This window comes from Amphibalanus amphitrite, unplaced genomic scaffold (genome assembly GCF_019059575.1).
Source record: "Amphibalanus amphitrite isolate SeventyFive unplaced genomic scaffold, NRLGWU_Aamphi_draft 000526F_arrow, whole genome shotgun sequence".
In the NCBI taxonomy this organism is placed as follows: domain Eukaryota; kingdom Metazoa; phylum Arthropoda; class Thecostraca; order Balanomorpha; family Balanidae; genus Amphibalanus; species Amphibalanus amphitrite.
Window position 1 is genome coordinate 259,818 of NW_024882020.1, and position 138,493 is coordinate 398,310.

The 138,493-nt window shown below is 48.5% G+C and overlaps 6 protein-coding genes and 1 long non-coding RNA gene across 16 annotated transcripts; 6 read left to right on the plus strand and 1 right to left on the minus strand.

Annotated features, from left to right (window-relative positions):
- Positions 1 to 21,942: 21,942 nt before the first annotated feature.
- Positions 21,943 to 35,050, plus strand: LOC122393255 (protein obstructor-E-like). 2 transcript variants are annotated; one of them, XM_043389121.1, is made up of 6 exons: positions 21,943 to 22,187; positions 30,415 to 30,627; positions 31,940 to 32,128; positions 32,405 to 32,609; positions 33,443 to 33,620; positions 34,229 to 35,050. In XM_043389121.1, the coding sequence occupies exons 1-5, from the start codon at positions 22,142 to 22,144 to the stop codon at positions 33,588 to 33,590; spliced, it is 801 nt and encodes a 266-aa protein (XP_043245056.1). In that variant the 5' UTR covers positions 21,943 to 22,141; the 3' UTR covers positions 33,591 to 33,620; positions 34,229 to 35,050. The 2 variants fall into 2 exon arrangements, with proteins under 2 accessions (XP_043245056.1, XP_043245057.1); XM_043389122.1 differs by lacking the exon at positions 33,443 to 33,620 and having other exon boundaries at positions 22,048 to 22,187.
- Positions 35,051 to 38,425: 3,375 nt separating this feature from the next.
- On the plus strand, positions 38,426 to 39,415 carry LOC122393258. The gene is made up of 2 exons (XR_006258666.1): positions 38,426 to 38,530; positions 39,119 to 39,415. It is a non-coding gene; the product is annotated as an uncharacterized LOC122393258 (long non-coding RNA).
- Positions 39,416 to 50,127: 10,712 nt separating this feature from the next.
- LOC122393259 (protein obstructor-E-like) lies at positions 50,128 to 65,382 on the plus strand. 2 transcript variants are annotated; one of them, XM_043389126.1, is made up of 6 exons: positions 50,376 to 50,527; positions 56,230 to 56,784; positions 62,578 to 62,772; positions 63,973 to 64,189; positions 64,535 to 64,658; positions 64,884 to 65,382. In XM_043389126.1, exons 1-5 carry the CDS (start codon positions 50,482 to 50,484, stop codon positions 64,644 to 64,646), a joined length of 1,125 nt encoding a protein of 374 aa, XP_043245061.1. In that variant the 5' UTR covers positions 50,376 to 50,481; the 3' UTR covers positions 64,647 to 64,658; positions 64,884 to 65,382. The 2 variants fall into 2 exon arrangements, with proteins under 2 accessions (XP_043245062.1, XP_043245061.1); XM_043389127.1 differs by lacking the exon at positions 62,578 to 62,772 and adding an exon at positions 62,831 to 63,022 and having other exon boundaries at positions 50,128 to 50,527; positions 64,535 to 65,382.
- A 4,900-nt stretch (positions 65,383 to 70,282) lies between these two features.
- LOC122393261 (putative thiamine transporter SLC35F3) lies at positions 70,283 to 118,140 on the minus strand. 2 transcript variants are annotated; one of them, XM_043389130.1, is made up of 11 exons: positions 117,420 to 118,140; positions 86,365 to 86,685; positions 83,092 to 83,168; positions 82,709 to 82,849; positions 81,358 to 81,532; positions 80,841 to 81,019; positions 80,200 to 80,328; positions 78,754 to 78,943; positions 77,415 to 77,504; positions 72,362 to 72,491; positions 70,283 to 71,913 (listed from the first exon to the last, which is right to left on the minus strand). In XM_043389130.1, exons 2-11 carry the CDS (start codon positions 86,627 to 86,629, stop codon positions 71,799 to 71,801), a joined length of 1,491 nt encoding a protein of 496 aa, XP_043245065.1. In that variant the 5' UTR covers positions 86,630 to 86,685; positions 117,420 to 118,140; the 3' UTR covers positions 70,283 to 71,798. The 2 variants fall into 2 exon arrangements, with proteins under 2 accessions (XP_043245065.1, XP_043245066.1); XM_043389131.1 differs by lacking the exon at positions 117,420 to 118,140 and adding an exon at positions 94,301 to 94,440.
- Positions 73,726 to 76,872, plus strand: LOC122393260 (low-density lipoprotein receptor-related protein 1B-like). 2 transcript variants are annotated; one of them, XM_043389129.1, is made up of 2 exons: positions 73,738 to 74,298; positions 74,542 to 76,872. In XM_043389129.1, the coding sequence occupies exons 1-2, from the start codon at positions 73,762 to 73,764 to the stop codon at positions 76,363 to 76,365; spliced, it is 2,361 nt and encodes a 786-aa protein (XP_043245064.1). In that variant the 5' UTR covers positions 73,738 to 73,761; the 3' UTR covers positions 76,366 to 76,872. The 2 variants fall into 2 exon arrangements, with proteins under 2 accessions (XP_043245063.1, XP_043245064.1); XM_043389128.1 differs by having other exon boundaries at positions 73,726 to 76,872.
- On the plus strand, positions 88,339 to 99,595 carry LOC122393263. Of its 4 annotated transcripts, none has more exons than XM_043389137.1 (3): positions 88,339 to 88,774; positions 96,373 to 98,387; positions 99,360 to 99,595. In XM_043389137.1, the coding sequence occupies exons 2-3, from the start codon at positions 97,764 to 97,766 to the stop codon at positions 99,384 to 99,386; spliced, it is 651 nt and encodes a 216-aa protein (XP_043245072.1). In that variant the 5' UTR covers positions 88,339 to 88,774; positions 96,373 to 97,763; the 3' UTR covers positions 99,387 to 99,595. The 4 variants fall into 4 exon arrangements, with proteins under 4 accessions (XP_043245072.1, XP_043245069.1, XP_043245070.1 ...); XM_043389134.1 differs by having other exon boundaries at positions 96,389 to 98,387; XM_043389135.1 differs by having other exon boundaries at positions 96,392 to 98,387.
- Positions 104,873 to 108,879, plus strand: LOC122393262. 3 transcript variants are annotated; one of them, XR_006258667.1, is made up of 3 exons: positions 104,881 to 105,143; positions 106,073 to 106,150; positions 106,512 to 106,950. XR_006258667.1 is itself a non-coding variant. In XM_043389133.1 (2 exons), the coding sequence occupies exon 2, from the start codon at positions 107,026 to 107,028 to the stop codon at positions 108,322 to 108,324; it is 1,299 nt and encodes a 432-aa protein (XP_043245068.1). In that variant the 5' UTR covers positions 104,873 to 106,150; positions 106,512 to 107,025; the 3' UTR covers positions 108,325 to 108,879. The 3 variants fall into 3 exon arrangements, 1 of the variants encoding a protein (XP_043245068.1); XR_006258668.1 differs by lacking the exon at positions 106,073 to 106,150 and having other exon boundaries at positions 104,873 to 105,143; XM_043389133.1 differs by having other exon boundaries at positions 104,873 to 106,150; positions 106,512 to 108,879.
- Positions 118,141 to 138,493: the final 20,353 nt, after the last annotated feature.

Genomic DNA, 138,493 nt, shown 5'->3' on the forward strand with positions numbered 1-138,493 from the left:
AGGGTACTTCCAACGTGCTTGCGCAAAGCACCCTTCTAACCGGTCGCTAGCGGTGTACCAAATTTGAACGCAATCGGTCCAGCCGTTCCTGAGATCTGGAAGCGCATTCTGCACGTGCGCACGTGCAAACGGGGTCCAAACTGACTTTTACACGGCACCCTACTAACCGGTCTCCAACCGTGTACCAAATTTGAGCGCAATCGGCCCAGCCGTTCTCGAGATCTGGAAGCGCCCCCTGCACGTGCGCACGTGCAGTAGCACCTTAACCGCAACACATGGGAATGTATTGCCTGATGGGTGCCTACCTGTATGCCAAGTTTCAGCGAAATCGCCCCAGTAATTACAGAGTTATTAAAATGGGAACAAAATTGACACCTCTTATTGTTGTATTTTGCACGTGCACTGGGGGTGACCACATGCATGGAAAGTATCCTATTTTTGGTAGAAAGGATGCAGCTACCCTATAAAAATTACCGCAAGTCAATCGCCCAAGCGGCTGCTGAGATATGAGCCTCTCAAAATCACTACTTTTGTAAAACAGCTTGAACACCCTTGACTTTTCACGTGGCACGTGCCACGACGGTCACAGAGATGTATCAAAAGTAGTCAATTACGGGGTAGAAGGGTTGGGACTACCTAGCAAAAAAGACCGCAGGCCAATCGGTCCAGCGGTTGCTGAGATATAAGCCTCTCAAAAGCGTTACAGGCCGGGCCGGGCCGGGCCGCTCATACCTACTGAGATTTTTCCGTTATATTGAAAAGACTCGCTTCGCTCGCTGCGCTCGCTCGCTCGTAATCAAAACAGTATAATTAAACTAATAGTTAAGTTTGAACTTATCCTCGACATCAAAAATGTAAAAACCGAAAAGCATTTAAAAAAAAACGGTGAGCTTTCGACCACTGACCTTAAAACAAACCATCTCGATAGCAAATTGCTATCGCGTTGGTTTGATAAAGGCCAGTGGCCGAAAGCTCACTGTTTTTGAAAATGCTTTTCGCGTTTTACATGTTTGATGTCGAGAAAAAGGTCAACCTTATCTATTAGTTTACTTTAATTATATAATATGTTCCTCATTAGGGCACTCAATAATGTTAAAATCAAAACAGTTTTGATTTTATGAATACCTAACCTGCCTAAAAAAAAATATTTTTTGGGAAATTTGGGATCAACATCTAAAATGTCATCGAGATAGTCATCTGAAAGAGAAAGAATTGCAAACATGCTTTTTGTTGCGTCTTGTCTGTTCGACACGTTTCAAATTTTCGAGATTTTTAAGCAAAACTATTGTTTTATCAAAACCATCAAAACATGCTAATAGATTTCTATCAAATTTTCAGGAAAGACCTCAAACTGATATATATCCAATAAGGTGCTGAAATTTAAGAATAGCGTGCCTGGCGCGTTTAGAAAGTATAAGCGAAATAAGTACGAAAGGGGCCTATTCTGTCCTCTCCCCCCCCCCCCCCCCTCCAGCAGGGCTTGGGAAAAGGTCTCGGCTACTTTTTCTCAGATTTGACCTGAGGTCAAAAGTTTGGTCTTCGCAAGCCGAAAATTGACACGATACATAACTGCTAAACATTGACACAAAGCTTTCGTAACAACGAATTTACCAGCATGGGGTCTGTTCTTATACAGGGTGATTTTTTTACTTGTTAAAAAGTAATGAGGTCTAGTGGCATTAAAATACAAATATATATTGCAAAATTATATACCAGGATGACAAGCATGCTGGGACATTTTGATTTCATGCAGACACGATGTGAAGGAACGTCCATCGTGTATTTTACTTGTGCTTGAAGTTGCCCCCTCTCTCACCAACACGAATCAGCCCGCCGGAGCACGTGTTGAACGGCACCATGGACTCAAGATTACTTTACTACTCACATATGGCCATGGACTCACATACTCATTAGGCGGACTGAAAAGGCTTCTATCACCCATTTTCAGCTCCGCCAGATATTTCCACTGTTTTCTTGTTATATCTGCCATAGCTGGGTCCAAAAACTAGAAGTCTATTAAGGCCAGGTCGAGGATTTCGATACTGGCGGCCCTGGTGTTGTCTGATTTGTTGTTTTTCTTTTGATTTGTTGTTTCTTTCTACTGATTCTTCAGAGGCTGCACATACGCCATTGAACCGTTTGAAGGTTATTTATGACTACAAGCTTGTTCGTGCATTATTTAACGTCTTTCTGGGGTGTCTCCTCGATGATCGTATGCTTCGAACTGCCTCAATGCTTCAAAATCATCGTTTTGTGCCGTTCCTTTCCATGCGTGCCCATGCGTGCACGCATGGGCACGCACGCGGCGGTGGACCATGCCTGCCCGATTGGTGGGACATTTTCAGGCTCCATTGGGGCCGAGGCCTTCGGTTAAAAGGGACAAATCATGACACCATACAAAATGGCCCAGATTTATCTATCACGTGCATTGCTTTTTTGCACGCGATTTTTCGATTTAGGGACCACCATTGACATTTACTTTTTAACCCGCGCACCGACGGGGGTCTGCGCCAACTTCGTACCGACGGGGGGGGGGCGGATGACCGCCCCCCCCCCTGAGATCTCGAGAACGAAGCAAGATAGCGACAAGCGGTAAACGGCATCGGATACGCACGGTCAAGATCTACAATTTTTACTAAGGTCATTTTCAGGTCAGGTCAAAGATGACGTCACAGGGGTCGAAAAAGTCAAAATGGCGGCGGTGGATATGGAGAGTTTTTCTCGAATAACTTTCGAATTAGTCAAGATAGGAACAAAATAAGGGCAGCATCGTGATCCTCTCGTCAATCCGCATCGAATGATATATATGTTGACCTCGAAAGGTCAAGGTCAAAGGTTGACCTCAGGTCACGTGACCTCGAGGTCATCATATATATCATTCGATGCGTCTTGACGAGCTGAACACAATGAGACCATCCACGCGTCTCTATCTTGTTCCTGTACGGAGTTATTGGCCAAAAACCTTTGGTGACCTTTGATGACGTCACATGACCTCACAGCTGCCCAACAGCAAAACAGACCTCAAGGTAGTGAAGGTTGATCGTATATGAAGTCATGTATGGTATATGGGGCCATTCCGACCCGTTTTAGTGGTAAAAACAGGGAGTTGATTTTTCCCCCATTGACTTATAATGGGGATGTCGCAAAATTGACCTGACCTTAGGTCACCGATATCAAAATTCCGAGATATACAAATTGTAGCTACTAATGACATAATAACATCCGGCGACTTTCAAAGGCCTCCGACATCTACTGTAGCTCTGGCACGGTGACAAAGTTGCAAAAAAGTGACTTGAGGTTGGGTCATTCAAAGTGACCTGGTGACCTGACCTTGAAAGGTAGGAGGTTCAAACTTGCACACCATGTGTAAAATTGATGAGGTTATAGTCATACCAAATTTCGCGGCGCTACGCGCCGCGGTTTTCCCGCTATTCGCGAAAAGCCTCAGGGGGGGGCGGATATCCGCCCCCCCCCCGTCGGTGCGCGGGTTAACAGTTAAAAATCACCCTGTACATCATACATGGAATGACTGACTGGAACATTTGACCCTAGATTGACTTGTATTTGGCTAAATCGAAAAACTGCTGGTGACCTTTTAGCTTTAGGTATATCATGTGTTATAAGTTACGAGTCAATGCAGACATTGTTAGCTGGTATGCGCCCAGAGGTAATCAACTCAGAGCACTTTCAATGTTCTCACCGGCCGATTTGTTTCAGAGTTGAGTAAGAATCAGATCACGATCTTTTCCGCATTGAAAGCCTGGCTTCGTTTTCCAACCACACCCAGACGGGCAAACCCTCGCCCTCGTAAGATACAATAGCTTTCTACGTCAAAGTGCAAACTCGGCTAATTTGAAAGTCAGATTAAGTATACGTCATCACTGAATGTGAATAAAACAATGAGCCAGCCGATGCAGTGCAATGGCTGCATGTAAAACTTTTGCGTAAAAAACGTCTGACTGGTTCTCATTGCAGCGTGCAATCCGCGTTACCTAAGGTTCTGGTCACATTGCGGCTGTGTTTCTCACACTCTCCCTTTACGACTTGCGGTGAGCATTGGCGGAAAGGCATCGCCACGAGCAGCACCTTTATCCTGCTTCCAGTTCCTTCCTAGTTCCTAGCATTGTCGGCGTGTCTCGATTCTTATCAATGGGCCACCTGGCGTCTCTGATCTGTTTGACTTGCTGTTTTGCTGATTGTGCTGTCTTCAGCTACTATCAGCGACAGCTCAAGCGTCTATGAAGTAAACAAACTACCAGTGAACTTTACCCACTTTAAAAGCACCATCGCTCACCACCAAATCGGAGGGTGGATATAATTTGGTTCCAATCTGTCCGATATCGTAATATAATTGCCATCAGACGTAAATGACCTCCCGGCTCCCTCCCGGCAGCACTTTGCCCGTGTCGTAAGTCGGTTCAGCGGTGCCAGCGCTGAGTGTGTCGAAACGGCCAGCTGCGTAACTGGCCGGGCCATTACAATGCGCCGCGCGGTCGGCAGGGCTGGAGGGTGCCAGTGAGAGACAGGAAAGCTCGCCAGGTTACCAGCAGGTCGTTAGCGATTGTCGGCAATGGAATTCCAAATGAGCAGGCTTAGCGTTTTGCTTCATCTTGATGTAGGATTATGGACTGGGGGTATACTGGTGAATGTTTTTCAGCAAGGCTTGAGCGATAGGGAAGCCAGAGATAGCTCTTTCGTCTTTAGGTGATTAACGTTTCCTTATGTCAACATAAGCCAGGACATGGTGGCCTTATAGTTTTTCTTGGTCTTTTCTCTGAGTTGCTGTCATTTTATTTGCACTGAGCTTGTGCAACAATTGACTACGTGTCTCACAAGCAAATACGAGGCTCTCGTGATTTACATGGGTATCTAGCAGTGCACATTTTCGTGAGAGAGCAGTTTCGGAATCACGAGTGCCCTTGGAACACCTCACGCACTTGCAGTTGATCTCACAGCACGGATATAACGTCATTTGGCTGACGTCATCACGGTCATAGGTGCGGCCTAGCCATGCATTTGCGCAGTATAAGAGATCGCCATTGCATTGGCACGTAATATCTCCAAGCTGAACCCCAAGGTCGTGCGAGTCGTACGTGGGTGGGGAGCAGACAATGGAAGCCTGTTATCTACCTGCAGACTGCGGCAATTAGCGCCCGGAGCAGACGCTGGTCCGGTACTCCGGCTCCGGCTGATTGAGAATTCGTGACTCACAGCAGGGAAGGTAATGACTCAGTTGACTCACAGAGCCAACCGCCGCCGCTGAGTCTCGACTGGATCTATGGGAATGCGGTGGTGACGTGGTGGCAGAGATACGTGGGCGGTCAGCCGAGACCAGCAGCAACGCCATTCAATATCGCCCCGGTCACCTTCACGAGAGCTCTCACAGAAAGTCGGCACCATCAATCATCAGCGTATTTTTAGGAATGCGAGCGCGAGGGCCTCGCTATATCACATAGGTGTGTATTTAAGGGTCACAAATTGTTAACCGTATCATCATTTTGCAGATAGGCACCGATATTTATAGGGACGGTGAAATCTGGAGTGCAGCAAGGCGTAGCGAGTCGGAACCTCGAGAGACATGACCTGGCGCAGTACGGTTCGTTAAGGCTGAAACAGACTCTTTCCGCGTTCAGGAAATCGCATGCGAGAGCCTATTCAAATACATTGTAATTCTTCTCGCATCAATCGCTTGCGGGAGGTGCGTGCGATTGATGCGAGCGTGCTTCCATGTATTTGAATAGGCTCTCGCATGCGATTTCCTGACTGCGGAAAGAGTCTGTTTCAGGCATTAGTGGAACTTTAATCGTCATCTTAGGGGAGAGCTGAAATTAGACGGTTCACAGAGCCTAGGGCCTTTTCAAGCAATTAAATCTGAAGGTACGAATTTGACGTAAGGTGCTTTTTGTATTGCAAAAACAATGGCTCCATGCCTATCTAATTACATTGAAAGCATAATGTTTACAGTCTTCCGTATTCCTTTCTCTTGTCTACGTTTTAGCTATCTGCAGTGCAAACATAACATGTTTCGGGATGGGATCCTAAGCAAGATGCCGACTTCCCACGCCTGTAGGTCACGAGTACCGAGGCCTCTTCATATACAGAGCCATCTCTTGACCTCCTCTGTAACAATGGGAGGGCATGTCAACCAGCATTCCCAATCTGAGAGCCCACACCGCCATAAGGACGAGGGTCTGTTGAAACAGCCAGGACATGCTACGTGCCGTGTATATCAGCGCCGATGGGGGCAGTTTTGACATGCCCTCCTGGGACGGTGCGCGAGCAATCTGCTCCATTTTCCACATCCATAGCCGCGGGCGGCACGGGAGCCGACTTGAGCCACTAACTGAAAGGACGCGGCCTTGAAGGAGGCGCCCGGGGGTGGTTCCGCGAAACCGAGGCGTGGCCGACTGAGGGCCTTCCCTGGGCGTCCTCGCGGCGCACTGGGTCGCTGGGGTGTCCCTGTCCGATCGGACAGTATCGGCACTGGACACCGGACAGGTCGGCCGGACCCGTGGGTAGTGCATACGAGTATATCGGTGAGAGGTTTTAGGATCCAGGACAGGCGGACAGGACTCGCAGGGACAGAAACGGGGAGTGGTCACTTATTGGAGATAGGGAAAGAGACTACGCCCTTGTCATGCGGAAAGGAAGAAAGAGAGAGAGAGAGAGAGAGAGAGAGAGAGAGAGAGAGAGAGAGAGAGAGAGAGAGAGAGAGGGAGAGGGAGGTACCGGCAGTGCTGTCGGACAGACCGGCGGACAATAGGGAGAAAGGGGCGGAGGGCCAGCGACCAGTCAGGGGGATGACCGACTGTCTCCCTCTCCCCTCCCGTCGCAGAGTACGAGTGACGGTACGGCATTCCGGCGGCAGGCGCGGTGCCAGCCACCCGTCGGCGCCTCCACCGGTTGGCCTTCCCAGAGCCTAGTCGGACCGGTAGCCAGCGCCCTCGGCCCTCAGCACCTCCCCGGAGGATGGGGTGGGGCTCCGCACCCCACTTCCTGGGCTTCCGGCTGCTTCCTGCCTCGGTCTGCGTGGCCCAATTTGTATCCCGTCTGGCCGGTCAACCGGGGCGAGAAGACTGATTTCGCCTCGGTTTATTCTCAATCAAAATTGCTTAGCTCGCCGCCCGCACTGCCTAGAGAAAATGCCATGCCATAAGCCCGGTTGAATGGGCCGGGAAGGCTGATCGGTCTGGTTGCTCTCAATCTGACCTGCTCAGCTGACCACCCACCCTATCTGGGGAAGTGTCATGAACCCGGGCTAACGCCAGTCGAGAGAGCATAATCACGTCAACGCCAATGAAACTTGCAGCTGGAAGGTAGTGAACTCCGGCTGAGCCCCACCGCGCCGGTCTGCTCTTGGGTTTTCCCGAGTCTTCTCTTGTATGCTGAGAAGAGATTAGCGTGACAAATATCCCACACATGTTGTTTATTATTTGTTATGCTGCCAGTGCCAACACATTAGCCAGCGAGAATGACGTCTTGAGCCTCTCGACTTTCACTAGTATATCATCATTGGCTACCTCAACATGTGTCACCTATTTACCGTTCTGTCGTATCGCCCCGTATGCACAATGCACACGAAGCGTGGCAAAATGAGTTTAATTCTGACACAATTGATGCCTTTTTTCTTAACCTCTTTAGAAAAGCGCACATTTATTTGTCTGTTAAAAAGTTTTACGTCTGGCATATGTAGAAAAACTTGTACTTCTCTAGTTAAGTTTGCACGGTGGCTGATTGAAAGCTTTTGTCGTGATTTTCCCGCTTAGTTATCGGGATTAGCACATACGATTTCGAGAAAATGCAACCAATCGTGGTAGCGTATCACCATCAACGTAACTACAACCGGTCATAGCAAAAAAAAAAACGTCATCTCGCCCTGGGGTAGAACTATCAAACGAGGTTTTTGTCTTGAGGTTTCATAATATTTTTGCTTCTTCTGAGCGATGTATCAAAACCAAGGAAGGCTTAATGCGGATAATAACCGACTTTGACCAGAGAGGCGATTTTTCCCGTCATTATCATACCTAAACTGGCGCTACCGAAATCCCTTTAGCTGGGTGAACTGTTTTGAGCTCTTTCACTCGCTCTCTTATCTCGACTTTGCTTCTTAGCGCGCTCGCCGGCCATTCCACCGTAGACGCTGCAGACCGGTTCTCGAATTTTGTCCGTCGGGGACCAATATGACCAAGGTCTGGGCCGCTACTTTGTGCCAGCAGGCGGAGGCCGCTCGTGCAAGGCTGACGGGACCATACCGACCGAAATTGCTGACAAATTAGACCGTATGTATGTACTGCTGTTAGTCGTATTGTCCATAGACAGACTGAAATGGCAGTCCGGCGCCGCGCCCTGGCGTCTCACGAACTACCGTGAGGGTGGAGGGTGGGCTCGTTTCTCTTGGCGAGGTCACGCTGCCAGGATCGGCGCGCTGCGCGGCGCGGCGGCAGCATTACGACGTTGCGACGAATGTGGCGCCTGGGCAACGCCCGCCTCTCAGGCTGTCCTTCAGCCTTCGCCGTGGCGCTGTGTCACGCCTGTGTCATGAGACTTGGAGGAGCAGCGATCGGGTCGCGTCACCAGGTGTCGGCGTGGGAAGATGTGAAAGTTGTTTTGCCTGCCTCGTGTCAAACGGTGGGTCGTTTAGCCCTCCATTAGCGTGTCCTCTCGACTACGCTCGAGTATGTGAGTGTTACGGTCGGATGGTGAGGCGACTGGTCAGCCTACGTGTAGGCTTTCTCGCCATCTCGACAGACTTGTTTTGTTTTTGTTCTCTCCAGTCAACACGGATGAGCGGTCGCGTGCCTCTGCAGCTTAGACGACATTTAGCGAGGTGGCACGAACCAGGCACGAACGTAACGCTATGTGTTTGCCACACAGTGGAGATCACGTGACTCACAGTGTCACGTGCCTCTGACAAAATGATCTTGTGACCGGCCGAAAACACCTTCCGGGAAGCCGCGGATGGAACAGTCCAGTCTCGAGGTCGCACTCGCATCCCACCTGCTAGCTCCACGCTGTGAGTTTCATTGAGACGTCTCACCTCAAGGTGATCTGATTGCTGTACCGCCGCAAAGCCCTCACCGTCAGAACCAGACAGTTCCAGTTATGGTCTCTATAGACGTCATTTATCCCTTACATAGCATGCTCTTTTGTATTCAAGAAGGTTAAGCAAACGAATACTTCAATAGCATTGTTAAGAAGAGAACGATTTCAATGAGATGGGTGCCTTTGTCCAGTCGATAAAAGTCAGGTCAGTTAGGATGTCATAAAAAGACTTGGGAAGCTCCGTGGTTGAAAGTAGCTGCAGAATAGTGTAGAGGTAGGGGAAGTTGGGGGAATGCCGAATACTTTTTTTCTGACGCCCGTAGCACGCAAGGTAGACAACATAAGCTATTCTTGTTGGCGTCATTCGAGAGGCCAGTCTTTTGCCTTTCAAACATACCAGGCGCATTTGATGAATTCGCATACCGTTAAGCGCACAAACTAAAAATATCAAAGTAGTGACTTTTTCGGCGTTGCCCCGGACTGCGGGGAAAGCCGAAAATGGGAGCAATGATCTACGGGGAATGCGGACATTAATGTTTTGCCATTTTATCTCAAACTTTATCCAGAATTCATCAAAACTGACACGCGTTTTAAGAGCTTGAGGACGCTTGGTGCACACTGGAAGTTATAATTGTGTGATATAATAAGAAAATGCCAGGTAAATCATTCCTTATAGGTAGCAGGCCGTTGTGTCGGTTGAAAGTGTAATTTGTGTGACTAAAAATACGCGTTGCTATTCTACAGCAGTTAAGTCCACGTAGCGTGCTTTACTACGTGCGTAATTGCACGTTTTCGGCATTACCCCAGCCAGCCATACTTTCATTTGCAGGCCCATAACTTTTAAACGTGCTGTATAAATTTCAAATAGGCAGCACACTTGTGCAAAGACATGCTGAAGATTACTTGACCGAATTGGCCAGACAAACGGTAGCATAATGAGTAAGAAATGCAGCTTCAAAGGCGCATGTAGTACAGTCGTGTACAGGTTGATGGTCCCCTACTCTTTATCCACCGGGTTCCTATGGCTCAGCATTGGCAGCAGCCGCCTGGCACCGGTAGGCTGTGCCGCATGACCGGAGAGTGAAGCGGCACAGTCTACCCACGCCGTTTGACATCGGCTCGGGTCGCCGGGTGGAGCGCTTTGTAGACCAGCTGTCACGTCAGACCAGCGCGGGGGGAGGGGCTCGTCTCGGTGGTTGGCGTGGGCTGGGGAGTGGTGTGGGGCGTGTTGGTGGACCATGGGGGCTGGGCTGGGCGGGTTGTGTGGTCACTTGCTGCATTGCACATTTTGCGTCGCTTAACAATTGCATTCCTGTTTTTGCTAAGCACAATGCACGGAAGACCCAGCGAATATAATTTACTTGTGCATTGTGCAAAACGTGATTTGGCACGGTATCGAGGCAACCATAGGTCTTGTGCCACATATATGCATGATATTTAGGCAATACGCTTATGAAAATGGTAGATTGATCGGATTGATCCTGGATGTCAATTCGTATGCTAAATGTCGACATGTAATAAATGAACGAACGAATGAATGAATCAATCAATCGACAATCGACATGTAGATATAAAACCGTATAAATGGCTCGCAACCACTAAAATCAAACCAGATCCTAACTTGGAAAAGTAGCCGGAGCCCCGATGAGGCTCGAACCGGGACCCCACGTTGAAAGTTTTGCCAATGATCCATCATCATTCCACCAAGCTAGAGCGACCGGCACCCGAAACCACAAAAACATTCATTGACTTTGTTGCCGACCTCCCGGCCCCGCCGCCCGCCCGGCCAGACTTTGCCCCGGCCGCGTCCACCATCCGGTGTAGCTCAGCGTAGGAGTGCTAGACTGTCAAACTGACCGGTAGTGAGAGGCCCGGTTCGAGACGCTTCGCGTGCTGGGTGTTTATTTCTGTGTCCGAGGCTATGCAATTAGTCCACTTTTCAGAAAGATTATTTGGTGACAGGTCTGTTTTCTTTCTTTGCTGCAATTCATGAGGAGACCGTATGGAGCCTTACCTGTCCTTCCGCACCCCACTTGGGAGATGGGTGTTTGAACCCCCCTGGGTTTTGTGAATGATCTCTAAAGCGAATTTTTGGAGGGTGGGTTACGATCGGTTCTATGCGACAAGCGACCACACACACCCAGCCCCAGGTCCGCTCACTCCCTCCCCACATCACCCCCGTCCCACACCACACTCCAGCCCGCCTCATCCACCGAGCCGAGCTAAATAGACAGGCCTGACCTTTACCCCCCCCCCCTCCCCCCAGCCGGTGTAACGCAGCGTCCGGTCAAATCGCTCTACCAGGCGACCCGAGCCGGTGTCATACAGTGTGGGTAGGCTGTGCCGCTTCACTCTCGGGTCATGCGGCACAGCCTACCGGTACCAGGCGGCTGCTGCCAATGCTGAGCCATAGGAACCCGGTGGATAAAGAGTAGGGGACCATCAACCTGTACACGACTGTACAAGAGAAACGTACCTTCAAAACGCTCTTGGCGCCCTCACAGCCGAAGTATTCCGAATGACGACTCGTAACAAACATGCGATAATTGTAGTCACTTAAGCTTCAGAACATCACTGACAGGTGACATCCATGTCGTACAGTTTTCGAAATATCTTGAATTTCGGCTTTGCCCTAACTCCGGCATTGCCCCAACTTCCCCTATTGTAGTTCACAGAAAGAGACAGATCAATATAGGTGATTCTACCAATTCTCTTTTCTTCTGTCTACCTGCGCGGGACCGTCAATCAGCCATTCAACAGTGACGCATCACTGATTTGTTCGAGAATTTGATGAAATCCAGAGCACTCGGTCAAGTGCTGTTATTCCCTGGCTATTGATGATCATGAATTTTGTGATACCTGTTGCCTTTCAACGGTAACGGTTCTTACTTCCAGTCCATGCGTCTGAACAACATTGATCTGGACTAATTATCACTTTTATCACACATATGAGGATGTGATGCGAACAATATTGTTTGACGTCACGTCTTATGATTTCGATATCATAAAAATATTAGCAAGGAACTTATTACTTATCGATCTGATTTTTGTAATGCAATCTTTTCATAGGCACGCTTTGATGTATGGAAAATCTTTGTCACTATTTTATATCAGTCAGTATATAATTAGCACTGAATTAATTGCATAACAGCACGTTCGCTAGGAGGCAGAAAGGCTCACGGTGACGGCGTCTGCCCAGGACTGACCAGCCTCAGCGACTTCTCGTAACCATGGCAAGAACTGGCCACAGCTGGAGACATCTTCCTTTCAGTGTTTGTGATCAATTGCGTCTCCCCTAAGCATTTGTGCGCATATCTCCTAGGTGTCTGTGGTCAATGGTTCTCCCCTCAGTGTTTGCTGTGGGTCAATATTAGATGCTGTTTGCTGTTTGCTTATCAGTGTTTGCTGTTAGATGCATCTCCTCTCTGTCCGGGCCTCTTCTACCGGTGTTCGCAGTCATTCGGGTATCACCTTCGTGTTTGTGGTTATTCACGTATCTCCTTCCGTGTTTGTGATCAGTTGCGTCTCCCCTACGCGTGTGACTAGTCTCGTCTCCCATCAGGGTTTGTGATCAGCCGTGATGTGATCAGCGATGTGATAAGGAGGCATCGTGTTTCTGATCAGTCGTGACTCGTGTGTCCCTCCCTGTTTGTAATCAACCGGGTCTCTCCTTAGTGTTTGTAATCAGCTACATGTCTCCCCTACGCGCGTGATCAGCCTCGTCTCCCCTATACGCGAGTGATCAGCTTCGTATCTCCTTAGTGTCTGTGGCCAGTATCGTCTCCTTTTAGCGTCTGTGGCCAGTCTCGTCTCCCTTTAGCGTCTGTGGTCAGCAGACTTGTAAACGACTCAATTTTTTTTTAGTCGATTCTTTGTTTGAGTCTGGAAATTTGAATCGATTCATCAAATGACTCATGATGTTAAATTTAATTGATTCGAATCAACTCATGACTCATCAAGTTCCTCGATAAAATGATTCGAATCAACTCATGACTCGAGCAACTAGCCAACGGAATGATTCGAATCAACTCATGACTCACACATTTTGATGAATCGATTCAAATCAACTCATGACTCACACGACATTTTTATTGAACTTATTTCATTCAACCCATGACTCACTATAGGCATTTGTTGATTATTTGACTCAAAGCTATGATAAAATGAATATGCCGCATACCACAATTGTATTAAGCAGCATAGTAGCCTTGACCAAAGATTCAAGCAGCTACCTAGTAGGACTAGGTACATAGGTACCTACTTTGGCAAACATGGTTAATGCAGTTTCCAGTTCCTAAGTCCCAATTCCACTTTTGAATTCTAATATTCCTGCAGATTGGGCTACCGATTCTGTAGCATACTGGTCACTGGTCAGTCTTGCTTCAATTTCTTATCTTGTCACCTACAACAAAGCAAACAAGTTCTAACTGCAGTTTGCAAGCAGTCCAGAAAAGAAAATACTTCAAATGTTTGTACACATCACTTCCATTCAGTTTGCTGTACACACCCAACAATATTTTGGGCTGCAGAAATCAAATACCAATAACATATGCAGGTAAGTATGACTGAAATCCATTTATAATGGACACAAATCCAATTGAAGCAAGGCTGACCAGTTGCAAATCTTACCTGCCTTTTCAAAGACATTGACAATTTGACATACCAATAACCAAAGTCACTGTGCCCACCGGAAATCGCAGTTCAATGTCTGATACCCATGGCCTTGGTTTGATATTTAAATGCATTTCATAACTCAATCAGCTTTGAAATTATTTCTATCTGTATGAAATGAATCTAAGGCATTCTCCAGAAGCCGTAATATTGAACAGATTTTTAGCCAACTGGCGCCGCATGGTGGCGCTAGCAGAGCGTATAACACTAGCGCTCTACTAGCGCCATCATACGGCAACAGCTGGCAAATAACTGAGTCAATACCAATGCCATTCTCCAAGGCCAATGATTCCGTGTTGATATGAAAACGGCGCATTTGAGCGTCATATATGCTAAGCCTTACGCACGCTAATCTACTGCATAAAGGTAACAATTTTGGAACACGATCGGGAAGAGGACAAAGTCTCCACTCTAGCACATACTAAACGCCTAATGACATTGATACAAAGACCCCGAATGCATTGACGAGTAAATGTGCATCAGGAACGGATTTTCCTACTTGTTCATCATAGTGATACGTTTGTAATACGCAATTACCCTGCTCATGGATCCCAGCTCAAAGACGCTAAGATCAAAATCAGGTCAGTCCCAGAAACTTTGGTTTTTATTCTATATCTAAGTACTAACAACAAATTGTAGTTTGTTTTCTACGTTAATGAATTGGCACTAAGTCATGATCGCAACCTTGCGGTACTTTAATGCCATTTCGATTTTGCAGTACTTTAACGCCAACAAAATTTTGCAGTGTTTTAACGCCTGCTTTGTCTTGCTATTGGTGTCGACATTTCTGGCGGACCTTACAGTTTTATGTTTCTCTATTTTGATTTTGATTTTCTGGTTTGGGACGTTATATAGTTGATATTTGAGGGACTTATGTATTCCATTCTAAAAACGAATATCTTTTGCCAAGAATATTAGCAAAGGTATCAGTATATTTATCTTGTTCCATGTTTGATGTTAGGTTCTGACTGATGAAGTCACTGCTCCATGGATCCCCAGTTCACATCATTTTTAGCAGCTGTAGTAAAAGGGGCTTAGGTGAGCATGAAATTTATTGTTCTTCTTACGCCTTATATTATTAAATATGACCTGAATCTGGTTCTAAAATACAAACTGTGAAGTGAAGTGAAATGACCATGGCATGAGTGTTTTACTTTGCAACACAAGGTTGCTCAATTGGAAAGAAAACATTTTCTTCTTGCACAGTACACAATTTTCCAAATGAATTTCGGGAACGGGTCCATCTGGTTCCAATGCTGACCTAGACCGGGTCTGACCGGTTCTGGAAATGTGCCAGTCAGACTGGGTCCGGGTCCGGGTCCCAAAATTTTCCAGTTTTGCCACCTCTAGTACCTAGGTACCACAAATGCTTTTGGCTCATTAGGCGCCTGTGCCTGAGCCTCTGAGGCTCTTGTAAGTCTGAAATATGGAGTTAAGTGATGGCTAAAGCTGAGGGGGTGATCTAGCATTGATTATTAGGGTGTTGATGGTGACTTGTAAACTACTCAATTTTTTTTTTTGAGTCGATTCTTTGTTTGAGTCTGAAAATTTGAATCGATTCATCAAATGACTCATGATGTTAAATTTAATTGATTCGAATCAACTCATGACTCATCAAGTTCCTCGATGAAGTGATTCGAATCAACTCATGACTCATCGAAAAACGGTTTGATTCTGAGTCGATTCACGAATCAACTCAGAGTCGTTTACAAGTCTGGTGGTCAGTCTCGTCTCCCCACCGTGTTTGTGGCTAGCCGCTCTCGGCCAAGGCTGTCAGGACCGGCTGCAATGCCAGCCTGTTGATTACGTGCTGCTATCTGAGGCCACCTGGCAGCTATCGGTGCCCAAAAACAGCCGGGTGACCTGGCCGCCGGCGCCCACTGGAGTTCTGGTATACGGGGCAGGTTCTGGTGCCACACACGGCAGCCGTACAGGGCTGGTTAGGGGCTGGGTACGATGGGAAGTTGTTTGGAAGTGTAAGTACGTGATGGGTGCTGTCAGGTAGAGGTTGGGAAGAGTAGATGTGTCAATATCTAGAATGACCACGTGAGTGTTATGAACCGAAAAATCAGGTCATGTTAATTGCAAGAAGGGTTTCAAATGGGCCTAAAGGGGTACCGCGGAAGGGCTCCAGAGGTGCTGCAGCCGGCGTCGCGTGTCCTCCGTGCAGATGGCCACTACCAGCCGCCGTGAGGGTGCGATCCCACGGTCACGCTCCTTGCTCAGTTCGCACACAGCTGGTGTTGTGGCCGCTCAGCTGTCTGGAAGACGGAGGAACTCTGGTGAAACGACTGGAGCGTGGCGTTTGCCTGTCCAGCCGACCGGAACGGCGGCTTGTGCGACGCGGTGGCGACGGCGCGTGTACGAGAAAGCTCGGCGACGCGAGCGGTGACCTCTGGGGTGGCCCGGGGGCAGGGCGGGCCGCCACAGGGGGGGGAGGGGGTCCGGCCGTGCCCAGCCACGTCCCCTGCTCGTGAGCGGCATGGCGACACCGGGCATGTCGCCGTCCGCGCTGTTGTGGCGTGCGTAAAAATCAGAAACCTAATTGGTGTAGCGACCTTGGGCCTGATCTTTTATTGGTTGCGAAATTCAAGGAATGTGTTCAGCCAACGAGACTGATATTCTCAAGCCATTTGCTAGCTTGTCCTTCATTTTCGGAATGTGTTCTGCCCATAAGGCTGTCACCTGTGCTAATTGGTTGTCCTTGCTCGTTCAGCGACTCCAGAGTGACCTCCGCGGAGTAAGCAATAGTTCGAACCTGTTTAGAAAGTGTCCCCGGAAATACGGCGCATTCCCCAGTACCGGTAAAAGTAACTAGTTATTCTATCGTATCCAGATTATCGCGATTTTCCCCTCAGTTTCCTGTTCATTTTCCCATTTATAGCCAAGCTCATTTGGTGAGAGTAATTTTGAAACAGAGTTGGTCAACCATCAGCTTCAGAATATCGGCTTCATCAGATGTTGAGTGGCACAGAGCCGGTGTTTACCCTGACCTGGTTGTGTTCCGCCCGGCGGGTCTATGCGGAAGATATGTAAATGATCCGGCCACCCGCTAGCACAGGGCGGTGCATGGACTGGTGAGACAGGCAACAGGAAGGGGTGCGGGCCAGCTAAGCAGGCAGCGGTCGATGCGAGGCGCCCTTCACCTCTATCCACGTGCTGACATCTGATCTCCGTCCATCGGCCAGGGCAGTCCGGCCAAAAACAGTCGAACGATGCAATTAATTGGCACACTTCTTGACAACACGGATGTGTGCGCATGATGACCAGTAGTTTGCCGTGACAACTGTTAATAATGCTGATAGATATCATTGCCACGTCACAAGAAGTACGACTGAGTATACCGACAATGCATTTATTTTTCGTTCTATACAAATAAGAATGGAATTAGAATGAAAAAATGCAGCATCCACGTCTGGATTACTTCAGATTTTTAAGAACATTTGAAAACCTTATCCTCCTGAACAGCCATGGAAGTCTGGAACTGCATGCATTTGGATGACCCTAATCGCAGTAATGTTTGTGGTTAAGTTGTCTCTAGGCTAAAGTAAAACAGGTATAACAAAGTGAACCAATAAATTACCAATTTGCTTGTGTAATAGCTTCACTGAAATCTTTTAATTGATATAAATATCTTGAGCTCATAGTTTACATATCGAACAGTCGTCTCGATCAAGGCAATACATTTCAGCGTCAAGAATATTCCTAACCTATGTCATTCTCATAACCCCAGATAACCTCGCTCACTTAAGAAATCATGCTTTCATAAGTAAAACACAATTGGCACATAATTGAGGTTTTGATGATAGGTACAGATCATATGAAAAATATTTCCCCTACCTAGTGCGATATGCTCGTAAGTATCCTCATACAGCACTAACACCTAAAAGTTCCGCAGGTACATAGACACGACTTGTTTCACTTTCGACACGACGTATACATTTTGGCTCTATTAGCACGGTGGGTTTAGGACGGGAGAAGAATTTTCGGTGGTTCACATGCTGCCCAGTTACAAGCGCTGGGCCTTGTAAAATGATTCCGTGCCTGGGTAACCGCGTGGTGACGACAGTCGCTGATCGTGACCGACACTTGTCCCAAATTGCCCTTCCTGAGCTGTGAGCTGAGGAAATGTCTCTTCTCCGTGGTGGGAAGTTTATTTGTGGCAATGTCACGATACAATGCCAAAAATACGGTGTCTCTGTCACGCGGTAATCTGCACTCGGAAACCCGGCTGCAGAGAGGCAGTTACCGCAGAATGAATGACTTGTTCTGTACGATATGACAGAAATGTGCGACTCGCGAGTTACTTCGGCGTCTTGAATGCCACACATTCGCATCGTCTGCTTACCTTCAATGAAATGCTCTCATTCATTTTTATTGTGACGTTGATTTCTTAGTATGCAGCGTCGATTGTGAGGTGGCGGCTAATGACTTTCATCAAACATTTTATGCCGTCAGAAATATACGAAAGTTTTTTTTCAATTTGGTTCAGTCTTTGTGTCTTGAATCTCTGCTCGCTAATGACATGCAAAAGTTAATTTGAGGCCTAGGAAGGTCACAAAGCCAGTCAAACAGCATGCTTATCGAATACCGACTGCACTGGGTTTCAATGAACGTGAGTTGAAATATGCGCATAGCTTAGGTAGGTAGGTAGGTACTAGGTACTGACTTTTGCTAGCATGCACCCGAATCTATGTATGCATAGGGCCTTGTGTATGCATATAAAACCGAGACTTGATGAAAATATATTTCTAATTATTAGTTATAGCTTGGGCTAGATTGCGACTGGGTTGAAATCATTTATTCAGGAACGACGCCATCAGGCATGTTGGAACGTGAAAAATTGCATTAACCCGCGCCCTGCTGGGGGGGGTGTTTGAACACCCCCCCTTGTGGTTTTTCGCGAATATCTCAAAAACGGCGGCGCGGAGCGCCGCCGTTTTTGGTACACCTTATCGCACATCAATTCTACACATGTTGTGAAAATTTCAGACCAAGGTCATTCAAGGTCAGGTCACCAGGTCACTTGAAGTGACCTCACCTCATAAAAAGTTTCAATGTCTGTCATAGCTACACCGAGTGACCGATCGCTTTGAAACTTTCAGCGATTGCTAAGAGCAATAGCATGTACAAAATGTATATCTCAGAATTTTGATATCGATGACCTAAGGTCAGGTCAATTTTGCGACCTCCCCATTATAAGTCAATGGGAGAAAATTGAAATGCGCCTCTTTTGGACAAAAGACATTATAAACAGTCCCAAACACCGAATGACAAGTGGTTTAGACACACTGAACATGAAAATGGTGTCCGTGACCCTTGTTTATGCCCTGAGGTCATCTTAGGTCACGAATGGTATCTAACAGTTTTTCGCAAATAACTTTTGATAGAGGCATGCTAGAGCGATGAAAACGCCTTAGCTGTGTTCAGCTCGACGATACGGATCGACTGATATGCAACATGACCCTTTCCGGTCAGGTCATGACCTTGACCTGAGGTCAAATTTTCAAGTTGACCTTTCAAGGTCAACTTATAGTTCATTTGATGCGTCTTGACGAGAGGAACACAATGCCGGTAAAAGTAAGCTCGTACAAGGCTCGGGTCAAAAGTTATTGCAGAAAAACTGTTTCCGAAAAAAATCGGCTATTTTTGCAATTTTTGCCCCCTGCAGGCAAAACCGTTGACGTTAGGTCAAATCTGAGAGAATTACTCAGAAAGGGCTTTAATAGGGCTATCGAATGCGCTTTTCTGCGGCGCTGTAGCTCTATTTGTTCTCGAGTTATGCGTTGGCTTCTTGGAAATTTTCGACATTCGACCTGGAAATCGGCGAAATTTTGCCTTCAATGACCTCTGGTGACCTGACCTTTGACCTGACCAAAAAATTGACCGAAGTGATTTCGTCATTATTTTTTACGCTCTCTCGAACACCGCCTTCCGCGTATCGCTACGTGGCCCAGGAGCCGAGTTAGAAGGGGGGGGTGTTCAAACACCCCCCCCCCAGCAGGGCGTGGAAATCCAGGACCCCCAGCCGGGCGCGGGTTAATGATCACATAAAATAGCTATGATCGCCGAGGTGTGTAAGTCTACATGTGTACTGCAATACCTACATACTAACACGTGAGAATGTGCGGCGTGCTTACAACTTCTAACCAGCCCACCGTGAGCCACCCTGCGTCCGAGAGTCCATCAGTACCACAATCTGACGGAGAAATCGTTAGTCGTTCTTCGAATCTGTCGGGATGGAGCCGTGGTACAGGGAACACCGCTCTGCTGCATGCAATTCCAGGAACGCTGCGCTACTCGCAACGACTAGCGCTTTAGATTATAGGTATCCATGTGAGGTGACAGCCACTGCCGCCAGTACCTGATCTTTTAGTGGTCATGAACACTACTGAAACGAGTTTGAACGGCTCAACTATCGACATTGCGAAGCTTATCAAAGTTTTTAAAAATAAGACCACCTGTTCATCTCGGCATGAAAGTTTGGCCATTAACTAGCTTGCCCTACAATTAATACAATCATATCCCTTCCCAAATAACTACATCCGAGCCATGCTCATATTACATGCATCAATTCACAGCGCCGCCATGCAGAAAGTTTCGGTCGTCGCGAACGTCACTCGGAAGTCGCGTCAGACGCCGGACGGCGGACCGGTCGATTTCGCTGCTCTCCCAGCCGTGGCATCTCGCCGCACGTGCCGGCCGCACGAGCCGGTAGCACGTACCGACCGCAGAGCCGGTAGCACGTGCCGACCAAACGTGTCGGTAGCACGTGTAGCGTTGATGGTCCATGGACGCGTCGGTGATCGCTGTGAAGGGATACCGCAGCGCCCATGGGGAGACCACAGTGCCCATGGGTAGACCGCGACTCCACGGAATCAGAACGAGGACGTGGGATTTGACGGGCCGTGTTGCGACTGTTTCATCGCGAATATTCTCACACAAGTTCACCCGGGCGTGGAGTCATCAGTAATTTGAGGTGAGAAGATGCACATATATTTCACTGGTGTTTGTTTTAACGAAAGTAATTTGTGCTCTCAGCGGTGGGATGGCTACAGCTGAAAGTTGCAAGCAACAACTGGCAGTTTTCCTCGTACACATTTTATTCGTGGACTGATGATTACAACATGCATTTAATCTAGCAATGTAAATTATTTATTTATTTGACATAAGAACAGCTGGACCCACTTGATCAATTAAGTAAGTAGCATAATATTTAAATCCTATTTTTACTTTACAAGACTGTATATTTGTGGGCAGATTTTGTACAACGTAACAATTTAGACAGGTCTTCGGTTGTCTCAGGCTATGAAAACGTAACAAAAAAACATAGAGCAAGACTTATATGGCCTTGGAACAGGAGATAGACGGACAACGAAAAATAATGGGAAAACGGAGGTCATGAAAACAGAGCCTTCAGGGCCCTCGCCAAACGTTAGGACATACCGTTACGTGAGGCCTATTTTAGAGTCACTGATCTGCGAAAGAAAAACAGACTGGGTGCAATTTTGACATGGTCAAAAGCTCACGAAACCACCGTCAGGCAATCTAAACCAAACAATGATATGCAGCCTTTTTTACCATTTTTGTCGATTTCTAAATGTTTATAGCAGCTTTTTACAACAACCTAGTGATCCAGCTACAGAGGGCTTATGACCAAAGTCATAGAATGTTTCACGCAAAAGAAAGGCGATTGTGGAATAGACGTGATGAAGGCGCGATAATGCTTCTTCGTTTCCTCTCACTCTCCCCCCCCCCCTCTATCAGCAGAAGGGGAACAACACTTCCCTTATAAATGCATAACACATATGGTAAAACACGATTTCAAAGCTATCTTGACTAAGAATGAAAATTTATGATTCAAAATAATTTCATTGAGTATAAAAATAGCAATTCTCAATATATTTTGCAGTGCAATAAATTTGGAAATAGACAGTAAAGGACACAGTGCGCATGCTGGCTAATATGAAATTATCTAGAATGTGAGAATGTTCCTTTGAATCTCGCTAATGAGCAATCTTGTCATTTCTCACCATCATGAAAACAACAATGGTTTCAGAGCGGAGACTTGGTTGGTTCACAACATAACACCACCAGCAGGCTAAGCGGGTCAGACCACAATCGTGTCGGTACCGCGGTGGTTCCGTCTAACAATGCCGTCTCGACTCACTCTTTCCATCCTGTTCCTACCATCCCCGCCCTGTCCGTGGCAGCCCACCCGTTCTATGCGCCACTCCAAGGCCACGCCCGTGTGCCGGCGGCGCCCCCCCTCTCCCCCGGCCGCGGGCCCCTCCCCCGGCCGCGGGCCCGCCCGTCGCGGGCTGCCCGGCCGCCAGAGGTTATATAGGAGAGGCAGCCGGCCCAGACTGACACTACCGTCCCCGAGTCAGTGTGCCGTGCAACGCCGGGAACAGAGCTGAGAGACAAGATGCGTGTGCTTGTGGCCATCGGAGTGCTGGCGCTCGGCGTTCCAGGTATGTGCTTGTGGCAGGGCTCTAATGTGACCTGACCTGACCTCACCTCAGGTGATCTGAGCTGAGCTAGCTCACATAAACACTCTGCTTGCGATTGCGTATCGGAGTGACTTATACTGGATACCCGGGATGGCTTTGTTCACATGTTCACATGTAACATGTAATCCATTGTTCACATGTAAATGAAATTTTGGCTTCCTTTATTGCTACTTACCTATCGTAAATTACTTCGAAATGCCAAAAAAGGCATTCATTGTCACCTATTACAGCATAGAGAATCATTGCTCATGGGCTATCAGCACTGTAAACACAATCCTGTGAAATACAAATTTTATTTTGGGATATCTTGATTTCAAAGAAAGCTTCGGTTTGTTGATGGAATGAAATCTCGTTCATCGGCCTACGAGCAGACAATACCTGGAGCTTCTTTGCGCCTAATCCAAGTAAATCAATACTCAGATATTTTCAAAAAATATCTGAATTTTATTTTTACGTTACAAGACTGTATATTTGCGGGATATTTTGTACAACGTAACAATTTAGATAGGTCTTCGCTTGTCTCAGTGCTATGAAAAGGAAATTACAGGACTTAAAATGGGTTGTTAGTTTTTTCTTCTGCGTTTGAGAGGAGGAAAATTTTTTTATGTTATCTGTGACCTTTTTTATGTAGATTCAGCATTCAGAACATCACGAACCGTGTCCAAATAAAGATTGAGTTTCAATGGTTAAAATATACATCATTTTTGTAATTCATTTTCAACATTGACTTTATTCAACGTTGACTTTATTAGCATCATTTCGAATGATGCTAAATAACCTTGAAATGAAAACTTTTTGTAGTCCCGATGTAAAAGTTCCATTTATACAGAGGTCATTTTCATGCAGTTTCCATGTCTATACAGGAACGTCATGAAAACGTTGTACATACTTCTGCATTTTCGTCAAAATTTCTTAGAACTACCTCCATCTATTTTAAATTTTGAGCCTTGTATGTATCGTTTTGCTTTGCTGTCACATATTCCGTTACCGAAGCGGATGTTTTATTTTCATTCAAGCAATACTTAAAACATTTTGAATCCTACCATACGGAGCCAAACATTTACTGAGCTAGAGCCTGGAACTCCTTGGATTTTCTCGTAACCCCGTTAAAAACGCCTTCTCACGCCGATTTCTATGACACCTCCCGGTCATCTTACAAATTGAGCCCCGTTCGAACGCTGAAATCGGTTCGGAGATGGTTGATAAATGCTGCGCGGTGAAACGATGTCAGCTGCGGACCGGCTGCGCTCGTTCGCTCGTCGCTGTTGGTCACGGTGACGGTCATAAACAGTAGCGGTGGATAGCGATACGGTCACTGACTCTATCCGGCTCAGATCAGGTCAATGGCACGCTTCTATCAGATTTCGGGTCATCGGCTAGTAGCTGACTTGATAAGGCTCATATCGGGTTAATTGCACGACCACTGACCAGTAATCACTGGTGCATTTAAAGGTCATGTCAGGTCTTACGAGGTCACAGTTTTTGGTTATTTCAGGTCACTGCGACGGCCACTGTTTCGGTTGTCAGGTCACCGTAGCACGCTGGCTCATAGCTGTGTCATTGACACTTGTCTGGACTTATTTCGTGTCTCTGGCCGATGCATGGTGAAAATCCTCAGCGCTTGGTAATCCTTTATGAACTAAGCAGTATGGAGAGCTGTGAGGGTCAACATACGTTAATTTATTTGTTATTTTGTATTAGTCTGCATTTCTAAATACGTGAAGAACCATTGACCTTTTCCTCGAAGAAAACCATTAATTTAGTCTGCATTTTATTGAGGCAATGACTTGCCTACCTCACATTTGTTTTAGTAGTCAACTTCCTGGAAATTTTGTCTATGAAAACAATTAGGTATTTTGAGACAGTGAATTGGTTTGTTCACTAGGACGTTCAATAACAAGTCCGTCAATCACATCAGCGCTGCTGGTGAGATAACATAATTTTATTGGTCACGAAGTCATAAAAGCTAAGTGGCTTGTTACGCCCACTACATTCTTGCCAGAAACGAAAATCTTGTGTCGGCATGCATGTTATCGTTTATGTAACTGCAATTTTCCTAGTGCTTCCATGCAATCTGTCTAAAATCAGAAGTCGTTCAATCTGTTCCAAATCAACGAACCGCGTCTGTTCGTATCACACTCTCATCATGGCCGAGTTCTATTCGTACTAACCGTCAGTCTGTGGTGGGCTTAGTCAATCACCACATCTAGCCAGACACGCTACAATGACCCAACGGCACTCGACTGTGACCGAGCCACGCTTGTCGATAAACCAGCGATGCGTGGCTCTGACCCGGTGGCGCGTGCTTGTGACCCAGCAGCGCGTGTCGGTGACCTGGTGACCCGTGTCAGTAAGACGGTGCCCGCTCCGCCGTCACTTCTGACCGAGTAAGCGGCAAACTGTGGCCAAGTGTCGCGACCTGGCTCGTAATGTCAGCCTGATGGAGGGAAGTGAAGGGAGGTCTTTACTCTGGCCGGTCGGACAGTCCCGTGTTGAGAAACACTGCCTGGCCTCAGGCGAAGGTGCAACCAGCACCGCCGACCGGCGCCGGCCGGCGAGGTGTTGCGTATTGGTGTCGTGTGATCCTCGACGGTGTCCGAGAGTGTCCACTTGTCCAGCGGTCGCGGGGGTCCAGTCCAGTCGCGGGGGCCCACCGCCGACAGCCCTGTCGGCCAGTGAAAGTCCCTCAGCTGACCTCGGGACCGAGACATTTTAATTTGCGACACCTTGATCGCTTCCGGTCGGAGCGCCGTCTCGCGTGGGCCAGCTCGCGCAATCTTCGGTAGCGGTCGGGCTCATTCGACATCGCTGGCCCCGCTTCGATTACCCGGCCTCGCTCGCCGAAATGCAGCGCTGGCTGTTTCCAAATATCCGCCTCCACCCTGTGACAAGTAACAATGAATGGCCACTGACCACTGGCATCAGTAGGGCGAGGCCGAGCACGTAGCGGCGCACTGACGCCTCAGGGCGCGCCTCCAGATGGGGTGGAGGGACCGGAGGCTGGCGGCAGCCTTGAGGATGGTGAGAGGACGCCCCTCACCCAGGTGCGTGGGACACGCCCCAGCCCTGGGGGTGGTCTGTGGCCATCTGGCCGTCCCTGCAGGCCAGACTGGGCGGAGAGGGTGTCGCGGCACCAGCTATCACTTTGACCGCAGGCGGATCGCCCACGACCGCAGCCTTGAGGCTGCATGCGTGATGAGGTGGAGAGTGGGGATGTCGAACCGCTGGATCAGCCGGTGAACGGGGACAGTTTGTAGACTGATGTATGCATGGACAGGAGAGAGTGATTTGCGGTCAGAGCAGACTGCTTTTGCAGTGATGCAGGTCCACTTCTGGTGAAATCGTACACCAGGAATATATTCACAATATTCTGGACGGAACGATCAGTTCTTATCACAGATTGTTCGAGACGAGGAGAAGTGGACTTTCCATTTCAGAGCCAATTCTTCAAGCGCTAAGAAATATGTCGCCTATATTTCACAACATGACATTTTCCTCTTGCCGAATCGCCAGATGGATGGATAGCGCTGTCCTCCGGAGTGCGAATGCCCTCTTGCCTCACAACTTTATATCGGTGATCTTCGTCACGTGCTTCTCAGGTGCGCCCGCGCCTCTGAGGCCAATCTGAGAGCAGCCCCGGGTCCATCCATTGCCTCAGCTGACCGGTTGCGTAAGGCGGCGCAGCTCGTTTGGGTCTAACGGCCACTCCCGTTTTTGCCGTCGCCGTCGCTGTGGCTGGCCGATTGGTCCATCGCTCGCCCCTGCCTCCTGCGCCGGCGAGCCCTGGGGCGCCGGAACGCCCGGTCCCTCCCGACCACTGGGGTCATGTTTACGCATTAGGTGACTGCCTGCACAAGACTGGCGCAGCGGGCCGCCGTCGTCTTAGGGAGCCAACTTTCTCCTGGGCGGCTGTGCACGGTGAAAGGAGCGGGCGGCGCCGGTTAGGCTCGTGCAGCGCTGGTGGGGCGCGACCGAGGGACCCGGTGAGGGGAGCACCGCCGTCCGCTGGAGATTTGGTTCAGTCAGCCCCGCGGAGCGAGCCGGCAGATGCGGGGAGAAGTGAGACGGCCGAGGGAAGTAAGCCGTGTGAGTGCTCATCGAAGCCGAACGGGAACATCCACCGGAGATGTGGTGCCTCGCGCTGCACTGCACATGCTGGAGATAACCGTGTTCGTTAGTAGCACACTGAGACTAGGACACCAAGACAGGTGCTCGGTGTGTGACTCACGGAATGGGAATTTATGTGGCTTCGTGTATGAGTGGGTAATCAGGCATGACGCAGTCGGTTGAGTTACGACGGAAATTACCAATGGGTCTCATCACCGTGTTTTGGAGATCAGATGAGCGATACATGACTCATGGCTAACCTGGAACGCTCAGATCAGCTGATAGGAAGACGGGTTATTGAGCACTTTCACTAAACCGGCGCATCCTCACGACTGTTTTTCCGAAACGATCTCCGACGCTTCACGATTTTATGAAGAATGGAACATCGATCTCCGAGAGAAAAATAACCATATTTGTCCAAGGATGTCGAAAACGCACGATCCTGATCCAAAACATATGTATCCATCATTGTATGCAAGGTTTTTTCTACTCATGTTTTGAAATTGACGTTGTTAGCTGCTGGGGACTGTCTGCTGAGCACCAGCATGCACAGAATTACATGATCATTGACCGCGTAAAGCGAGCACGACGGTAACTCAATGACCCTCAGTTCGGTGCCAAAACACACGTGTAACCAGCATAGTTGGACACGACAGACCATTCAAACGTGTAGTTCGTTCCCAGCTATGACCCAGTGTTCCATGAGTCGGTCATCTGGCTTGTGCAACATCTTATTTTCCACAGCGACCTGTAGAGATCTAATCTTATTTTAATTTGGGTCATTATCTTCCTCCAATCTTAAGCAGCACAGGAAGGCATAGAAAGAGAAGGGACGCTTGAAGCGGCATGGCGATAAACGTTTTTTTTTGTGCTTGGTGTGCTGCAGAATTTCGTGTTGAATGCAAAGCGACTGATGCAATATCATTGCACTGGCAGCAGTTTCTAATCATGATGCAGCGCTATTGTTATCTAAATTTAAATTCTGCATTCTTCTTAAACGTTTCACAACGTTCTGTATGCAATTTGATTTTATGCACGCTCCCGCCAGTGCCACTGTGTGAAACTGTCTCAGTGTGGCCTAACGATCGTTGACAGTTCAGCTCCCTAAACGCAAATGTGCTTTTGCCTTTCGGGATGTATGTCTAAAATTGATTAGTCTAAATTGTCCAAAACTGATCAGCCTAAATTGTCCAAAATTGATCAGCCTAAATTGTCCAAAATTGTCTCACCTTTTGTGCACTCTTGGAAAGAGCTGGGTGGTTTGCGCAGGGCTGAGTTCTCTCTGCACACCAGTACATAGCTGCCCATGAGGACCATCTCCCCGACAACCAGTTTGGTTGGCTGGATTGTTATAGAATAAGCCGCCCACTTTTGCATGGCTTCCAGTTGGAGACCACAGCTGCTTAAGAAGGGCTTTTCTCGTGACTCTTATCGCCGAGACTCGTTAAATATCTAGGATGTAACGTCAACCGCCCTGCACCCGTTAGGGGAGAATTTTAGCATAACGCTTGCCAGAAGCTTATCGGGAGATGAATTTCAATGCATCAAACCGTACAAAAAAAGCGATTAGTTTATATCCGATAATGTAACGGCAGTCGCATAAATAAATGACTGCGTCTCTTTTTGAGGCTTCGCATTCCAAGAGCTTTTCCCGAATTCTTAAAAAGCGTCTCTACTGCTAGCTCTCGCCCTATAATAGTCATTCTTTCTTATGATAATGGGGGCGTGACCAAATTAATATCCAGCACGCAAACGTTTCCGCACGCTGCACGCTAGTGCGTGCTGGAAAGTAAGTGCACCAGCCATTCTCGTCACAATTGGCAACACTTGCCGGTCATTCCGATATGCATAAAAGCTCTTTCATTCTTTTAGAAAATTCATGGCTCATGCCCGCATCGACATGTGAGATTTTGATTGCTGGTTTAACCCGGCCGGGCCCGGGGGGTAATCCCAACCACCGCAGCCCGGGGGGGGGGGGCGTTTTTCGCCCCCCCCTGTCTAACTCCGTAAATAAGGGAGCTACGGAAACAAAAGCGATACCAAACGAAAGGTCCTTACGAGACGATTCTAAAGCACCTAAAATTTTTGACCTCAGGTCAATTTTCAAGGTCAGAGGTCAAGGTCAAAGGCAAAAACCGGCACATGTGTAGTGATCTCAAAGTAAGCCTTCTAGAGGACGGCAGGCGGCATCAAACCGGCAAAATTGGGTGTCAAACGAAAGAAGAGAATCTGAGGATTCCGAACATGTGCTCAAAATCAAAGGTCAAGGTCAAGGTCACGCTCAAAATTGACCTCAAACTTGGCACTTTTTCGCACATCTTGCGTGCTAACTTTCAAGAAGTTTTAAAATGTTTTGAGGCTTATCAGTTCCCTATTTGTGGTTCCTCTTACGATACAAGGCTGCTCAAAGGTCAAGGTCACTGAAGAGTATCCCTGCTAGAGGCTATTTCACTAATTCAAGTTAGTACTAATAAATAAGACAATTTTGCCATCCGGAAGCTCTAAATGAAGGCTTAGAGGAAAATAGATGCCAGATTCGTGATCAGCGGGTACAAATCCATCATAAACGACCTTTCATGTGTCAAGGTCAACCAGAGGTCATTCGAGGTCACATGAGGTCAACATAAAACTTGACCTTTTCCGAACAAAATATATATCATTCGACGCGGCTTGACAAGGCGAATGCGATGGTACCACTGCCGTAGCTCTAGGACCATTTTTGTCGAAGTTATTTGCGAAAAACTAAAACCACATTTCGGGGTCGTTGACCTGACCTCTGACCTCAGGTCACCAAAACTATTTTTCTATTTTTCTCTAGGCCAAACGCTACACAACCGTGCTCGTAATTTGTCTTTATCTCTAAAACTCTATTTTTAGCAGCTATTTGAAATTTGCGTCTGTGACGCCGAAGTTTGCCGTGCAGGGGTCTAGAAAAATGGACCTTGTGACGTCATCAAGGGGGCTAGGTCCAAATTTTTTACTTCAGAAGATGTCAAATTGATGGGAGAAAAGGTACTGAAAGTTTCGCTTTCCTATCCCTAAGCGTTCGGGAGCTATCGCAAATATTCGCCAGGGGGGGCGAAAAACGCCCCCCCCCCGGGCCCGCGAGGGTTAATATATTCCTGCCCGGGGCCGGGATGATTCAATAAATGTCACCGAGGTTTTTTAGCGAAAACTCCGAGGGCCGTTAGGCCCGAGGTGCTTTTCGCTAAAAAAGCGAGGTGACATTTATTGAATTCCCGGCCTTAGGGCTGGAAGGTGTTTCCCATACCTGCCAAAAAGCTCACAACTATAATTGATAGTGACGTCAGCAGCCGTGTGGTTCAACGCGTTTAACCACACCCCTTGAACCACACGGCTGGCAATATTAAAGCACTGCATTAAACTTTGAAAAGTGTGGTACAGTGCACGTGCCTTTAAAATGCCTGGATGTCTCGATTTAATCATGCAATGTAGCAGGTATGGGAAAATCAGTTATTTGTATAATTAGTTAGCCTTATATGTAGTTTTGCTACCATGTCTGCATCGAAGTTAACGAGATCAAATTGCCACTCGAGCATTAAATGATGGCATACCCATTACCTTTGTGAGTTGTGACGATGCATGGCCAGGATTCGGCCTTTGTCAGCGAGCTACCTCGCTATGTTATCAATTGGGGCAGGCACCATAACATGACAGTATGAGTACACATTTCAAGGGCATCGTTCGTCGTTTTGACACAGTACGGGTCGGCGCACGCATTGTTCGCCTACCTACGGGGATGAACTGCTTCATCAAACATTACCGTGACAGTAATGATCCGCATATCGACTAATGTCAGCCATTGAGTTTAGCGGATGTGGCGCAATGCAGGCTGAAAACTGGGAAATAATGTAGGCGGTGCTCTTATGTAATCGAGACAACGTGCCAACGCATATAGGGCATGTCATAGTACCACAGCAGCAATCAAAGGTTTTAGATATCGGCATTAGTGAATGCACGCAACTATGCACGTTGCCATCAGCTTCAGCGCCACACCTTCTTGTCATCTCGCCTACCACCACAAGTGACACGTTGTCTAACCGATACTCTCCTCTTTCAGCTCTGGGTCAGGCGGGTTTCGAGTGCCCGGACCAGCTGCCGGGCTTCTTCCCCCACGATGTCAGCTGTGACAAGTACTGGGCGTGCGAAGAGGGCGTCGCCACGCTGAAGACCTGCGGCAACGGACTGGCCTTCGACGACACCGACCCCAACTACGAGAAGGAGAACTGCGACTACCTGCACAACGTCCAGTGCGGGCAGCGTACCGAGCTCGGTGAGTCAACAGGATGGCCGGGAGGGTGGCGAAGTCGTCTTCGCGGGAATGGAATGGAGAGCCTCGGTCAGGTAGCTACTGAGTGCAATGCGTCAGTGATGTGGCCAATGCCTTTGAGAAGTTTGATGAATTAGATAACCTGGCTGAGAAGTTTCCTTCCAAAAACGGCGGAGCGCCGCCGTTTTTGGTACACCTTATCGTACATCAATTTTACACATGTTGTGAAAATTTCAGACCAAGGTCATCCAAGGTCAGGTCACCAGGTCACTTGAAGTGACATCACCTCATAAAAAGTTTCAATGTCTGTCATAGCTACACCGAGTGACCGATCGCTTTGAAACTTTCAGCGATTGCTAAGAGCAATAGCATGTACAAAATGTATATCTCAGAATTTTGATATCGATGACCTAAGGTCAGGTCAATTTTGCGACCTCCCCATTATAAGTCAATGGGAGAAAATTGAAATGCGCCTCTTTTGGACAAAAGACATTATAAACACTCCCAAACACCGAATTACAAGTGGTTCAGACACACTGAACATGAAAATGGTGTCAGTGACCCTTGTTTATGCCCTGAGGTCATCTTAGGTCACGAATGGTATCTAACAGTTTTTCGCAAATAACTTTTGATAGAGGCATGCTAGAGCGATGAAAACGCCTTAGATGTGTTCAGCTTGACGATACGGATCGACTGATATGCAACATGACCCTTTCCGGTCAGGTCATGACCTTGACCTGAGGTCAAATTTTCAAGTTGACCTTTCAAGGTCAACTTATAGTTCATTCGATGCGTCTTGACGAGAGGAACACAATGCCGGTAAAAGTAAGCTCGTACAAGGCTTGAGTCAATAGTTATTGCAGAAAAACTGTTTCCGAAAAAAATCGGCTATTTTTGCAATTTTTGCCCCTGCAGGCAAAACCGTTGACGTTAGGTCAAATCTGAGAGAATTACTCAGAAAGGGCTTTAATAGGGCTATCGAATGCTCTTTTCCGCGGCGCTGTAACTCTATTGGTTCTCGAGTTATGCATTGGCTTCTTGGAAATTTTCGACATTCGACCTGGAAATCGGCGAAATTTTGCCTTCAATGACCTCTGGTGACCTGACCTTTGACCTGACCAAAAAATTGACCGAAGTGATTTCGTCATTATTTTTGACGCTCTTTCGAACGCCGCCTTCCGCGTATCGCTACGTGGCCCAGGAGCCGAGTTACAAGGGGGGGGGGGTGTTCAAACACCCCCCCCCCAGCAGGGCGTGGAAATCCAGGACCCCCAGCCGGGCGCGGGTTAATCACCGAACATCTCTTTGTCCGCAGAGCCTCCGATCTCCTCGCCCAACTGCCCGCGCCAGTACGGTATCTTCGCCGACGAGGCCAACTGCAACACGTTCTGGTCGTGCTGGGCTGGCGAGGCCAACAAGTACGAGTGCCCCCCGGGCCTGGCCTACGACTCGGAGCAGCGCGTCTGCGTCTGGGCCGATCAGGTCGCCGCCTGCAAGAAGTCCGGTAAGTGTGATGGTGGAGGGACAAGAGAGGGACATTTAGGCGTTGGGCTGTAACGTAGCGTGACAGTTTTGCCAGTGATGTTATGGGACTACAGCTTCAAGGTAGAAGACCTCAGGGATAATGGAATGAACGGAATGTTTAGATTTGTATTTTGACATCGTCTTTTTAGGTCTTACGTGTATTTTGGAAAACGGTAGTCATGTCCTCAGGTATTCGTTCAATACGTCATTCGCTTGGTGAACCACCATTGATTTTTCTCTCGGTGTCGCTTTACAGAGAAGGAGGGTGACTTCCAGTGCCCGGCTGAGGGCAACGGTCTGGGCACCTACTCGCTGTACGCCCACCAGGAGGACTGCAGGCTCTACTACGTGTGCATGGGTGGCGCACCCCGCGAGTACGGATGCCCGCTCGGCACCGTCTTCAAGATCGGAGACCTGGACGGCAGCGGCCAGTGCGCCGACCCCGCTGACGTGCCCGGCTGGTGAGTGGCCCCTGACCTGACACCCGTGAGTCGACAGAGCTGACCGCACCGGCGGCACCTTCGTGATCTCAGGCCGTCTCAAGAGGCAGTAATCGGATTGTCTGGCTCCAGCGGAGGATTGGCGTGGAAACAGCCAACTGGACGCAGATTTTCTGAAGCTATCCACTGCACGATGCCTGCTGCATTACATAATTGTCCTGTGCGCAACCCTGCACGGCATATACCGATTATCTCTGACGATCCTCGCCTTGCTGAAAAGCTAGCAGCACTTTACCTGAACTTGCAAATCAGCGCGCATGGAAACTCGCCTGTTTGTGTTTGTTTTAGTGCACCCTTAGATAAAACATATATTTTGTAACACTTTCCACTGTAACATTTTCATTTGTTCATCACATTCCTTTTTAACAATGCTATCGAGTTTATATTTTTCGACATAGCTACCCCAATAAGGCAAACTATGCATGCTAAGGTTCTTGAGCGTTAGGCATGTGCACGATCCATATCCTTGACAACTGTTTTAATTGTCCCGTACTTGTCCATTAATGTATTCATAATTCATCTGTACATATTTTCTCGCATACCATCGACCGATGTCTTTAATCATGTTCTCAATTCTTTCTTCTTTTATCAGTAAACGCCGTCTGAGCGCTTTACTAACAAACACCGTTCTACTTTCTATCTGTTTCTTGTTTTCGCCTTCGGCTTACTGAAGCCTGCGGCTTTCTGTATGACCGTGGCTCTGTCAACCTTGCATGAAGCACGCGCTATGCGCCATCCACCTGTGTGCCTCTCTAACTTGTCCGGACCTCTCGCTTGGCGCTCGCCTCCCCCAGTGAGGAATACTACGGCGACCTCGACGTCAAGGAGCTGGCGATGCGTGCGCTGGGCGGCGGCAGCGGCACCTCTGGACGTGTCTCCAAGCAGCTGGAGCCCGAGGTGGAGCGCTCGTCGGCGCTCGAGCTGAGCCGCAACATCCAGTGATGGCCCGAACAGGGCGCCCCTGTGACCGTGGTACGACGCCTCGAGCGGCAGCGCGATGCGATGAGGGAACGCCGTGCTAGGAGGAACGCGGAGCTGTCATGACGACTTGACGTCTTTGATAGGACAGTGCGCTTGCTTGAGCTGCTGATGTGTAGCCTGTTTAAATCAGCATGTCTAAAAGTGAAGTGGGGACGGCGACATTCCTTGTTTGAGCACCGTCATTGCATGTTGCGAGTTTGTGGCAAAAATATTTATTTTGATTTCCAGTTAATTCTACTGAAGTACTGAGAGTACAAAAGCTAAGGCTCAGCTAAATACGGTTGTTGCAACTTGCAGACAATTTAGTCTAGCGTCATTGTTTACGCTCAAAACATGGACACTCGAGAATGTATGACAGCAAGAACATTGAGTTGCATCTCGTTGAGGGAAATCTCAAGGGGATATTTAGTTAAGCGATTCAAAGGCATACATCTCGCAGCAGTATAGGTATTACAGAAATCATGCGAGGCGTCATCTGACACATTGCTGACCAAGAGCATCGTCTTTGCTGATAAAAACACTGATAAAAAACGGTTGCATTTCCTCCCACAGAATCTGTTTCCACACATCCGCTGACCAAGTGTCTCTTCTGTTTTCAGTGAGGAGTACTATGGTGACGTGGACATCAGGGCTCTGAGAGCACTCGGGTTCTAAGCATGGACGGGAGCGAGCGAAGACGACGCGTGGATATGCTGCGTGTGTCTGTGTGTCTGCGCGTGCTGGCCGGGACGGCTGTGAGCGAACACTTTCCGTGAGGGTGCCGCCGCGCCTCCTGCGCCACCTGAGTGATTGAAGAGGGGGAGAGTATGCTGCCCTGCGCTACCCCGAGTGTTTGATGAGATGAGGATGTGCCAGTGCCAGTGTGCCGATGTGGTGAGAGCAGGGTCGGCAGTGGTGTCATTTTATCCGTCACCGATCCGCGCTCTTGCGCGTTCGGTGAGAAAATTGAATGTCGTTAGGCTGCTCAGAGGAAAGGATTGGTGTAAAATGGACGATCTGTGTTCATAGTATGTCATCTGAAAACAGAAGTTGTAGACAGCTGGTGTACTTGTTCAAGAATGTGTCAATCTTTTCGTCAAAACAAGAAAAACATGGATTTAGAGTGTAAGCAAAGTATGCATACGTTTTGCGTCTTGTTTCCCAACAAGTGAGCAGGCTGTCCAAATATTTTGCTCTGCGATGGTCTGGCTACCGCTTTCCGAACAGTGTCTGTGCATCGTAATAAGTTATGACTGTAAAAATGACCGACATCGATGCAATATTGAGTACATGTCTTTTTTACAACGAATGTAAGCACGTCCTGTGTATGAGCTATGGCTTGTTTCTTATCGTTACTTTTACAATGTATATCTGTCACGATTACAGATACACTGATGAAATTTGATTTGTAACAACAGACTTCAATACATGATAGGAGTCAACAACGTTTTTTTGGAAACAACTGGACAAAAGATGTCGGCGGGCTTTCAAAGATCAGCCGATGACACGAATATGAGAATGGTGGGGCCATATATGGAGCATAATTGTTATACAATTTGCATTGATTGTTGGGTTAGAAGAAAAGGAAAAAGAGAATTCCATTTATCAAGTATGAGAGTAGTGAGACCATATGGAGCATAATTGTTATACAGTTTGCATTGATTGTTGGGTAAGAGGAAAAGCAAAAAGATGATTCCATTTATCAAGAGCTAGGGTTATTGAGATCAGTTGCCTTACCAAAAATATACAGACTGGCTTTACATATTAAAATATTTGTGAAAGCTTTGCTGAAAGTTAACCCGGCAGGCGGTGGGCCTACCAGCCACCTTCCACGCGGTGGGGGGGGGGGGCAATTTTTTGCCCCCCCCCCCGTATCTCCGAAACTGCTGGACGGATCCGGAAAATTCAAACGGCGTTCGATAGCCCTGTCAAATTTGTCGAGGGAAACCAAATTTCATTGACCTCGGGGTCACCGATGACGTCACAGGTCAGGTCAAAGATAAAATGTTTCACCGTTCACAGGGCTTCTAGGGAAAGCGCTATAACACCGAGTAAAACGCATTATGTCGAAAATCAGCGATAAGGCGTCAGTTGTCTAGTACATATGTTGCTATTAGAGGTCACTGGTCATACCAGGTCAGGTCACAGGTCAGGTCACCAAAGGTCACCAAGGGTCACCACATGAGCCCAACTTTACTAAGGTTATGTGATGCATGTTTTATGGCCAGTTTTTCATTTCCAACTCAATGGTGTTGGTTATAAGCCCATCAGGTACGGTTTAGGTCACTTTCTGGTGGAGGTCAGGTCAAGGTCAGGTCAAAAAAGGTCAAATTTCAAAGTTGATATTTTTGCATAAAATGGGTATCGATTCGATGCAGCTCGTCATGGGGAGTCTAATGGTGGTCTTTGTTTTGCGCTACGAGGTCTAGAATTGCTAAAAATTGAGTTTGAAAATTTGACGTCATCAATTTTGAACAGTTTTTTCGCTATAACTTGGCCAAAAAACGAGGTATCGATCTCAAATTTGGTATGTAGATAGAAGGCGGTAGGGACTATCACATATATTCCGGTTTTTTCGAAATTCAAAAAAAATTTGGATTTTTTGGCTATTATATTCAAAAAATCTATTTTTTGATTTTTGGGGGTCAAAATCCAAAAAATTCGAAAAACCGAAATAGCAGTTTTGTAGCCCTTTTGATTTCACACCTTTTATGTCTAAAACATTTTTCTATATCTCTAAAGCTGTAGGCCTGACAGCTCTTCCCGCGAAACCTTTTTTGGGTCGAAAATGGCAAAAATGACGTCACTCTTACGTCATTAGCGGCCAACCTATCATAGCCTTTGGAAAAATTTTTGGTCACCATGTGCGCTAGCTGCTCCCGGGAGGGTACTGAAAGTTTGGTGACGATCGGCGCAGCGGTTCTCGAGATATATCGAAAAACGTAAAGGGGGGGCAAAAAAATGCCCCCCCCCCACCGCCTGGAAGGTTAAGAGCTGAAATTATTGCCACTTTTTCAAATATCCACACGTTCCCAAGCGGTTATTTTTTATTTGTCCAGTGTCAATAATTCAACTGAACTTGAATAGTAGTCATATGCATACATTTAAAATTTTGGATAACATTTTAGATATTCAAATTATATTACCTACATCGAGGTTTTGTGTTCAACTATGACATATATATGTAAACATGTAAAAAGCATGTTGAGAATAAAACATACCTACCTACAGCTGATCGAAGCAAATACAAGGCAGATGCGACCACAATGATTCGGAACATAATAAAGGCACGAATATTTTATGCAGCTCTTGAAAAACGATAAACATAGGATTGTGCTAAATGACCTACCAAAGCAACTACCTTTACTTATCAAGAATATCGATCCATGTCTGCAAAACAACAACGAATAACGAAAACATGTCTCTGGACCGTTTCAAAAAGATCTTGAGATGACTGTTTCGGCTGATTTGTAATGCTGATTACTATGCATTGCAACTACTGCTATACTCGGGATAAGATTCGCATTCGATCATGCATGCCAACTGCTTTCACTTATTACTGACATTTTTATAGATCCTAAGATAAGTTAAAGGTCGCCGTGCGAGAACAATGGCCAAGATATTCTGGTCGCATGTCATTATACCCGCAGCTATTACTTGCGGTCAATGCAGTCTGATAACGGATTCTGAAGGACGATTTCGATTTATTACAAAACTGCTTACCTATCATGTCGAAATGGAACGTCGTGTGGCTACCCGCGAAAGTAAGCAATTATCGATGCAATATTAATGCATGTCTGCACCCGCGCACCGACGGGGGTCTGCGCCAACTTAGAACCGCCGGTGGGGGGGGGGGGCGGTTGACCGCCCCCCCCTGAGATCTCGAAAACGAAGCAAGGTATAAGTTATAGCGACAAACGGTAAACGGCATGGGGTACGCACGGACAAGGACTACAATTTTTACCGAGGTCATTTTCAGGTCAGGTCAAAGATGACGTCACAGGGGTCAAAAAGTCAAAATGGCGGCGCTATAAATGAAGTTTTTTCTTCTTCTCGAATACCTTTCCAGGTAGCCAAGCTAGGAACAAACTAATGGCACCGTCGTGATCCTCTCGTCAATCCGCATTGATTGATATATGTGATGACCTAGAAAGGTCAAAGTCAAAGGTTGACCTCAGGTCATGTGACCTCGAGGTCATCATGTATACCATTCGATGCGCATTGACGAGCTGAACACAATGAGACCATCCGCGCGGTTGTGGTCATAGCGAGGTCACGTGACCGACCTGAACTCATGTGACCTCATTAGAAAACATCCGAGATATACGATATACGAGTGTTGAAACCTCTGGAGGATACTACGTCCTGTAAGTTTCATCTTTCTATAAAAGTTCCTCTGACCTCTGACACGGAGGGCGCTACGAAGCTGCGATATCTGAGGACCGTGCAGAGGTTCACTTATGACGTCATAGTTCAGTGGCTTTACCTGATCGGAAAATGTGGTTGGTGTCACAAGATCCGGCTTGAATCAAAAGTCAGGTGTGTACAGTTTTAGCTCTCTATCACCGGCGTGTTTGGAGCTATCGCGAAAAAACGTGGACTCGGCCGGCGGGGGTTGAAATATTTGTGGGAATATGATTGCTTAGCTGTTCGTCACTGTGAATCATATTCACATGAAAAATATATCACATTTGCGTCACAATCGGTCTCAGCTCCGTTAGTGACGTCGTTCCGGTGGCACTGCACCCGGCACCGATAGCAGCCGGCCCAGGATGCGCTGCTATCTGAGTTAGTCACTCATCTGGAGCTGGTTTCGGCAGTGTAGTGGGGCAGCTGGGTCGATCAGTGGGACGTTCTAGCCGGTGACGGGAATAAGAAGCTTAACAACATTGCTAGATACCTACCAGTGGACAGGACGAGTGGTGAGTAAGTTTTTTATAGCCTGCAATCCGCATCAAATAACAAAAAAAAAAACGGATATACCTATAATTCAGCTCGGCTATTCGACTATCGTCTCAATCATTCTTCTCGTAAACCATGTAACGCAATGGATAATATTTACCTGCATGCTTTCTGAAGACCATGTGATGAGAAATTAAAATTATGTCTTCCTCTTATTGTTATTTTGGTGATATTGGCAATGCCAATGACATTGCATCTGCCGTATCAATGACGCCTTCAATGAAGAGGGGGGGGGTGTGGCACCGCCGACTTTTGGTCCCACTCTTTCCATGCAACGCCCATAGGGATAATGTTAAAATGTCAAAATCAAAGGGGGGCACAGCGCCCCGGTGCCCCCTCTCGTTCCGCCGCCTATGCTAGGTAAAATACCTATGTACTGAAATGGCTGATGGTGAGTAACCTGGTATACCTACTGGTACATACTGTGTGCTTGCTTCGCTTACCGTACCTACATATATACGATCGTATTTCAGCTGCCAGCAGTTATTGGCTAATGATGATCTACATAATCCCAACTGACAATCTCGGCTGCTTGCTATTTGTCACAGATGAGTCTCGTGCTGCTTCTGCTGATCAGTGGTCAAATATTAGCCCATGCAACAGCGCAGACTACCGGGCTGGCCGCTGCTCCTCAAACAAACGCCACCATCGAAGTTACTTGCTCAGAGGGTCTGTACCGCTGCGGCGACGGACGGTGCTGCCACCTGGCCGAGTCTGGTGGGAGTCGGAAAGAAGCCCGGCCGACTACAGGTGGCGCCCTGATCGCCGGCGTTCTACTGGTGCTGCCGCTCTGCTGAACAACTGATGATTGAGTCGAGGAATTAGAAAAATAAAGACGTTTTTTTTTAGTAATCTGTATTTATACGAAAGATCAGCATCAAAAGATAAATGTCAAATTAACCCTCGCCGGCCGAGGGGAGGGGGGCGGGTGCCGCCCCCTCCCCCCATAGGGTTTTTTCGCGCTAGCTCCGAACACGCTGGCGATAAAGAGCTGAAACTTGGCATACCTGACCTTTGATTCAAGTCGGATCTTTTGACACCAATCACATTTTTGGGTCAGGTCAGGTCACTGACCTATCACGTCATAAGTGAACCTCTGCACGGTCTTCAGATGTCGCAACTTCGCAACGCCCTCACTGCCAGACGAAAGTCGAAATGTCACAGGGAAATGAAACTTGCAGGATCTAGTATCCATTATGAGTCTCACAACTTGTATATCTAGGATTTTTCCAAAGGTCATATGAGGCCAGGTCATTTTCGTGACCTCACCATTACCTATAAGTCAATGGGTAAAAAATGAAAACTGCTATTCTGGCGCCGGGAACGATCTCCAACTATGTCAAGCACAAAGACTCGTGATTTGATGCACTCTTTGCAAGGTTAGATGCGTCACTTTTGCAATATTGACCATGCGTGACGTCATTTATGACGTCATCAAGGTCATATAAGTTTTTCGTCAATAACTCCCGATCAAATTGAGCTAGCGAGTCGGGAAAGCCACCAATGGACTCAGGAAGACCTGCCGAATCGAATGATATGCGACATGACCTCTTTCGACCAACTTCGTGATCTGGGGGTGCTGACCTGACCTTGACCTGAGGTCAACACTCTAAGTTGACGTGACCCGAAAAAAGTATATCATTCGACGCGCCTGAGCGAGGCAAATCGCGGCTCTGCCGCCTTTTTTTCTGCAAAGTTATTCACCAAAAACTGAACCGTACCTTGGGGCACTTGACCTGACCTCAGAGGTCACCGGTTGACCTAGGACCTTAAAATCGAGTACCAATTTCTGCGTCTCAAACGGCGCACACGCTCGTTTTTTTCCGCGACGCGCTAGCTCCACCAGGGGCGAAACGGCGAGGGGGTTCGTACCCGTTCCCCTCCGCTCTGCCGGCGCGTATGTAGAAAACCAAAAGGTCCGGCGAGGGTTAACCCGCGCGGGGCTGGGGGGTAAATTTTACCCCCCCCCCCCCTCGCGAATTTTTGCGATATCTCAAAAACGGCGGCGCGCAGCGCCGCCAAACTTTCAGTACCTTTTCTTACATCAATTTGACACGTTCCCTGAAAATTTGAGCGAAATCAGTCGGAAAATTTTTGAGAAATTGACGTTTTAGTGACGTCATGTTCGCCATTTTCGCCTCAAAAACGGCAAAAGTTCAAACGCCGCTAACATCTTCATTTTTAAAGGAATCAAGACGTAACATAAAAGGTTATACGTAATTTTACTTTGTCTATCAAATGGCTATCTCGGTTTTTTGAAAATTTTGGATTTTGGCCTAATTTTTTCAAAAAACTGACTTTTTTGGGAAAATCATTATAAAATCCCAAATTTTGGAACTATCGAAAAAACGGAATATATGTCAGAGAAGTGGTCTATGTGCACCTACATACCAAATTTTAGAAAAATCGGTTCAAAAATGTGGGAGTTATTCAAAATTTTATGACGTCACGACACACAAAATTTTTGAAAAATGACTTTTTTGGAAGTTCTAGACCTCGTACGGAAACAAAAATAGCACCATTCGATTCGCCGTGAAAAACTGCATCAGATAGACACCTTTTTAGGCCTTAACCCGCGCCCTGGTGGGGTCTATTTATAACGCGACCTGGTGGGGGGCTATTTTTGCCCCCCCCCCCCCCTCGTATCTCCGAAACTACTGGACGGATCCGCAAAATTCAAACGGCGTTCGATAGCCCTGTCAAATTTGTCGAGGGAAACCAAATTTTATTGACCTCGGGGTCACCGATGACGTCACAGGTCAGGTCAAAGATAAAATGTTTCCCCGTTCACGGGGCTTCTAGGGAAAGCGCTATAACACCGAGTAAAACGCATTTTGTCGAAAATCAGCGATAAGACGTCAGTTGTCTAGTACATATGTTGCTATTAGAGGTCACTGGTCATACCAGGTCAGGTCACAGGTCAGGTCACCAAAGGTCACCAAGGGTCACCACATGAAACCAACTTTACTAAGGTTGTGCGATGCATGTTTTATGGCCAGTTTTTCATTTCCAACCCAATGGTGTTGGTTATAAGACCATCAGGTACGGTTTAGGTCACTTTCTGGTGGAGGTCAGGTCAAGGTCAGGTCAAAAAAGGTCAAATTTCAAAGTTGATATTTTTGCATAAAATGGGTATCGATTCGATGCAGCTCGTCGCGGGGAGTCTAATGGTGGTCTTTGTTTTGCACTACGAGGTCTAGAATTGCTAAAAATTGAGTTTGAAAATTTGACGTCATCAATTTTGAACAGTTTTTTCGCTATAACTTCGCCAAAAAAAGAGGTATCAATCTAAAATTTGGTATGTGGATGGAAGGCGGTAAGGACTATCACATATATTCCGGTTTTTGCGAAATTCAAAAAACGTTTTGGATTTTTTGACTATTATATCACAAAAATCTATTTTTTGATTTTTGGGGGTCAAAATAAAAAAATATAAATCCGAGATAGCAGTTTTGTAGCCCTGTCACTTCTACAGCTTTTATGTCCTAAATATTTTTCTGTATTTGCAAAGCTATAGGCCTGACAGCTCTTCCCGCGAAACCCTTTTTTGGGTCGAAAACGGCAGAACATGACGTCACTCTGACGTCATTTCCGGCCAACCTATCATAGCTTTTGGAAAAAATTTTTGGTCACAATGTGTAAAATTGATGTCCGGGAGGGTACTGAAAGTTTGGTGACGATCGGCGCAGCGGTTCTGGAGATATATCGAAAAGTCTGGAGGGGGGGGGGCAAAAATAGCCCCCCCACCAGGTCGCGGGTTAACAACCAACTTCAAAATTTGACCTCACTTGACCTGACCTTAACCTGACCTCGACCTGAAATTCATCCAGAGGTGGTCCATATCACTTATTGAGTGTGCCTATTGAATTCTATGAGTAAAATGACCCATAAAACAAGTGTCGCACATGCCCTTTTCTATATTTTGTTTTTTGGTGACCTGACCTGACCTGACCTGACCTTGACCTTGACCTCTGAATGATATTGTATGCAACGAATATTGTCTTGGTAGCCTAAGAACACGTTTTGGGCGATCAGTCTCAGTCCATGACTCCATTCTTCGGCAACTACGGTGCAAGGCCGAAACTGTAGAAACTTGCAATTTGTACCCTTGACCTGACCTTGACCTTGACCTCAAACTTTAAATTAAGTACATGTTTTTAGTAGTTCGTGATGAGAGCTTTCGATTGGCGTTTGAATTTTCCAAATCGGACCATTAGTTCGGGAGATAACAGGGGGGGGGGGTAAAATTTACCCCCCCCCCCCCAGCCCCGCGCGTTCGGCTGGAGACCCCAGCCGTGTTAGGCATACATTGTATAAAATGCCCAAAAGATGAAGAGTCTATTAGGAACCTACCTAGTTACCTACTTATGATGCTACAGTAGGTAAGTAAGCAGCTCCGTTCCAGCCGGCAATGGAAGTGCGATTTTACTTGTCATTTTTTCATCCTTTCCGCACTTCCCCACCCATAGATAATTTATATTGATCAAGTCATTTGGCAACAGCAGGCAGCAGCCGCAGTAACGGAGCGCAATGTCCAGACCGCACAGCCCTCTGGCGTGGCCCACTGGTTTCCCTAGTTCGTGTTTCATTCCGCAGAGGTCAGCGCTGAGCTCGAGCTCCCGCACTTTAGCGGCACTGGCTGTTTGTTTCACAGGGCGTCCTTCGGCTCGTGCGCCAAGGTCGCTCCGATCGAGGGCCGGCAGATTATCCCGTTCACCCGTGCCAAGGCGAGTCGAGCACGGCGAGGGAGAGTCGCCGTGACTCTCCCTGGTCGGGGATAACCACCGTTAACCCTCGCATGTGTAGGGGGGGGGGGGGGGTCGGATGGACCACCCCCCATGGTTTTTCGCGAATAACTCGCGTAAAAAGCGGCCGATCGCGACGAAACTTTCAGTACCCTCTCATTGTTCAATTTTACACCTACCCTGAAAATTTCATGACCCTGACCCAAATGACCTTTGACCTGTGACCTCTTTTCCGAGACCATGTTTGTCCGGAATCGCGATTCCGCGTATGTCGGCTCGCATTAGCCGCGCGTTTGCAAGCTTTTCGTGGTTTCAAACGTTCAAACATGTGATTTGATGTTGCTCCCATGCATTAGAATGGGTGTCAAGGTAACCTGAAGGTCAGGTCAGGTCATTGACCTTTGGTGACCTCGGGTGACCTCGGTTCACTTTTTCGAGTTTTACATGTTTCTAGGCTAGTTTTTGGAGCTGAATTCGAATTTAGCAACCATTTGAACATTTACGAAGTAGTTTCGGTGCCTTCGTAACATGTTACGAAGCTGTCAGAGGCGGTTGACACGTACTACGAATACCCGTCACAACCCCTACTGGTTGACCTGACCTGACCTGACCCGACCTGGTCTAAATGCTTAAAGACATCATCTGTGATCAAAACTAACACGATATTCGTGATCAGCACCCCGAAAAACCCCTTAGCCGCCACACTTTACGACTTTCTAATAGGTCCCGATTTTCCCGACTTTGGGTCATTGACCTGACCTGGAAGATCAACCAATGACCTAGGACCTTAAAATTGGGTATCATCGGCTTCCTCTCGTCACGGGCAACACGCTCGTTTTTTCCGCGAAGCTCTAGCTCGATCAGGGGCCAAACGGCAAGGGGGGGTCCAACCGACCCCCCCCCCTACACATCAGAAGCTGGCAAACGCCGCACACATGCGAGGGTTAAAACACGGCCTATCACATTCCAATCGCAGACAACAAAACAGACGAGAGGAGATCGCTGCCGGTGCCAGCAGGCGAAGTGGGGCAAAACATGTTTTCGAACGCGTCAGGAAGTGAGCGGGTTAGTGAACTCAGCCCGGCAAAGTGAATGACCTCTGTCTCATGGCAAGCAGTGAAAAGACTGAGGTGGTCCAGCTGAAACTAAATGACCGCCCTGACCCATCCTGTTGGCTGTTGGGAGGGGCTCTCCAGATCCCCCTCCCGTTTTTTCGGCAATAGCTTCCAGATCGTTTGATCTATCGAAACGAAACTTGCGGTACCTTCAGCGGCATCAGCGGCATTTGACACATTGTGTCAGAATTTCCTTTTTCTAGCTACCATATGTCGGCCGCAAATGACGTAAGAGTAACGTCATATCGGCCGATTTACATGCAAAACATTGAACTACTGCAATCTCTCTCAAAGCCTCAGTTTTTAAGCTAGATCTATTTTATTTGCATGGGTGGAATAACGATAAATATGGCTATCAAACTGCTATCTCTGATTTGTAAAATGTTGATAATTTCGAAAAATATACATACAATTTGATACAATTTTGATACAATTTACAATTTACAGATTTGATACAATTTACATACAATTTTGTATATAATTAAAAAAATATATACATTTTGATTTGTTTTCAAAACATTTTGACCTTTTTTCGAAATATATGAGTAAAATGAACCATAAAACATGTGTCACATCCACTGAACTTTAATATATACATCACATCACACATGACCGATACCTACATGATACAAAATTTTTCGTCACCAAGGATGGCCTGGCCTTGACTTGAAAAATTTGCATTACAAGTTTGTTACAATCCGGGTATCTGCGGAATATATCCACGAGTTCGTAAAGCAAAACTGAGCCTGATCCGACGTGTTAGCCGGCGGCCAAAGCCTAAATGGTGAATAACCCAAAATGTTGACAATTTTTATTTTGAGCTGTCTTGTGACGTAATTGGTGACCTTTAGGTCAACCCGCGCCCTGATGGGTGGGCCATTTTGGCCCCCCTGCGTTTTTTTTTAAATAGGCGCCGCCAAATTTTGGGTACCTTACCGGGCATCAATTTGACACCGTCACACAAAATTTCAAGTCACAAGTCACCTCAGGTCAGGAGTTATTGAGGGCAAACTGAGGTCATGTTTGAGTAAAAATGAGCAAAAACATGACATCTTGAAACGCTCACCAATTCTACAGTTAACAAGCAATTTTAAAGTTCTTTATGTGGTTGTGTAGAGAAAAGACGGCGCTACAAAACTGCTATCTTGGATTTTTGAAATTTTGGGATTTTGACCCCAAAAAATAAAAAAAATGATTTTTTAGAAAAAACTCAAAAAATTTCCATTTCTTTTTTCGAATTTTGAAAAAAAACGGAATGTATATGACAGTCTCTGCGCTCTTTGCTATACATACCAAATTTAAGATCGATACCTCTTTTTTTGGTCAAGTTATAGCGAAAAAAAAACTGTTAACAATTGATGACGTCAAATTTTTGAACTCAATTTTTAGCTGTTCTGGACCTCGTAGCGCAAAACGGAGACCACCATTGAACTCCCCGTGACGACCGGCATCGAATCGATACCCATTCTATGCAAAATATCAACTTTGAAATTTGACCTAATTTGACCTGACCTTGACCTGACCTTGACCAAAACGTGACCTTAGCTGGCTCCAAAGTCTACCTGACCCACATAATCGCATTTGTCATGTAAAATGGACCATAAAACATGTATCACACGACACTTTCATATTGTGACCCCCCCCCCCCCCAGTGACCTGACCTCTGTGACCTGACCTGGTATCGGTGACCTCAAATAGCAAAATATGTGTTTGAAGAACATTTCCCCAACGATGATTTTCAATGAAATGTATTTTGCTCGATTTTACAACGCATTTCTTGAAATGCCTGGAAACGGTAAAAATTCGACCTTTGACCTGACCTGTGACGTCATTGGTTTGACCGAGGTCAATGAAATTGGGTCACAAGGTAGTTCCCCGTTGGGGCTATCCAACGCCGTTTACCGCTTGTCGCTATGTTGCGTGGTTCTCGAGATCTTAGGGGGGGGGGGGGCCAAAATGGCCACTCCCCCCCCCCCCATCAGACCGCGTTGCTCGGCAGACCCCATCAGAGCGCGGGTTAAATTCGCTTTCGCTCTGAAGTTTTTCCAGGGTAATCAGCCGCCGTTACGAAATATATATATATATATATATATATATATATATATATATATATATATATATATATATATATATATATATATATATAATATATATATATATATATATATATATAATATAAAAATTATCAGCACTTTTGCTTATTCACTATTTAGGCTCTGACCGCCGGCTGACAAGTCCGATCAGGCTCATTGTTGGTTTACGCACTCCTTGATATATGCCTTAGATACCCTGACGGTACCGAACTTTTACTTCGATTTTTTTTAAGTCAAGGTCAGGCCATATCCTAGGTCACGAAAATTGTATATCATGTGTCAGTCACGTGACGCATGTTTTATGGTACATTTTAATCGTAGACTTCGAAAACAATGTCGTCTGTGTCATTTGAGGTCATTTTCAGCTGAATTTATCGGAGGTCAGGTCACTTTCAGGTCAGAAAAGTACAAATTATGAAAATTAAATTTTTCAACAAAAAAGGTACCTATCAGATGCAGTTTCAACTCAGAAACACGATGGTGCCGTTTATACTGATATACGATGTCAAAAAACGTACTGAAAAAATGTTTTGAAAAATACATAATTGTAAAATTTTACAATAATGCAAATAACTTTGCTATTTTTGAAGATATTGGGCTAAAACGTGCTAGACTAGTTTATCAGTGTGTGTTCTATCACACATATTCTGGTTTTTGCGAAAAATCAAAAACTTTTTTGAGAAAAATAAAAAATATTTTGTAATTAGAAACACATATTTGCAAACATTTTCAAGTGATTTCAAAATTCGAGATTACAGTTTGATAGTTAGATACGTGTATTGGTAGTCCACTCATGCAATGAAATTGGATCTAGCTTTAGAACTGAACTCTTGAGAGCGTTTGCCGTAATTCAATATTTTGCATCAAAATCGGCCAACATCACGTCACTCTGACGTCATTTTCGGCCAAACGATGTTAGCTAGAAAATTAAGATTTTGAGACAAGGTGTCATTATTGGAGCCGCTGAGGGTACCGCAGGTTTCGTGTTGATCCGTCAAGCGATTTAGAAGATATTTCCGAAAAACAGGAGGGGGGCTCTGCAGAGGCCCTTCCCAGTCATGCGCGGGTTAAAAGAAGGTGCCTATCAGATGCAGTTTCAACTCAGAAACACGATGGTGCCGTTTATACTTCTATACGATGTCAAAAAACGTACTGAAAAAAAAAATGTTTTGAAAAATACATAATTTTAAAATTTTACAATGATGCAAATAACTTTGTTATTTTTGAAGATATTGGGCTAAAACGTGCTAGAGTAGTTTATCAGTGTGTGTTCTATCACACATATTCTGGTTTTTGCGAAAAATCAAAAACGTTTTTGAGAAAATTAAAAAATATATTTTGTAATTAGAAACACATATTTGCAAACATTTTCAAGTGATTTCAAAATAGGAGATTACAGTTTGATAGTTACGTGTATTGGTAGTCCACTCATGCAAAGAAATTGGATCTAGCTTTAAAACTGTGCTCTTGAGAGCGTTTGCCGTAATTCAATATTCTGCATCAAAATCGACCGACATGACGTCACTCTGATGTCATTTCCGACCACACTATGGTAGCTAGAAAGTTGAAATTTTAACACAACGTGTCAGGTCAATGTCGCTGAGGGTACTGCAACTTTCGTGTTGATCCGTCAAACGGTTAAGAAGATATTGCCGAAAAACAGGAAGAGGGGGCTCTGTAGAGCCCCACCCCAGTCATGCGCGGGCTAAAGGTGTCATTCATTGTGGATGACTTTACTAAACACTGAAGATTCGTGTATTCCTAGGGTAAGGTATATCATTTACAACTAGGTACCGGGTAAGTTATTGTCGCAACTCAAGTTGGGCAGCGTGGATTACCACGTGGTGCGATCAAAATTCCCTTTCACTGTCTGTGACGGGTAGTGAAAACGTCTCGAGCCTTCCGCGTGCCATGGCTAACGGTATAGGAGCCCGTTTGTGGTCGCCGTCTGCTTGGAGGGCGTCTGAGGTGTGCACAGGTGTCTTCACTTGAGAGCGCACGGGTAGAGCCAGTTGTCATACTCAGCAAAGCCTGCATTGTTTAGGAAAATCATTTACGTTATAGGTGTTGGTGCATGGTAATGTTAACATTACATTTTACGAGTCGTCATTACAGTGGAGAGAGAGAGAGAGAGAGAGAGAGAGAGAGAGAGAGAGAGAGAGAGAGAGAGAGGGAGGGAGAGAGAGAGAGAGAGAGAGAGAGAGAGAGAGAGAGAGAGAGAGAGAGAGAGAGAGAGAGAGAGAGAGAGAGAGAGAGAGAGAGAGAGAGAGAGAATGAGCACATGCATAATATGCCCTCAATTTGACTTTTCGAACCGTAACTTTATGATCAAATCATGAAATAGGTAAAATCATAGATAACATGAATGGTATAATGCAAAGGGAGCAGATAGCCAGATAGTTATTTGAATTGCAAGGTTCAAGTTTTAAAATAATTCGAATACTCGTAATCTGCTTCTTAGCCCTAACTACAACTCGTACACCGTCTTCTCAAAATGCGGACAGCCGTGGGGGCGGGGTTGTGATTGGAAGCCCTGCGGCTGGAAAACGACAAACTGTGGCATGGCTTGTAGTGTTTCGCAGCCATGCACGGGGTTATATCGCCCAACACACCAATTTTGGACAATAGCCGTTTTCACGTCGGCCATCTGGTACACATTTAGTGCACATCTGGTGCAGCCATTCGGTGAAGATTTGGTCAAATTAGGTTCATGTGTCATGTGTAGCTATCAGCTAGGGTTGTACTAATTGCTTATATGCATGTGTTGTCATATTATCAGAGAGCATCATCTGAAACATCATTAAACACTGAAATAAATTCATAAAATAAAGCTATTTGCTGTAAAAGAGATTAGGTGTAGATTTGGTCAAATTAGGTGCGCTCGCCGGATAGCCCGCCGTAAAAACGGCTAATAACAACTTATTGTCGCTCTCATATCATATCTATACTTTGAATGTAATGATCTTGCTATCCCATTCATCCATCCAATTCCAGCAACCCAGCCAATCATCACTGGCTCTTCCGATCATCTGGTGTGTCACACACCTATTCATCAGATCCCTCCCTCGCGCTGCCGCAACCACGACCTCACGACTCTGGGCTCCGCGGTTTCGGCTGCCGCACCCGCCCCGCACATCGTGACGAAGCACTGGCATACCGGCCATTCCCGCCAGAAGAGCTCACGCCGCCCCCGCCCCCGCCGCCGCCGCCGCCGCCGCCGCCGCCGCCATCGGCTCTGCGTGTCGCTTGAGCGGCGTGTTGCAATGCCGCTCAGCCGGAGAGCTGTGCTATATGGTGGACACAATGGGATGAATGTGGTCCACAGACCGGCGCGCTCACGATGGAGGGAAGATAGGGGACTGGAGCAACCGAGCAGTGCAGTGCAGTGGTGAGCGGCATTGGGAGAGCGAGAGAGAAAGGGTGAGAAAGAGAGAGAGAGAGAGAGAGAGAGAGAGAGAGAGAGGAGAGAGAGAGAGAGAGAGAAAGAAAGAAAGAAAGAAAGAAAGAAAAAAAGAAAGAAAGAAAGAAAGAAAGAAAGAAAGAAAGAAAGAAAGAAAGAAAGAAAGAAAGAAAGAAAGAAAGAAAGAAAGAAAGAAAGAAAGAAAGAAAGAAAGAAAGGTGTGAATAAGATTAGATATACATATGTAAACGAATTCCTACAGAAGTTCTATAACGCGAATGAATAAAAGTGAATATCGGCTCGACAGGTATTTGACAGAGCTCCGCGGGACATAGATCACAGACACGGGGTTGTGGGTGAGGGGTTGTGTGGGTGAGGGGGTCGACAGATACCGGGAGAGCGGGTGGTGGCGGCGGCGGCCGGTTCGCCTTGACTCGGCCGCCGTCCGCGGCGGATCGTCTCCCGCCCGGGGCGGCGGGCCGGGGCCGGGGCCGCGCCGGGCCGCCGGCCGCCACCGTCCGGCATACGATCGGTGGTCGCCGAGCCGTTCACTTCGCCATGGCCTCGTGTCGTCTAGCCCTGATCGCGCTCTGTTGCGCCGCCGGTGAGTACCCAGACGAGGTCAGCTGAGGTTTATCATTTTTAACTGCAAAAAAAAACTCAGCTGCAGTCCCCGTGGTATTCTGTGAAATTAAAGTAAAAGCGTTATGTAAATGTGTTCAAAAACCCATACTTGATTTTTTTTCGAGATCTTAAAAGCTGTGATTTGCTTAACGATTAGATATATTTTCCTTCACGGTTAGAAATTGTTTGAGGTAAGCAGGGCCAGGGCTGCGGTATCGATGGATTTTCAGTGACTCCAAATCCGACTCCCGACTCCGCAGCCCTGCCAGGTCTGCGGAGTCGATGGATTTTTCGCTAACTCTGACTCCGACTCCGGATCTGATTCATCCTAAATAGACTCCGACTCCAACTCCAACTCCGGTGAGAACTGTCGACTCCAACCGACTCCGACTCCGACTCCGACCTCGACTCCGCAGCCCTGGGCAGGGCAAAAATGTAGTTCACCGGCCAGCCGTGGCCACCAAACATAATTTACGGAAAGTGGTAGGTATGTACTTTCGATAAGGCGGATTGCTGAATAGCGCGATACGTATTCAGTGCTATTCTTGATCTGCATACATATATTATGATGTAATAATTAGGTGGGCTATAAAATATCGTGATACTCGTCACTCGTGATGATAATGATACACGTGATATGATAATGATAATCGTGATACTCGCATTCGGCATCTAATTCTACATGTAGTGCCTGCGATAAAAGCATTTGCTTTGCTCAGCAAAGCTAGCCAAGATGATTTGCATGTTGACCTTAGGTTGATGGAGACGCAAACGTCTCTCATATTCTGATGGAAGCATTTGATTTTATATGCTGTAAAGTTTATGAATGCCTATACGAATACAGCAATCATTTCAGAAACCTTCGACGGCTTCATTTCACATACCAATCGAGCGATATGTAGTCGGCTGACATATGAAGGCATGGGCTCATCAATATTCAACCGTGCATCCCGGCCTAGTTGCTCTGTGTGGTCATATGTTGCTTGATGGTCGGCATGCGCCCATCCCTTGAGAACTGTTAAAAGCCCGCAGCCATAGAGCCCCGGCCATCATATATTGAGCAACCGTGTTGCAATTTTTACTCGCAACTGACCAGATCATTTAGTAATCTACGAAGTCCCTGAATATCTCATAATTGCATTTGTCTTCGTCTTGAGGCTAAGTCCCACTTCAAACACATTTTGTTTGCTTTAAATCGACGTTTGGTACGCGATTACGTAAGCACACAAGATATCATTCTAATGGTCAAAGAGAGGACCAAAGAGATGGCCAATGCCAAAGTTGCAACTTGCAATTGCAGCGGTACTTTGCAATTCGATTGCAATGCACCGTTACAATCGTAATCAAGATCATTCAATGGTTTAAATATTGTTAACCCGCGAGCTGGGGGGGGGGGGGCGTTAAACGCCCCCACTTTTTTCGCCGTGCCATAGCATACAAACGGCGCGCCGCAGGCTCGCCAAAATTTGGGCACCTGTAGGGAATTTTTTGAGATATCAAGGTTTTAGTGACGTCATGATTTCTGAGTTTTCGACCAAAACGGCCGATGTTAAAAAATCATATAAAATCACAGAAAAGACATACAGGCATACCGTAAACGCCATTAGACTGCCAATACCATGAACAATCAAATGGCTGTCTTCGATTATTGATTATCGTTCCGCATTTTCCAAAATCTTGAACTGAATCTTGGCAATTTCTCGTGACTACTTCACGAGTCACAACCATGATACATGCATTTCTTAAATTGAACTTTTTGAACCAAACACGTACACAATTTTTTATTTTTTTTATTATTTTTTTGTATAAATTTAGTCCGAACCTTTTGATAGGAAGGATTCACAAGGACAGAACCACCGGTAAGCGAAGCATGTTGCGGTGACCCTGCCCTCTACCCTCCGATCGCGCAATTCCGGTTCTATGGCAGAATTTAGAGTCCAAAGTTTAACGTGCGCACATACATAGCCGCGCACGGCCGGTCCCCTCACTGACTTCGCCTGGCTACGGCCTGCCACCAACCGCAGCCATACCTGTCAGGAGGCCCATAAATGTCGAGCGCCCGTCGCGCTTCGAAGCCGGACTGTTATAACCGGGAACGCGTGCTCTCACCACGCGGAGTCCAACGCTCTACCAACTGAGCTACGGGACCGGCGGAATAAAATATGGTAAATATGGTACGGTACCGGCGGACATATGATAAAATGAATGTCACCATCGTGTTCTACACCCAAAATTACCCATAAAACATGTGTTACGGGCTGCGAATATCAGTTTTGATTTTCGGTTATATGTGCCTACCCGGTTGACCTGACCTTGACCCTGACCTATGCTTGACTGACCCCTACATGGAGCTGACACTCTTGTAGCCTGTAGGCCTTATATGAAGGATTGTGCACCGTTTTGACAGAGTTTATGACGAGAGGCGCCCATTGCGAAGTCCTGAAGTCCATGCTACTGAAAGCCCGATTTCAGGTGTTTGACCTGACCTTGACCCGACCTGTGACCTCGAAATTTAACTTTAAAGTAACTACTCATCTGAAGCATCTCGTCGCATTCTTTCGTTTGCCGCCTCGTGCGTTTCGCTGCGCCTATTGGTTCTCGAGTTATCGGCTGGGGGCGTTTAACGCTCCCCCCCCCCCCCCAGCGAACGGCGGGTGGCGAAATACCCCAGCAACTGCCGGGTTAAAAAAGGGTCGTTCGTAGTTACCAAAGATATCTGAAAATACGGTAGACTATTTTTTTTTTGCATTACAGCTTGCCAGTGTCCTAGCATATTCTTTTTTTTAACAGCTCGCTGTATCACGACAGGTTATGTGGCGAAAGCACCAAACTTGGCTAAGTTTGCACCAAATCTCTTTTACAACAAATGTCTTCACAACACGAATTTGTGTTCTAATAAAACACAATGACTGATAATTTGAAAACAAGAGTAACGGTTAGTGTAACGGTGAACCTAGTGTAACGGTAACGGTGAACCTAATTTGACAAAATCTGCGCCAAATCTGCACCAAAGCTGCATGAATGTGAACGAAATGTGTACCAGATAGCCGTCGTAAAAACGGCTTATATAGTCCACATGACCTGCGACACAGGTCTGGAAAACGCATAATTGTGTTGATTCTCTCAATTGTTAATTTTCGGCCAGCCACTGTGCATGCATTGACATACGATGACGGCATCTTGAACGTTCGACCATGATTGGGGATAGTGATGTCAATTACGGAAAATCGGAATACCGATACCAAACCAAATACCAACCAAAACCACGGGAAAATACCGAAACCAAACCAACTTGGGAAACTGAGGGAAATACCAACTTTTTACCGATTTCTTAGCCTCTTATACATTAGTGAGGGCTTATGATACCAACAGAATACCAAACACATTACGATTGAAATACCAAATACCAAGTTGGTATCGGTTTGGTATCGGTATACCAAAAAGTTGGTATCCGATTGACATCTCTAATTGGGGACCGCAGAACGGGAAGTCACCCGATTGTGACCGGTGAAGAGAGTCACTGCGGCCACGTGCTGAGCGCTAAACGGCTCCAATGAATAAAGTTGATATCCTGCTAAAATGTCTTTTGTGCTTATCCAGGTTTCTAAGAACCTATATGTAACCGAAGGTTTGTTGTCAATAGTTAAAACACTAGTCTTTAGAATTGTGTTTTTCTATTGAAAAACAAATCTGAGTTCCCTGACAATTTGGCAAAAGCTGCCTGAGATCAGTACAACTTGATGCTCTTGAAAACGGCTGGTCCAAAAATTCTGATTTTTTCAGGATTTCTAGTGGGCCAGGTGATCTACGTTCTGGTATGGGTCTCCCCTCCGCGGACCATCTGGTGCACGTGCCACGTGACTTTAAAAATTCCCGTGTTAAGCCAATGGGGAAAATGAAAAAAATGCGTTCCACGGCAGATTGCTCGAAAACGATCCAAACGACCCCCCATTTTCTTACATGCGGATCAACCACCATTCGGTGCACTACCCATGGGTATGTCGCAAAGTGGCCGGAAAAGTCCAGAACCACGTGCCACGTGCCGTTGAAAATGACCCTGCACACCGGAAATTGGGACTTTTGGTCATTTCGGCGCACCCATGATGCATACTATGGCGTGGGTGACCAAACAATGGGTGTCATCCGGTCGGCAACTGTTTAAGGTGTCGTCCAGTGGGCCAAAGTGGTAGTTTCAAACTTTTGGGATCCACCATTCTGGGGATTCTTTTTGACAATATACTTACGTTTCTTGGCGCAATGTTCATTCCACCCAGCCGGTCGTCAATGCGTTAGATGACCCAAATGACGATTGACCTGAAGGAAGTTGGGGGCGAGGAACACGCACGTGCCATCCGTTTTTTAATCGGGCGCTTTCATCTAGGAGATTTTTGCAGATACGTCAATGCGTTAGATGACCCAAATGACGATTGACCTGAAGGAAGTTGGGGGCGAGGAACACGCACGTGCCATCCGTTTTTTAATCGGGCGCTTTCATCTAGGAGATTTTTGCAGATATCTTTTTGATTTGTGAAAATGACCAGCCTAGCGGTATGCCAGCCGCTGATAAATTATTATCTTGCTGCGGCCGGGCGCTTATTTGCGGTGTTTGCGTTTGGCGGCTGGCGGGCGACTTTTAGTCGTTTTCGGTTAGCAGTTAGCGTCGGTGCGGTGCGGGCGGTTTTATTTTTTCGGCGTTTCGGCGTTTTTTTCTGTGTGGTTTGCGGCGGTCGGGTGATTTTTTTGCCGTTTGCGTTGGCTTTTCGGGCGTGCGTTTTACACGTTTTGCGGTGTTTACGTTTTGCGGCGGGCGGGCGTTTTGTGTTTTTTGCGGTGTTTGTCTTTGGCGCCGGGCGGGCGGGCGGGCGATGCGGGCGGTTTTCTTTTTTTTGCGTCGTTTGCGGTGTTAAATTTGTTTGCGGTTGGCGGCCGCTTTTTCGTTTTTTTGCGGTGTTTTTTTTTTGGCGGCGGGCGGGCGATTTTCAGGCGTTTTCGGTTGGCGGTTAGCGGGCGTGCGATGCGGGCGGTTTTATTGTTTTGCGGCGTTTTTGCGTTTTTTTTATTTGCGGTTTGCGGCGGGCGTTTGTTTATTTTTTGCGACCTTTGCGTTGGCGTTTCGGGCGTGCGTTTTGCGGTGTTTGCGTTTTGCGGCGGGCGGGCGTTTTTCACAATTCAAAGTTCAAACCTTCGGGCCACAGCGCTCCTCGAAAAGCGCTGCCCTCGTATGCTCAGTGTAGTCGACGTTTATCCGCGTCGAGGCGTGGCATTAATTCGACGCGTCTCGATGGGAGAAACATAATGATGTTAAGCTGGTTGGCACTTCTTGCATCTTGCATCAAACGTCATTTCAATTATTGTAAAGGTGTTTTGAAAAAGGTGTAAGTAACCTTTTTTACGAAAAAGACAATAAAAACATTTTATCCTGTATAGTAAGTCAAACGGTTGAACAGAGGTCATATTCCATTCCATTGTTTCTTCCGTTGACCAATTGAGTTTCAAAATAGTTTGATTAATTTTTCATGGATCGATGGGGCCTAGCTGAAAGGTAGGTCCGTGGTGACCTCTGTTCTGAACTGGCGTTGCAAATGCGTGGACCTCCTCTTCCAGTAGCGTTTCAGAGACTCCCATCCAGACGTTTCAAAGACCCCCGTCTAACTCCTAACACCCGGCCGTTCTGTGTTGCAGTGGCGGTGCAGACACAGGCTCAGTTCTCCAACAACCGGTTCTCCTCCCGAAGGACCAGCTCCAGCTCGTCCCCCGGAGCCAGGACTTCGGCCGAGACCCGCTCCAGCTTCAACAGCCGCAGAGGCAGCCAGCGCTCCAGCCAGTTCTCCAGCCAGTCCTCGCGCGCCGGCGGCTTCAGCTCGGGACGCACCGTCTCCTCCTCATCGTCCACGTCCTCCAACACGGGCGGCTTCGGCAGGTCCACGTTCGGCTCCAACCGGCGCGTGACCACCAACTCTAGGGCGTCCGGGGGTCGCAGCTCCCTGGGACAGACGGGCGGCAGCGCCTCCCGCAGCAGCTCCAACAGCCTGCTGAAGCAGGAGCCCACCGTCAACTTCAACTGTCCCGAGCCGGACGGCTTCTTCGCCAACAACGAGCAGTGCGACAAGTACTTCCAGTGCACGGACGGCGTGGCCAAGGAGCACCTCTGTCCGGACGGCCTGCTGTTCCACCCGGAGCGACCCTACCCCTGCGTCTACCCGGTGGAGGCCAGCTGCCCCCGCTCCGGCCGGCTCCGTGAGTACTCCTCCAGTCCAGACTGATGACTGAGGTCTCTCTTCGTTCTTAGTGATGCTGATTTAATGACAGACTATGAGTATTTGGTGTCATATGCTCACGTGCCATCGTTATTGTTATAGATATCACACTGTTTTGAAAGGCGGGAAGCGTGACAATACGGTATCTTTTATGTTTCAATCAGTGATCACTAGCAAGTGATTAAATCCCTGTTCTCAGAACACCCCTAGTGATAAGCACCACAATTCAATGAAGCTCTTCTAGAATTCCGCTAACTAGGCCACCGCACATTATCGCAAGCATTAAAACGGTCCAGCATTCTTATCATTAGGGGCCATGAATCACTTCTACTTTGCATAATTCCTGGTTCAAGGTGAAGGACCTTGGACCACGGGCTACTTTCCATAAATCTACATCACTCCAAGGTCTTGAGAGAGGCAGACCATTGACTGTCCATCTCCAATACCAGTAGGTAAAAAGTGGTGTGAAATAGCGCCAAAGAAGCGGAGCTATCAGTTTTCTTGTCCCGCGATCCCGGAGGTGCTTAGGTCACTCACACTCTGGGGCTGGCCAGATGAAGAGTTTTAACTCCTTCACCGCGGCGGAGTGCGGCGGCAGTTCCGTCTCGGCGGATGACCAGTCAGTGGGTTATAACTCTGTCACCGCGACGTGGTGACGGCAGCCAGTTCCGTCTCCGGGCTTATCTCGGGTGGGGCTTGCCGCAGGGAGGCTGTTTGCCGTCTGCGGCGGCGTCACCCGCCACTAGGATCCGGAGATGGCACTCAGACCAAAGAGTAAAAACCTTCTAAAGACCCAGAACATTAAATGGGCCCTCCTCCTGTTAGAACGTTTCTGCAATATTCCACATGATAGTAGGCAATTGACTGCCGAACTGAGAACAAAAATTATTTTTTCAAGAGCTGGCACGAAAAACAAAACTGCATGTAGGAGCATGCAAGTGTTCAACATGCTCTTGAAACTCGGCACTGAGACTATTGCGCAACTACTTAACCCTTCCTCGAAGGGCTATCAGCTCTACCTATTAACCAGACCCTATCATTGGTAGATAATAGATATGTTCCCACGATGCTGAATACTCTCTATATTCACTAATCCCACTAAACGAGCTCTGGAGCGATATGGAATCTAGATCCAAGTCCCGAGACTTCGACTCCCGAGTAGCTGGGGTGGACTACGCCGAGATATAATCGAGAAGAGAGGGGAGGGGAGCGCAAGGAGAGACGCTGGGCGCTGCGGACTGCTGGCGTGCGATGTCGCAAGAGACCGGCCTCCCGCGCCGTGTGGACACCCCAGAGATGAGGCGACCGGATCAGAACAGCGCGCGGATTATGTGCATAGCGACCGGGAAGGTCAGCCAGGTTAACAACTTCGGGTGGGACGGGTGTCTCGCCTGAGGCGACCATCTCGCCCACTCCTCCACCCCGTCTCCCCACCCTCCTTAGCCGGTTTTAGCCGGTTTTTATCGACACGACAGGTCGCCATTTTTAGAGGATTTGGCAGCTAAAACTTGAATGTAACCGTGTGGGTTAAGGGTTTCGCTTTTATTAGCGTAACTCAGGATAAGCTAAATGAATAAAGCCATGTGGATAGCCTCAACGATGCCATAACTACTAACAAAGCTGGGTGTAACCTCTGACTTGATATATGACCGACTTGCAATACTCTCATCAGAGGCTCAGAGATGTCATCATGACCTCCCCGGTTCAATTAGACCCATAGAATGACCTCGGGGTGAGCGAACAATGGCGTCATTTGACACAGAACAGACTGTCATTCGTTCATTTCACGCTGAGTTCGCCTGACTGACGGTGGGACTGAAGAGATGGCGTAAATAATGGTGACGGCAGCGTCAACTGCCATCGTGAGAACCGGCTACACTTTTACTTTCGAGCGATGACATTCGGCGGCAGTCGGAGGCTGCCATTACTGTTAGACACATACTGGCTGTTGTAATGCACAAATGATAAGTCTCTTATCTGGATTGAGCATCTTTTTGTTGTTGGTTTAACTGTTGATTCGTTAAGATTTATTTAAGATATATTCTATTTACACAGATTCCTCAAGGTTTATTACACATGGTCTGGGTCTAAGCCTTGAAAAATGGATCATTATCTGGGGCTGAAAATTTCATATGCACAAAATTATAAGTGATCAATAATTTGAAAAAGGTTTGCCATATGTACCGCTTTTTATATCGTGTCGTAAATGTAGTAAGGCATCGAGCACGCTCTTCAAGCACACGACACCATCCTCGTAATACACGCTTTCAACGGTAACTCCGTGTCAGATAAGTATTGCTGAGCCACCGTTTGTCAGACACGTTTCTACAGTCGAAGTCGGTGTTTTTCTCTTGTCACTCGCAGGCTGAAAATAACCAAGTTCATTTTCTGCCGACACTGAGCCGAAAATCCGTGATCTGTTGTGGCTGTTTGCCAAAAACGAAACGGTGGATTTAGGATCTGAGCGCTCAGCAGGTACCGGTTTGAGGCAAACAGTCTTCAGCTTTTCGCGCGTACATTTAGCGTTTGTACATATTGGCCAAAAACATATCACAAAGATGTAATGTAAAGCTGTGGTCTGCAATCCATTTACGTGCATGCGTTCATGCATATAAGAACGTTGCTGTTTAGTTTTTAATCGTTGTAGGCATAAATGATCATTTATTCAATCACTTTTTAGACATACAGCAGACAATTCGCATTACATCACCATATCACCATCAGGATAATCCTTGACATTGATAAGAAAGATTACAGCTGGATGTGTCGGGATAATCGTATAACGGGCTTTTCGCCATTTTTAATATATATTGGCCAATGACCGTTTGTGCAGCTTTGGAGGCTGGAGCTAAAATATACACACAAAGTTTCATGAATAATCCAAGCACACTGCCCGTCAATTGGATGTCTCAATTTCGCGTTTTGTTAGAGCCTAACCTGAATATGAATGATGATGATCTCCAGATTTTGAACCTGTTCCCATGAAAAGAAGAGCCTCTTGCAGCCTTAGCAATACGTTGGAATAACATAAGTCGCTTTCGACGTGCCATTGTCCTCACGCTATCCCTGTTTCCTCATTTCCGTTCTCCACAAGTCTCCCGTTAGGCTCGATTTCTTATTCACGGAAACATCAAACAACCAAGGATCCTTTGTTTGATGCCCTGTCTTCAGTCTGCTATTACACTCAGATTCCTTCAGTGAGCCCATAACTATGCATGAACCCACAAAACCCCACCCACACACCTACCTTTACACCTTGTAGTCAGGCAGCCACTGGCGCGGCAAGGTCAAGGTCGATTCACACAGCTGTAATTGGGGACCGGATGGTGTGGCGTCGTCCTTTGTTACGGTGAAGCGCTAATTCCATGAGGAAACACGTCAGTGTAATTTGTCGATTGTTGTGGAATGTGGAAGAGGGGGATAATCACAGTGGTCTGACACTTCCACCACAAAATTATTCCGCCTAGAATCTTCTCCCATTGTTCCGCATTATACGTCCGCCTTTTAGGAAGTGTGGCAAAGTGTGCCATCTCACAGGGATGCACTTCGACCAGTCAGTGCCTGGCCTGAGCTCTCATCAGCAGGCTGAAGAGAAGCCACGGGTCTGTGATGTTATCACTTCAGACTGAGGACCCCTATACCCGCTGATCGAAAGTGTTATTGACCCCTTTGTGCTCATGACGCTTTGTGGCCTTTTGACTTTGGTTACGGAGCGAGCGAAGCGAGCGTAGTCTCTCCTTAGATTAACGGAAATTTCTGAGTATGAGCGGCCGGCTGGCCGGCCGTAGTCACGCTTTTGCGAGGCTTATATCTCAGCAACCACTTGAACGATTTACACGCGGTAATTTTTGTAGGGTAGCTTCATTCCTTCTACCAAGTATTGGACTATTCCTGATGCATGTGGGTGACCCCTTAAGCACGTGCCACGTGCAAAACGAAGAGGTGTCCGTTTTGTAATTGTTGCAATATCTCGGTAACTACTTGGCCGATTGCGCTGAAAGTTGGCATGTACGTAGGCACCCACTAGGCACTGCATATCCATGTGTCAGAGTTGGGGCGCTGCTGCACGTGCGCACGTGCAGGGGTCGTTTCCAGATATCGAGAACGGCTCGACCGATTGCGCTCAAATTTGGTACACAGTTAGGGACCGGTTAGTAGGGTGCCGTGCACAAGTCAGTTGGGACCCATTTTGCACGTGCGCACGTGCAGGGTGCCGCTTCCAGATCTCGAGAACGGCTGGGCCGATTGTGCCCAAATTTGGCACATCGCTAGAGACCGGTTAGAAGGGTGCCGTGCACAAGTCAGTTGGAGGTACCCCCTCGCAATTTCGCACGTGCAAGGCCCACCCTCTCGCTCGCTCCGTTAGTCGCCCCAAAAGGCGTTATACTGGTAACCTATTAGACCGAGAAGTGTCTTTTAACCCGCGCCCTGCTGGGGGGGTGTTTGAACACCCCCCTTGTAGTTTTTCGCAAATATCTCAAAAACGGCGGCACGGAGCGCCGCCGTTTTTGGTACACCTTATCATACATCAATTCTACACATGTTGTGAAAATTTCAGACCAAGGTCATTCAAGGTCAGGTCACCAGGTCACTTGAAGTGACCTCACCTCATAAAAAGTTTCAATGTCTGTCATAGCTACACCGAGTGACCGATCGCTTTGAAACTTTCAGCGACTGCTAAGAGCAATAGCATGTACAAAATGTATATCTTAGAATTTTGATATCGATGACCTAAGGTCAGGTCAATTTTGCGACCTCCCCATTATAAGTCAATGGGAGAAAATTGAAATGCGCCTCTTTTGGACAAAAGACATTATAAGCACTCCCAAACACCGAATTACAAGTGGTTTAGACACACTGAATATGAAAATGGTGTCCGTGACCCTTGTTTGTGCCCTGAGGTCATCTTAGGTCACGAATGGTATCTAACAGTTTTTCGCAAATAACTTTTGATAGAGGCATGCTAGAGCGATGAAAACGCCTTATATGTGTTCAGCTCGACGATACGGATCGACTTATATGCAACATGACCCTTTCCGGTCAGGTCATGACCTTGACCTGAGGTCAAATTTTCAAGTTGACCTTTCAAGGTCAAGTTATAGTTCATTCGATGCGTCTTGACGAGAGGAACACGATGCCGGTAAAAGTAAGCTCGTACAAGGCTTGGGTCAAAAGTTATTGCAGAAAAACTGTTTCCGAAAAAATCGGCCATTTTTGCAGTTTTTGCCCCCTGCAGGCAAAACCGTTGACGTTAGGTCAAATCTGAGAGAATTACTCAGAAAGGGCGTTAATAGGGCTATCGAATGCACTTTTCTGCGGCGCTGTAGCTATATTGGTTCCCGAGTTATGCGTTAGCTTCTTGGAAATTTTCGACATTCGACCTGGAAATCGGCGAAATTTTGCCTTCAATGACCTCTGGTGACCTGACCTTTGACCTGACCAAAAAATTGACCGAAGTGATTTCGTCATTATTTTTTACGCTCTTTCGAACGCCGCCTTCCGCGTATCGCTACGTGGCCCAGGAGCCGAGTTACAAGGGGGGGGTGTTCAAACACCCCCCCCCCCCAGCAGGGCGTGGAAATCCAGGACCCCCAGCCGGGCGCGGGTTAATCTGAACTATATAATGATTCTTGAATCAGAAGATCCCCACTGACCTATGTTCTCTGAACTACATATATGACATTGTTACCTCACTTGACCCCCAGTCAGCCAAGGATTGTTCGCTGACCTGTGACATTATATCACCCGTTAACCTGCGATGTTATGACCTCAGAGGACCCCCAGGCGACCGACGAGTGCCCGCGCCAGTTCACCACGTTCAGGTCAGCCGACGGTGACAACTGCGCTTCCTTCACCCGCTGTGTCAACGGCCGCGCCTACCAGTCCGCCTGCAGCGACGGTCTGGCCTTCGACGAGAACACCCTGGGCTGCCAGTTTGCCGACATGGTCGCGGGCTGTGACGCCACAGGTAACCGAGCTGACCCCTCTGACCCCTCTGACCCCCTGACCCGCCCCGGTCTGCGCAGAGAGCGCCAAGGCGACGGCCGACTGTCCGCGTCAGTTCGGCCGATACGCGCTGCCGGACACCGCCTGTCAGGGCTACAAGGTCTGCGTGAAAGGAGAGGCCTGGGATATGACGTGTCCCGGCGACCTGCTCTGGAACCAAGATAGCCATATGTGCGACTACCCGGACGTGGTGAAGGATGGGTGTACAGAGGGTAAGGGAGGACCCCGCGCCTCCTCCGCTGCTGCCTCCGGTGCTGCTGCCGCTGCTGATGTCGCTGCTACCAGCTGCCGCTGCTGCTGCTGCTGCCGTTGCCATTGCCGCCGTCATCGTTGCTCCTCCTCTCCTGCTGCTGTCTTTGTTGCTGGCGCTGCTGTCGCTAGACAGCTTCTCTACGCTGCAGTGGCAATCCTTGCCAGAGAGGCTGAGAGGTATTGGCTGCCGCTTTCAGTGTCACCTGGCGGCGAACTTTAGCAGTTCCAAGTGATTCTTATCCGCAGGTGCCGCTACAGGTACTGAAGGAGTTAAGATCAGCTGTATGAAGTCGCACAGGAAAAACACAGATCTGCCGATTACGCTGTCCTTGCTGGCGTGTAGTTCTGTTCTGAACTTTTTATGTGTTCTCATTTTCCACTCTTTGTCGTAGTTTGTCATCCTCAACTATTGCCCAAGTATATGTAGTTTTGAAAGTGTCGTAGCTTAGTAGTTGACTAAAAGTATGATCCCGTAGTAGTTCATTTGTGATTGACCCATGAATGCTAAACAAACCCTGAAGCTTTTACTTTGTTCCTCTGCAGCTATAAATGTAGATTTAGTTTGCATGAATAATTGAATACAAACGCATGCTCTTGTAGTGATCGTAATACATTTTTTATTGATCGTAATACCCTATTTATAAACGAACACTTCGCCACCTATTGCACCTTCTGTCAATTTTGATAGTCTGTTAGATGTTGCTGTCAACAGGTGTATATTATAGATGAAATGCCGATCGTTATAACTTTACATCACGACCTTGAATCTTTGATATGGTATAATGTAAACTGATTTTCATTGCCCCACGTCTTCACTTTTAAGAAATTCCCCTAACCGGCAACCAGGTTCCGCGCCTTTCTTTTCTCCCACCCTCTACTGAGCGCTCACCTCTGTGTATACGTCTTGCAGCGTACCTGGGCTTCCAGTGTCCTCAGCGCGAGTTCACCGAGAACCAGGTGGGCGAGTTCACCAAGGAGCAGCATCCGAGCGACTGCACCAAGTTCTACGTGTGCATCAACAAGGAGGATGGCACGGTGGCGCCGCGCCTGCAGGGCTGCCCGGAGGCGTCTGTGTTTGACCCCGTCAAACGGCACTGCACCACCGAGCCCGAGCAGGTCCCTGGATGGTGAGTGAGAGGAGGAGAGGGGGAAGAGGGAAGGGTGGAGAGGTGAGGGAGGGAGGGGAGAGGAGGGAGAGACAGGGAAAGGGAGATTAAAAGAACACGGAAGGAATATAGAGAAGGATTTTGAGTCTCAATGATGAATTTTGGCCTGGAACTGTGATTAAAATGAGTAAGGGAAGTGATGTAAATTGCGATTCTCATTTGAGGTCGCGGGAGTTGCACCGTCTTTCTGTACAATTTCAGCTTATTGTTTATCATCCCTTGAGCATTGAGTAAGAGCCTTCGCTTATTCTCTTTAAATGTGTGCAGCAGCCATCATGACATATGCATCCTTCGCCTCCTTTTCAGCGAGAACGCGATCCCTGAGGAGGTGCTGGCCGCCTTCCGTCAGCGAGACAGTGACGAGAAGGAGCGGCGGGCTAACCGGCTGGCCGAGCTCCGAGCCAAGCTGCAGGGCTGAGCTCTGAGCCAGGGCCGGGAGCTGAGCTCTGAGTCAGGGCCGGGATCTGAGCTCTGAGTCAAGCTGCAGGGCTGAGCTCCTATCCAAGCTGCAGGGCTGAGCTCTGAGTCAGACTGTAGGGCTGAGCTCCGAGCCAAGGCGGGGAGCTGAGCTCCGAGCCAGGGCTGGGAGCTGAGCTCCGAGCCAAGCTGCAGGGCTGAGCTTTGAGCTAGGGTTGGGAGCTGAGCTCTGAGCCAGGGCCGGGAGCTCGCTGGGATAAACGGCGACTTCGCGAGTTCGAAGCCGACCGAAATGAGGTCCGAGGGTGACATGTCAACATCAAAACAGAGGGAAGAAGAGGGCAATCAAGGCAGATCATAGCTGTCCTGTAGAACTGTACGACAACCTAATAGAACTGCGCCGTAGGATTATCAACGGACATTAGTAAACAGACGGTGCCTTAGTCGAGCCTATGTGTGTGTATTTTCGAAGACATTGGAAAACAAATTTCGGAGAAATTATTATATGATGGATCGTTGGAGACATGTCGCTCGTTTTAGGGCACAATAAGTCATGAATTTTATTTAAAAAAAAAATACGAGGTGCTCATTTGAGTTCATTTTTCATTATTCACTCACGTAGGAACCAATGCTATCCTACCGACTTCAACTCATTTACATATGTTCATGGGCATGAAATATATGCTACTCCTTCACGCTCCAGCGGGATATATGAATAAAATTGGTTGGTATGTATATTTTGAGTGTTTTCAACGCAAAGAAGGGAGAGGTGGAACCAGCTGGGAAGACAATTTTTCATTTGAGAAGTTTAGTTGAAGGAATGATCGAACATAAATTACGATGAGAACATTAGCGAATAAACGATGCGGAACATTTACGCGAAGACCCTCGCGAAATCTCAGATGTGAAATTTTCTATTAGAATGATTTGTCTGCCTTAGATCGCATGTCTACCCAGATAATCAATTAAAGTCCCGTTCTTACATGATTTGGTAAGCAATATTATTGTTTATTTTTTACTCGATATCTCTTCCCACAATTTAAGTGCGCCACTCTTTCCAACAATCAATTTTATGTCAGTTTCGGTGAGTGGATGCATCACGCGCGTCGCGCTCTCTCCCCGTTCACCGAATAGGTTACAGTGTAGCGATGATCTTTTCCGGCCTCCAAAGATCGACAGCCCACGCCGCGTGCAGGTCAGTCCGCGGTCTCAACGGGCACTTTCTATTCTCGAGAGGACTCGTCAGCCGGTAGCCTTGAACTTGACGGCCGGCGCGGAGCGTCTGCTTTCTCTCCGGGCGGCCAGTCGCGTCCTCAGCCCCCCGCCAAGGGGGCTGAGGGCTGTACCTACTGTCGCCGGTCGTCGCTTGGGCTAAGGGCTGGACCGCCTGTCATCACCATCGGGGCTATGAGCTGCACGGTAGGCTACACCTGAGGGGGAGCTGTGCCCGTGGACTGCGTCACAGGCTGTCGCTAGATGTAGCGGAGTTGCAAGGTTGCGAGATGTTGCAGCGGTAACGCCGGTTATGCTTTGGGTTATGCTGGCCATCACAACAAATCCGCCACGTTATCAAACCTGGAGGACTTCAGTGGTTAACGCGGTACCTATGCGTCGTTCGAAGGCAGTCCGAGCTTTAAATCGTGACTATGGTGATGGATCACCGTGGATCTTTTTGATTACTTTAAATGTCCGGTCAACAGCGGTAACCAAAATGTCACATTCACATTTGTTACAACAAAATGTCACATTTTGACATTCTTGGAGATTGGCCAAATTGGCCCATGTCCCGTGAGAGATGAACCTGGAGCAATGGAGCTAGACTATCTGGTAAAAACGCACGATTATTCTTTCAACTCTCCCTCGCAAAATTAGTCTCTGATTTAAACTTAAGTCAACTGCTAATCCCCATATGTTTCACCTTTCCGACAATGTTTGGAACTTTTTCTTATCCAATAGCTTTGATAAAAAGGATGCACGTCATCAATTATACCAGCATCATGCTTTTATCGTGGAAGCGCGTCGAAAAACCGATTATTTGATGACTGCAAGACGACTTGAAATTTTGATCCTCATCCAAATTCATGATTTGACCGGAAAAGGTCATGTCTATCTGTGTAGTTGAGCTGGGCAGTGGCGATGTACTACGTACAGGATATTTTACTACTGTCACGTGTTTTTTTTTTGTCAAATATTGCCGCTGAAGAAATTGCTGATGACCTTTTCTGACCTAAAATAACTTCAGGTTAACCTTCCAGGCGGTGGGGGAGGGGGCATTTTTTGCCCCCCTTTAGTTTTTTCGATATATCTCGAGAACCGCTGCGCCGATCGTCACCAAACTTTCAATACCCTCCCGGGAGCAGCTAGCGCACATGGTGACCAAACATTTTTCCAAAGGCTATGATAGGTCGGCCGCTAATGACGTCAGAGTGACGTCATTTTTGCCATTTTCGACCAAAAAAAGGTTTCGCGGGAAGAGCTGTCAGGCCTACAGCTTTAGAGATACAGAAAAACGTTTTTTTACATAAAAGGTGTGGAATTAGAAGGGCTACAAAACTGCTATTTCGGTTTTTCGAATTTTTTGGATTTTGACCCCAAAAATTAAAAATAGTTTTTTTTAATATAATGGCCAAAAAATCCAAAAAGTTTTGAATTTCGAAAAAAAACGGAATATATATGATAGTCCCTACCGCTTTCTATCTACATACCAAATTTGAGATCGATACCTCTTTTTATGGCTAAATTATAGCGAAAAAACTGTTCAAAATTGATGACGTCAAATTTTCAAACTCAATTTTTAGCAATTTCAGACCTCGTAGCGCAAACCAAAGACCACCATTAGACTCCCCGTGACGAGCTGCATCGAATCGATACCCATTTTATGCAAAAATATCAATTTTGAAATTTGACCTTTTTTGACCTGACCTGACCTCCACCAGAAAGTGACCTCAACCGTACCTGATGGTCTTATAACCAACACCATTGAGTTGGAAATGAAAAACTGGCCATAAAACATGCATCACATAACCTTAGTAAAGTTGGGCTCATGTGGTGACCCTTGGTGACCTTTGGTGACCTGACCTGTGACCTGACCTGGTATGACCAGTGACCTCTAATAGCAACATATATACTAGACAACTGACGCCTTATCGCTGATTTTCGGCAAAATGCGTTTTACTCGGTGTTATAGAGCTTTCCCTAGAAGCCCCGTGAACGGTGAAACATTTTATCTTTGATCTGACCTGTGACGTCATCGGTGACCCGAGGTCAATGAAATTTGATTCTCCTCGACAAATTTGACAGGGCTATCGAACGCCGTTTGAATTTTCCGGATCCGTCCAGTAGTTTCGGAGATACGGGGGGGGGGGGGCAAAAAAATGCCCCCCCCCACCGCGCGGAAGGTGGCTGGTAGGCACACCCAAGGCACACCACCTGCCGGGTTAAGGATAGTCACGCCCCGTAGGGGGGGGGGGCGAAACGGCCCCCCCCCCCCTGTCCTTTTCGGTCGATATCTCCTAAACGGCTGGAGATATCGCCACCAAAACTTTCAGGACCCCTCCGGGCGTCAATTTTACACATTATGACCAAAATTTTCCAGAGGCTATGATAGGTTGGACACAAATGACGTCAGAATGACGTCATGTTCTGTCATTTTCGACCGAAAAAAAGACCTTCGCGAGAAGACCTGTCAGGCCTACAGCTTTGAAGATACAGAAAAATGATCAAGACATAAAAGGTGTAGAATTGACAGGGCTACAAAACTGCAATCTCGGATTTTTTAAATTTTTTGACTTTTTAGCCCCAAAAATAAAAAAGCATTTTTCTTATATGTTAGCCAAAAAATTCAAAAAGTTTTTGAGTTTCGAAAAAAAAACGGAATGTATGTGATAGTACCTACCGTCTTCTGTCTGCATACCAGATTTCAGATCGATACCTCGTTTTTGGCCAAGTCATAGCGAAAAACTGTTCAAAAATGATGACGTCAAATTTTCAAACTCAATTTTGGGCAATTCTAGACCTCGTAGAGCAAAACAAAGACCACCATTAGGCTCCCCGTGACGAGCTGCATCGAATTGATACCCATTTTATGCAAAAATATCAACTTTGAAATTTGACCTAATTTGACCTGACCTTGACCTGACCTTCACCAAAACATGACCTAGGCTGGCCCCAAAGGCTGCCTAACCCACATAATCGCATTTGTCATGCAAAATGGACCATAAAACATGCATCACACGACACTTTCATATTGACCCCCGGTGACCTGACCTCGCTGTGACCTGACCTGGTATCAGTGACCTCAGATAGCAAAGTATGTGTTTGACGAACAATGTACCATCGATGGCTTTCAATAAATTACCAATTTACTCGATTTCACAACACATTTCTTGAAATGCCTGTGAACGGTGAAAATCTGACCTTTGACCTGACCTGTGACGTCATCAGTTTGACCTAGGTCAATGAAATTGGGTCACAAGGTAGTTCCAGAGTGGGGCTATCGAACACCGTTTGAATTTTGAAAATCGGCCGGTAACTTTCCGAGATCTTGGGGGGGGGGGCGAAACGCCCCCCCCCCCCCCCTACGGGTGGTAGGGTCCGCCGGTAGCCCTACGGGGCGCGGGTTAGTTGGAGCCAAGATTTTAATTATTCAAGCTGTTGTTGGATATTTTCTTTTTATAAATTTAGTTCGAATGTTTTAATGGATGGATTGACAGAGCCGGAGCCAACGCTAAGCAGAGCTTGTTGCGTAGACCCCGACCCCATACCGTCCGATCGCGCCATTCCGGGTAACGGGAGGATTTGGAAGCCAAAGTTTAACGTGCTGTTCAAAGCCGGACACGGCCTGTCCCACTCAACTGACTTCAACTTGCTGCGGCTGCTCCCACCAAACGCAGATCATCCTGGTCAGGAGTCTCAAATGTCGAGCGCCGAGCGTCTCGAACCCGGGCTCTCACTACCGGGAGTCCAATGCTTTACCAACTGAGCTACGGCCACGGGACAGGGTACGGAAAAAAAACAAATTAATCCGATCAATGACATTTTGGTGTTAAATATGACCCGAAATAAAGAGACCTATTAGGAGTTCGATTTACCTAAGTAGGTACTGTTCAATTTTTCCCCGTCCACTTTGGAAGTAGGTACATATCGCAAGTAGTACATAAGTAAGTAGATATCGCAAACTGCAAAGTTGACCCGAAGCTAGGTCACCGATATAAACAAAGCCCAGACATACGTTCCAAATATCTGGTCAGCAAGCACAGGCTCAAAACCATGAGTCGGTGTAGCCATGGCGAGTAAAGACTTCCTTCTTGAGACGAAGTCAACAAACGTGGACTGTTGACCTGACTTGAATGACCTGGCTCTGATTTTTTTTTTTGCAATTGATCTGGTTACAGTTATTACAATACAATTTTTTACAAAGTATCTAGCGCCGATTTAGATTACAGTGTGTCTGACTACAACGTGCACTGCATTGACCTCGGCGCAAGAACTGTTTATTCCATAGCCATTTTCCTCAAATCAACTCGACCTGCAGCGCACTCTAGCGGTTAGGTTACAGCGACGCCTGTGCCTCAGCGACGAAACATTCAAGTTGTAGGATGAACTCGGTCACATCTGATCAGAGAATAAAGAAAGCCATTTTACATTTATTGTAACGTATATTCTTCTCCTACAATCGCAACAGTCGTTCAACATATCGATGTTCGTAGTGACACATTGTGAGAAGAAATGAACGATGTAGGTATGTAATACAGAAGTAGGTATATAAATATTGTCAAACACTCGCCATGAATATCTCAAGATGAGCTAAAATGATCCCAGCAGAGCTATTGCCTAGTTCAAGCAATTAATCTTATTATTTTTCAATAAAAGCACGGCATTTAACTACAGTCAATTATCAATAATATCGGCTACAACCCTTACCTAGAAGATGTGTGTTCATACGTAGCTTGCACGAACACCACATGGGAAAGCTATGGAGGAAGCAGCAGTTTCTTGCATTTTAGTGACATGAGAAAGGAGTCCCTTGACCTTTGGACACGGGATGCAATAACCTTTAGCTGTAGCTATCTGAACGTATATATGAACAGGATATATGCAGTTGGTAAATGCCTGCCGTTGATATGTAAAATTAACATTGTACGACAAGATTTGCCTTTATACATAGACCCTACTCTACCTTATGTACACAGACCCTGTTTGCTTCTGGAGGCCTGTAAACAGACACTTTGTCGTACAACAATCACATGTAACAAGAAACATATTGATCCAATAAACACCATCAGTTGAAGAGTCGTCCATACCACCACGTAACACTTACCACATATCACATATCCCACCAACTCGAGTCACGCTCACTGTTCAGTAGCTACTACACAAGTCGCTTAGAGCGCCCAGTAGAAAACTAACTTCAGTTCTCGCAACATCCGTGTGCGGTAGGTCGAGTAACGCGAAACACCTCTGTTTTACGAGCTCTCCGGCGATCGGTGTCGGTTACGGCACGGTACAGTCACAGTCACGGAACGTTACAGTCACGACCACCTCACGTCACAGTCACGGGGAGCTATTGTTGGTCACATGACTCGCCCCGTCACATCCCGGTTCAAAGTACGCTCGGCTGAGGTGGGCCGCCTCGTATATGAAGGAACGGGGCGATACGATCCCAGTTTTATCTGGAGCTTACACCCACACCTGAGAGTTCAGAGCGAGGGCTCAAAATTCATTATCTGTGCAGAGCTCAAATCGAATGCTCAAATCGAACGCATTTATGGTTTATGTTTTTAATCTAAAATTGTTTCTCAATCATTTGTCAGTTCGGCTAACGAAAAAAGCAACAGGTGTGTCAAAAAGATCGAGGAATAGAAAGCTCACTGCACATTAGTCACTTTTTCTTTTGCGTCCGTGTCATCCGCTCACTGTAATCGTAAGTGTCCACAGATCATTACACTCATCACAGGCCACCGTACCTGTTCGGAGTTCACCGACGCCTGGAATTGACCACACTTCGCCTTGAATTTTCAACCGTTGTCCGCAATCACCGCGCATTTCATGAAGGAAAGCGCAGATTTCTGGACTTCCCGTGTTTATCCCTAGCTTACCGCACTTGCCCGAACTTCACCGCACTTGCCCGAACTTCACCGCACGTGATCACGGTTCACCGCACATGCCCGGAGGGTGACCGCAGATGTGACCTGGAGATGATGCCCGTACGGTAGTCCACCGGCTCCGGCTGGTCCCGAGAGCTGCCGCTGTGGTGGCGCCGGCCCCACCTGACGGCGTGAACAAACACAAAAATGAGACTAGCACAGGCACACATCACTTTCAAATACGCATGGTGAGACACTGATGGAATGCACACGTGGGCCGCATTAAGCAATACACATCTCACGTTCAAGATACGTTATAAACGCAATGACAAACACAATAGCACACAATTTAAACAGATGCTTCATACATTAGACGATAGCTGAAAAGCACTTCCACGGTAAAGAGTACACACAAATGAATAATTACTAATGCACTCTTATCTTCAACAAGAACTTATCATTTACAATAATCTCAGAGGAGGTATTTATTTTGTCGGCCTTGCGCCATATGAATAGTTGCCCTTGTTTTGAACGAAATACAGTAGGTAATATTACAATCGACACGTCCTTTCACAGAAAAGTGAATTTTAAATAGAGACGTTTTGTCCAATAGCCTGATTGTCCTCCTTACCTGATGACGCTGCGAATGTAGTTAGGCCAGTTGCTTGGGAACAGGACCAGGAAAAAGCCACAGACGATTAGCACGTTCCCAGCCAGACGCATGTCCTCAAAGTCGACATTGTACCACTGCATGTCGATCGCTGGAAACAGGCAAAAATGAAATTATTCAGAGAAAGAGAAAGAGAAAGAGAGAGAGAGAGAGAGAGAGAGAGAGAGAGAGAGAGAGAGAGAGAGAAACAGAGACAGAGACAGAGACAGACAGAGAGACAGAGACAGAGAGAGACAGAGACAGAGAAAGAGAGAGAGGGGGGACATAGAGAGAGAAGGGGAAGAGAGAGAGAGAGAGAGAGAGAGAGAGAGAGAGAGAGAGAGAGAGAGAGAGAGAGAGAGAGAGAGAGAGAGAGAGAGAGAGAGAGAGATATTATCAATGAATGTTGCAATTAATGTGCGTTAGAGTAACTACCCAGTTACCATCAATTACAAAATGATAAAATTTACATAATAGTTTCCCAATAAGGCTCGTTTCCTGTCTTCTTGGGTATTTATCATGCCTGGCATTTCGGACACAATTTTCTCATCACATCAACTATCGTCCTGGAACACAAGCTTCCTAAATACTTACTGAAGCTGCATATACGGTATTCATTGGATGTGAAACATGTAGTATACATGCCGAATTATGTGTACTTATGGGTCACGCTATACCGAGGTTGATTACAACGTTATTGATCAATGATCCATGACGCACACTGTAGCAGATATAGCAGACAGGTGTAGCAGGCTATATAGCAGGCAGGTATAGCATGGTTCAGACGGTTAGGTATATTTGACTTTTACTTTGACTTTCCTTTTGTAGCGATCAAGTTTGGAACCATTCCCGAATTCCTGTCCTGCTTAGCAACAGCTCTGAGTCGATGCTACCTTCTCACATTCAATTAGCATGATCGTTTACGAAATGGATGGAATGCTCGAAATGAATGAATCGAATGTCGAGGGATGGAATGCGTAATGTTTTTGTCGGACGCACGAACTTCGGGTAGAAACTGTCACAAACAAAAACAAATGGTTCCAAGCTCCGAGGCAAACACTCCTCGCTTCTTGGCATTCCGTCAGCCCGCTGAGATGGACAGGAACGCTGCCTGACCACCCGCAGTCCGGAATAGTCAGGGCATTGATCACCGCATGCCTGCCTTCGCGGCTGGGTCGGCGCACATCAACGCTCGGACCAGGCTCCCAAGACGGCCGTCGTGCCGACCACCGCTCCCGGGAGACATAATTTGCATCTCGCTGGTGTCGACTGACGCCGTCTTCTGCTGGCCGCCGGCCTTGGGGTGTGCTGTATGTATATGAACGGGGTTCGGGGCGCGCGTGGCCGTCGACCGGCGGCTCAGTCGGGCCGCGCGGGGCACCATGGCGCGACGCGTCGCGGCGCTGGCTCTGGGGCTGCTGGTGACGCTGGCGCTGGCCAGCAGCACACGTGCCAAGCGTTGCTCCGACTCTGAGCACGAGTGTCCGCACGGTGGCCCATGCCTGCCCAAGACGGCACTCTGCAACGGCTTTTCAGACTGCCCGGACGGCTCAGACGAGACCAAATGTGGCGAGACAGACTGCGTCAACGGCAAGTTCACCTGCCCCAACGGCAAGTGTCTTCGCCCGTCCTGGGTCTGCGACGGTGACGACGATTGTGGCGACGGTGCCGACGAGGCCGGCTGCGACCCGTCCACGTGCGGACCGGGCCGGATTAGATGTGCTGACAGTGGCCGCTGCCTGTCCGACTCCTGGCGATGTGACGGCGAGAAGGACTGTCTCGACGGCAGTGATGAAATGGACTGTTCAACTGCCGTGACATGCCCACCCGACCATTTCCAGTGTGTGGAATCAGAGCGCTGCATTAGGAGTCGCTGGCGCTGTGACGGTCAAGAAGACTGTGGTGACGGGTCAGACGAGGTTGGCTGCGACCCGTCCACGTGCGGACCGGGCCGGATTAGATGTGCTGACGGTGGTCGCTGCCTGTCCGACTCCTGGCGATGTGACGGCGAGAAGGACTGTCTCGACGGTAGTGATGAAATGGACTGTTCAACTGCCGTGACATGCCCACCCGACCATTTCCAGTGTGTGGAATCGGAGCGCTGCATTAGGAGTCGCTGGCGCTGTGACGGTGAAGAAGACTGTGGTGACGGGTCAGACGAGGTTGGCTGTGACATCCCGACGACGACGTCCGCCCCGTCATGCAAGTCAGGTCAGTTCTCCTGTGCCAACGGAAAGTGCATCGCCGGCTCGAAGCGCTGTGACGGCGAAGATGACTGTGGCGATGATGCTGACGAAACTGGCTGCGATGCCTCCACGTCTTCGGGCTCACCTTGCGCGTCAGGTAAGTACATGTTCACCTGCAACAACGGCAGGTGCATCCCAGACTGGTGGCGCTGCGATGGTGAGGAGGACTGTGAGGATGGTTCTGATGAGGCCGAGTGCGACGTTTCCACGACGACGACGACGACGTCTGTGCCGACGTGCGTGCTGACAGAGTTCACCTGTCCCAACGGCAAGTGTCTTCGTCAGTCTAGGGTCTGCGACGGCGAGGATGACTGCGGCGACGGCTCAGACGAGCTCGGCTGCGAGGAGAGTGGATGTGAGGAGAATCAATTCCGCTGTGCCAGCGGTCTGTGTCTGGCCGCCATTCGCTGGGTCTGTGACGGCGATGACGACTGCGGTGACGGCTCAGATGAGCTCGGCTGCAGCAACTGCACGGCCGTTACCCAGTTCCTGTGCGACAACGGCGAATGCCTGCGAACACGACGTTCTGTCTGTGACGGCATCGACGATTGTGGGGACGGTTCCGACGAGCGCAACTGCACGGCCGCCTGCTCAGAACAGCAGTTCTCCTGCGGCGGTGCCGAGTGCATCGCGCTCTCGGCACGCTGCGACGGCGCTCTGGACTGTCACGACGGACGTGACGAGCTCAACTGCACCTCGTGTACAGACACCGAGTTTCGCTGCTCCAGTGGCAGCTGCGTGTCCCGCCAGAAGCTCTGCGACGGTACCAAAGACTGTGACGATGGCTCCGACGAACTGGCGTGCAACGTTACCTGCAACGACGACCAGTTCTCGTGTGGCGACCGGTGCATCCTGATCACCAGCCGATGCGATGGTCGGCCGGAGTGTGCCGACGCGCGCGATGAGGCCAACTGCCCCGACACCGGCTGCCGACAGCACGAGTTCCGCTGTGCCGATGGACGCTGTCTGACGGCCGAGCAGCGCTGTAACGGAGACGACGAGTGCGGCGATGGATCGGACGAAGTCGGCTGTGGTAACTGCACGCTGGCCTCGCAGTTCCGCTGCGACAGTGGCCGGTGCGTGCCGGCTCGGTGGCTATGTGATGGCCAGGACGACTGTGGTGACAACTCGGATGAGCGCGGTTGCGGCGCACCGCCCGCGTGTCCTGTCGACCAATTCCACTGCTCCAGCGGCTCCGATGAACCGATCGACTGTATCATGCGGCTGTGGGTGTGTGATGGCGAGAAGGACTGCGCAGACGGCTCAGACGAGGCCGACTGCGGCACCCTGGAGACGTGCGGCACCCACTTCAGCTGCGACTTCGGCCGCTGTGTCAGACCCGCCTGGGTGTGCGACAACGTCACTGACTGCCGTGACGGCAGCGACGAGGCGGCCTGCGGCACCGCCGGCACCTGCGGTGACGACCACGTCATCTGCGGCGACGGCCGCTGCCTCGTGGCCGCCGCGCGCTGTAACGGAATCGACGACTGCGCCGACGGTTCGGACGAGCACGACTGCGTCGAGCTGCTGGGACCGGACCCGCTGCCGGGCGGCGGCCTGAGGTCAGGTCAGGTGCAGCTGGCACGCCAGTACCTGCAGAGGGCCTACGTGCTGCTGCGGGCCAAGGAGACGCCCGCAGCCATGCAGGCGCTGGCCAAGGCGATGGTGCTGCTGCCGGTGACGGAGAGGCCGCGGCCTACCGTCGATCCGTCCGCGGTGCCGCTGTCGGGGCTCCCGTGACCCTGACCGTATCACCAACAACGTGGGGCAAGGGCTTTACTGTATTCATTTTGGCATTACTCAGCTGCCTTGTGGTGGTTCAGGGTGGCCTTTTACATGACGTCTTATGATCGCACGAAGCACTTTGGCATTATCAAGTATCAACAACTATCAACTGTGTATGCTGAGAAGCAATTGAACATTGCGCGAAGTTGCAAGCTGGAATTGGTATACAGAACATTGTTAACAGCCAGTTATACCTATGCATTCCATTCAGTTTGATGCCACTGAGGTCCTGTAACCTGTTGCATTCTTTGCTTTTTCCAGGAATGGAAGTCTTTTTGTTCTTAGGCGTTGTCCACTAGTCATGCCGTCATATTGAGGTCATTACCATGACGGCCGTGAATTACAATGTCTCATTTTCAATGACTAGCAGCGTCTTCATGCATCAATCATCGTTCGCCTTTGCTGATGTGTTCAGTCTATGACAATAAATTGTGATCACCGCCGTGCAAAATCGCATTCCTCTTTTAACCCTGTCATCTGTGAGTGCATATCCCTGACGACGGCTCCTTCGTAAACGGCTTGCGACATCATACAGCATGACCTACCCGTCAAACATGAGTGCACACTAGGTGATAAGACTGAGACGGAGAGACTGAGATCATGTGCTCAGTTCTCGGGACTGATGACGCCACCATGTGCTCATGTTTGATGGGCGGTACCACCATTTGACATGCCAGAACCACTCGCGCGTCCGGCTCAAATATCTATTGGCTGCTGTCGGTGGGTTTTTCTCAGGGGCGAGAGTTGCACAATCAGTGCCAAGAACCGGGGACCTTTCGGTCAAAGTTGTGCTGATTTCAATATGGCCACAATCACTGGCCTGGAGGCTGGTCCAAACTCACACGTTACACATTCTATAAACAGATACGGTCCGATCAAACGTTTATGAGGACACTGCCTCGGTGGCGCCCGAGTAGCGAGCCACTGAAATGTACCTAGTGACATTTACATATAAACAGACAGATGTTCGGTGATGATATCAGAATAAGTTAAAGCAGTCTTACCGGCGCTGAGGGGCACGGCGAGGATCAGACCAAGACTGACGAAGAAGTCGTAGGTCACCAGGCCGCCGAAGCTGATCAGAAGGTTTCCCGCTGAAAACACATAGTGATATACGTTGAGGCAGGGATATTGTACATGATTATATCTTTCCACATCAGGCATTGGGTTTCCGGTTGCGTATAGGTTTAATATGGTCCGTCCTACTAAAGCAAGACATGAGTTTTTATTTATTTATGCCGTTAAATCTTCTATAAAATCGCTTGCAATTTAACTATCTAGGTCGGGACTCTGGAGTCCTGGACCAATATAAAGTCCGCAACGGAGCGGAGCAAAAGCAAGATGCCAGGCAGTTTCCATCAACACTCATTCCATAAAATCCGGTAATAAAACTCTTGACGCCCAATCCAACACCTCCTGTCGGGCGGGTTAGCACCTCTGTCTGAGTAGGCTCACTTCCGCCGGAAGTAGGTCGTTACTGAGGCACGTGAGCTGGTCACGCTCTGTGCACTTCACGGTAAGCTGGTCTGACCCCAGCTGGTGACGTCCCATGACAGGGTCATTATCAGCGCTCACGCGACACAAGTTAGGCAGCCTTTTCGTTCAGCTCTCATGAATGCTTTAGTATTGAAAAGATCTCTCAGGTTTTCTATGGTTAGGAAAACGGGCCCTTAAAAAGCTGCGGTTGCTGTTGGGAAAAAGGTCATTATTGATCTCTGCGAATCTTCGCCGTATGCACTTACTAGGGAATCTCTGCCATTTTTCCTCGAGAATCACCGACATTTATTGTTGGCAATCCCTATTCCGTGACTAGCGGTCCCCGCCCTCTGGACATTTACAGTGGACATTTGCCTCCCGATGTAACCGAGTCGGTCGTTAGAGGCCATTTGGGACGGACAGCCATCAAGGCACCGTTCATCAAGTTAGCCATAGGTCAAGGTATTTTATTAATGCCCTGCATGGGTCTGAAAAGGCGACGGGTTAAAAAGTAAAAGACGTTACATGGATTGCTTAAAATTAATTTTAAAATTCATTTCAAATACTTTTCTTCTATTTGCCATGCGCCGATTGGCCGTGTCGCTATTGATTTTAAATGCACACCAGTTTAAGTCAAAACCGCCTACCGCCATATTAGCTCACCAATCACCAATACACAGCTGACCGCTCCCCTTTATCTCACCTAGTTAGCCACACCATCTCACCGCTTTCCGTTTTTCTAAACGAATCCATCTTACCGTCTCATCACCCCTCCCTCTCACCACCTCTCTCCCTCTCTCTCTCTCCCCCCCTCTCTCTCTCTCTCTCTCTCTCTCTCTCTCTCTCTCTCTCACCCCCCATTCTCACCTAGCCCGAGTCCCGCTGCGCCACACAGCTCCAGCCAGGGCAGCTGGGTCCAGGTGACAACCTCTGTCCCGGAGAGTGAGAGCGCCAGCGCCACTGGCCACAGCAGCAGTGTGCTGATGAGGGCAATCAGGCTCAGGAAGACGCTCACCGGACCGGGCCCGCAGTCGGCCATCACCTTACGGAAGAACACCTGCCCGGGAGTGGCGGAATGAGGCCAGTCACGAGATAAGCACTGGTCGGTGGAGGTGGCTGGCTGGGGAGACGGGATAAAATGAAAGTAGAAAGACGTAGAAACGGAGCAGAAGAGACACGAAGTGAAGATGCAGAGCTGAAGAGGCAGAAAACAGATCTGAAGAAACAGAAACAAAGCATCGCGGGAATAATTAAAACGAATATCATTTTTCACCGGCGTATTTCCGAATTATTAAGCGTTTATTTCTAAGAAATGATAAGCATAATGTAGGGATCGATAAAGTGTTGCATAGTTTGAGGTGACTGTCTTGAATAAATGCAGCTCTTAATCAAATGTAATTCAAAAAAAAAAATAGATATCAGGGTTTGCGCTACTGCATTCACCGCCGGGAGCAGCAGCATACAAATGGGTCTCATTACTAAATCTCTACGTATCTCATTAAGGACATTACGGGCGGCAGCGCCTCTCGTTAGTTCATTGGACTGGCCTACCGACGAGGTTCCCTCCGCACTCTGCCACCCGGGAAGAGAACAGAGTGTCGGCTGAAGAGGGCATTGTCGGATAAAAAAAAAAGGAGGACTTGGACGCTGCGAAAAGGCCTCCCCTCCCCCCTAAAAAAAGAGTGATTCCAAGAAGTCCTTGGGTCTCAATTCGTTGAGTCAAACGAAACTTTATCTTATGAAAGTTGCTTGGTTTTATTTCTATTCTACACAAACGGTTAATTTTCATCGATTTGGGGCACTTCGGGGAAGCGGCTGGATCTACCAGTGAAAAGGGCCTGCAGACGAGCAAAAGTCACAGCTTCAGCACACTTGAGCCACGGGCGATGCCTGGGACTATACGTTTTAGAAACCGCTCAAGTTGATGAGGATTTAGGAGCTCTATTTCAGAGCAGGGGACTTTGCGGCTCTGGCCGCTCACGGGAGATTATAGGATCTGGTCGATTTAGGGACCGTCGCCGCTGCATTTGCGGCTGGGTGAGCTCTGCCAGGCTGGCCGACCGGGATAGGCGTCCCGGGAGAATGGAGATCCCTGGACCCGGTGAGCCCTGGCTGGGATATTGCCCGGAACTGAATTACCTCTGCTGCAGCTACCAACCCGGCCGGCTAAAGGTGTGCTGCGGGGAGGCAGGCAGCTCACAAGCGGGAAAAAAAAAACGCGAGCGGGATCCAGGCAATCAGATCTGAGACGGCCATTTTCGGAGCTAAATTCGTTAGTGATGTGTCGCCGCACTGGTGTTCGTGGCTACTGACCTTGTACGCCGCTGAACCGGCGGCGCCCGTGGCTCCCATGACGACGCTACCCAGGGTGGGCGTCTTGGCGATACCGTCCATATAGGCGAGCAGTGCCACCCCGGTGTTACACATGATCACAGCTACGATCTGACAAAAGACAGGGGATGCACCACGGTTCAGCTCCGCGAATATTCCGAGATCAGAGCTTCTGCTTTATATCTCACGTAAGAAAATTATTATCCTATCAAATTGAATACCTTATGCCAAAGCAACAGTCTGGCTTCAATGAAACCCACTTCAACTGATTTATTGGCCTGCCAGTAGCTCGGACTGTCCCGTCTGCAAATGTCATATGGACACCATTTATAACTCGTCAGCTCATATGACCATTGATCTTTCCCATGACATGAATAAGTAACGTGTCAACGTCTGTACGGGCGTCAGCAGTTCACACTTGCTCGAGCCAGGGTCCCATGTCTGAGTTGTTCGTTTACCCTGCTTAGAATGGCAGTGTTTGTTCCCCACCGGCGGCAGTCAGCGTAGCAGTTCGGGAGGGAAAATAAACAATCACATGCCGCCGTCAGCATGTTTCCTTGCGCTGCGCAGAATCCGGGTCACCTCGACCTGAGACCAAACCTAACAAGGTCTGTTACACTCACCCGGACTCCGACAAACTGCTCGTGTAGCACCACCCACGAGAGCAGGTACACGAAACCCAGACTGGTCGAGAAGAGCGCGATGGCGTCTGTACAGGTCAGCTCTCGCAGAGCCTGCGCGTGCAGATAGTTGGTGACGACCCACAGCAGACAGAACAGGAAGGTGCGTAACATGAACTGACCTGGAACGGTGAGAGTAGCGCATGTGGAATGAAATCAGCCTTAAAAATGGGCAGTGCAATATTAATATCGATGTCAATTCAAGATTTTTGTGAAGTCCTATAGTTTGTATCGATCCACCAGTTGTGAGAGTCCATGAGCTTTTCACCTTCTGTAAGCCAAGAAGAAATACATAGAATGGATGAGCGGAAATAAGGCATTTTATCTTTGCTGGGGCTGCCTCGAAGTATTGCTTTTTTTGCTGGCCAGGGCTATCTTCTTGCATCTTACATTTACGAGTATACGAGTATATAGTAAGTATATTTGCCGATGCTTGGCACCAGTCATCCCTATTTCTTACCGAGCGTGTATCCGCGGTCGCGGAAGTATCTGATGGCGTCGACCACCTCGCTGGCTGCCGGCTCCTCCTTGGCCCTGCAGTTGATACACTGCAGCAGGGAGAAGATGGGGAAGACCAGGGTGGTCCAAGTGGTGCAGAACCACGTGGTGAAGAACGGCGCGTCGTACGGCGCTCCCTGGAACAGGGCAGAGCGGTAGAATGGTCAGTAGGGTGGTGGGATACGCACGATCTACTGTCGTGGATAGGTGCAGGTATCTGGTATCGTGCAGTTGTGTGCAATATAATAAGTGGATGGATTTAGAATTAGCATGTGCTACATTTAAAACTGATTGCAACATAAAGATCATAAAAAGAAAAAAATCAATTCCTTTAGCACATGTTGTTGCCTTCTTAGTGCAGTTTCATTCATGAGGCATTGCAAATGTCATTTGCTATTTCTTTTAAGTTTATGACCTTAAGACAACATCGTTACAAACGTCAAACAAATGTATATCATTTGTTCTGGCGCAAAAAAAAAGGTAAACAGCGTTAATGCGTTTATAACGCATGGGTGCGTGCTGCAATAAGCTGCATATGAGCCATCATACTCGTATATCTACTCGTACACGAACATTTTACAATCTCGAGATGAGCACTTGATTCCTCTCTTATTCGCAAAAAAAGCGGCTCCCCTGTCTGAAGTGCATTTCTTCTGACCACGCTCAATCTTCCTCGGTCACCATCTGCATACAATACGGTACCATCAGGTAGATCACCTGCAAAAGTCTATACCCTGAAATTTTTACGATCCTAAACGCAAAACTCTAGGCTGCGACCAAGTTGCCCCAATCTCAGGCCAACTTTGCAAACATAGCCCGGAGAAGGACCGCTCCGGTTGTTTTTCAATAGAAAAACACAATTCTAACGAATAGTGTTTGTCTTTTCAAACAACCTGCGGTTACCCTCGTTTGCCAGCGGCGAGATCGAGGCATTACGTCTCCGTGCATACATGCATGATCAATGGCGCACGTCTACGCAAAAGCGCACCCCGATGTCCGTCTGGAGATTGGTATCAGTTTGTCTCGAGGCCTGCATCTCCAAGCAGGTTTTCTGGAGATCAAATGGCTGAAAAGTGCTTATGCACACGAACGTATGAGCAACGGTGTCGGCTTGGATATCATCTTCCTGCCGACACCGATACAAACGTTTTTGGCCTGACTGCGGGAATAATGCATGGTGGCTGGAACGTTTCACAATGGAGCGTGGTTGTGTTATGTGCCATGCTGGCGCCCAGGCCCTTGTTAAAGCTTGTTGATCGTGTGGGGACTGGGGAGAAACACACGAAGACTGCGTCCACCTGCCGCTAACTGACCTGATGCAGGACCTCGAGGATGCTGTTGGTGGTGTTGGGCAGCTGCGGCATCTGACCGCCGTAGTAGGTCATCTTGATGAAGTGGTTGGTCCCCACCCACGAGATGGTAACCAGCGCCGCCACGACAATGCCGCATAGCAGCTGAAATGACGACGCAATGTGACGGATTTCAGCCGCATTGCACCAGACAATGAAATAAGCGGTAGACAGTAGTTATTTCATTCTGGACAGACAGACGCTATGAATTTATGTAAAGTGTGTCGCTATAGCTTGGGACTACCGCGGACCAATTAAGAACAACATTAAAGCGAAAAGTAGCATGAAGCTGGCGTTCATGATATTGCACAGCTGCCTCAACCGCGAAGTGCCTCCACATACGTTACCTTTCTTGTTGCTTTCGAAAATATTGCCTTCTTGAACCTTTGCCAGCAGCTGAGCTTTTGCTGGTCCTTACTGTTCCCTGCAATATGCATGTACGCTTTATGATTATTGGGAAATAACAAACACAAATAACGAATCGTTTGTTCACGCTTAAAAGTAGACCTTATGTTTACAACCAGTGACCCTCATTATGTCCTACAAACAACCGGTATGGCTTAGCACACCATGTAGCACATTGTTACATATGGCCCATAAAAGATCCACATTAACTTATGATGCATGCCGTGCTGTGGGAGTCAAGGAGCGATCAATAAACAAGCAGTAATGAGTAGGGTTTTCTATGCAATTACGAAACATTACTAAACGATATGACCCTTTAATCGTTCCCCATGACAAACGGCATTCCCCGATTACGCGTTCCTATTTCAAGCTTTTATGCGATTCCAGTGCCCTCGCTGTATTTATGAGTATGATTTAGGGACGGTAACTAAAGCTGAGACCTACATAAATGTGGCTTTGTGATTTATGGGCCAATTTCCATATGAGTATTTGCACTTTTCTCTTAAAGAAAACAAATATTTTAAGCCTGGCAGTACGATGCAGAAGAAATTAGCTTGTAGAAGATAAAGGTATCTGGCCGTCAACGAACAGCTAACCTGCGCTCTGCTGAGGTATTCAGCCGAAGGTCCTATGCTGGTAAGGGGGACAGATTCTGCCCCTTATATCGTGGACAGTGGGCACTGAACTCTGTAAGCACTGACTGTCAGGCTACGGTGCGAGTGAGCTTACCCAATTTGCACCCCGTGCCTGACCTACGACACTGATCTCACGATACTGGCCCACGATATGATACCCACGATACTGGCCTTTGCAGTATTAACCCTCGCACGACCAGGCCATTTCTCATAACACGAACGACCAGGGGGGGGGGGTTGTTACGACCCCCCCCCTGGCGTTTCGAAACGGAAGGTCGTAGAGCTTAGCCCGCGCCCTGGTGGGGTCTGTTTATAACGCGACCTGGTGGGGGGGGGGCTATTTTTTGCCCCCCCTCGTATCTCAGAAAGTACTGGACGGATCCGCAAAATTCAAACGGCGTTCGAAAGGCCTGTCAAATTTGTCGAGGAAAACCAAATTTCATTGACCTCGGGGTCACCGATGACGTCACAGGTCAGGTCAAAGATGAAATGTTTCACCGTTCACGGGTCTTCTAGGGAATGCGCTATAACACCGAGGAAAACGCATTTTGTCGAGAATCAGCGATAGGGCGTCAGTTGCCTAGTAGATATATTACTATTAGAGGTCACTGACAATACCAGGTCAGGTCACAGGTCAGGTCACCAAGGGTCACAGGTCAGGTCACATGAGCCCAACTTTACTAGGGTTGTGTGATGCATGTTTTATGGCCAATTTTTCATTTCCAACTCAATGGTATTGGTTATAAGACTATCAGGTACGGCTTAGGTCACTTTCTGGTGAAGTTCAGGTCAAGGTCAGGTCAAGGTCAGGCCAAAAAAGGTCAAATTTTAAAGTTGATAGTTTTGCATAAAATGGGTATTGATTCGATGCAGCTCGTCACGGGGAGTCTAATGGTGGTCTTTGTTTTGCGCTACGGGGTCTAGAATTGCTAAAAATTGAGTTTGAAAATTTGACGTCATCAATTTTGAACAGTTTTTTCGCTATAACTTCGCCAAAAAAAGAGGTATCGATCTCAAATTTTGTGTGTGGATGGAAGGCGGTAAGGACTATCACATATATTCCGGTTTTTGCGAAATTCAAAAAAGTTTTTGGATTTTTCGATTATTATATGCAAAAAATTTATTTTTTGAATTCTGGGGGTCAAAATCCAAAAATTTCAAAAATCCGAGATAGCAGTTTTGTAGCCCTGTTGATTCTACAGCTTTTATGTCTTTATCATTTTTCTGTATTTGCAAAGCTATAGGCCTGACAGCTCTTCCCGCGAAACCCTTTTTTGGGTCGAAAACGGCAGAACATGACGTCACTCTGACGTCATTTCCGGCCAACCTATCATAGCCTTTGGAAAAAATTTTTGGTCACAATGTGTAAAATTGATGTCCGGGAGGGTACTGAAAGTTTGGTGACGATCAGCGCAGCGGTTCTGGAGATATATCAAAAAGTCTGGAGGGGGGGCAAAAAATAGCCCCCCCACCAGGGCGCGGGTTAGCGGAAAAAACCAACGGATTGCTCTCAACGAGATCTCGCGATTGGTGGTATATTTTTTGGTCCTAGGTCAACATTTGACCTACTTTTGACCGGTCAAAGGTCAAATTTTCGGAAAAATAGACTTTTTCAACTTTCCGCGGCGATTGCGGCAAAACGGTGGGAGATATCGACTTGAAACCTTCACTATCGTGTTCCTTGATCAATTCTCTATCGTTTGGTATGTATTTCGTTTCCCTAGCTCTAAAAATGGCGCGTTGGGAGCGCCGGAAGTCGGCAAGGTCACAGTCGGCGGCAGAAATTCGAAAAATCAAAATTTAAATTTTTGAAATCTGATTGTATTTTTGGATTTGGAAGGTCCATTTGCTCCTTATAGAAGCTAATATTGCTGCATATTCCCATTGAGGTGACAAGAATTAGCAAAATAGTGGTTCGGGCGCTTTTCAAAAATAGTACCGGACGCTGTTCTTCTTATGACGTCATAACTCCGTGACCTGACCTGACCCGGTCAATTTTCTTGCACCACACGATAGCCAATGCTTGCCCCAACATGCATGGGAAGTTTCATCATGATCCATCAAACAATGTGGGCATCACCGGCAGAAAACCTAGGGATTCGGCGCACACGTTTGGTAACTGTCGGCCGGAGGCTGTACCTCTTATGACGTCATAACTCCGTGACCTGACATGACCCGATCAATTTTTTTCGGCAAAAGATGCGCAAAGGTTGCCCCAGAGGGTATTGAAAATTTCAGCCCGCTACGACAAGCCGTTTAGCGTGCACTTCGAAAAAACCTCAGGGGGGGGTGATACAACCCCCCCCCCCCCTAGGCGTTCTAGGGTTAATTTTGAGGTCTGCGCTAGGCAATAAGTTCCGCTAGTAAGCCTTAATTCTGCGCTAAACATATAGGTATTCTAAACTCTAAACAAAACTGCGCTAATCCTTTATTTGCGAGTCTGCAACCTAAGTTGGACTAATCGTTGCCGCTACGTCTAGCCCAAGCTTTGCGCAAGCCATCTAAGAGTAAGTAACTGTATGCAGACACTGTGCTAGGCTAACTTCCTATTAGTGAATCTAGTCTTTGTGCCGGACTAACCTCTACTGGTGAGGCGGCCGCGGTGCGAGTCGTGGCGCGGGTGCAGTGTCGGACTGCCCAGCACACTGCCGTTCCGGCTGGCCAGACAGCCGAACGAGTGCAGGCTGCGACCGTCGGCAGCCGTCTGCTCCAGCTGTAGCTCGTCGTTGACGATGAGCGTCGGCGCCAGCTTACCGGAGGAGACGCGCCGCGAGCTGAACAGCGACGAGATGGAGCGGCGCTCGTGACGCTCCGCGGACGCCGACTCGTCGGCAGAGGAGGTCATGGTGCCTCCGGTGAGGTCGGACTGGGTCACCAGGAGTCACAGCGGAGGCAGCGGCACTGGAGGCAGCACAAATGGCAACTCGTCATTGCTGTGGTATTTACGGGCTACGGCTATACAGATGTGAGAAGTCTGGGAGCGCTGGGCAGTGGCGGATCCAAGGGGGGGTCATATGGGTCATGCCCCCCCCCCTTGGGGCTCTTGTGGCGCCCCACGGGGCACCACAGGCCTGCCAGGGCCACCACCGGCCTATCAATTCCCAGGGGCACCACAGGCCCGCCAGGAAAACCACCGGCCTCGCAGGGGCCAGGGGCACCACCGGCCTCACAGGGGCACCACCGGCTTCGCAGGGCGGCCCAGTGGCACCTTGGGCTTATCAGGGGCACTTCAGGTTTGTCAGGGGCACCACAGTCCTGCCAGGGCCCAGGGGCACCAGCGGCCTAGCAGGGGCACCACAGGCCCGCTAGGGGCACCACAGGCCCCGACCCGCCAGGGGCACCACAGGCCCGCCAGAGGCACCACCGGTCTCACAGGGGCCAGGAGCACCCCCAGCCTCACAGGGGCACCACCGGCCTCGCAGGGGCACCACCAGCTTCGCAGGGCCCAGGGGCACCTTGGGATTATCAGGGACACTTCAGGTTTGTCAGGGCACCACAGTCCTGCCAGGACCCAAGGGCACCATCGGCCCGCTAGGGGCACCACAAGCCTAGCAAGGGCACCACGTGCCTGTCAGGGGCACCTCAGGCTTGTCAGGGCCCAGGGGCACCACAGTCCTTTCAGGGGCACCACAGGCCTGTCAGGGGCACCGGAGGTCTAGCAGGGGCACCACAGGCCAGCCAGGGGCACCACCGGCTTCGCAGGGGCACCTTGGGCCTGTCAGGTGCACCACGTGCCTGTCAGGGACACTTCAGGCTTGTTAGGGACACCACAGTTCTGTCAGGGCCCAGGGGGCAGGGGGAAAAACAAAAATAAAAAACAGGAAAAACTAAAATAGGGCTCCGCCAAAAATTAAGTGGCCGAAATCCGTTGAGTTTTTAATTTTGGGTATAGGTAGGGGGCCCCATTTCGATTCATGACCCCCTCCCCCTTGGAGTTTTTTTTTCTGGATCCGCCCCTGGCGCTGGGAATATGAATAGGCAAGCCAGGCAAGCATATCCAAAGTGACTTTTAGGCTTAGGTATAGGATGGAAACAGCGTCTAATATTTTTGTAGAGAAAATTCAGGTCTACCTATGCATTCAAAAGCTACTGAAGTCTGAATACAAGCATTTGTATAAGCATTTGATGTATATGAATGTTTAAGCATTTGATAACCTTTTTGACCTTGACTGGCCGCGGCACCATGACCACATCGCCAAGTGCCTGACATTGTCGCTGATGCCACATACATTTTCGGTAAATGTTCGTCATTAATGTTACCATTCATTTACCACTGTGTTGCCAATCTCTAACCAAACAGCTAGCATCAACATTCAACACCAACGCCTCTCTGCAAACAAGACATTAGCCGCGTTTACATAGGGCTAGTTGCCAGATAGTGGAATTTCCCGTAACAGAGGGTTCCCGAGAAATACGCCATGGCCAATATCCTGGACGCAATTCGGTGTGCAGACGAAAATATGCATGTGAGTGCTAGAAATTCGTAAATTACATTATTTCATTGACTGTTTTTGTTAAAAACACGTGATGAAAAGCTCAGCAAATCTATTCATGGTGGTTTACGTGGCAAATTGGCTTTCCTTTGTGGGATAATGCCATTTTCATTAGCTCTACTTTGATTAGCGTATGACAGGTGTTCGTGTAAAATAAGCAATTTTACCTATTTCCTTCATCAGTTTGGTAGCTGAAACAGCTACCAATTTACTTCCACTATGACAGTTTCCAGTAACATATGCTACTGATTGGCTAATATTAGCCAATCAGATCTCTGGAGTTCCCCGCAGTGCGTTACAACTATGACGCGGCAAAGACATATTTGGACATATCATTTCTATATTGATATGCCTATCTACACTGCATTGGCCTTGCGTGGATGTCATCAAGTGAAATATTTTGGCTTAAGGTCAGTGAGACGCTAGTCGCTACTCTTCTATACGCTATGCCCTTTTTCAATATGAATACGGTGTCGTGTTCTGACTGCAGACTCCTGGTAAGTTTGTGCAGGTCTCACGGAAGGGGCGAGGGCGCTCTTTCGCTTTTCGATCCTGTGTTTTGATAATGTCGAGAAATGTACCAAGGACTTTCCTATCTTCAAATCAGTTGCTCGCTACAGTTTCATGATTTTAAGGTGTGCATGAAATAATGAGAAAAGGTAAAAACAAAAATATGAATAAAAATTTTGGTAATTCATGATGCATGCTAGATTTTTTTCGTTGATTAAAGCAAGGCTTGCGACTGAACCATAATGTACATTGACTGATGCGCAGTGTCCCAAAATTTGTAGATGTGGGTGGGAAACGACATCGAACTGCAAATCATTTTCCACTCTCACCTCCAGTTTTCAAGCCCAATTTTCCACTCCCAATCCCACCGAGAAGGAGCAATCACTGAAAGAAAAAAATACCACCCTAGTTAGTTTTTGGGTGGTGGTCATATTTTGAACAGCCTTTTACTTATGGTAAACCAGTTTACGATCCAAATACTAGGCCCAATATCAAAGGAATACTATGCAACTACCAATGCTCATCAAAATACCATGGTCTTAGTACGGTAATATTTTTTTCATCATACTACCTTGAAACTAAAGCATAACTAATAAGAAACCAAAGCTCTACTAACGCTAGTATTATCCTGGTACCGCCTACTAAGAAAAATACCACCCTAGTTAGTTTTCGAGTGGTGGTCATATTTTGAACAGCCTCTTACCTATGGTAAACTAACTTACGACCCAAATACTAGGCCTAATATGAATGTAAAACCATGTGAATACCAATGCCAGTAAAAATTACCATGGTATTAACACGGTAACTATATGTCGTCATACCATGCCCAAAAACCCACGTGATACTAGCACGAAACTAGGACTTTACTATCGTTAGCTACTCCCTGGTAATGCTTACTAATGACTTATCATGGTAAAACCATCCTTTTGTCATCTGGATACCAGCTTTGCTTTGCTGGCCAACCATCGTAAAACAATAGTTTACTATGTGACATTTATTGTGATATTACCAGTCGGTTAACAGGATCTTACTAGTCATCAACCAGCATGCTTCATATGCTGTGCTTTAGCCTATCCATGCCAAATTTGTTTATCATTACGACAGCCACTTACTGATGCACAACAGCATGCATGACAGTATCTACCTAGCAGTCGACAAAGCAGCTCTTCACTTTTCCAAAGCATCTACCTAGTAACCTACATGAAATATTTCACACATAAAAAGCATTTGGCCACAAACAAAGTTACGTCTGCACATAACCAAACAACGCGCATGAACAACAATTATTACAGTTCACTTTATCATCACAATGCAATCGGTCTCTTTTCACACAATCGTTGAATGTCGCCCTTCCAGCGATTTATCACGCAACACCTTCTCCAAGGGCATTGGTAGCCATATACCGAAGGTTCGAACTTCGAAAGCCAGCTCTGGAAAAGAGCAGGCATTGATATAAGATAAACCAATGGAAAGATTGATTGTGTGTGCTGCAGTGACACTCTATCTCCTACCCCTCCCACCTTGACTCGCAGTGTCCCGTGACCTAGCTCCCAGTTTGATGAAACAAGGATTTAAGATAAGTTGTTTAAAAAAAATGGCAGCATCTAATAGAACAGGGGATTTGTAGGGTGAGGAATTTAGCAAATTTGGGACATTAGGCCAGAGGCTGGTTCAGGTAAAATGCCCTATAATGAATTAATTGCCATGAGGTGCAGTGTTGAGTGTTGGCAATAATTCAAAAATTCTACTCTTAACCAGCGCCCCACTGGGGTATGTTCTGTAACGCACTCCACTGGGGGAGGCGGGGGCTATTTATAGAACCCCCCCCCCCGCTCCAACTCCGAAACTACTGGGCCGATTGTCAAAACTGAAACGGCGTCTGATAGCCCTGGAAAAACTGTCGAGCAAAACCTAATTTTATTTACCTCGAGATCACCGTTGACGTCACAGGTCAGATCAAAATAAAAATTAGCAACGTTTTGGCTTGTTAACCCTCCCCCGTATAGGGGGGGGGGGGGTCGAACGGACTCCCCCTCGGTTTTTCGCGAATACCTCGCGTAAAAAGCGGCCGACCGCAACGAAGCTTTCAGTACCCTCGAGTTATAATCAATTTTACACCTACCCTAAAAAATGTAATGGCCCTGACTAATGACCTTTGACCTGTGACCTACTTTTCGAGACCATGTTTGGCCGGAATCGCGATTCGGCGTATGTCGGCTCGCATTTGCCGCGCGTTTGCAGTCCTTTCGTGGTTTCAAGCGTTCAAACATGGGATATGATGCTGCTCCCATGCATTAGGGTGGATGTCAAGGTCACCAGAAGGTCAGGTCAGTTCATTGACCTTTGATGACCTCGGTTTACTTTTTCGAGTTTTATCAGCATCTTTCTAGGCTAGTTTTTTTAGCTGATTTCGAATTTAACAACCATATATGAACATTTACGAAGTAGTTTTGGTGCCTTCGTAACATGTTACGAAGCTGTCAGAGGCGGTTGCCACCTAGTGCACCTACTACGAATACCCGGCAAAACCCTTACTGGTTGACCTGACCTGACCTGACCCGACCTGGCCTAAATGCATGAAGACATCATCTATGATCATAGCTAACATGATATTCGTGATCAGTTCCCTAAAAAACCCAATAGCAGCCACGTTTTACGACGTTCTAACAGGTCCCAGTTTTCCCCACTTTTGGGTCATTGACCTGACCTGGAAGGTCAACCGATGACCTAGGACCGACGACCTAGGATAAAATTGGGTACCATCGGCTTTCTCTCGTCACGGGCAGCACGCTCGTTTTTTCCGCGAAGCTCTAGCTCAATCAGGGGCGAAACGGCAAGGAGGGGGTTCAACGGACCCCCCCCCCCCTTAAACGTTCGTGGCTGGAAAAACACCAATACGGGCGAGGGTTAACCCCCACCCTACTGTGGGGAGGGCTATTCATAGCCCCTCTCGTGTTTACGCAATATCTTTAAAACCGCTGGACGTATCAAAACAAAGCTTTTAGGACCTTCGGCTGCATCAATTTATTTGACACCTTGTGCACTAATAAAATTTTCGTAGCTACTATAGATCGGCCGGAAATGACGCCAGAGTGACATCATGTTCGGCCGATTTTGATGCAAAGCATTGAACAACGGTAATCGCTCTCAAGATCTGAGTTTTAACCCGGCAAGCGGTGGGCCTCCCGGCTACCTTCCGCGCGGTGGGAGGGGGGGATTTTTGACCCCCCCCCCCGAATCTCCGAAGCTACTATGACGGATCGGTAAAATTTAAATGGCGTTCGATAGCCTTGTTAAATTTGTCGAGGGAACTTCAATTTCATTGACCTCGGGGTCACCGATGACATCACAGGCCAAGTCAAAGATAAAATGTTTCACCGTTCACGGGTCTTTTAAGGAATGCGCTGCAACATCGAGTAAAGGGCATTTTGTCAAAAATCAGCGATAGGGCGTGAGTTGCCTATTATACGAGCATATGTTGCTATTGGAGGTCACTGATAATACCAGGTCCGATCACCAAGGGTCAGCACATGAACCTATCTTTACTAAGTAGGGTTGTGCGATGCATGTTTTATGGCCAATTTTTCATATTCGCCTCAATGGTGTTGGTTATAAGACCATCAGGGACGGTTTTTTTGGTCACTTTCTGGTGGAGGTCAGGTCAATGTCAGGTCAAAAAGGTCAAATTTCAGGTCAAAGTTGATAGTTTCGCATAAAATTGGTATTGATTCGATGCCACTCGTCACGGCGAGTCTAATGGTGGTCTTTGTTTTGCGCTTTGTGGTCTAGAATTGCCAAAATCGAGTTTGAAAATTTGACGTCATTAATTTTGAACAGTTTTTTTTTTGTTATAACTTGGCAAAAAGGAGTTATCGATCTAATACTTGGAATGTGAATAGAAGTCCATAGTGGCTATTATATATATTCCGTTTGTTTCGAAAATCGAAAAACTTTTGGGATTTTTTAGCTATTATATCTATTTCTTTTTATTTTTGGGGTCAACTTCAAAAACAAAATCGAGAGAACAGTATAGTAGCCCTGGTAATTCTACACATTTCATGTCTTGAACATTTTTATGCATAATCAAATTTATAGACCTGACAGCTCTTCCCGCGAAGCTTTTTTTTGGTCGACAATGGCAGAAATGACGTCACTCCGACGTAGCGGCCAACTTATCATAGCCTTTGGAAAAAAAATTTGGTCACAATGTGCAAAAGGGTACTGAAAGTTTGGTGAAGATCGGCGCAGCGGTTCTGGAGATATATCGAAAAAAAAAAAACTAAAGATGGATGCAAAAAATGCCCCCCCCCCCCCCACCGCCTTGAGGGTTAAGCTAGATCCTTTTTTTTTGCATGGGTGGACTCTACAGGGCTACCAAACTGATTTCGGACTTTCGAAATGTTGAATATTTTGAAAATTATAAATATAAAAACTCAGAAATTGTATTTTTTATTTTTTTACATATACGTTTCTGAATGAAAAAAAGCAGAATATGACCACGTTTCCATGGGCATCACTGATCCGGATCAGTAAAAATGGATTAGCTAATCCAGTATAGTTAGACAATATATGAAAATGAAAATAAGGGATTAACTGATTATATAAGCCTAATCCACTTGGAATTATATCATGTAACGAAGAGTTCGAGAAATATAATACGATTTAAGTTTGCTGATCCGGATCAGTGATGCCCATGGAAACGGGGTCTATATGTGTTTGAACACATATGCGTTGAATATATGTGAACTTCATCTGACAAACACCTTTTTTGTTGAAAAATGTCAACTTCAAAATTTGACCATTTTTGACCTAAAGTGACCTGACCTGACCTCAGCTATATTCAGCTAAAATGGCCTAAACTGACACATACAACACTGATTTCGATATATATGGCCTACATGAACCATAAAACATGTCTCACGTCACCGATGCACGATATAAAGCTTTTGTGACCTGGGATGAGATGGCCTTGACCTGAAAAATTCGAAGTACAAGTTCGGTACCCTCAGGTTATGTTACGCATATATTTACGAGTGTGCAAACAAAAAATGAGCCTAATCTGATTTGTTGGCCGGCGCCCAGAGTGCCAAGACGCTGATATTTTTACTTTGACCTGACCTGTGACGTCATCGATGACCTCGAGGTCAATGACATTAGGCTTCGCTCAACAATATTTCCAGGGCTACCAGGGGCCGTTTGAATTTTGACAATCGGCCCAGTAGTTTCGGAGTTAGGAGCCCCCCCCCCCCCCCCCACTGTAACGTGCTGTAACGTGCTGTGGGGCGCGTTAGAGCACATACCCCAGTGAGGCGTGGGTTAACAAATAAAAAAACACGTTGATTTCCGACGCTGGGAAATGCCCGCAATGATACCCACCCCACCACCCTCCCCCTACCCGGTCCAACAGGGTCTCAAGGAAATTCAACAACATGAACCGAAACAAAGGCTGCGATCTTTGCTGGAAATGGCACTCGTGAGATAAGTATTATTATGCTGAAGATACAACGACTTACTTGTTATTTCCGAGTATCCTCCACCGTCAGCTACGCTAACCACCCACACAATCACCGTTCAAATATTTAAAACCACGGAGCACCTTCACAACGCCGGCGCGCGGCCGGAACTGACATGGCGGCGCCGCTGCAGCAGAGTCAGACGCACGTGGATTGTTAGTAAGGGTGTAGTGTTGTCATGGTGTTGCCATGGTATACCTTACCATAGCAGCAGAAGCACACCCAGGGAACTGTTGCAAGAAATTTCTGGCCTTTCGTCCATAAAACTATTAATTGCTCAGGGTCTCAGCTAGTCCTTGGATGACGCTCCTTCCAACATATCAAAAATTGGCAAACACCTCTATGGAAAGGAGGAGACTTGATCGCCGAATTCACCTGCTGGATCCGCCCGTGGAAAGGTTGATTTTACTATGGTAGGGAATATTAGCTTACGAGGGTATCTACTAGCCTCAGGTGGTTACCACCTTGTAAACTGGGGTACAAAACCACCCCTGATAAACGTAACCATGGTAATATCAACATGTCAAGGCAGGATAGTATTCAGCACCATAGTAGGCTGGTAGTAATATGATGGTAGGCTGATGGTAAAATTTACCAAAGCTAGTAACTTAGTAAATTGATGGTAAAAACTTTTTTCAGTGATTGCGGGAATGGTTGTTTTACATCTGTCACAATTGTAGATAGATTAATGTTTTTGATCAGTTTCCCACTCTTTTTGGGCCTTACCTGACCCGCAATTTTCACTCTCATCCTTTTTTTGGTCAGCAATTTTCCCATCTGACACCCAAGCAAAAATATGATTTTGGTACACTGCTGAGTGCTCCGAGTACCTACAAAACCAACAGCATGATGAATGGCTGAATCCTGTCCGAGTGGCTGCATTACCTAGTTGCATTTTTCTATTCACCACACTCCTGTATCATGCAGATATGGGAGTTATTTCAGAATTAAAATTAATATTTAATATATCTTGTTTATGAGACTCCTCACGGGCCAGACTGGAAAACATCCATACACTACGCCGGACGCCCGTGAGACCATCTTGCGCCGAAATTCGGCGCAAGCGATTTTGCGCCGAAATTTCTGAGTGATTTGCGCCAAAAATTAGGTGGCTATTTGTGCGAAAATTAAGTCCTTTTCATTTAAAGCACATGTGCACATATACTGATCAAGGCTATATCAACCAGGCAGAGTGTTTCGGGGCTTTGTACACTATCCCATGTTTGAGCGTCCGAATTAGTTTTTATTTCCACGTAAACCCAATACCTCGACGGGAGCCAGCGAGGGCCCGGCAGCGGAGCAGCACGTGCTCCGGGTGCTGCTATGAGACTCCTCACGGGTATGGTTATGGCTGCTGGCAGGCTGTAGCCAGCCTTTGTCAGTAAGGGATTGGCTATGCATGGTTTTGTGCGTACATACGATTTCAGACCAAATTCTGCCCTAGCCCAGTATGTGTGCTTAGAATGTGGAGGGCATGCCAACATGTTCCTCTCAGCGGGGACTATGTCCTTGTGAACCCTTCCATTCAGAAGATTCAGATCAAATTGATAACATAAATCCTTGGCTAGAGTGGTTGCTGGGGTGCTAAGACTTAAAATATACGCTTATGTCAGGTGTCAGCCAGTAGCGGCGGAACACCTTCAATTAGGGGGGGGGGACACTGCCGACTTTTGGTCCAAGTCCCATTCTTTCCATGCAACGCCCATAGGGCTAATGTTAAAATGCCAAAGCCAAAGGGGGGCACGGCACGGTGCCCCGGTGCCCTCCTCGTTCGGCCGCCCATGGTGTCTGCTCAAGCTACAGAGCTGCCATTCCAGCTGTTCTGAACCCCATAATAAAAGTGGTATTTCTCCTGACAGCTGAATCCTCTCCAATGACAGCTGATCCTCGCCATCTGATCCTCCCCAAAGACAGCTGACACTCCCTGGTGGGGGATGACCTTGCCCGGTGGCTGGTGGCAGCGAACCCTTCCCAGTGATAGCTGACCTTCCCCGGTGGGAGGTCACAGCTAACCCCTCCGACGGATCACCCTCCCGGTTCTGAGCCCCGGCGTCACTGCCTCCCATTGACAGACTTTTCTGGCGGCAGCAGAAAAGTACTCCAGCCCAGCAGACTCCAGCCGAGCCGCACCCAGTGACGGCCGACGCCGAGCGGCCGGTCGGCGCTCCAGACGGGCCGCGCCGCCGGCCAGCCCACCGCCAGGCACTGCACCAGTAGCGGCCGCGCCTGCCCGGCCAGTACCCGGGCCGCGCACACTGCGGCTGACGTGCAGCCCGCCGCCGCCGCAGTCGCCGACCCACGGACGGATACACGGCCACCTACGTCCGGCTGGCCGACCAGACCACCCTGACCAGGTCTATCCGCCGACCGGAGCTGGTGCTGCTCCTCAAACACCTGCGGCCCAACACGGCATACTCAGTCCCGATGAGCGCCTGTAACCGAGCCGGCCAGGGTCCTGCCAGCTCGCCCGTCACCGCCACCACAGAGGAGGGAGTGCCGGAGGTGGCGCCGCGTCAGCTGACCTGCCGGGTCGTGTCACCCTCCTCCATCGGTCTCAGCTGCCTGTGACTGGCCGGCGGCGCGTGCTGGCGGCGCGAGGGCCAGCTCCCGGCCGACCTGGACGTGGCCGAGTTGTGCAGTCTGCTGCCGGTCACAGTCTACCAGCTGTTGGTGAGCGCCCACAGCGCGGCCGGCACCACAGAGTCTACCACCCGGCTGGCCATCCACGCCGCAGACGGAGCAATGATATCTCCGCTGCCGCCGCCAGAAAAGTCTGTCAATGGGAGGCAGTGACGCCGGGGCTCAGAACCGGGAGGGCGATCCGTCGGAGCGGTTAGCTGTGAACTGGCCACGGCCGGGTAGAGCCCACCGTACTCCCGGGACACCTGCTGAATCGTCAGCTGACTAGTGACGTCCTTAACTCCAGAGGTGCTGTCTTGGACGTGGAACCTGCCGCCCAGCTGGTCGGCGCTGACGCCGTCCCTGACAGCCGGCGGCGGTGACGCGGTGGCCGCACAGGTGAATGTGACCGCAGTGTCCACCACCGGCTGCACCGTCTGCTGAACCAGCGACAACAGCAGCCGAGCCGGCAACGCTCCGATCCTGACCTGGGTGGTGGCGAGGTCATCGGTCACGTGACACTGGTACATGCCGGCCACGGACGGGTTGCCGCCGGTCAGCTGCAGAGCCGGCTGGCTGGCGGCGGCGGGCAGACGGCGGCCGTCCTTGAACCAGATGATGTCGCCGGCTGCCAGGGGCGGCGTCACGTGACAGGTCAGCAGAGCGGGCTGTCTGGTGGTCACCAGCAGCTGACTGGGTTCGATGACAGCGCGGCGTGTCACTGTCACCTCCAGTCGCGTGTTCCGCGCCGCGCTGCCCACCTCCGAGCTCGGCGATCTCGGCATACGCCCGCGTCCCCTGACCTGACCCGGCGTACCACCAGCTGCTGGCCACTGACCTCGACATGACCAGAGTGGAGCAGCGGCGTCAGCTCAGCGCCGCGCTACCGCGGTGTAGCCGTGCGGCTCTGGAGGTCCCTCACGGCGGCCGCCAGGGCCGCCACCTCTCCGTCGTCGCGGACGTCTTCTGGGCTCGGGAAAATCGTCCCGTACCTCCGGAGACGCCAGCCCATGAGGGCTGGGCACCGGAAGAAGAGGTGCCGGGACGTGTCGGCCTCCTCCCGGCACACGGTGCACCGGCCCGCCGTACAGTCGGTGTCAGGGCACTGGCGGCAATCGTCGGAAGAGTTCCGTCCAACCCGGTGGAGGTATTGGCGGGAGCCCGACCAGTGGCCCGCGCGGAGTTGGTGGACGTCGACGGCCGACGATCTGTTCCTCGCCGCGACCGGTGGCGGCAGCCGGTTCCCCATCAGGGTCCTGTACCAGCCCTCCGGCCAGGCGGCGGTGGTGCGGTCGCGGGCCAATCTGACGGCCGCACGGTGGGCGGTAGCGACGTCAACCGGGACCGCCGCCTGGGGGAGCGCGGCCGCCTCCTGGGCGATCTGGTCGGCGCGATCGTTACCGTCGACGCCGCGCCGGCGGGCCGGCGCTGCGGGCCACCGTGCGCGGCGTCACACACTGGCGGTGTGGTAGGTGACATCCCATCGTCGCCGCGTCCCATCTCAGAGTGTAAAACATAGTGTTATGCCACTATTATTGATGCTCATTGCTCAGTACGATACAGATAATGGCACATAGATTTAGCATCATCAACTAGGAAAGCATTATTAGTCACCTGTCTTGTCCTCTGTCGACGATGGATCGTGCCACACAGTACAGTCAGTCTTTAAAAGTACCGCCGTATCGGTGCGGTGGATTTCCGACGGAGGAAATGCTGTTTGATTTTAGAGTAGCCGGACCAGTGGACCTGGGGATGGATAAAGGCTCACTTTGGCTCAGTGACTCTCAACTTTAGCAGCCTTTCCTCGATCGGGCTTGATGGATCCACCGCACCGATGCGCGGTGCTTGGGATGTACATACAGTACATTGGCAAAAGCGTGTAGATACTATTGAGCAGCCTGAACGCCTAAAGAGACCCTCCCACCCTCAAAAAAGTTAATGAATTGGCATAAAAGTGATGTCCAATGGATGAGAGTGAGCAAAAAGGAATTTCTACTGGTGTACATTAATTTCCATCGAAAAATATTCAATGTTGTTTTTAATAGATATTACACTTATTATTTATTTCCCGGGGCCTACGCTGTTCATACGAAGTCATTGGGAAACAGTTATTTGGTATTTTAAAAGTGCGACCGATGTTGCGCGCAAAGTAGCATATACCACCACTGCTTCTTGAAGATGTTAGGATGTACAAAACTATGGTCCTTTTAAAGAAGATAATGTATTTTACTTGACGAGAATGCTGCAAAAATTCCTCCAATAATAATAACCGGTAATTACTTCTATGATATGCGTATGAAGGTACCTATTTTGCAACTGTGTCAAAGCACAAAAGAACAGCATTCTGACAGCTCACTGTGTTATGTTGAAATGGCAAGTTTGGTTAAACTTGGTCAGTGCTGAACTTTGATTTTAATTGCTAATTGTTTTGTCATTTCAGAGTGTTAATGGAAACAGACGACGCTGAGCTGGGGCCGGACGCAGCAGGCGACGGACGCTGTAGTGTGCTGGGCAAAATAGTCCAAGATGCTGGTAGCGGGTGAAATACGCAGCTGCTCGTCGTCTCCAAGAGCGCCGCGGACGCCGTGGACTGCGCCATCAAAGTCGACGGAAAGTCGGTTCCAGCAATCGTCAGTGATATATAAAAGTGAAAAGTTAATAAAATATACAACTTTCGATGCTCTTTCCAACAATGTATAGAACGTCACTGCACGATGTGCCGTTTCGAAGAAAAGTTGTAAAAAAGCAGGGCTCGACTGTGACTTGAACCCAACCACAATGAGCATACGAACAGGTGACGGCGATACCTCCCGTGTGCGGATGCAAGACTGATTATTGCTAAATATTAGCAGTCGGCCGCCGTGGGGGCGCCTTTACAAACCTTATATCTCTGCAACCACTGGACCGATTCACTCGCGGTCCTTTGTGTGGGATAGTTTCTTCCGTTCCCAAACGTAGTGTGCTACTCTCGATGCGTATGGGTGACCCTAATGCACGTGCCACGTGCAAAACGAAGAGGTGTCACTTCGGTAACAAGTCTGATAACTCTGTAGTTAGTTTGCCGATTGCACTGATACTTGGCATGGATGTAGGCACCCGCCGTGCAATGCATTTCCATGTGTCACGGTTGGGGTGCCGCTGCACGTGCACACGGGCAGGGTGACGCTTCCAGATCTCGAGAACGGCTGGGCCGATTGTGATCAAAGTTGGCACATCGTTAGGGCTCGGCGAGTAGAGTGCCGTGCACAAGTCAGATGGGACCCAGTTTGCACGTGCGCACGTGCAGGCTGACGTTTCCATATCTCAAGAACGGCTGGACCGACTGTGCTCAAATTTGGCATACCACTAGAGACTGGTTGGTAGGGTGCCGTGCACAAGTCAGTAAGTATGTACTTTCATGTGCCGCGGTTGGGGTGCAGCTGCACGTGCGCACGTGTAGGGGTCGTTTCCCGATCTTGGAAACGGCTGGGCCGATTCAGATTAAATTTGGTACATCTCTAGAAACCGGCGAATAGATCGAATGATATAAATACTGAACAGCTTTGGATTGTTTGTATTCCAAATGTTTTCTTTCAGGACGAGTACTCCTTGTCATTCGGTCGTCAACTCCTCTCTCCGACGCCGGCTTAGCGCAGGCACGTATAACCTAAAATTTGGCCGGGGGGGGGGAGCGGAGGAATCCCGTAGAGAGAGCCTCAGGGCCTCCTCTAACATACCCACTGGGTGGGCAAATGCCCACCCAGTCACCACAATTGCCCACCCAGTGGCGTCGATTTGCCCACCCAGAAGCAAATGCAAAAATTCTGGTCCGGCCGGACGTCCGGTACTACCTTTCTGGTCTTAAGCAAACTAGATGCTGTTTGAAGGTCAAAAAAAGTTTTCTGGTTGCCCGATATTCAGGGGCGTAGCCAGGATTTCCTCAAGGAGGGGGCCAAACGCACAGGGGCCCAAGATAACCCCCTCAAAATCCAAAAAGCCATCTGGTTGCATCCAATATTTTTTGGAGGGGGCCCAAATAAATAGGAAAAAAAAAATTATTAACAAAAATATTAGAACTTAGGGGTAAGCAGTCCATGGGCCCTGTTAGATAGGCCCACGAATAGCTTCATAGAGTCGCCAGTCGGTTTTGAGGGCGGTCTGAGGGCTCGTAGGTCGGATGAGGGTTCTTCAGACCGTCAGAGGCCCCTACAGCGCATGAGAGCCTCGTAAGCCGTCTGAGGGTCATATAAGCCGCCTAAGGGCCACTAAGACCGACAAAAGCCCTCCTTGCACTTGCAGAGGCCCAGTCATGCCGACGGAGGGCTCTCGCAGACAAACTAAGGACCCGTTCAGGGCATTTGAGGGCTTCCTCAAACCGATAGGGCCCCCTCAAATCGACAGTGGATCCGATCCGAGCTCCCTCAAACCGATATAGGGTCAGACCAACAGTCGGAACGCATTGATTCTGTTTACACACCGTTGGACCCAAGTTGGACCCATCCCATCCAACTGGCCCCCTGGTTTCAATAGGGCCCCAAGGCTCTAAAATTGGGGCTCTCTTGGCCAAAGTATAACTACTCAGCTGTGTCAAAGGATCTGCCGCAGGGGCCTTTGCGTCGCCAAGGGCCCACTGTGTCAGCCAGGGGCCCCTATAGAATAAGGACCCCTGGCTTCCAGGGGGGGGCATGGTCCCTTTGGCCCCCTCCTTGGCTATGCCACTGCAGGTGACAAACGTTCTTCCAGGCGACCAGGGGGCAGGGGCCAGGCGACCAGGCCCCCAGGCGACCAGGGGCCCCCAGGCGACTAGCCCTCAAGCGACCGGGGCCCCCTAGGCGACCAGGGGCCCCAGAAAACCGGGGGTCATCGGATGAGTGCAGGGGCCCATTGGGTCATCAGAAGGCCAGAGAAATGAAACTTCGATATCAATTTTCTTCCGAGTAAAAGACGTTTTATCCAGTGTTTGAAAAAAAAATATCCCGGGGCCTGAGCGGCTCTCCCATGGCGCGTTTTGCGCTCAAGGGAGGGGGCCATTGCCCCCGTGGCCCCTCCCCCTTGGCTACGTCCCTGCCGATATTGTTATTCATGGACAAAGCCAGCTAAATCTCTAAATACGGCTGAGCTGAACAAATAAGCAAGAATCATTACCGGTTCGGGTAGCCTTTACTACAATGTATTATGTTAGTTAGCCCTCGCCCGATGAGGGGGGTTGATGCACCCCCTAAGGTTTTTCACAAATAACGTAAAAACGGCGGCGCTCAAATTTCGCATACCCTCTAGGGCAACCTTTTGGTACTTGTCCTGAAAATCTCAGGTCTCTAGTCTTTTCAGGTCAGGTCACCAGGTCACAAACCCGGTACAAGGTCAGGGGAAAATTGGACTAACAGTTTAGCGGCAACCGAATGCTAGAGTTTTTCGTTGATAGCGTGAGTTCTATAGCACGTAGCGCTACCAAATTTAACCCTCGCCCGTAAACGGCGATCTGCCACCTTCGCCCATGCAGGGGGGGGGGTTGGTGCGACCCCCCCTTGGCGTTTGAAAACGGAGCGTCGTAGAGCTTAGCGGAAAAGACCAACGGATTGCTCTCGCCGAGATCTCGCGATTGGTGGTATATTTTTTGGTCCTAGGTCAACATTTGACCTACTTTTGACCGGTCAAAGGTCAAATTTTCGGAAAAATAGACTTTTTCAAATTTTCCGCGGCGATTGCGGCAAAACGGTGGGAGATATCGACTTGAAACCTTCACTATCGTGTTCCTTGATCAATTCTCTATCGTTTGGTATGTATTTCGTTTCCCTAGCTCCAAAAATGGCGCGTTGGGAGCGCCGGAAGTCGGCAAGGTCACAGTCGGCGGCAGAAATTCGAAAAATCAAAATTTAAATTTTTGAAATCTGATTGTATTTTTGGATTTGGGATGTTCATTTGCTCCCTATAGAAGCTAATATTGCTGCATATTCCCATTGAGGTGACAAGAATTAGCAAAATAGTGGTTCGGGCGCTTTTCAAAAATAGTACCGGACGCTGTTCCTCTTGTGACGTCATAGCTCCGTGACCTGACCTGACCCGGTCAAGTTTCTTATACCATATGATAGCCAATACTTGCCCCAACATGCATGGGAAGTTTCATCACGATCCATCAACCGATGTCCGTACCACCGGCAGGAAACCTCGGGCGTTGGCACTCAGTTTGTGAAAATCCGGCCGGAGGCTGTTCCCTTTGTGACGTCATAACTCCGTGACCTGACATGACCCGGTCAATTTTTTTTTATCAAAAGATGCGCAAGGTTTGCCCCATAAGGTACCCAAAATTTGGCGGCGCTGCGCGCCGCCGTTTTTGCACTATTTCCGAAAAACCTCAGGGGGGGGGGTTGCACCAACCCCCCCTACATGGGCGAGGGTTAAGACACGACTTGGAGCATCTGTTTGTCACTTGGCCTTGGAGTTTTAGGTTCCAGTGACCCGAGGTCAGGTCACAAGGTCACAAAAACTGGTGCATTGTCAAAATAGCAAGAATACCGAATAAGAATACCTACCTACCACGCAGTTTGCAGAGGGCTGTACATGTAACTCTGGAACGAATCGCTCGAGCATTGCTAACCATAAAACATACGACAAACGTTAACTGTGCAAACTATCATCTTATTTCCAATAACGGCACTGCTTATTTCGCCTCACCCCCCCCCCCCCGGTAACAGGTTATGAAATTGGTTGAACCCCAAAACAGTGGCTGGATCCACCCTTGGGCAGGGGAGTAGCGAAAATTTTGCCCACCCAGTGAAAAATCCTTAGAGGAGGCCCTGGAGAGCCTCCTACCTACAGAGGGCCCTCTACCCGAGGAGTCAGAGGTGGTCAGACACAGACACTAGCGGCTATTCACAGGAGGCCCCATGTAGTAAATTGAATGATCCTAGGTGGCAGGCGAGTCGGAGAGCCTTGATTGTCCTGTGACGTGATTTTTTGGGGGATTCCCATGAATTTCGTTCGTCTCCGACGTGATTTTGGCCAACGTGGGCCTTCTGCCAGCATGGGCCCTGAAAACCCCTAGGGGGGAGGCGCACCCCGTCCGTCCCCCCTTGGGTACGTCCCCGGTCGGTCCAGCGGCTCCACACGCGCCTACCGACACACAAGAAACTCTTGCCATTATGTTTGCTTCTGACGCAATCATGACAGAATTACGCTCTATTGATATGCATGCTGCCATTGCTTTGGAGTCGGTCTTTTGAATTTCTGCGTTTTTTTTCGGATCGGCTCCACTCTCCAGACAGCTGGCTCAGCCTGATCGACCAGAGCGATGCGACACCTATACCAACTTGATACCAACCTACTTGGCGGGGTGGTGAATTCATGAAATGCGAATGCGAAACATGGCAATAGATGGCGGAACGAACAGCATGGGGAAGGCTGGAGTGGGACACGCATTGAGAAATGAAATCCGTCACTTCCCAGATTTCGAACGCATCCTTAGAGTGCATTACTTTTATGTGCTTGCGTTCGGTCTTGGGATTTCTCAGCAGATGTCGCCAACAGCAGAGAGATTGATCTAGAATGTCTCGTTATCGGAAAAGTATGGTAGCTATACGCCAAATGGTTTTTGCGTATAGTTACCATATTACTTCCGATATGACTGTTGACATTACTGCGGATATGACCGAGCAGTGCATTGGCAATATGCCAAGGGCAGTAACATGCCGTCAGTCACGTCAGTCATCGGCCTTGGCTACCTGTAAGAATCTTGGCAGGAATCTTGGCCTTTTCTTGGACCCATAGCGTCGGCCTTCGACCAATCATATCGCCGAATTCGCAGGCAGTGAGAGACAAATACGGCGTGCCGAAGACATAATGGGTGTCTCAAAATCACTGACCCCGTGTTCGATGTCTCTCGGACGGCGAAGATTCTACGCCGTCCGGCCAATCACGTTACATAACCGCAGCCGAGCCCCCGCTGACCTTGAATGGGATTGGCCGGGCGACGTAGAATCTTCGCCGTCCGAGATACATCGAACGTGGGGTGAGAACTCTATAGCTCAAAATTTAAGCCCTGCACTTTTTTAGATCTACCCCGTTGAGTGGCATTTTTGTGAAAATTATGTAAATATATTTATCAGAATAAGGGAGAAGTGTAGGGGGCGGCGGGTGAGGTGCAGAAGAAGAATAAGAAGAAGTTGTACCTATCCAGTAATTTTATCTTGATTTGTGGATTAGACGAAGACTAGATTTTGATAAAGAAATCGACAAACTTAAACTGCAGGTAAGGTGTTGGTTTGTCATGCCGATTGTCTTGAAACCTGTTCCTTTTAAACCTGGGCTTCACCATTTACGCTCCATATGTGAATTAGCCTTGAGGCAAAATAATCCGTCAGGTGGCTATTTTCTGTTTGTAAAACTGGCCTCAGATGGAGTGCTATCATTTGATTAACCATCACATGATCAGGCAGCAACAAAGTTTGTGGTTTTAGAATCTTGAAAAACTTTCTTGGGAGTGGCACTTGGTAGACATCTGTTTGAGATTCTGCTAGAGCAATAGCGTCGTGCTCAAGCCAGCCAAATTTTAGACTGCCAATTCACAAGAAAAAATGCTTGGTTAATCAGATTTCAGGTATCAAAATATTAGGTAAGGCATCAATAGGCATTTAATTCAATTCTGGTGGTAAAAATCATGACCATATATTGGTATATCATCAATTTTTAATTTGTTGTGGCACATCTTGTATATTGAGGCTTGAAGATGCTCAAGTAAATATTTTTGATGCGTGTGTTGATGAAGGCTAAAGTCCAATGAAAATAAAAAGCAGAAATTATTCTGACCTTCCCTTCCCTACTAACCTCCAACCTCCAACCTATCAGCCTACAAACCACCGTTCAGACTTCATCTACACGCAGGTTTAACATTTTATGATAAAGTAAAAAATGCTCAGCTTGTAATCCAATGCCTTTCAAAACCAATAGGCCTTTTTGGCCTTGCGAATGGCTAACGGAGAGAGAGTTACCTAACTCTATCATGTAAAAGCTGCTTTGAGAAAATAGCACTGTGTTTTATCCTGGCTTCATGACTCTCTAACGCTCTTTCAAACACATGGTTGTTTTCTGACAATTGGTGATACAGAGAGGGTCTGCATTAATGTCCAAGTATGGTCATTTAGGATCAATTTTTGGTGCCCTCGTTTTTTATTATTCCAGCACTCCAGCAGCCTTACCCCGCGTTCGATGTCTCTCGGATGACGAAGATTCTACGTCGTCCAGCCAATCCCGTCCAAGGTCAGCGGGGGCTCGGCTGTGGTTATAAAACGTGATTGGCCGGACGGCGTAGAATCTTTGCCGTCCGGGAGACATCGAACGCGGGGCTAGTCTCCCCAACTGACATGCGCTGAATTTGTCGCATGTAACTTTACACCTGACGTGCGCCGAAATTTTAGGTGGAACCCTGCCACTACGCCAAATATAAGTTATGGCATGATAACTGCTCAGTTGCGCAGGTTCACCAGAACAGCGTCATGGGTGCAAAATGACCACCGTAGCGCCCGTAAACCCTAATAAACAAAGAAGCAAACATCAGTTGCGCAGTTAATGCCAATTTTCACAATTTTGATTGTCTATTGATATTGTTTGGTCATTTCAGGACTCGTGGCGCTGCTCGCCTCCTCGCCAATGCGAACGCGTTCTCTGAGGACAACCCGCCCAAGGCTAGTATGGCGAAGCCACGCCACCGCGCCGGCTATAGACTCACGGCCTGAAGCGAGTTTGGGCGCGACGGCTGGCGAGCCAAGGCGGCGGAAAGTCGTCTGGCGGAGCTCCCGCCTGAGGCGAGCTTGATCTGGTCGCATCAAGCCAAGGACGCCAAGGACTGCCGCATCAAGGTAGCTGGAAACACAGTCGAGGCGCAGGAGACCCTCCACCTCCTGGGCGTCACACTGGACAGACTCCTACACTTCGGGCCGCACTGCCGTCGTCTACGAAGAAAGACAAGACCACGAATCAACCAACTCAGACAGCTCACCGGAAGGTCGTGGGGGCTCGGCGAGAGACTCCTCCGGACGGTGGCAAACGGATACATCCGCAGCGCCATAGAACACGCGGCGGCGGCGTGGCTGCCTGCGGCTGCGACAACGCATCTCGGCGTCTTGGAAGTGGAGATGCTGGCGGCGGCACGCACCATCACTGGCTGTCCGATCTCCACCCCGAGGCACGCCGTGAGAGCAGAAGCGGGCGTCGTGCCGATGGCGGCGAGGAGGGATGCGCTGGCAGCACGCCTGCTGGCGAAAGCGCACTCTCTCCCGCCGGAGGACCCGCTGCACGCCGTGGCGGAGGCCGCCCCCGTGCCGCGCCTCAAGTCCGTGACCGGATGGAAAGACCGAGGAAGAGCGGTGTGGGACCGCGCCGGCGTGGAGCTACCCGTCGAGGCTCGCCTAGCCACGAGGCCGCCCCCGTGGACAGCGACGGAAAACGTGACGATCCGCCTGGACATCGGCCCGCTCCCGATCGGAGCGACCGCGTCGATGAGGCGAAGCGCTGCGGAGGCGTGCCTGGGAGCGCTCCCCCAGTGTGCGACGTGGGCCTGGACCGACGGGTCGGCGACCGGCGGAGTGACGAATGGCGGTGCCGGGGTCCTAATCGAACACCCAGACGGAACGACGGAAGCTCTGCGAGAGGCGGCGGGAAAAATATGCTCTAGCTACCGGGCTGAGATGGTGGCGCTGAAGACGGCAGTGCGACATCTCCTGGAGCACCCACCCCTCGAACAGGATATCATCATATGCTCCGACTCACAGGCGTCACTTGCGACGCTGAGAGGAGGACCAGCGGCCCAGACGTCCCCTCTAGGTGCCGCCATCTGGGAGCACATGGGGGCACTGGTGGCTGGCGGGGACCGTAGGGTCCACCTCCAATGGGTGCCGTCCCACTGTGAGCTGGAGGGAAATGAGCGGGTGGACGCTATCGCCAAGGAAGCCGCCGCCCTCCCACAGCAGGGAGTCCCGGTTGACGTCCGCACAGTGTACCGTGCGGCGTCCCGGATGGCCAGAAAGGAGGCGATCAGCAACTGGCCGGACGGCTGGTATAGGCGGCTAATGGACGGCCACCTACCCGCACCGCTGCCCAGCACTACTCCACGAGAGGTGGCGGTTGATGTGCACCAACTGCGCGCTGGTCACTGGTCGGGATCTGCGCAGTACCTGCATCGGATCGGCAGGAACCCCGGCCGGGACTGCGCGCAGTGCAACTCGCTGACGTGCCGGGCGGCCGGCTGCCGCTGCTGTGGCGAAGAGGAGGCAGACACGCCGGCACACATCCTGCTACGCTGCCCGGCACTGATGCGACTACGCCTACGACATCTAGGCAACATACACCCGAGCGAGGAGGAGGTCCGAGGCAGCGGCGTGGTGGCGGCCCTGGGGGCCGCCGCCAGGTACCTCCAGAGCCGAGAGGCTACGTAGCGACCGCTGCGTGGGGAAAAACAACAACAACAACAACAGCTTGATCTGGTCAGACAGCTCCGCCACCGATGGTGTGCTAGATGGAGGAGGAGGGGCCACCCCCCCCCCTGAACCGCGACATCCGGGAGGTGCGTGTCGCGGCAGGCGCCCTCTGCTCTAGCACGCGCGGCGAGCTATTCGCCCTAAGAGCGGTGTTGGAGGAGCTGTTGACCAAGACTGGTCGCGACACCTCTCTTCCGATAATTATCGTCTGTACCGACTCGATGGCGGCGCTGGCCCTCCTGCGGAGCGGCACGGCGGCCCAGAGAGCCCCTCTGGCCGCAGACATATGGGGGCTGCTGGCAGCGCTCACCGAGGGGGCCAGCCAGTGATAATGCAGTGGGTTCCTGCACACTGCGGGCTTCCGGGCAACGAGCGGATGGACGCCCTCGCGCGCGAGGCTGGCGCCCTATCCCAACGGTAGCGCCGTCCGCCGATCGACTTGGGCAGCACTATCTGCAAGGCAGGCGCGCGCGACGCTGCGCGCGCCTGGCGGCGGAGCTGGCAGGACGGATGGTACCGGTCGATATGGGTCGACCGCTGTCCCGGCTCCGTCCTGGAGGCCGACCGTGCAGTCGTTATCTACATCCGCCAGTACCTGCTCTGCATCGGCCGCCTCCCGAGGCCGGATGCGCACAATGGCCGGACGTGGAGTGCCCTGCTGCCCGATGCCGCGTCTGCCGCGAAGAGGCTGGCACTCCACGGTATGTGCTGCTGCGATGCCCGGCGCTGGCGGCGTTGCGACAAAGAGCCTCGGCAGCTGAACTGCTTCAAGCGACGTAACGATATCTGCCCTCCCCTCCCCTATCGAGCCGCGTGGGTTTGGACGGACGGGTCGGCAGACGCGAGAACCTGCAGTGAAGGAGCTGGGGTCTACGGGGAGTAGCAGGACGAATGGAATGATGAGCCGCGTGTCCCGGCCGGTCCATTCTGCTGTTCCAGCTCCAGGACCGGCCGCGCCGTCGCCACCCGTCCGGCGTCAGTGGAGGACCGCTCATCAGCTGTCGATTTTCATCAGTTTCGTTTGGACCACTGGTCGGGCTCCTGCCAGTGCCGACATTGGGTTGGGCGGAGTCCTACCGATGAATGCCGCGAGTGCTGCAACATTGGCTCGGTACATCTCGGTACATTTTCCCGAATCTGGTGTGGCTACGGGGAGACGGATTTGGTGACCCTGGCTGCCGCCGTGAGAACCATCCAGAACCGTACGGCTATGCTGCGGCAGCGGCTGAAAGGAACGCAACAACAATAACTACAACAGCAGCTGCTAATGAAAGGGGAAATCATGGAGCCGGATGACCCGGCACATGGCGCTCAGCCAGCTGAGAATGAGAGCAGCTATCAAATCGCCAGCAGGGTGCTGCGGCTGGTAACTGACGACCTTGGTAGAGAGAGCGCCTCCGCTGATGCGGATGAAACTACCCCCTCTCGGGTTTGTTTGACGCCGTCTCCGTCGACTCTTTCGCCTGGGCCGGCTGGCGACCGCGCTACATTTCTTGTGCAGTGACTCGTAACTGTGTTCACCAAACTTTTAAAACTCCCCACGTTAGCATCTTTAAAGAATGTTTTCCTTGTACACTGCTGCAATGTCTTATGTAGGCATGTTGTACAGTCTAAACGAGTGTGGAATGCTTTGTTGTGCTTGTTCTGTATTTCGTTTGCTATTTATCACGGTGACTATAATTTATTTTGACCAACCCTTGCCTTGTTACAATTTTAGTGGATGGTTTCTGAACTGCTGTTTGCATTATAGATGTTGCTAGTGCGTAGACGCCAAAGATTACTTTATACCTATTGACGCGCCAGATAAAGGAGGTGAAGTATTCCTCTGATCTATACCTACGGAATTCCTTTATGTGTGTTTTGTAATCGATATTGGCGGTTTTCTTATGTGATGCGGTGTAGAGCGTGGCTGAGGAAGGCGATGTTTAAAGTTGCTAGTTATTTTTCAATACATCTTTGATCGGACTGTCGTGCTTGCTGTAGGTCGGACTTCCGTTCTTGATGGTGATTGGACGCACGTGCCGGTAGTTCACAACAATGCGGCTTTCGATTATAGTATAGATTTAGATGCATTTAAAGTGTTTGTATACGTAGTCCTGAGTTTCGAGATATTATCCTTGCGGGCTTCTTGCCAACAGATTGTCCACTTCTGTGTCCAGTACTCATCCCACTCACGAGGCTCAGTTGTGTTTGCCAGCCCCTATACGGAAACATTGGCCAGATAACTGACTACTACTGAAATTTTAAGAAGCGTGGGCAGTAGGGCAAAACGAACGGTCCTCAGCTTCAGTAGCCGCGGAGGGGGGGGGGGGCACCGCCGACTTTTGGTCCCATTCTTTCCATGCAGGCCAAAATCAAAGGGGGGGCACGGTGCCCCGGTGCCCTCCCCGTTCCGTCGCCTATGCTCAGGTTATTTCTGACCTGACAGGCTCAGGGAGGATTGCTCTTTGTTGTTTTTCTCCGATGAACCCTCTTGCTGCACACTGGCTGATCCAAAGGATGGAGGGGACTGGGACGGTGCAGACGTATGAAAAAAGAAGACAATGTTCTTTCCCTAGCGCACGAAATCAATTCTTCAATGAAAATTAAACGAATAAGCTTCCGTTGAAGCCCCCGTTCCGTATCTTCCGTTCCATTCCACGACTCGCACGCTCCAGTGACTTGCTGCAGTAGCGTCATCTATACCTCGCCCTTACTGCTCGGAAGGCCGCGAGTTGCGACATCTATACTATGTCTAGGCCTGAAATACCTCGGTAGTATTCATCCGCCACGATGTATTTATTTTTGTCAATCGGTTTGGTCCTTCTGGCCGGATAGGTCGTCAGAATTATCTGAAGGTGCCTGAAATGTCTCGTTAGTGGAAAAAATGTCTCGTTAGTGGAATTCCACTATCTGGCAACTAGCCCTATGTAAACGCGGCTAATGGCTCGTCAGTCCCCTGATTACCACCAGCCCCGCGACCTTTCTTGTTGCCACGGAGCCGGCCGAGACGGGCCGAATCCCCCCCCCCCCCTCCGGCGCCAGTCTGCCTCGGGGCAAATGTCACGTGACCCTCGCGGGATCTGATGACAGGCGTGGAGCGGCCGAAGACGCCGAGCAGTGCATTGACAACCGTCCGTGTGAGATGCGAGGCTTTCTGTGTAGCAAGGTTCAAATGGTGATGGGAATGTTAAGTCAGAGTCTGGTGTTGTTATAATTTTGCATTGTGCCGACTTGCCGTCCTGTAGTAGTAACATATGAGCGCCATTTCTCGTTTCAATCTCTGCGATGCCTCAGCATCTATCGATGCAAGACGCAAAGATAAAGTTTTTGCGTGACTTCTGAGTTAAATCTTCGAGTCGGCTAAAGGTGAGTGGGTGCGCCGAGTGCGCATTTTTCCCGTACTCTTTTTTCCACACAAAGATGTTCGCTGCGTAATATTTTGTCAATGTGTTTCATATTTTCGATGCATGTAGTTCTAAAATGAGCTCCCGCCTATCGTGGCTTTCCATCCCATGAACCCTCGGCCGACCACAGGCAGTCTCGTGGCGTGACAGTGATGGTCTCTGGTCGCTGACTTTACTACCTCGCCTAGGGTCGGCTCAATATGCAGTAAACCCCTCAGCGCCATGGCCTGGGGGGATTTACCACCGTTCCCCGATCTCCACGCGGTCCGAACGACAGGCCTGCGGGGAGCTCCTCTCGCCGCGGGTTGATATTCCCGGTAGCCATAGCGACCAGACCGCAAGGGGTCTAGGAGATTCCCATGATGCCATGATAGAGCGGTGGTCACAGCAAACGGCTGAGTGTGCTCAGAAAATTGCTGTTATGCGTAGCAAAGCATTGCATGATTAACGGGCGGCATTCAGTCATGTCGCACGAGAGTACGCTTTGGATGATATTAGCCGTTTTCGCGACGGGCTGTCTGGCGAGTGCACCTAATTTGACCAAATCTGCACCTGATCTCTTTTAAAGCAAATATCTTTATTTTATGAATTTATTTCAATGTTTTAATCGATGATACTCTCTGATAATATGACAAAGCAGGCATAGGTATAAGTAAATATTGCAACCCTAGCTGATAGCTACTAAGAGACACGCTGACCTAATTTGACCAAATCTGCACCTAATCTGCACCAGCTGTGCACCAAATGTGTACCAGATGGCCGTCGTGAAAACGGCTAAAATGAAGCAATTTGACCAAATCTGCACCAGATCTGCACCTGATCGGCAGTCGGCACCTAATCTGCACCAAATGTGTAACTACCAGATGGCCGTCGTGCAAACGGCTATTGCCGCTATATTGAAGTCCAACTTTGGATGTGAGGATTCGACAAATCCCATTGTTCGTGGTAAAAAAAAAACATTTAAAAAACTTGAAAGAAAATAATGGGGAAAATGCGGGTAAAATATTATATCTTTATAGGGAAAAGAGATATCTATAGCTTAGTTAGAAATAGGATGAATGAGGTTTTCGATAGTGATAACAATTACAAGTGTCTGTTTTAGCAGAGGTGAATGAAGATATTATATATATATATATATATATATATATATATATATATATATATATATATATATATATATATAAAACATTTGAAGGACATTGGTCTATGATTGGGCTGTGCTGTGCGTGAGTTGGTTTTTTTCAAAGTTACAATCTGACGAATTTCCAAGGCAGCACAACATTTCGCTTCGTCAGATTTCATAGCAAATTCTCAGTTCAATGCACGGACAATGTGCGGACGGGCAGGCCTGCTGAACAGGTTTGTCTATTCTTGGAAAGTGCCCGACCCTTCACGGGACGCAGTGCACTCGTCTCTATCGATCTCAGGTGACATCCGTGGCGGCGGTAGGTATATGCGCCGCAATAATGAAAGGAAAGCCAGACAGGTCGATGCCGACCGATCCCTCTTCAGTCTGGGGACGTGCCGTGTTCAATACACCGGCGATCCGTGGTCAATACGCCGGGAATCCGTGATCAATACATCAGAGATCCGTGTTCAATACGCCAGAGATTCGTGGTCAATACATCGGAGATCCGTGTTCAATGCATCGGAGATCCAAGTTCAATACATTAGAGATCCGTTGTGAATGCACCGGCGATCTGGGGTCAATACGCCGGCGATACGTGGTAAATACATCGGCGATCCGTGCTCAATATAAATCGCCGATCCGTTGTCAATACGCCGGCAACAAACCCTTAGTTAGTCCTTAGTTTTTAAACCGAGGATAACCGAGGATCCGTGATTAATGCGATAGAGATCTGTGGTCAATTCTCTGGACATGACTGTGGTCAGTTATCTGGACATGACTGTGGTCAATTCTCTGGACAATGTGTCAGTGGACATGGTCAATATCGGCCTCGGCCTCGGCCCTCGGCTATCGCACCCGTACTACTTCCGCGCATTTTTCCCAGACTGCCACACCGGTCTCTTTCAGCATGACACACCGTGGCCCAATCTTACCAATGCCGTTAATAGTATTATGCAGCACTGGGTGAAGTTTACGGTACTGATATCAAAGATATCCTTTTTATTTACATCCAGCTAATATTGTCTAATGATTTTGATGGCGTGAATGATTATGAATGATGCCTGAACGAATGAATAAGTGAATGTGGAGTAGTTATGAATGTTACCAAATGCCGTGAATGCGCATTCACGGCTGAGTTGGTAAGATTGGGCCCAGGATTACAGTGTCTAATCCAAGTGTATGTATAGTGAGTAAACACGCTTGTACGGATCTGCAGTTAGTATCTTGACTATGCGCAGACTGATGATGAGGGATAACAAAAAAAAAAACATGTGCTCCGGAAAAACATAGACTAATGTTGGCTGTCTGACATAAACGGTAATCCTGCTGTCCTGATATGGTCCATAAAGGTCAAATGTGGCCATAGCATCGGGTAATTCATTGTTAATTAATTACAATTCGACGGTCGTGAAATGGTCGTGAAATGTCTCATTGTACATTTATGATTACATTAATCACAACGCTAGAAACCTTTAATCCAGGGGCTCCGCCACTGAGAGGAAGTCGCGGGGTCCGTAACTCCGTACCCGCCCCCCTCATTTTTTCACTTCAGTAATGCAGCCTAATGTATAGGAGAGTGCATTTTTGGTCGCCCCCCTTCCTGAAACCGTGGCAGAGCCCATGTTTCAAACAAGCTGCATCCTGTTAACCCTCGCCGGCACAGGGGGGGGGGTGATGCAACCCCCCTAAGGTTTTTCGCGAATAACTCGCGTAAAAAGCGGCCGATCGCGACGAAACTTTCAGTACCCTCGCATTTATCAATTTTGCACCTATCCTGAAAATTTCATGACCCTGAACCAAATGACCTTTGACCTGTGACCCCTTTTCCGAGACCATGTTTGGCCGGAATCGCGATTCGGCGTATGTCGGCTCGCATTAGCCGCGCGTTTGCAAGCTTTTCGTGGTTTCAATCGTTCAAACATGTGATTTGATGTTTCTCCCATACATAAGGGTGGGTGTCAAGGTCACCTGAAGGTCAGGTCAGGTCATTGACCTTTGGTGACCTCGGGTGACCTCGGCTCACTTTTTCGAGTTTTACATGTTTCTAGGCTAGTTTTTGGAGCTGAATTCGAATTTAGCAACCATTTGAACATTTACGAAGTAGTTTTGGTGCCTTCGTAACATGTTACGAAGCTGTCAGAGGCGGTTGACACGTATTACGAATACCCGTCACAACCCCCACCGGTTGACCTGACCTGACCTGACCCGACCTGGTCTAAATGCCTAAAGACATCATCTCTGATCAAAACTAACACGATATTCGTGATCAACGCCCCGGAAAACCACATAGCAGCCAAACTTTACGACTTTCTAACAGGTCCCAATTTTCCCGGTTTTCGGGTCATTGACCTGACCTGGAAGGTCACCCGATAATCTAGGACCTTAAAATTGGGTATCATCGGCTTCCTCTCGTGACGGGCAACACGCTCGTTTTTTCCGCGAAGCTCTAGCTTGATCAGGGGCCAAACGCGAGGGGGGGTCGTACCAACCCCCCCCCCCCCCTTGTGCCGTCGAAGGACGCAAAATGGCCTGTGCCGGCGAGGGTTAAAACTGCAGGATCCCTGATACATCCCTGATAAAATAATCTCGCACTGGACAATAGGGGATGACGGCATTTATTTCAAACCCAGCTTTCTGTGTCATATTTCTCCCTGTGTGCAAGTCACACATAGCAGCCCAGACCATTGGGTACGAACGGATTGCCCGGTGCGAATTGCTCTAAATAGTGTGAGTGCCAGACCGATTGGAGCCGCTGTGCTTAGATGGCCACTTTGGCCGGTCAATTGCTCGAGCTGTTGGTTTTGTGCGTGGTTTTAGTGACACCTCGTCAGAGTCAGATCCCTCTTCGAGTGCGAAGTGTCGAGCACGGTTACCACAAATGGAGGCCCCAGGTGGCCAATCACCAAAAGAGGGATAAAGCGTTTTGGTTATCCACTTCTATCCATAGGTTTACAGTCACAGGCGTGATTTCAAATGTCTTAAAAGGGATCATGGGCCATGTCCCCTCACCTGGGGCCAACAGTGCAGTCGACTGGAGGTCTCGCGGTCTTTATTCTGAGATTTTGTCCAAGTCCCAGATGTTGAGACAGTCACAAATGATCAGCACACCACGCATTTCGTCTTCAATTATCGTTGCGGTTCATACCGTAGGCAAACAGAGTTCGAGCACTGAACGCATAATTAATATCTTAATGAAATCTTAAAATCAAAACTATACACCAGTTCAAGCTTCATTGCTAGGCAAGAATGAAGACTATGAGCTATCTTTTTTTTTTCGTTTCAACAACTTCGATCAGGCGGAAAGGCCATACATTATCGTCTTGGGTGCGCTCTGTCATTCCCCGCACCTTCTCTGTCAGAAATTTATCTCTGTCAGGGTAGCCTCTTGCAACAAATATTGCGCTATGGCTTCCAGCTATTGCTAGAGCGTCTGTCATATGTGTTTTTCTTCTGTCGTTGTTTCTATTTAAGGGCTGTCAGATCGTAATTGCTGGTCCGTGGCCACAATGTCGATTTCGCAGGAGAATACTGCCGCCAACTAATGTGATGTTTTTCGGTTGATGTGTTTGTGCTCACTGCGCAATGCTGTGGTCTGTGACAGCGTCTGTTGATTATGCTCAATTGGATATCACATAATTGACTGTTTTTTTTGCCTTTGATATCTGGGACCACTGTCCGTTCTTCCTTGAGAAAAGAAAGGGGAAAATAAATAGATACACGATTGCAGTGTGGATTAAAAACAATTGATGGCAGGCTTAGCTTCAATTTCATCCTGTATCTATTTTCCGAAGCGGGTCACGCCCCTGAGAAAAGAGCTGTCGTAATCCTAACGTTGGCTTCCAGGGCGTGCCTTCAGTGGTCATTTACGCCACAGGTGCAGGCCGGAATTTCTGAAACGCCGATGGGGAAACTTGAATGGGGAAAACTTGAGAAATACCTGAGACCGTTCGCAGATAATCGTACAGCAATGACGATCGAGATGAGTCGGGTTAGGTTTTTGCTATTTTATTTAAATTTTTGCTTGTTTGTTTGTTCAAACGGTATGTGTGAGCTAAAGGCTGGTGTTCTGCACACATATTTCATGTTCGGAACGCAAGGTTGCGCTATTAGACCCAGTCCTAAACTCCGACAACACATTCTAAAGGAGAACTATAAGCAGTGTTTGAGGCTAAGAAGCAGCAGTGCTGCTCTTTTGCAGCAGTTATAGGTAGTAAGCAGTGTTTGATAAGTAGACACTGTATAAGAGAAGACATGCGTGCTTCCTCAGAATCATTAGTTCATGCTCGAAAAGTCATCGTTCAGGAACTGAAATACCGAATACATTATGTATGTACGTGCATTGCACACATGTCGACGTTATTACACATCATGTTCATGTTCAATCATGTTCAACATTGTACATTTATTGCTTACTGCAAATATCGTAGAATTGCATTTCACAGTGAACCTTGTGATGGAGTTAAACTTTACGAACTCAGAAATGGGTCATCAACGCTCAAAACATTTCGGAAGAGCCGCTATTCCAGCTCATTCCTTACCTGCTGGTAGTCTTCAGTATCCGAGTTTATCTTGACTGATGTGGTAATTACTTCGATGGCTGTGCAGTATCAGTTGTTATCAAATTGCAGCTTATCTGTTCGAGCTGCGCCAGATCTTCCAGTAAGGTGGTCAACGCGATGCTCACTCGGGCTTGTTTCGGGGGCGGTCAAACTTCCACTTCCAGTGGCGAGAGCTCTATTCTACTCACGTCGATAGAAAAGGAACCCGAGGTTGTTCTCGTTTTCTTCTTAGCGATGCTTTACCCCACTAATGTCTGCGGGTAAAACTACAGCAACCGCTGTACCTGATTTCATCTCGTTAGTTTCCGAATCAAGTGAATATCCCTCCATTTTAAATGTTTGATTTCATTTCAGTTTTATCGCGAACCGGTGTTGCTCGCTCACCTCCTGGCGAATCCTCACTCAATTCAGTCTTCGAAGATCTCGCCTAGTAGTCAGTCTCTTCAGCACACTGCTCTGCGCGGGAGGACTCATTGACCGCTGTGATTCGCTTACCTATCGTCTCAGGCACGGCTCGACTTCAGCTCTACCTGCCTGCGGTTGCCGATAGCTCGCTCCTCTCCCGACCACCAGCTCAGTTGCTCGCCCTTCGTCCTCTCGCTCGTCCCTTCTCCCGCTCGTCCGGTAGCTTGTCCTGTCGGCAGCCCGGTCACCTCTCTACCCTCTCGCTCGGTACCGGCCGGCTGTTCCGGCGACTGCGGCCGGCCGGCGCGCGCCTCCGCTGTCGGAGAGACTCCGATCGTCGGCTCCGACGATGCCGCGCGCGCGCCGCGTCGCTCCCGACGGCCAGCTCTCTCGGTGACGTCAGCCGGTCGATTTGGTGAATCGATGGTGCCCGGTGAGGACGCAGCAGCCGACGGCCGGCCGGACGCACACTCCCAGGTGCTCGCAGAGCAGGAGTCGAGAGATGTTCCCATACCGGTGTGCATGGCCTAACCCGGCAGAAATTGAATTTACCAACACGTGTTATTAGGTTTGGATAGAAGTGCCAATAGGTAGGGTTATCCGCATTTATGGACCAATTACAGCATAACTTCTCCTTTGAAAGCTCAACAGGATATTTCCGTGTAGAACATACGTAATACGTTCCATATCAATCAAACATTACCATTTGACCAACAATGCCCTCGAGCGATAATCGCGAAGAATCCGCTCCTAATGATCACCATACATTACAATAATGGAGGAAGCATCAAGGCACCGCATACGAAAACTGAGAAAACGGATTCGTCCATCAGGGTGTCCGCGGTCACAATCGGATGATTGGTCCAGCTGACTCCACTTACCATATTAGATCACATAGACTGGCAGTAGAGGTCTGCACCGGCCGGCTGCAGCCCCACGGCTGTGGGCCAGGGCGGCTGCAAATATCTGCAAGAACACGGCTATACGGCTGTGGCCACGGCTGTGAGATTTCAATCTCAATCTTAAGTACTCAAATATAAAATTCTAAATCCTTAATCTTACATTCTGATAAGCAGTCTAGCCTGTAAAAATCATGCAAAGGATGCCCAGCAACATTGAAAGTGGTGAAGCCTTTGAAAACCAGTAATGGTTTTATCATTTGCCGTAGGGGAGTTTGCACTCTGGTACAGAATACTAATTATAGGTACCAATTGTTCCTTCATCAAGAGCCAGTTTCAGAAAATGCAACATGTTGCATTGTCACATCCCTCTCAAATCAATCTCACCTGGTCTGGTCATTAGGAGAGCACCTTATAGCTATTGAAGACAAGCGTTCAATAATTCTTTCAGGATAATAGAAAAAGAAATAACGCCTAGGTAAAGGCAGGTGAAGACTTCATAAAATATTATCTAAAATAACTATTAGATGTATTTCTGGATTTTTGGCAAGTCCAATTACATAATACAAAACTGGCGCTTTATGCTCTAACTGGTGTGTGAGTGACCGCTAACAGAAAATGCTGATCAATGAAGCCAATGGAATTAGATTATAAGGGAGCATAAACCTTACTTACGGTTAATTCACATGTCAGTGAAAACCCTGAACACGATATTTCTTACGCAGCTGTTCACCTTACTAATAAAATGACGTTTTTTTCTAAAAATCGTCTTTTGGCGGCCCTGGTGGCGCAGTCGGTTAAGGCGTCAACCCGCGGTGCGGGCGGTGCCGGATTCGGGTTCGATTCCCGGTTTCGCCCGTTCCGCGGGCGTCGTCCCCGGCTGTGTCACCAGGTGTGGGGTAGGCTCCCACTTCAGCCGTAGCCTGGGGGGTGGGGAAAAGGGCCGGGAGGAGGAGGCGCCCTCCTGTAAATGGGAGTATATGAGCCCGTTGGAGGGAGGCCTAAATAAAAAAAATGTAAAAAATTGATACTGAATCTTTGTTTGATAGCAAGTTTTTAACTGTATAGCCTAATTATAGGTTAATTATAATTTTTATGGCTGTTTCTAGAGACAAAAAAAAATATTGCTACTTCTTTGCTATTGACGTCATTAAAAAATCAAATAAAACTTTCGATTGAAAGAGGCAATTGTGGCTCGCATGTCCTTGGTGATTTGAGCGAAGATTGATGAAAAATGAAAATCAAATTGGACAAATCAATCAGGGGCCTGTTCCAGCGACTCCAGTAGAAATTCTTGATTGGAGGCTCTACCAGAGGTTTCACTGGAGGCGCTGGAACGCAATCTGGAGATTTCTGGAGATAAGCGTCACAGATACAAAAAGAATGACGACTGTTCTCTCTTGAAACACGAAATTTGTTTTCAATTTTAGTAAGAAAGATTTAAAAAATTATAGCAATGTATTTTTCTTTACATTCAAGTTGTAAAATTTTCAGTCAAAAGTTTTTTGTTTACATTCGTGATTGTCACATGTAATTGTAGACCAGAGCCTCCAGAGAAATTTGGACCTCCCAACCCTCTGGAGGCTACTGGAGGTTTCTGGAGCTTTGGCGAGAGCTTTCTGGAGCTTTCTGGAGGCGCTGGAACGCTCTCTGGAGGATTCTAGAGCTTTCTGGAGGTTTCTGGAGGTTTCTGGAGGCGCTGGAACAGGCCCCAAAATAGATGAATATTTTTCTTTCTTGGATGCTCACTAGTGTTTTGATGCCTTGCATATCAAATTAGTTTGAGACTTGCTCAGAAGGCTGCTTCAAGCCTGGCATATCACACCCCAGAAAATATGCATGGTAAGTGTTCCAAATAAACTCCTAATCCTCAGCAAGAGTCTATTTTGCCATGTGCGACCATCTTCCACCGAACAACGTACAACAATAATCCTGCGTAAGACCAAAAACCGAAAAGACCACGCCGAACACAAACTGACGCATTTCATACGAAATGCGACGCAATTAAGCGAAACCCAGCTAAAACACTGCTACTTTTCGACAGTAACAGACAACTAAATAAAAATCCATAACATCCTCCCCGCCTTTGGATGTAACACCATCCAAACAAACATACAACGCTGCTCTAACTGGTGTGACCTACCAGGCAGAGGGAGGAACACAGGAGCATTTCCATGGCAAACTCGTGACCAGGCGGCAAGACAGGTAGTGTCAGGTGGGTACATTCACGGGTCATATACCTCCATATCATGCAATCGCTGGACGGCTCGGGTCTTCACTTGTCCCCCCTGAGTCCTGATCTGGGCAGACCTAGCCAGACCGTCCCTGCCCGGAAACAGTTTAGTTACCACCCCGATCATCCACTTCATACGGGGAAGGTTGTCCTCTCTAATCAGTACTACTGAACCCTGCCGTAACTCACCGTGCTCTCTGAACCTACGGACCGACTGAGGGAGGGTCCGCAGGTATTCAGCCTGCCAAACAGACCAAAAGCGGTTCAGCCGTCTCTCCCTCACACGCGCTCTGTCACAAAGCATCTTGGCGTTCACTGCCTCCGGATCCTCGAGCACTCTCGACTGAAAGCCTGTGCCGCGTCCCGTCAAAAAATGGGAGGGCGTCAGCGGACTGTCACCCTCCAATGAGTCGGTCACCGGAGTGAGCGGTCGGGAATTGATGCAGGCCTCAACCTCAAGGAGCACCGTCTCCAGCTCGCTGCGAGAGAGAGACACCTGGAGCCGCACGACTTCCGCAGACCCACCTTCACCGTGCGAACCAGTCGCTCCCACCAGCCGCCCCACCACGGTGAGCGCGGCACAATGAATTTCCACTTGGGAGCGAGGTGTCCAAAGTAGCGCGTCAGCATCGCGTCGGCTCCACAAAACGTCCGCGCGTTATCGGAGTAAATAACGGACGGGAGTCCCCTTCGGGCCGCAAACCGCCTGAGGGCCATCAAGAACTCTGCTTGGCACAAAGATGCTGTGAGCTCAAGATGAACCGCGCGCGTCACAGCGCAGGTAAAGAGGCACACATAAAACTTGCGACGCGGAAAATCTACAGCGAAAATGGGCCCCGCAAAGTCGACCCCTGTGACGGCGAACGGTGGCGCTCGGGTCACTCTGTCACGCGGCAGCGGCGCCGCCGGTTTGTTGCAGGCTAGAGCATCCTGCCGCTTACAACTAACACAGAAGCGCTTGACTCGCTTAGCGAGGCAGCGCAGACCCACAATCCAGTACGCTGCTCGGACAGCGGAGATGAGCGTAGATACACCGCAGTGATTCATCAGGCGGTGCTGGTCCCGAACCAGCAGCTCGGCGACCCATCCATTGGGAAGCAGAATCGGATGCCGCTCATCATAGGACAAGTCGGACTGCTGCAGCCGGCCTCTGATCCGCAGAGGTCCATCACCATCGAAGAATGGAGTCAGCGAGTGCACGCTCGAGTTCCTCGCAACCTCTTTGCCTTGCTGCAGCGCTTTCAGCTCAGCAGCGAACGCCAGCCGCTGCTCCTCCCGTAGCAGCACCAGCCGGGCAGACACGACCTCATCAGAGGACAGGTCGGGAAGGGCGCACTTCTGACGCGCGTTTCGCGCGTTGTTACAAAATCTGCGCACCCAGCCCACGACTCTGACCGCCTTCGATAAAGACGACCAGCGGGTCGTGCAGAACACAGGCTGCTCACCTGTACCAGCCACCAGACAGCTGCCGCCAACTGTCTCCGCTGTCTCTGATCTGACCTCCACTGGGACACTAGTCACCTGACCAGACTCAGTCGGCTCATCACAAGCCTCGCCACTGTCGGGCCGAGCCCGAGGAGAGGCCAACCAGCTCGGGCCGCTCCACCACTGCTCGGATTCAAGCAGTTCCGCAGCCGACACCCCTCGAGTCGTCAAGTCAGCAGGGTTCTCATCCCCCGGACAGTGGCCCCAGTCGGACGGAGTCGTCAGACTCTGAATGGAACGCACTCTGTTGGCCACAAACTGCTTCCAGCGCTGTGGATCTCCCCTTATCCAGCCCAGCGCAATCATCGTGTCCGACCAGCACCTGATTACCGTGTCCTCGGGAAGTCTCAGTGCCTGGCGCACGAGAGCGACGAGGCGAGCTGCCAGTAGGCTGCCCAGCAGCTCGAGTCGCGGCACCGTCACTCGCTTCAACGGCGCGAGCCGCGCCTTTGCCAGCACCAGACTGACCTCGCCGGAACCATCAGGCCTGGCTGTACGGAGGTACACAACCGCTCCGTACCCTCTGGGAGAAGCGTCACCGAAGGCGTGTAGGGACACACCCTCACCGTGTCGCCAGCCGGAAGTCGAGTCTAGCAGCGCGGTATCCGCAGCTGCTTCAGCGATTCAACACCTCTCAGCCAATCTGAAAAAGATTTGACTACGGTCCGCCGGGATGACCTGATCCCAGGCGAGCCCCAGTTGCCAAAGCTCTTGGAACAGACTCTTGGCCACCATCACAAACGGAGCCACGAACCCCAGCGGGTCGAAAAGCCGGGCAATACAACTGAGCACCACACGTTTGGTCGGCGTTACATCAGCGGAGACGGTGAGGCCCTCGAACGAGAACACGTCCTCACCGCTGCGCCACATGACTCCCAGAACCTTGGAGCTCTCACGCTCGCCAGAGCCGTTAGCGGCGTGAGTCTTGTCAAATACAACTGCGCTGTTGGAGACACACTTTGTCAAAGTCATTTCCGCTCCAGCCATCACGTCCTGAGCCTGACTAAGCAGCGAGCTAGCCTCCTCCTCGGAATCGGCCCCAGACAGCAGATCGTCGACGTAAAAGTTCTCGGCCATCTCACGTACAGCCCTGGACGGAGCGCACTTGGACAGGTGATGCCGGATAGTAGCGTTTAGCAGGAACGGGCTGCTCCTCACGCCGAACGTTACCCTGCGAAAGCGCATCACACGTGTTCTTCCCTCGTGGACCCACAGAAACCTGTGGACGTCCCTGTCTTCCACTTTGAGACTTAGCTGGAGGAAAGCCTTAGAGATGTCTGCAGTCACTGCGACCTGCCAGCGTCTGAATCTCAGCAGCACATCCACTAACGACGGAATGAGACAAGGCCCCACCTCCAGACACTCATTGAGGGAGACGCCATTGGGACCGGCAGCGGAAGCATCAAAAACCGGCCCCACCCTTGTCGACTCGCTAGACTCTTTAACGACAGGGCGATGTGGCAGATAGAACGTCGGGCGCGAGACGTCCAGATGGTGACTGGGCACCTCCTCAATGACGCCCGCGCTCTCCATTTCCTGCAGCGCCTCAGAATATGCTGCCCCAAGCTCCGGATCCCTCGCCAAGCGGCGCGACAGACCCTGCAGACGCGCCTCGGCGGCGGGTCGGTTGTCCATCAGGTGCTCGGCGGCACCTGCCTTCCACGGCAGGGCGACCTGATACCTGCCATCAGCCTTCACCACCGAGGAGCTGAACTCCTTCAAAACCTGGTCCTGCTCTGCATCATCCGAGTCACAGACGCCGATGCCCTCGAGAGACCACAGCCGGCGAAGAGAGTGCTCGTGAATGTCTCCGAGACATAGCAGCTGACTGGTGACGCCACCAGACGACTTCCCACTTACCTTGCCTGAGATGACCCACCCCAGGGAGGTTTCCTGAGCCACGGGTCCCCCGCTCAGCCTGATCTCACCTTGTCGGATGAAGTCCCAGTAGCTGTCCAGCCCTACCAGCAGGTCCACAGACAGCTGCCTGTCGGACGGAGGATCAGCCAACTCCAGATGACTGAACGCGGCACTCTCATGACTACCGCGGGTCTGTACTGAAGGACTCCGAGTCCAGCCGGTGACCATGGAGGCACTGTGGGGGATAATCCAGGGGATGAAGCCGTCCAGCTTCGAGGGCCCCGACGGACTCAGCGTGAAGACGATTCAGACCTTCTTTGACGGCTTTGGACACATTGTGCTGGACCTGGTTAACGCGAGCCTCGAGACGGGCACGGTTCCTGCATCGTGGAAACACGCTACCATAACACCGATCCCCAAGGGGAAGCTAATCTCATCCGACCCATCTAGCACGCGGCCTATCTCCATGCTGCCGGCGATCACCAAAATCACCGAGAGGGCCGTCCAGCTCCAGCTCGCCGAGTACATGGAGAGGCACCATCTGCTCAGCGAGACGCAGCACGGCTATCGGAAGAGTCACTCCTGCGAGACGGCACTTCACGTAGTGACCGACGACATCCTGCGAGCGATGGACAGCGGTGAAATCGCCCTCTGGGCGATGGTCGACCTCTCAAAGTGCTTTGACATGGTGCCGCATGACAGGCTGATCGACAAACTACTTCTATATGGCGTTGACCCTTTTTGGTTCACGGACTATTTAAACGGTCACACACAGCACGTGCAGACGGTGAATCATGAAGGACACGAGATCAAATCAGCCGTGAAACAGAATGCAGTCGGTGTGTACCAGGGAGGTTCGTTAAGTTGTATACTGTGGTGTGTGTTTTCCAACGACCTCTGTCTGCATGTGCCGCCGCCTGTAAAGGTAGTGCAGTTCGCAGACGACACCCAGATCTGGATCACGGGCAAGAAACAAGACTTGCCTCAGCTGGTGACACAACTCGAGACCGCTCTCCAGAGTATGTTCGACTGGTTTTGTAGCAACAACATGAAAGTGAATGAGGCAAAAACTGAGCTCATGTTATTCGGAACAAGGCAAATGCTGAGAGATATCGCGGAGGTGACCGTTAAATTTAATGGTGCCACCATTAGATCTATGAACCAGGCCCGCAACCTAGGAGTGATTTTTGACCAACACCTCGACTTTCGTCTGCATGTAGACCAGCTTGTACCGAAGTGCACCGGCATGTTACTCGCTTTGAACCATGCAAAACACGTGATTCCAATGGCCACTGTAAAATATCTCATTACCGCGCTAGTTTTTCCCGTGATGCGATACTGCATGTCTGTATACGGCATTTGTAACAAAACGCAGGTCCACCGAATTCAAAAGTTGATTAACTTCGCTGCGCGTGTTGTGTCTGGACGTCGGAAGACCGACCATATTTCTGACGTGGTTCGATCGCTGGGTTGGTTCAAAGCAGACGAGCTCATTTCCTATCATCGAGTTCTTGTCATTCACCGACTCATGTCATGCCTCGTTCCGCCGCCATTAGCGCAGACTATCGGTGCTCCTGCTCGCCGCCAGCACGATCACGACACACGGTCTGCTGACCTCCTGACTGTGCCACGTATTCGTACCGAGACTGGTCGCAAGCGCTTGTGTTTCAGCGGTGTGAAATTGTATAATGAGGTACCGAAGCCTGCAGGAACCTCATTCAAGACTGCTGCAAAGCGCCACCTGCGTGCCGTCGAAACGTGACGAGAGCTGGAGCCATGAGGTTTGTTGGCGAGTGCTGTGATTACCTGTGCGCCCTATATGGATAATGGGTATACTGTCACCTGCCTTACGTTTTTGTTTGTGTATCTGTGCTTTGGATGGATGCTACTGTATGTTTACCTTTTATCACTGTTTTATTTTTACTACGTACGATGGCGAAAAGCCACCAGTTTGCGTGGATCTATCGTGAATACACATTGAATTGAATTGAATTGAAGGACTGGAGGACATCAGAAGGCAAGAGCGGGCGCTGCAGAGGCAGGCAGATGACTGGAACTCTGATAGCCTGGACAGAGTGGACAGATGGAGAGGTCACATTAGAGCCAATCATGTTCACATGGTACACGTCCCTGTGCTTAGAGGATGAGCCGGTCCCTCCAAAAGCAGCATAGGACACAGCCTCCGAGCCTACCCACACAGGTTCAGCTGCCTTTACGAGCTTATCACTAATGTAAGTTCTGTCACTGCCTGAATCAAAAAGCACTGTGGCTTGGACACGCCTTCCATCCTGACCTAGCACAGTTACTTGGGCAGTAGGCAGCACAGTACAGCTCCTCTCATGTCCACCACTCTGACAAGCCAGTGATGGGCGCTGCACTGGGTTAGAGTCACTGCTGCGGAGCATGCTGTCGCTGCCACCTGCAGCACCATTATGCTCACGCTGCACACCCCCTCCATGAATCCTGAAGCAGCACACCACATTATGTCGCCCACCACACTCAGCACACACTGTACTACATCTACGGGCGACATGACCCGCACGCAGGCAGCGGAAGCAAAGTCCTGCCTGCCTGATCATGTCTCTGCGGTCTGGTACTGTCAGGGGCTGCAGCTTCACACATACCTCAGGGTGATGGGCCTGTCCACAGAAAGCACATACAGGCCTTGCACCTGTCTGCAGAGCTGCAGCTGCTGGCATCCTCTCTCGCTGTTCCCTCTTCCTCCTATGCTGAGGACCGCTTGTGGCCTTTGTTCGACTTTCACCAGATGCAGTTGTCTGTTGAGCTGAAGCCACCTGGAGCCTGCTGAATGCGGAGGATCGCTCCCTGCGGCTGATCTCCTTCGACAAGAAGCTCAGCAGCCAGTCCAGGCCTGCTTCCCTGCCTGAGCCCTCACGGGCCCACTCAAGACGAATGTCAGGGGTCAGCTTGGAAAGGATCATAGGAACAAGAATAATGCCATACCTGTCACCGTCGACGTCCAACGATGCCAGGCTTCGGATGTGGACAAGGAGGCGATCTTGCAGCTCTCGGAGGGATTGGACTTCAGAGGACGAGGCATCTGGAACAGAGAGGAGTTCTTGAATGTGGGAGAAAATCACCATCTCCGTCCTTCCAAAATGCGCCTTCAGCAACTCACAGGCACTTTTGTAGTTGGTCCCAGTCAGCGGCAGACCAGCAACACTCTCTTTGGCCTCACCAATCAGGAATGACCTGAGATAGGCAAACTTAGACACATCAGGCAAGTCAGAGCAATGCACTGCAGCTTCGAAAGATTCCCAAAAAGACTGCCACTGGAGAACATTTCCATCAAACTTGGGCAATTCTAATTTAGGGAGCTGCAGGTGACCTGATGAGCCCACAGAGCTTGGTGCCTTTACATTCAGGGCAGCATTGGCTTTGCAAAGCACTTCAGAAATTCCCTCTCTTAGAACGGCAGCGCTCTCAATGTCAGATATCATCTCTGCCTCAGAGGGAAAACTCAGTTCAACTTCTGACTGGACTTCATCTAAAATATTTAGTCTTTTCTCACAGTCAGCCTTTGCAGCCTGAACGGCTTCAGTGTTCAAGTCCTTGCACTCTAAAAGCTCTTCCAGCTTACGGCGGCAGCGACTTACCCATCCTCGCGCTGCCGCCCTCTTCCTTAGTAGCTCTGCACTCATTATCGGAAATGGAACCACTCCAGTCTAATCACATCAATAAATCAAAAGGTTCCTGGTCCCGGGTTTCGGCACCAAAATTGTTCCAAATAAACTCCTAATCCTCAGTAAGAGTCTATTTTGCCATGTGCGACCATCTTCCACCGAACAACGTACAACAATAATCCTGCGTAAGACCAAAAACCGAAAAGACCACGCCGAACACAAACTGACGCATTTCATACGAAATGCGACGCAATTAAGCGAAACCCAGCTAAAACACTGCTACTTTTCGACAGTAACAGACAACTAAATAAAAATCCATAACAGTAAGAAAGAAGCAAGAGTGTTGACTAGACAATCACTGTTTGACAGTCCATCAACTTCAGTTTCATTTTCCATAACATTGATAATGAAAAGCATCAGGGTCTGTTGTTCTGTCCCACAACCATGCTTCAGGATTTGGCATTAGATGTCTACACTGCTAGTGCTTCTATTCTGGTTCATTGTTTATGTTTTCTGTTGATGTAGGTAGGTACCTACCTACCCATCTTTCTTAACCCATTGCAAGGGCTTGTGTAGGCATGCGTTGTGCATCAGGCTTCAGCCAGATACACAACCACTTAACCTATGATGCTTCATGAGCTTGAGAATCTATAGCCCATTGCAATGTGCTTTTGGCTATTTAACTAAAAACAACTTATTATATACTATTTAGCTGCATTTCATTGAAAGTATCCACGGCCGGCTGACGGCTGGCTACCCACAGTTTGCCACGGCTGTGGGCGGCTGTGGCTGTGGAGCCACGGCTGCGGGGCGGCTAGGCTGTGGAAATTTGCAGCCGTGCAGAACTCTAACTGGCAGGCTCAGCGCCATGTTTTTACCTTTTTGCAAACCCTTTGGCCTTTGCCCGTCAGGTGGATACCTAACGTAGGTAATGTAATAAGTGAATGAGGACTTTACTCCACAAGAAATCGTTCGGGTCGGAGCTTTCGAATTGTATTTACAAAACTTCGTCAGCGAGTCGCAATCGGGTTCGGGGGTACCTATCGGTCGTAAAATTGATCAATTTTACGACCGTTAAGTCGTATCCCAACCACCGCAGCCCAGCGGGGGGCGTTTTTCGCCCCCTCCCCCTGTCTTACTCCGTAAATTAGGGAACTACGGAAGTAAAATCGGTAACAAAAACGAAAGGTCTTAACGATACAATTCTAAAGCACCGAAATGGTGTGACCACTGTGACCTCAGGTCGATTTTTGTCAAGGTCAAAGGCAAAAACCGGCATATGCGTAGTGATATTAAAACAAGATTTCAGAGGACGGCATGATGCATGCATAAAAAGGCAAAAAATGGCAGTAAACCAAAAGACGAGAATCTGAGGATTCTGATGACGGTTAAGGTCAAGGTCAAAGTCACGCTCAAAACTGACCTCAAACTTTTCACTTTTTCGTGTACCTTGTTTTCTAAATTCCAAGATGTTTTGAAATACTTTGAAGCTTGTCAGGCTCCTATTTGTGGTTCATCTTACGATACAAGGCTGCTCCAAGGTCAAAGTCACGGAAGAGTATCCTTGGGAAGCTATTTCACTGATTCAAGTCAGCCATAAAAAAATAACGCAATTCTGCTATCCTGAGGCTCTAAATGAATGCAGCTTAGAGCAAAACGGATGCCAGATTCGTGATCAGCGGCTACGAACCTATTGATATAAGACCTTTCATTTGACAAGGTCAACCAAAGATCATTCGAGGTCACATGAGGTCAACATAAAAGTTGACCTTTTCCAAACAAAATATATAGCATTCGACGCGGCTTGACTGGTACCACTGCCGTAGCTCTAGGACCATTTTTGTAGAACTTATTTGCGAAAAGCTAAAACCCCAGCTTGGGGTCGGTGACCTGACCTCTGACCTCAGGTCACAAAAAAACTATTTTTGTATCTTTTTCCTAGAGAAAACGCTACACAACCGTGCTCGTAATTTGTCTTTATCTCTAAAACTCTATTTTTGGCAGCTGTTTAAAGTTAACGTCTCTGGCGCCGATGTTTGCTGTGCTGTGTCTACAAAAACCGACCCTGTGACCACATCAAGGGTGCTAGCTCAAAAAATGTTGCCTGGAAGATGTCACATTGGTGGGACCAAAGGTACTGAAAGTTTCGCTTCCCTATCGAGCTATCGCCAAAATTCGTCCGGGGGCCGGGGCGAAAAACGCCACTCCGGCTCCCCGGGCCCGCGAAGGTTTAAATTGGGCGCCAATCTGTGCGTCTCGTAACAGTGCACACGTTCGTTTTCCGCGAGGGTCTAGCTCCATTAGGGGCGAAACGGTGAGGGGGTCGTTTCGTTTGGATAGATCCGAGTTGTGATCGGCATCGTATCGAAGGTGGAGAACTGCTCGACTCTGTCTACCTAGCGGTCACCCAGCAAACCTCAGCTTCGGTTATTGGTCGCTCGGCGGCAGCAGGTTCCATGGTGGTACGGCGCACTGCCAATGTGGGGCGAGGGTGCTGTGAAGTTGAGACGTTTTGGGGGGACTGTCCACTAATGACGTAATAGGCTAGTGACCTGACGTGCCCTAAGAGTACCATTGATACCATGAGATCCGGCTTGAATCACATGTTTGGTATGCCAGTTTTCAGCTCTCCGTGCCTGTCGCTGTTTACTGTTACGAGTTCCAGGCTCCAGCCAATCGCAAGAAAACCGCAAGGGGTGGAACCACACTTTGGACCGGTGAGGTTGAATTACTGTTAGTTCCATCTCCCTGTGAACGCTGCTGTGGCACTGAGGGCGCTGCGAAGTTGCGACATCTGAGGCTCGTGCAGAGGTTCGTTTATGACGTCTTAGGTCAGTGACCTGACATGACCTGAAAATGCAGTTGGTGTCACAAGATCCGAGTTGAATCAAATGTCAGGTATGCCAGGTTTCAGCTTTTTATCGCCGGTGTGTTTCGAGCTATCGCGAAAATCCCTATGGGAGCGCCCCACCCCCTCGGCCGGCGAGGGGTTAAGCTGATCTGCCTACGCAAGTTTTCACTTAAATGCAACGTCACACAACGAAAAAAAATGTGAAACGAACAAATATTAGGCCTTCAAATAACTGTCCAAATTTTTTGAAACTTGTTTTCCCTCTAAGATAAAAAAAAACTCTGAACACTTATACCAGGGAGACATGAACAGAGTAAATGCGCATTATACACAGATTGCAATCCTAAGCGAATGGAAAAATCCGTTTGCCTATGAGTGTACGCTCGTTATGCTCATGTATCTGAGGTAGGGTAGGGTGGGGTAATTTGAACATGTGGGGCAATTTGAACATAGTGTGAAAAACAGAAAATTACGAAAAATCCATAAGTGGCATGACAATAAGACCAATGAGGGAAATTATCGTAACTAAAAGGGCTATCATATGAATGGGGTTTAAAGTTTCAGGGAATGAAGATGTTGACGCACACTGTAAAAAATCAATTTCGCAAGTAAAAACGCCTAAAAACACGTCATTGCAACTTCATTGCAGCGCAAAATCTTGCATTGCTAGCGCCTAATACGCAACGGCTTTTGTTGTACAATGACCTAATCAGTGCCTTCAATCCAAGAAATTTGCTTTGAAGCCTGTTTTTAAATATGGCAAAATAACTTTTAGCGTGGGGTAATTTGAACATAGTGTGAGAACTTCAGTGAAGACAGGGATAGCTCCGAAAAAACAACGCTCCCAGTTTTTTTTTTTGCCAATATTTTCGACCCAAAGCAGTAGCAGATTAGTGATGCCAGTTTTATAAAAATTTACGTCTAATATCCGTCTAATGTCCGGCATTTTCGTTGATTTCCGTTCAAAAATGTTTAAGTCAGCCATTTGTCCAAATATGTCCGAAAATTACGCATTAATCAACACTCAAAACTGTCATTTAAATTGCTTATAATGTAATTTTACCAACCAAAAAGTGTTCATTATATTGAGAGCTTAATAAGCTTTCCATTCGCAAATCAATGCTATGCACGATTACTTTATAAAAAGCGCTGAAGTGTAGCAAGCCATCGTCCAATGTTGTCCAGTCTGCTACCTTTGTCCTACCAATTCCGAATTGGACATTGGACAAAATCAGAACTCCAAATGTCCAGGTTTCGATTGGCACCAATATAACAGATGCAGTAAGGTTGGGAGAGTTTTTATCGAACAAAAATGATAGACGTTCTGTAAATTGAAGAGAGGCGAATTCTGTCAACTGACCGGTGTGCAGCGTGCAGATATTGATACCTTGCAACTAGAGGTGGCAAAATGTGGACCCGAGGACCCGGTCCCAAGAACCCATATGGGTCCAGACCCATATGGGTCCAGACCGGTTCCTGGAACTTTTCTGACGGGTCCAACCGGGTCTTTCCATAAACTATACATATTGCACACTACATGATTATTGCAAAATATTAAGTGAATGAAGTGAATGTTTCTTTGCACACAATAGCTCGTGAGTATTCCCAGTGGGAAATAGGCTGTTTTACTTGATGCAACTAATGATACCTACAAGTAGATTGTATTAATTGACTTTTGGGGAACGGGTCCAACTGGTTCCGATTCCAACTAAGACCGGGTCTGACTGGTTCCAGAAATGTCCAGCCGGGTCTGGTTCGAGTCTGGTTCCCAAAATTTTCATCTTTTGCCACCTCTACTTGCAACTGTTATTTTTGTTGTAGTGTTGATTTTTCAAGTGAAGGTATGTTAAGAATTGTTCTGCCTATTTGTTTATGGGTCAAACAACATCGGTGCTGGCGAGACTATCGTTTTTATGACAGGTAAAGGCAGTATGTTCAAATTACCCCACGGTGGGGCAATTTGAACACACCGTGACTTGGTGGAGAAGTGAGGCTATGCTCTTCAAGGTATGCTCGGCTCGTCCAAAAATGAGGCTTGCATGGTGAGAGCAAGTGACACTTGCGCTACTGAAGCAGTTTTTCTTCGTCCAGGGTTGAGCTGGAATTTGGTACAACGGAGAAGACGTAAAAATATGTTCAAATTACCCCACACTACCCTAATATACTAAAAGCTTTAACCATTTTTTTTTTCAAAAACAAAAGGAACCACATGTTACACAGTTCTGTATATAGGTGCATGTATTGTGTGCCAAAGTCCAATTTGTTACCAGTATGTTTGACCATGTAGGTATGTTAAAAAACTGTAGGTCCAGCATATGCATAAATGTATATTATGAATGGCATGATGACGTCACAAACATTCTCGTGAGTGTAGACATTGAGCCAGTGAGGCTGGGAGAGATATACATATACCTAGATGACCGTCTGATCTGACTAAATAAGCCCGGAGTCATGTGTCGCACACCCACGCAGTTGAAAGTGACCTTCCGTGACCTGACCTGACCTGACCCTGACCTGGAATTTGTTGCTTCCAAAACTGAGGTAAGGAGGCGAAATAGTTATTCTAAGGAAACTCATCAAACAATTTGCTCCTAACATTATAAAGGTATCGCAACTTTTTGTCGATTGCCGTCTAAAAAGGGCCTTTGTGACATGACATTAACATTGATCAATGCATAGTATTGACACTTATGTTCTTAGGGAATCGCTCCTACACAATACCTATTACCAGCCATCGTATTTCTTCCCTCATTTCGTGACAATACCTCCCGGCGTTGTAAATGTAATCGCCAACTGCCTAATGGTTTCGAAACTCTGAGCGTGGGCACGAAACATCCGTCTATGCCCCATGGGAGCCGAATTCGTCGTACTGAGCACATTCGCTAAGCAGGCTTTTCAGCCAGCCAGAGTCCACTGACCCTTGGTCGATAATATCGCCCACGGATTCAATCGCATTGCCGTCCATTAACACATTGTATCCATGACATTTTCAGGTCACGACCGAACGATGCAGTTTTTCAGCGTTAGTAACCATAAAGAGGAAACAGCTTCTGCTGGCGCAGACATTACGGAAGGGCTGCTAACTTTACAGCGAGCTGCCAGGCGGGCCGGCGGCGTATGGTGGCGAGTCTGCGGCGAGCCAGACGCCCACGTCACAGACTGGGCAGATGACGTCAGTTCGACGAAGGACTGAAAACAGCCGCCGCTCGACGACCGTCCGTTCGGATCGCTGTCCCAAAGTTGGCCGATCGGTCGACCCGAAGTGGCCCGCTCGCCGCGGTCGCAGTTGGTGTTCACAACTCAGCCGCAGTTGCGGCCGCTGTGGTATAGTTGATCGCTGTCGTATTCAGTCACAACTAGTGGGAGCTCTGCGGCACATTGTCAACTCAGACTGGCCTTAGTGTAGAGTTGGCCATCGCCGCTTCGTAGTTTGTCCCGCGGCTGCAATTTCGTTTGGGTTATTTGCAACACTGTTTCTCGTCGCCTTTCCACACGTGTTCAATCCGCCACGAGAGGAAAATCCAGCAGCTCGCAAATTAGATTGGTTCACGGCGCTGAAAATAATTTATCCGATAGAAACAGTCCTATTTTGGCGATCTATCCCGTAGGTTCTGCGCCAGAGTATGCCCTCGCGGTCGACAGCTGCTGGCTATGTCGGCAACTGGCAATAATCGTGCCTGCAACTGCCAACTGCCGCCGCTGCAGCTCAACCACCGCTTTCCACGGCCCTCCTGCCATACAAGCTTTCCCGCCTGGCCACAGACACAGACACATTTCTTGGTATCTAAATCTAAATGTCTAAATAATTTACGGCGTGGTCTGATTGGGAGCAAATAAGTTTCTGGTCACTTTCATTTTCCAAAATGGGAAAATATTTATCGCGTCAATCTTTTGATAACACTCTACCTCATGATCACTCTTTTTTCAAACCACAACGATTTACGCGTTCCATTGCAATTAACTCGATGTTGTTTCAGGTAATGTTTGTTGTGTACAACCGTGTTTACATTTCGTAGTTTAACGTTAGTGAGGTTTACTAACTATTGACCCGATCAGTCTCCCCTTCGCCTGTGCAGTGTCCCTAACTGGTGAAATTTCGGAAATATCCGGTTGGGAGGGAGGAGAGAGGATCATGGCGCAGCGCGGGCGGGGTGCTGCATTCTGGCCAGTACCAACAAAGCAGGCTTGCAATGAAATAGGGCCGCGCCTCCGACCAGGGCGTGGGCGGGCTCCTCGCCAGACCTCCGGGCACCACTCGCCTCTTCCCGACATAAATCGCAGGTGACGGCATACCCAGTGACAAATTGGCAGCGAACATTACACAAACGAACTAATAATGCCACCGATTAGGGGTTTTCTCGTTGGCAAATTTGCAGGTTGAAAAATAACGGCCGTGTTAACCTTATGCTGTTGACACGAAATGTCAGGGACTCTGTTGAGGCAGACTGCCATCCAGTGGCCGCCCGAGCATGCCACCAGGATAATGAAAAATGTGTTACATGTATAACGGAGCGGTGCGGCCACTTGGCATGATTTTCCACTTAGACAAACTAGCTATGAGGTGTTGCAGGTACCGATATTTTGGATCGGATATAATTGCGAAACACAGCAATTGATTTTCTAATTGTAACAATTATATTTCAGGGAAATAGTATTTGACCTATTGAACTATTCTAAATGATGTGGTCTATTTCAGTGATATACCTATCTTTCTAAATGATGTGGTCTATTTCAATGATATACCTACCAATCTATGTGTCGATAGTAAAGGTGAAATTAATTTGATCTTTATCAGGGTGATACATTTATTTTGTGTCAATCGAAAGTCGTACTTCCATTCTATTTTCCATTTATGAGTTCTTTGCCGTATATCATGATATATGATAAACGTATCATATGATCGTATCTTATGACGTATATCATGATTTAGTTCCTGAAAAATGAGCTTGTCAAACCTCAGAAGAAATGCTAAGTGAAATAACTCGCTGATGTTTATCTCTCTTATAAACCTTACGCCCATCTCATCTTCCTTTGGATGTGAGAGCAATCGCCAGGGAGGCTATTTTAGCTGAAATCTGCATCTCATTTCAAACTTTTAAGTAGTTGACTTAGACCATTGCCAGATCTGACATTTCACGTATGAAATACATGCATCCGGCAGCAGTTGGTGACAAGTTTGACCTCCGGCTTCCGTCCGACTATTCGGACGGTTGGTGTTCATTTAGCTGCTCGTGATCCATAGCTCTGCGGTGGTTTGGTTCTGAGGGTGGACAGCGGCTGGTCACAGTGTGATTGATTCATTGAGGTTGCCAGTGACTCATCAGCGACCGGCAGAGTTGGATGCTGCTAGAAGGTAGTATTCGCATCCTGCTGGATTGGAAATAAAATAGCTCCAGCAACAGACGTTAGCAGCTGTTGCAGCTCAGCATACATTTGGGTACTGCCGCGCTAAACCTCAGAATGGGAATGCCACGTCGTTACTCGTACGGCAAAGAATTCATTTTCACCTTCTTGACAACGCAATCGCTTCAGTATCAGTAGGTAGGTATAATTAAATGGATGTTATCTTCTATACGGGGTCACAAAAACAGACGATTGGCCCAAAACATCATTAAGCCTGTCATACTAAATCGCACAGAGTGACAGGACGGCTGCTATTTTTGCTTTTGAAACAGATACACGATCAACAGCGGTAGGCAAATAGCCAAGAAATCGAAACACTTACTATGATTAACAATCCCGATTTTTGTGCTTTGATTGCAGAAAAAAACATCGAACTTCAGACTGGGTGTCTGGGCGCTTTTCATCATCGCCTGCCTTAGATGAATAAGCGAATGAAATTAGCATCATTACGCCTTTTTGTTGCTGCCCAACACAAAATCAGTTTATTATGCTCACGTTTGGTCTAGTGGTGTCAATCGGAACTTGAATCTTCAGAATTCCGATTTTGTCCAATGTCCAATTCGGAATTCGATTGGACAATGGCAGCAGGCTTTGGACAACTTTGGACAACTTGCTACACCTCAACATTTTAAAAAAGAAGTCGTGTTTAACATGGATTGGCTATTAGAAAGCTCAGCTTTCGATATGATTAATAATTTTGTGCTTGTAACGGTACATGAAATGCAAATTAAATAACAGTGTTGAGTGTAAACTATTGCGTAGGTGTCGGACATCTTTGGACAAATGGCTGGCTTGGACATTTTTGGACGGACAATCGACGTAAGCATTGGACATTGGACGGACTTTGGACATACGTTGGCGATACCACATAGAGATCTTATATACATATATACATATGTATATAAGATCTCTATGGGCGACACCACTAGTTTGGTCACATACGAGCATCCGCATCCGTATAGCATCCGCCACATTACAGAAAACAATTTTTGTGCTCATTTTTGTTTCTTCTCCCACTGCGACATGTTTCATTTTAATTATTTGTATTAAATGCTGATGAGGTTTCAATCCAACAACAGCCAAAACCTTGGCCAAAACAACTACATTGTTTTTTGTGTTAGCGATATCGCATCGGCTGCTGTCATTGCGGTCAAGATTGCGGTGATTGTCGGCCGTTTTTCATTTACAATCAAACCAAGCACGTGCCAAACTCCTTGCCCTCCCCCTCTCTCTCTCGCTCTCGCTCGCTCTCTCTCTCTCCCTCTCCCTCTCCCTCTCCCTCTCCCTCTCCCTCTCCCTCTCTCTCTCTCTCCCTCTCCCTCTCCCTCTCCCTCTCCCTCTCTTTACATTTTCATATTTCTGTTCCCGTGAAAAGCACGTGAAAAGCGAGACCCGATAATGTATTTCCTCCCATTGATTTCCGACTCCTTTACCTCTACTCTTTTTTCTCGCTGTTGTGCTATACAAACACTGCCCATCCACGATCCATTAACCCGCGCACCGACGGGGGGGGGGCGGATATCCGCCCCCCCCCCCCCCCCCCCGCTGAGGTTTTTCGCGGATAGCGGGAAAACCGCGGCGCGTAGCGCCGCGAAATTTGGTATGACTATTCTCTCATCAATTTTACACATGGTGTGCAAGTTTGAACCTCCTAACTTTTAAGGTCTGGTCACCAAGTCACTTTGAATGACCCAACCTCAAGTCACTTTTTTGCAACTTTGTCACCGTGCCAGAGCTACAGTAGATGTCGGAGGCCTTTGAAAGTCGCAGGATGTTATTAGGTCATTAGTAGCTACAATTTGTTTATCTCGGAATTTTGATGTCGGTGACCTAAGGTCAGGTCAATTTCGCGACCTCCCCATTATAAGTCAATGGGGGAAAAATCAACTCCCTGTTTTTACCACTAAAACGGGTCGGAATGGCCCCATATACCATACATGACTTCACATACGATCAACCTTCACTACCTTGAGGTCTGTTTTGCTGTTGGGCAGCTGTAAGGTCATGTGACGTCATCAAAGGTCACCAAAGGTTTTTTGCCAATAACTCCTTACAGGAACAAGATACAGCCGCGCGGATGGTCTCATTGTGTTCAGCTCGTCAAGACGCATCGAATGATATACATGATGACCTCGAGGTCACGTGACCTGAGGTCAACCTTTGACCTTGACCTTTCGAGGTCAACATATATATCATTCGATGCGGATTGACGAGAGGATCACGATGATGCCCTTAGTTTGTTCCTATCTTGACTACTTCGAAAGTTATTCGAG

Coding starts and splice junctions, on each gene's coding strand:
- LOC122393255 (XM_043389121.1), top strand. CDS start 22,142: ATGCGTGTGCTTGTGGCCATCGGAGTGCTGGCGCTCGGCGTTCCAG. Junction 30,628..31,939: donor CGGGCAGCGTACCGAGCTCG/GTGAGTCAACAG, acceptor CTTTGTCCGCAG/AGCCTCCGATCTCCTCGCCC. Junction 32,610..33,442: donor CCCGCTGACGTGCCCGGCTG/GTGAGTGGCCCC, acceptor CGCCTCCCCCAG/TGAGGAATACTACGGCGACC.
- LOC122393259 (XM_043389126.1), top strand. CDS start 50,482: ATGGCCTCGTGTCGTCTAGCCCTGATCGCGCTCTGTTGCGCCGCCG. Junction 62,773..63,972: donor CGCGGGCTGTGACGCCACAG/GTAACCGAGCTG, acceptor TACGTCTTGCAG/CGTACCTGGGCTTCCAGTGT. Junction 64,190..64,534: donor CCCGAGCAGGTCCCTGGATG/GTGAGTGAGAGG, acceptor CCTCCTTTTCAG/CGAGAACGCGATCCCTGAGG.
- LOC122393260 (XM_043389128.1), top strand. CDS start 73,762: ATGGCGCGACGCGTCGCGGCGCTGGCTCTGGGGCTGCTGGTGACGCTG.
- LOC122393261 (XM_043389130.1), bottom strand. CDS start 86,629: ATGACCTCCTCTGCCGACGAGTCGGCGTCCGCGGAGCGTCACGAGCGC. Junction 83,169..86,364: donor CGGCCGCCTCACCAGTAGAG/GTTAGTCCGGCA, acceptor TGCATATTGCAG/GGAACAGTAAGGACCAGCAA. Junction 81,533..82,708: donor TCCTCGAGGTCCTGCATCAG/GTCAGTTAGCGG, acceptor GCCCTGTTCCAG/GGAGCGCCGTACGACGCGCC.
- LOC122393263 (XM_043389137.1), top strand. CDS start 97,764: ATGACCAGAGTGGAGCAGCGGCGTCAGCTCAGCGCCGCGCTACCGCGG. Junction 98,388..99,359: donor CGTCACACACTGGCGGTGTG/GTAGGTGACATC, acceptor TTGTCATTTCAG/AGTGTTAATGGAAACAGACG.
- LOC122393262 (XM_043389133.1), top strand. CDS start 107,026: ATGCTGGCGGCGGCACGCACCATCACTGGCTGTCCGATCTCCACCCCG.